The sequence below is a fragment of the Lathyrus oleraceus genome, chromosome 4 (assembly GCF_024323335.1).
Source record: "Lathyrus oleraceus cultivar Zhongwan6 chromosome 4, CAAS_Psat_ZW6_1.0, whole genome shotgun sequence".
NCBI lineage: Eukaryota > Viridiplantae > Streptophyta > Magnoliopsida > Fabales > Fabaceae > Lathyrus > Lathyrus oleraceus.
This window is the reverse complement of record NC_066582.1, coordinates 182,592,807-182,736,985: the sequence shown is the minus strand read 5'-3', so window position 1 is coordinate 182,736,985 and position 144,179 is coordinate 182,592,807. Positions and strand designations below refer to the sequence as shown.

The window sequence follows — 144,179 nt, the reverse complement described above, 5'->3', positions numbered from 1 at the left end:
GTTGCTTCATGAGCAAGGCATTGTGGTGCACAGATGAATTAGGGTTTCCTTGGGGGACAAACCTCAAACTCTTTGACTTGCTTTGATTAAAATGATGAATTGAGATGCTAGGAAGGCATATTTTATGGATGAGAGCTTTGGGAACCATTACCATGCTTTCTATCATCTTCTCCTGACCATATCATTGCACAAAGGATCTCCTTGAAGCTCTTGACCTTGTGATTGCTTAAGCTACAAACAAAAGATGTTAGTGGCATATTTTTGTGCTTTTGGTTAGTAAACAAAAATGAGAAAAGCAATGATATACAATTCAAGTATGCTTGGTGATCTTAAACCACTCTCAAGAAGTCCCACCCAAAGGTAAAGGGAACCAAGATGCTAGTGATCCTTGAGGCAATGCAAGTGCAATGTTATGATGCCATGAGGGATCTTAGGGACAAAATTAGGGTCTTACACATACCATACACAAGGGAGTAAGGGGTTGCCCCGGTCGATGTACGCACTGATGTACGATACCCATGCAAGGTGAAGGGTAGCATCTCATGCCAATCTCTGTACGTAACTACCATCTTCTGCACAATCTTCTTTATGTTCTTATTTGCTGCCTCAACAACACCGTTCATCTTAAGGGGAAGAATTATGATGTTGAATGTTAAAGTTCTGGAACAACTCCTTCATCATTTTGTTATTGAGATTAGGACCATTATCAGTAATGATTCTTTCGGGAATCCCATAACGACAAATGATTTCCTTCTTAATGAATCGGGCAACCACATGTCTGGTGACCTTCGCAAATGATGTTGCTTCGACCCACTTGGTGAAATAGTCGATGGCAACAAGGATGAAGCGATGCCCATTGGAAGCAGTCTGCTCAATCTTTCCAATCATATCAATGCCCCACATAGCAAACAGCCACGACGAAGACATCACATTCAGAGGATTTGGTGGCACATGCACCTTATTAGCATAAATCTGGCATTTATGACACTTCCGAGCATATTTGAAACAATCAGATTCCATGGTCATCCAATAATAACCCGCTCTCAACAATTTCCTAGCCATTGCATGTCCTCCTGCATGAGTATCGAAGGAGCCTTCATGAACTTCCTGCATTAACATGTCCGCTTCGTGTCTATCCACGCATCTGAGCAAAACCATGTCGAAGTTCCTTTTATACAATACATCGTCTCTGTTCAAGAAGAAATTGCCTGCCAATCTTCTCAAAGTCTTTCTATCATTGTTGGATGCCCCTATAGGGTACTCTTTATTCTTCAGAAAACACTTGATGTCGTGATACCAGGGCTTGTCGTCAACTACCAATTCAACAACAAACACATATGCGGCCCTATCAAGGCGCATGACGTCGATCTTTGGAGCATGGTTCCACCAGATCACCTTGATCATGGATGATAGAGTAGCAAGAGCATCTACCATCTGGTTCTCATCACAAGGTATATGATACAGCTTTACTGTTGTGAAGAAAGTCAACAGTCTTCTCGTGTAAGCTCTGTAGGGGACCAGAGTAGGCTGGAGAGTGTTCCAATGACCATTCACTTGATTGATCACTAGAGCTGAATCTCCGAAGATGTCCAGAGTCTTGATTCTCAAATCAATGGCTTGCTCAATACCCAAGATACATGCCTCATATTCAGCTTCATTATTAGTGCACTCGAAAGTCAGACGAGCGGTGAAAGGCATGTGGGCACCTTTCGGAGTAGTAATGACAACACCAATTCCACTCCCTTTGGCATTGACGGCCCCATCAAACATTAACGTCCACTTCTCATCTGGATCAAGTCCCTCATCAACAACTGGCTCTTCACAGTCTTTCATCTTGAGGAACATGATGTCTTCATCTGGAAAATCAAACTTCATTGGCTCATAATCATCAATCGGCTGTTGAGCAAGATAGTCTGACAGAATACTCCCTTTGATGGCTTTCTGGGATGTATACTGGAAGTCGTATTCTGTCAGTACCATTTTCCAATGAGCAACCCTTCTGGTGAGAGCTGGCTTCTCAAATATGTACTTGACTGGATCCATCTTGGAGATCAGTAAGGTTGTGTGAGTCAGCATGTATTGTCTCAATCGCTTAGCAGCCCATGCAAGTGCATAACATGTCTTTTCAAGCATTGAGTATCTCGACTCGCAATCTGTGAAATTCTTACTCAGTTAGTAGATGGCATGCTCTTTCCTACCTGTCTCATCGTGTTGACCGAGAATACAACCCATGGAATTGTCGAGTACTGTCAAGTACATAATCAGCGGTCTCCCTGGGACTGGAGGCATAAGGGTAGGAGGATTCTACAAATACTCCTTTATCTTTTCGAAAGCCCCTTGACAATCCTCATTCCACCTGATAGCCTGATCTTTTCTTAGCAACTTGAAAATTGGCTCACACGTGGCCGTTAGGTGAGAGATGAACCTTGCAATGTAGTTCAACCTCCCTAAGAAACCATGGACTTGTTTCTCTGTTCTTGGCTCAGGCATTTTTTGTATCGCTTTCACCTTGTCAGGATCCACCTTAATCCCTTTTTTGCTAACAATAAAACCCAACAGCTTTCTAGATCTCACCCCGAAAGTGCACTTGTTCGGATTAAGCCTCAGCTTGAATTTCCTCAACCGTTCAAACAGTTTCCGCAGATTCACCAAATGTTCTTCTTCCGTCTGAGATTTGGCAATCATATCATCCACATAAACCTCGATTTCATGATGAATCATATCATGGAAAAGAGTTACCATAGCTCGTTGATATGTTGCCCCAACGTTTTTCAGACCAAACGGCATCACCTTGTAGCAGAAGGTGCCCCATGGGGTTATGAGAGTTATCTTCTCCATGTCTTCTAGTGCCATCTTGATTTGATTATAGCCAGAAAAGCCATCCATGAAGGAGAATACCGAGAACTGAGTTGTGTTATCCACCAAAACGTCAATGTGAGGTAATGGGAAATCATCTTTAGGACTAACTCTGTTCAGATCCCGGTAGTCAACACACATCCGTACCTTTCCATCCTTCTTTGGTACCGGAACGATATTTGCAACCCATGGCGGATAATTGGTAACCGCTAGAAACCCTGCATCCAACTGTTTTTGCACTTCTTCCTTTATCTTGACAGCCATCTCTGGTCTTGTTCTTCTGACCTTCTGCTTGACCGGAGGACAATCCTCTTTGAGAGGCAAACGGTGTACTACGATGTCCGTGTCAAGCCCTAGCATGTTCTGATAAGACCAAGCGAAGACGTCAACATACTCTTGCAGCAATTCAATCAGCCCCTTCTTCACATCATCTTCCAAAGCAGCCCCTATCTTGATTTCTTTCTTGACGTCCTCGGTGCCAAGATTAATCACTTTAGTAGACTCTTGATGTGGTTGAATGACCCTTTCCTCCTGCTTTAACAGCCTGGCAAGTTCTTCAGGGAATTCACAGTCTTCATCACCCTCTTCTTTAGCTTGAAAGATCGGATTTTCAAAGTCGAAGCGAGCCATAGCAGAACCGTTATCAATAGGATCCGGTGACGTGCATCTGCATGAGTGATGGTATGTGCTTATGAGTGTGGAAGAAGTGAAAACTAAACAAAACATTGCCAAATATTTTTTGATTTTTGGTTTTTGAAAACTGCAAAAATAGAAAGACAGTGAACAAAGTTTTTGAATGCAAAAAGACGTCCTTTATTTATGATAAAAAATGCAGGTATTCACATAGATGAGCCCTACAATGAGTCATTACGCCCTGGGCGGAACGTAAGACTTGGACATGCATGAACAAACAAGGAAAAATTACTCTTCAAGAAGAGTGACTTGGATAATCTCTTCAGAAGACCAATTGTTGATGACTTCACCCGGGACCCTCGGACGCACCTAGTTGTCGATGTCACAATCACTATCCCCATCTTCTTCGTTGATTACAGAGATCTGGCCATACTGAATGATGCCAGCACTGGAGAAAGTAATCGGCCCCTGACGAGTCTGAGGTGTTGCAGTTGTAGAAGTCAGAGCTGGCTGATACCCAATCCCGAAGTTGTCTTCTTTCATCGGTAACTCCAACAGACGTCCCCAACCGGGAGCAACACCTGAATCTACCAAGGCCTGTGCATGCTTGAATGACGAGATAGAGGCACCCGCTTTAACCTCTTCCACCGGAGCTGCATCCTTGAACTGAACTGCCTCAAAGGCCTGACACAGAGTCTCATGAATTTCGCCTTCTACCTCTATATACTTGAATGTAGACAGGTTACTGACCAAAATGTCCTCCTCACCACAGACAGTAATAATTCTTCCATTGACTGGGAACTTTATCTTTTGATGCAAAGTTGAGGAGACTGCCCCAACGTTGTGGATCCAAGGACGACCCAGCAGGAAGCTGTAGGAAGGACTGATATCCGTCACGTAGAAGACGGTGTTAAAGGTTTGCGATCCAATCAGAATTGGCAATTCTACCTCTCCGAACACCGACCTCTTAGAACCATCGAAGGCTCTCACAACGAGATCAGAAGGCTTCAAGATCAAACTTTCTACTTCTAACCTTGACAGGGCTCTCTTGGGTAGCACATTGAGAGAGGAACCTGTATCCACCAAAACATGTGATAACACGGTGTCTTTGCATTCCATTGAAATGTGCAAAGCCTTGTTATGATTGCGTCCAGCTGGTGTCAAGTCAGAATCATTAAAACCCAATAATAACACTCAAATTTACCGTATTTTCGACTCCGATTTCACATGCATTCTAGTTGTTTTATTATCATTTTGTTGTGTTATTGCTATGTTTTTCTTTGTTTTCAGGATTTTACTTTAATCGGAGCCCCGATCGAGAAAAGGAGCGAAAAAAAGCCAAAAACCCTAAAATTCAGCATTTTGTACTTGTGGCCTACCCCATGGCTGGGGCCATAGACCCTGCCATGACGTGTCCAAGCTCAACTTCCCTCAACTTCTACATTCCTCACTACTTCCACTAAGGCGCCTCATTTTGTGCTTGTGGCGGGTGCCATGGCCTTGTGGCGGGCGCCTTAAGAGGAAAGTTTTTCCCTCCCATTTTCAAGTTGAAGGGCGTCCTTGTCATTTCCATCTTTTTACTTGCTTATAAATAGAAACTCGAATTCACTTTTACAATGATCCAAACTTAGAGCAGAGACAAACTCAGAGCAACTTTGTTTCACTTAGGCATATATTCAGTATTATAAAGTAGTAATCGCTTCGCATTGGAGTGTTACCACAATTGTGTAATCGAGTCTATGATAGAGTCTGTAATCGAGTTTGGAGCACTTTGGAAGGAAGTTAATCCTGCCGCCATTTTCATTTCCACTTTGCAATTTATTCAACCCTCCGATTGGAGCAGGTTTTTATTACTTGTCTTTATCTTATTTATTTTCCTGCACTCACTTTACTTTATTTATTTCCCGCACTCGCTTTACTTTTATTTATTTCCCGCACTCGCTTTACTTTATTTATTTCCTCGCACTCGCTTTACTTTATTTATTTCCTCGCACTCGCTTTACTTTTATTTATTTCCTCGCACTCGCTTTACTTTATTTATTTCCTCGCACTCGCTTTAAATTATTTATTTCCTCGCACTCACTTTAAATTATTTACTTTCCGCACTCGCACTACTTTTATTTATTTTCCGCACTCGCACTATTTTTATTTATTTTAATGCACTTTTACTTTACCATGTCTAGCTAAATTTATAAGGTTAGAATGTAAGGATCGTAATTGAACCATTAATCCGTACAGTTGTTCGTAGAAACACTTAAGGGCTATTTTAACTTTCAACTTAAGTTTTCCCGCACTTCAATTCCGTTGGGTAAGATCGAAAGCCGTCCAACGTCTTTTTAAACTTAATTGTTTTTAACTATTTCAAAAACAGCGAAAGTGCTTTGTTTAGTTCATTAAGAGATTTTAACATTAAGAAGAAAAGAGATTTTAAAACTATTTTCGGACGCGTTTATAAGTTTAGAGTCTGGTTCATAAGAACCTCTTTTGATTAAGAAATCCAGGTTATAATACTTTTCAACTTAGTCCAGATACTATATTTCTTAAAAATAGGTTCACTATTCTAACGCAATGCGCGCCTTTTTATAAGTGACAATAAGAGGGTTTGATTAGGGAGTACAACTCGGTTTTGAATATGCGAAAGCGACAATTCCTGTTAAATTAGTTCTTTTCAAAGTAGAAAGCATTGCCCATAAGTAGCTCTATTAGCAAGTACTTGGATTATTAATTGATTACGTGAATTACATTCGACCCTGTCTTTATTAATTATATTTTATTTCAATACTTTACTTTTCATTGCACACTCTAAAAAACACCTATTTTGATTGCCTTTGATAAACACCATAACAATAGATAACGATAGATTGACACTTGGTCTCTGTGGATTCGACAATCTTTTATATTACTCTGACGCGTTCGTATACTTGCGAAACACCGCATCACCCAACCCGTTGCTTGCATGAACATTGGCAACGATCCCTTTTAGTTGGTTCACTGAGAACTCCTGAGGCACATAAGCAGCATTAAGAACCTTCAGAAGTGCCTCCCTGTGTGTCTCCGAACACAGCAGGAGTGAGAGAATGGATATCTTGGACGGAGTTTGAATCAACTGATCGACTACCTTGTAGTCGCTTTTCTTTATAATCCTCAAAAGCTTGTCCACATCCTTCGTAAAAGTAGGCTCTGAGCCAGACTGTGGTGCAGCTTGGGTAACCGGTGGTGAGAACAGTCTACCACTTCTAGTGAATCGCCCGATTCCACCAACATTGTCCACTGCAGGATCTACTATCTCAACTTCAGATTCAGACTTCTGATCCTGCACCTCCTCTACTTTCAGTGGCTGTTCCACTCCATGATCATGCGTGTATACACTCCCCCCATAATGCCATGGAATGGTCCTTTCGCTGGTGAAAGGTAAAGGACCAGGGGTCGTGATGGTCATAGTGGATGGTCGCACTGATGGCACTGGTTGCGCTTCTGGCACACTGATCTGAGCAGTTGGGTAGAAAATGGTGATAGTGGCAACATCACAGTCATACTCAGAAATCTCATTCATTGAAACATAAACATCCGAAACATCGGAATCAAGTTCAATTACATCAGAATCAACCACATTGTTTGGGATATCAGCAACAACATTGGAAAAATTAAATACATCGATGGGAATTACACAATCAACAGGATCAACATTTGTGAATTCATAAGCAGCATCCTCAAACACCTCTTTAGCAACCCCTTCAACAGACTCTTGGACAGACAAGTCTTCAGCCTGGAGGATACCATTATCAAGCAAGGCCTAGATACCCTGATGCAGCTTCAAACAACCTCCAATCTTTATAGCACAATCCAAACAACCCTTCCCATAACTGGGGAAAACATCGGCCTTCAGCAAGTAGTCTTTAACCTCCAACAGCGGAGTCTTCAATTTCAACACATCCTTGATGGACTTGGCTTCCCCTTCCACCATATTAACATTTGCACCACCATGTCGCGGCATGGGATTGTTGACGACATTAGGAGCCGGCGCAAAGTTGATGGCCTTTGAGTCTATGAGGTCCTGAACTACGTGCTTAAAAGCTTTGCAGTTCTCAATATTGTGGCTAGGTGCCCCAGAATGGAAGTTACACCTAGCGTTGGCATCATAACCCACTGGAAGTCTACCAACGGGAGGAGCCAGAGTGTGTAACTGCACAAGTTATAATTGTTGAAGGCTAGGAAGCAACTGAGCTTACGATATTGGAAGAGTGTCGAAACTCCTGTCCATCGCCTTTTGCCTATGTTGATAGGCGGGTCTGTTACCCTGTTGCTGTTGTTGGTACTGAGTCTGTTGACGCTATGGTTGTTGTTGTTGTATTGGTGCTGCAGCCGGAATGGTCACAACCGCAACATACGGTTGTTGATGGTAGTTCTGAAAACTGTTCCTTCTGATACCCCTGCTCTGATATGAAGACAAATAATTAACATCCCCCTCTCTCCGCTTCTATCCCTGAATGAACGGCTTCTTCACCCCTAATGATGATCCAACTCCATTCTGGATCTTACAGGTCTTCAAGTAGTTCTCCACCCTCTCACCGGTAGATACTACATCAGCAAAGTTGGAAGCGTTGCAACCTACCAGACGCTCCAAGTAAGACCCGGGCAGAGTGTTCATAAACATGTTGGCCATCTCCTTCTCCAACATCGGAGGCTGAACACGGGAAGCTGTCTCTCTCCAGCGTTGAGCATATTCTCTGAAGCATTCATTGCTTTTGAGAGACAGATTCTGAAGTTGGGTTCTGTCAGGCGCCATGTCTGTGTTGTACTGATACTGCTTCACGAAGGCCTCAGCCAAATCTCTCCAGCAGCGGATGTGGGCTCTGTCTAGCCTCATATACCATTCTAAGGATGCCCCTGCTAGACTATCCTGGAAAAAGTACATAAGCAGCTTTTCGTCATCGGAGTATGCAACCATCTTGCGGAAGTAGGCTTGCACATGAGTCTTTGGGAAAGAGCTGCCATTGTATTTGTCAAATATCGGAACCTTGAATTTCGGTGGCACCCTCACACCTGGGACCAGCCCCAAATCAGCAACATCTACCCCCAGAGTATTCTGTCCATCTACAACCTTCAGCCTCTCCTCCAGTCTTCTAAACATGGGGTCCATGCCATGGCCCATGCCAAGGTCCTCCTGCATCAAGGTGAACTGATCCTCTTGATCATCATGAATGGGTTGTTGATCAGGGTTAGCACGTGGGATCGGGATAGGCCCCGGTCCACTGGGTCCGTTAACTTCTCCAGCTGGAGGATCAGTCACTGTCTCTGGTTGAATAGTGGAGGGATTCCTCTGCATCATTTGTCTGAGCTCTTGTTGTCCTTGAGCCACTCCCTGAACCACATCCATGAATTGGTTCATGCGGATCCTCATCTTGGCGAGTTCTGCTTGTAGGCCCTCCATAGCTCTCTGTTGATTTCTGCGAGTACCGTACCGGTGAATTCCTACGTCAGCTATCCTGCTAGTGGAACACCCAACAAAATGAGAACACCGCGGAGGTACTTGTTATGCAAGACATGCTATGGATATATGCAAATGCAATGACATGTTTATCAATTCCAAAAGGTATTCTAGCCCCTTGATTCCAGTCTCACATTTGATAAACAATGTAGGAAGAAAACCTCGACTAGAATCAAGAAGAAGATATGAACCTCTGGGAATGGATAAACATGTGTTAAGTGATATGAGTGCAAAATGATGTGATGCAATGCAGTGACATGGAAATCAGGACTGCTGTATCTGCTTGAACATCGTCAGGTTGCACTGTCTGAAGAGAAACCCACTGAGGAATATAATACTAGATCAAAGCTCTGCTCCAGAAAACCGGGTTGGTTGTGAAGGTGAGAAAAACAAGAAAGGGGGGGGTTTGAATTGTTTGAAAAAAATAAGCGCTTTTGCAAAATGAAATCACACAATGATTTTATACTGGTTCGCTTATAACACAAAGCTACTCCAGTCCACCCGGCCAAGGTGATTTCGCCTTCAACAAGGACTTAATCCACTAATCTTGAAAGATTACAAACAACCCCTAAGAGAGAAGAAAATCTCTTAGTCCTCTCAAGTCTACAGACTACAAAGAGTCACTTGAGGAAATCAAACAAATAAAAATTAGATACAAGATGTGTAATCTAGAGTGCTTCTAAGAAAGCAAATATTACAAACTTAAGAACAAATTTTTCACTTGATAAGCAAAAGCTTAGTGAAAATCTTTGAAGAACAAGGATGTTTTTCTTGAGCGTGATATGATTTCAGTATAGTTTTGGCTAGTGATTTCTTGCATTACTGAATGAGATTTCTTCTCTATTTATAGGAGTTGAAGTAGAGTTGAAGTAGCGTTGAATCTGTTGGATATTGAGATGTAGTTACGCCATTCCATTAATAGCTTCTGCAGTAGACTTTTTCACTTAGAAGTGACTACTTACCACAATTAGTATCTTCTCTCTTGGAAGTGGAGATTAACGTCTCTTTCTAATTGAGGAAATCCATTTGCAGAACTTTAACTTGGCTTAAACGTTACTTCATCATGATTAACAATTCTGATTAGAGTCTTCGTGTTTCTGGAGAATCTTGCTTCTGATGTTATTTCTTGAAAGTTCAGATGGCGCTGATAACTTCCAGAGTTTACAGAAGGCATTAGTTCAGAGTCAGAGCTTCTAGACTTTACTTCATGTTCAGATGCTTCTGATACTTTTGTAGTTTTGTCCAGAGTCAGAGCTTCTTGAATGAGATTCCTCTTTAGATGCTTCTGATACTTGAGATTTTGCATCTGATCTTGTTTTGCATCTGATGACATCATCAGATTTGTTTCTTCTTTCTTTAGAACCCTGCACACTTAGAAACTTTTCGTTAGGGTGCCATTTTTGGTTTCTTCCTTTGTTATCATCAAAATCATGGAATCTGTTGTAGAACAATTTTTGTTCTTACAATCTCCCCCTTTTTGATGATGACAAAACAAATAAAATTATCAGATGAAACATGAAAAATATTAGATCAGATAGACAAAAGCTCCCCCTGAGTTAGTACTAGGGAGTTCAGAAGTTCTTACCAGAGCTTTCCAAGTAAAGAGATTTCTGAAAACTTTCTGCAATTTCTTAAATTTAATGTTAGAACTATTTAATCAGAGCTATTATTTAAGCAGAGCTAATTTAACCTTAACTATTTCTACAATTGTTGCAGAATGCTTAAGGTTTTAGACATAATTTTCATCAGAGCTATTTAATAATTTCTCCCCCTTTTTGGCATAATCAAAAAGGCATAAAAAATAAAAAGAATAATAAAGAGAAAAACATTTCATTAATCAGAAGCACAAAGGCACAAAAGCATGCAAAACATCAGATCCAAGAGAATATCAGAGCTAAAGAAGACAGAAGCAAAAACACTAGGCAAGCAGACAAAATAAATCCTAAGTGCCTAAGGGTTTGGAGGTTGAGGAAGTCTCTGAAGCAACATGGCAAACATGTTCTGGATGTTTTCATTCAAAGCATCTTGTTTGTCCATTCTGGCACGAAGCTCATTCTGATCTTGCTTGATCTCTTTCTGATCTTGCTTGATCTCTTTCAGAGTGTTAAGAATCAACGGGATCGCAGAAGAGGACTCCCCCTGAGTCAGAGCCTGCTGAGCTTCAGCTTCAGCAGCAGCTTGGGCTTCTGCATCTGCCTGAGCCTTGGCTTCAGCTTCCTTAATCCTTAGAAGTTCTGCTTCCTTTGCCAGTCGTTCTTCTTCTAACCTTCTTGCTTCTTCCTCAGCTTCCTTAGCCAATCTTTCCTCCTCTAATCTTCTGGCCTCAGCTTCTCTGGCCAATCTCTCTTGGAGTCGTTCCTCAGCATCTCTGATGTAGCCATTTCTGACTTGTTCAGAGATACTCTTCAGCCTATAAGACTCAGAGGTCATCCAACTAATGACTCTGTTCCAGTGTGTCCTAACAGATTTAGGATCATCACTAACTTCAGAGTTTTTAGCCAGAGACTTGACCTTCTGGACTGAAGCTTCTGCAACCTGTATAATGGCCTCCTCAAGGGTAGGTATGGTAAGTTCAGGTTCAGGTTCAGGTGAATGAGGTGGAGAGTTTTGAGGGCTGAGATTTAGAGAGGGAGGTTCAGTTTGTTGAGGTTCAGATTCTGCTTGAAGTTCAGAATCTGGGGATGAAGCATAGAGTGGGTTTACATCTAAGGGTTCGGATTCTGGTTCTGGGACAGCGGGAAGGATTGGTGGAATGATATTAGAGGTGAAAGGAGCAGATGGTTGAATTACAGAGGGTATGGTGGTTGTTTGTTGTAGTGGTGAAGTTATTTCAGGTTCTGTGGTTTGTGTTCGTTGTGAAGCAAGTCTATGGGCATAGAGTGTTGCTATGGTTGGGGAGTTTGGGTCAGAGTGTTCTTGATCAGAGGACTCATGATCAGATAACTCTTGGTCAGAAGAAGGGGAAAGGTAAGGGGGTGATTCATATTCAGAGGATGAGGAAGAAGAAGTAGTTTAGTGAGTTTGTGCAGGTATAGAGGGAGGAATGAAGGTTCTAGCAATGTTTAGAACAGGTGTAGGTTGGGAGGTTCTGATGATTGATGGTGGTATTTCAGAGGTGGTATATATTGGTTGTGAAGAGAGAGGGTTAGAGGAAGCCATTATAGATGCAGAGGAGACAGGAGGAATAGACTTACCAGAAGAGACATTCAGAGGTGCTGAAGTTTTGCTGCCAGAAGTTTCTCCAAGTCTGGCTTTCTTTGCTCTCCTTGCCTCAGCAGCTATCTGTTTCTCAGAGACACCTCTCTTGTATCTGACAAGATCTTCTACAGAGTCCAGACAGTCTTCAAGGCGGAAATCAGAAACATCAACACCTTCTTCCAACATTCGATGAAGATAGAGGGCAACAGCGTCTCTGGGCTCATCCTTGAAGAATCTGACCAGGCCATGAGGCATCTTCCTCTGATCTTTTAGACATTCCCAGGACACATCCATAGTGGGCTTGACTCTAATGTCTTTGATGATTCCCATGCTCTTGAGGTTTCTGGCATTCAGAGGCTTTCCCACGTCAATTGCCAGATCATCCATACATCTGGTCTTCTCCAGATCATCTACCAAGCCATGCTCAATGAAGACATCAGAGAGCAATCTTCCCAGAGGAATGTAGGATCTGGGCTTCATATTATTCCTCGTTTCTCTGACTGAATCTCTCAGATATCTGAAGAGGAGAGTAGGGAGATTGATCTTGATACCCTTCTGAATGCAGTACAGAATGCATTTCTGGTCTGCATTTATGTAGTCAGAGGAGTTGGAGGCTGGACGATGATGGATTGTTCCCAGAATAATCTTCAGCCAAACTCGGAGGTTCTGATGAAGCTCCTTGTTTTTAGAGGGGTTTCCTTCAACATTAGGTTTGAAGATTGTAGGGTTGATGACTTCAGTGATGCGCTTTGACCTTGGAGGAATGTTGTAAATCCTTTTACCTCCACTACTTTCCATATTCAACAGAGAGGCAATGGATCCTTCTGTGATCACTATCTTCACTCCCAGAACAAAAGAAACAATGAACTGGTCATCAGCATCTGCACATCTCCAGAACTCCTTCACCAGAAGAGGGTAGATTGGACCATAAAGCCTGTCGAAGTAGTTTTCCCAACCTTGCTTGCGAAGATCTTCAGTAAGATCAACACCGTTTCTTCTCAAGTTCTCAAAATCTACCAGCGATTCACACAGTACATCCAAACCTTCAAAGGGAGTTGAAAGATGAATGTGTTGTTCACGGTCAAGAATGTGAGGTTCTTTGTAAACTGGGGTTGTGGTGACGCTTATAACCGTGGGTGTTTGAGTGTTTGAGGTTTGGGGATTGGAACTAGATTCCACTTGTTGAGAATGGTTGAAGAGTTCTTGTTGTTGAGCGTCCATGTTGATGAAGATGATGAAGATTGAAGAAGATGATGAAGAACTTGCAGAGAACTTTCAGAGAAGGGTTTAGGGTTTTAGAGTGAGTGAGAGTGATAAGTGTGAAAAGTGAGAGAAAGTGTTTATATACTAAGGGTAAAAACACATGCAAAACGACACACATACCAGCGTTAGCACAAAAACCAAAATAGCACGTTTGGGGGAAAAATGATTACAGCTCATTAATGAATGTCTAATCCCACAGCTTGCACACTGCTCGAGGAAAACTCAAACGTCTGCCTTTTGAATTTCTTGACAGCTGTCTAGAAGTTCTAAGGTTAGACGCATGTTCCCCACGTGTTGATGTATCTGATCTTCAGGAATACCAAAGGATTTCTGAAGATTTCTAACTCAGATATATTCTTAACTTGGTAGAAGTATCAGAGTCAGAGGCAGAAGTGTATTTGTTTTTATCAGAGTCTCATTTTACATGTTCAGAGCCAAATATTACTCAGGACAATTTTTAATGTTCAGATTTTCTAAGATGAAAAGAAATCTATCTTCAGCTAGAGGCTTAGTAAAGATATCTGCCCATTGATGTTCTGTATCAATGAACTTCAGCGTTACTATCCCTTTCTGAACATAGTCTCTAATAAAATGATGTTTTATTTCTATGTGTTTGGCTCTGGAATGTAGAATGGGATTCTTACTTAAACAAATAGCAGCAGTATTATCACAAAAGATAGGAATGTTACTCTCAATTATCTGGAGATCTTCTAGCTGATGCTTCATCCAGAGCATCTGAGTTGTGCACAGTGATGCTGAGATGTATTCTGCTTCTGCAGTTGATAGAGCAATTGTTGACTGTCTTTTGCTAGCCCAGGAGATTAAGTTGTTTCCCAGAAGCTGGCAATTTCCAGATGTGCTTTTTCGTTCTATTCTATCTCTTGCATAATCTGCATCACAATAACCAGAAAGCCTATACTCTGATGTTTTCTCATACATCAGGCCCAGGTTAGGAGTTCCTTTCAGATACTTAAGAATTCTCTTAACAGCTGTTAAATGAGATTCTCTAGGATCTGATTGGAATCTGGCACAAAGACAGACGCTAAAGAGAATATCAGGACGAGTAGCAGTCAGATAGAGAAGAGAGCCTATCATACCTCGATAGAGCTTCTGACAAACCTTGTTGCTTACCTCTTCCTTCTCCAGAATGCAAGTTGGATGCATAGGAGTTTTTGCAGATTTGCATTCAGTCATATCAAACTTCTTCAGAACGTCTTTAATGTACTTGCTTTGATGAATGTACGTGACTTCTGGAGTTTGATTGATTTGAATTCCCAGAAAGAACTTTAGTTCTTGCATTAGACTCATTTCAAATTCTGCCTGCATTAACTTAGAAAATTCTTGGCAAACAGAGATATTAGCAGAACCAAAAATAATATCATCAACATAAATTTGGCATATCATGAGATCATTATTAAGGTTTTTACAGAAGAGTGTAGAATCAACTTTCCCTCTGATAAAATTTTGTTCCAGAAGAAAATTGCTCAGACGTTCATACCAAGCTCTGGGAGCTTGTTTAAGTCCATATAAAGATTTCTTAAGTTTGAAAACATGTTCTGGAAAGTTTGAATTTTCAAAGCCTGGAGGTTGGTTGACATACACTTCTTCTGAAATATAACCATTAAGAAATGCACTCTTGACATCCATTTGGTATAATTTGATAGAATGATTAATAGCAAAAGATACAAGAAGACGAATAGATTCTAACCTCGCGACTGGAGCAAAAGTTTCATTATAATCAATACCTTCTTGTTGACTATAACCTTGAGCTACCAGTCGAGCTTTGTTTCTGACAACTTCTCCTTTCTCGTTCAGCTTGTTTCTGAAAACCCATCTGGTTCCAATGACATGAGTGCCTCTGGGTTTTGGAACGAGATCCCAGACATCATTCTTGGAGAATTGATCTAACTCTTCTTGCATAGCTGCCACCCAATCGTTATCTTGAAGAGCTTCATCACAGGACATAGGCTCAATCAGAGACACTAGTCCCAGAGGAATATCTTCAGAAGTTCTGAAGGTAGATCTGGTTCTGACGGGTTCGTTCTTGTTTCCCAGAATCAAATCTTCAGATACGTTAATACGACTTTTAACTTTCCTTGGAATTTCTGGAGATTTAATTTCTTCAGAGTCTGGAGTGACAGTTGCTTCTGGAGTTTTCTCAGATTCTACCAGAGTGATCTCTAAATCTGCAAACTTTTCAACTAGCTTTGACTTTTCAGGGTCAAGCTTATCATCAAATCTAACATGAATTGATTCCTCCACAATTTTGGTTTCTGTGTTGTATACTCTATAGCCTTTAGAGCGTTCTGAGTATCCTAACATAATACCTTTCTGTGCTTTGGAATCAAACTTGTTCAGATGTTCTTTAGTATTTAATATAAAACAAATGCATCCAAAGGGATGAAAATATGAAATGTTGGGTTTTCTTCCCTTGCACAGTTCATAGGGAGTCTTTTCCAGAATAGGTCTAATAGAGATTCTATTCTGAATGTAACACGCTGTATTTACAGCTTCTGCCCAAAAGTGCTTTGCTACATTTGTTTCATTGATCATGGTTCTGGCCATCTCTTGGAGTGTCCTATTCTTCCCCTCTACAACTCCATTTTGTTGTGGAGTTCTAGGGCAGGAGAAATCATGGGATATTCCATTAGAATCAAATAGTTCTTCAAAATCTTTATTTTCAAATTCTCCACCATGATCACTTCTGACTCTAACAATTTTAGAGTCAAATTCTTTTTGCACTTTAGAACAGAAACTGGTGAATACAGAGTGAGACTCACTCTTGTGCTTTAGGAATTTTACCCATGTCCAGCGGCTGTAATCATCAACGATTACTAGTCCATACTTCTTTCCATTGACTGATGCTGTTTTCACAGGACCAAATAAGTCAATGTGAAGAAGCTCCAGAGGCTTAGAGGTAGAAACAACATTTTTCTTTTTAAAAGATGTTTTTGAAAACTTTCCTTTTTGACAAGCTTCACACAGAGCATCTGAAGAAAACTTCAGTTTAGGTAAGCCTCTGACTAACTCAAGTTTAGTTAGCTGAGAAAGTTTTCTCATGCTAATGTGGCCTAAGCGTCTATGCCATACCCATTGCTCTTCGTGAACTGACATTAAACATTTAACATTTTGATCTTTTAAATCAGAAAGATTTATTTTATAAATGTTGTTTTTCCTCTTGCCTGTGAAAAGGACAGAGCCATCGTTCTGACTAATGGCTTTACACGTTTTTTGATTAAAGATTACATCATAACCGTTATCACTTAATTGACTTATGGATAACAAGTTATGCATTAATCCTTCTACATAAAGAACATCAGATATAGAGGGAAGAGTACCATTACCAATAGTTCCGGAGCCTCTGATCCTTCCTTTCTGATCTCCTCCGAAGCCTACAAATCCAGCGTCTTTAAGTTCCAGGCTTTGGAACATAGACTTTCTTCCCGTCATATGTCGCGAGCATCCAGAGTCCAGGTACCATGACTGGTGTTTGAACTTTGCTGCATAGGATATCTGCAACATAGATAATCTTATCTTTCGGTACCCAGAATCTCTTGGGTCCTTTTAGATTAGTTTTCCCAGAGTTTCTCACAACTTTGGGTCTTCTAGCATTTTTAAATTGGTGTTCTTGTGTATGTGTGTAGTGGTATGAAAAAGGAGATTTAATTTGATCACTTGTAGAGGGTTTATCTTTCTCAGGATCATATCCAATTCCCCTTTTGTTATTCTGACTTACTCCATAAATCATGGATGCCATAATACTCCTATCTATCCCATTCTTCAGAAATTTTTGAAAGGCTTCTTCATATTTATAAATAATTTCATTTGAAGTTTGTGGTGCTTGAGACAACGTTTCTTCCAATTCTAAGCTTTTTGTTTTAGCTCCATCTCTTTCTATCATTAGAGATCTGATAGTATCATCTCTTGCTAGAATTGTTGTCTCAAGTCTACTACATACTTCAGATTTTGCTTTAAGAAGGCCTTTAATGTCTTTAATTTTTTGTTTTAATTTCTGAAGAGAGGTAAGAGTTTCTGATAAACATGATTCTAAGTCAGATCTAGAAAGTTCAGAAAATACCTCTTCAGATTCTTCATCTGAGCTGCTGGATGTGGTAGCCATAAATGCTACGTTGGCTTGTTCATCAGAGTCAGATTCTGATGATCCTGATTCACTATCGTCCCAGGTGGCCATTAATCCTTTCTTTGTTCTGAAGGTATTCTTCTTGAAGCTTTCTTTTCTAGGGTTATCTTTCTTCAGCTTGGGGCATTCATTTCTGTAATGACCTGTTTCTTTACATTCAAAACAGGTAATATCTTTATTAGGTTTACCTTTTGAAGTTGACTCTGATCGATCCCCTCTGGGTCTTGATCTTCTGAAGTTGTTGTTGTTCCTTCTTTTCCAGAGTTGCTTAACTCTTCTGGTTAGTAAGGACAGTTCTTCTTCATCATCAGAGTCTTCAGATTCAGAGTCATCAGTGTCTGCAGTTTCTGCTTGAAGGGCTTTGGTTCTGTCTGACTTCTGTCTTTCAGGTCTGGACTTCAGCGCCACTGACTTGTTCCTTTTCTGAGGCTCATCCTCCTCTAGTTCTATCTCATGGCTTCTGAGAGAACTAACAAGTTCTTCAAGGCTGATATTGTTCAGATCCTTTGATAACTTCAGAGCAGTAACCATTGGTCTCCATTTCTTTGGCAGACTTCTGACAATCTTCTTAACATGATCTGCAGTCGTGTATCCTTTGTCTAGCACTTTAAGACCTGCAATAAGAGTTTGGAATCTGGAAAACATAGCTTCTATAGCTTCGTCATCTTCCATCTTGAAGGCTTCATATTTCTGGATCAGCGCCAGAGCCTTCGTCTCCTTGACTTGGGAGTTTCCTTCATGGGTCATCTTCAGAGAGTCAAGTATATCTTTAGCAGTCTCTCTGTTGGTGATCTTTTCATACTCGTTATAAGATATAGCATTTAGGAGTATGGTTCTGGCCTTGTGATGATTCTTGAAAGCTCGTTTCTGATCATCTGACATCTTACTTCTGGGAACTTCAGCTCCATTTAAGACTGGAGGTGTGTATCCATCTGTGACAATGTCCCAGAGGTCAGCATCATAACCCAGAAAGAAACTTTCGATTCTATCTTTCCAGTAATCAAACTTTTCTCCATCAAAAACAGGAGGCTTGGCATTGTAAGAATCTTTCTCATTTGAGTGGGCCATTGTTTTTCTCGTACTGGATCTCTCTACACGGTTAAGTGTTTGATTAGAAAATCAATAACAGAGCCGGAGCTCTGATACCAATTGAAGGTGAGAAAAACAAGAAAGGGGGGGGGTTTGAATTGTTTGAAAAAAATAAGCGCTTTTGCAAAATGAAATCACACAATGATTTTATACTGGTTCGCTTATAACACAAAGCTACTCCAGTCCACCCGGCCAAGGTGATTTCGCCTTCAACAAGGACTTAATCCACTAATCTTGAAAGATTACAAACAACCCCTAAGAGAGAAGAAAATCTCTTAGTCCTCTCAAGTCTACAGACTACAAAGAGTCACTTGAGGAAATCAAACAAATAAAATTAGATACAAGATGTGTAATCTAGAGTGCTTCTAAGAAAGCAAATATTACAAACTTAAGAACAAATTTTTCACTTGATAAGCAAAAGCTTAGTGAAAATCTTTGAAGAACAAGGATGTTTTTCTTGAGCGTGATATGATTTCAGTATAGTTTTGGCTAGTGATTTCTTGCATTACTGAATGAGATTTCTTCTCTATTTATAGGAGTTGAAGTAGAGTTGAAGTAGCGTTGAATCTGTTGGATATTGAGATGTAGTTACGCCATTCCATTAATAGCTTCTGCAGTAGACTTTTTCACTTAGAAGTGACTACTTACCACAATTAGTATCTTCTCTCTTGGAAGTGGAGATTAACGTCTCTTTCTAATTGAGGAAATCCATTTGCAGAACTTTAACTTGGCTTAAACGTTACTTCATCATGATTAACAATTCTGATTAGAGTCTTCGTGTTTCTGGAGAATCTTGCTTCTGATGTTATTTCTTGAAAGTTCAGATGGCGCTGATAACTTCCAGAGTTTACAGAAGGCATTAGTTCAGAGTCAGAGCTTCTAGACTTTACTTCATGTTCAGATGCTTCTGATACTTTTGTAGTTTTGTCCAGAGTCAGAGCTTCTTGAATGAGATTCCTCTTTAGATGCTTCTGATACTTGAGATTTTGCATCTGATCTTGTTTTGCATCTGATGACATCATCAGATTTGTTTCTTCTTTCTTTAGAACCCTGCACACTTAGAAACTTTTCGTTAGGGTGCCATTTTTGGTTTCTTCCTTTGTTATCATCAAAATCATGGAATCTGTTGTAGAACAATTTTTGTTCTTACAGGTTGAAGGTTAAGGTTTCCTGAATTTAGCCCGCCCCTCACTGGTAGGTTCTAAGAACAGAAGTTCGTCAGCTTCAGCCCTTCAGTCGAGAATAATACGTTTACCACTGAAGGTTTGGCATTATTACGGGATAAAAAACCTCCACTGACTCCCCTCAACAGGATATCCTAAAGCAAGTTCCCAGCCTCGGGGTCCTCGGGTTGAGCAGCGAGAATGCGCCCACCAGAGATAACATAAACGCGTCTCGGAGGAGAGGCCTCGGCTGAGTCCTCGGGAAATGGTCACCAGAGTCGAAGATTCCTAAAGGAACATCTGTCGTTATGGAACACCCATAGGACAAAATATATCCAAAAGAAACCTCGTCTGGATGTGGGTCTCATGAACGACTTAACTTAGCAACATGCCACACAAGCCTCATGACTATCCACTCTAAAACCTGTGTGTACACTCAAGCCTGGGTAGTGGGCTTATCTCTCATAAAACATCCCACCCCAACAAACAGCCAACCCAACAGCAGATACAACATATGTACAAAATGCAATAAGATAAAGCAGGTAAATGCTGAAAGTAAATAACTGTACAAAAGAAATAAACACCCAACAAACAAGAAACCTACAAAAGCTAGGAGGGACTCGCTTAGGGAAACCAGAGATTCTTTCATAGAATTAAGAGAGCTATGGCCGAAGATCAAAACCAAAGACCTCTTAAGGATTTCGCTCAACCATCTAATGAAGAACCTAGTTCTAGTATAGTAAACCCAACCAACCCAGCTAATAATTTTGAACTTAAACCATCCCTGTTGCAACTAGTGCAACAGAGACAATTCGCAGGTCTCGCTACTGAGAACCCAAACCAACATTTAAAAATATTTCTTCAATTAGCAGACACTTTTAAAACCAATGGAGCTTCTCCTGAGGCAATATGTTTAAGATTATTCCCTTTTTCCCTCAGAGATAAAGCCCTATCATGGTTAGATTCCCTTCCACCCAATTCCATTACGACTTGGGATAACCTTAGAAGAGTATTTCTTGCTAGATATTTTCCCCCGAGTAAAACCGCTGTTCTTCGAAACCATATAACTAGATTTACCCAAAACCAAGGAGAATCGTTGTTCGAAGCTTGGGAGAGATATAAAGAGTTGTTACGAGCATGCCCACCTCATGGATTAGAAAATTAGTTAATCATTCAAACCTTCTATAATGGACTTCATTACAACACAAAGATGACCATCGACGCTGCCGCAGGCGGTGCTCTAATGAACAAACCTTATCCTGAAGCTAGTGCCCTCATCGAAGATATGGCTCAAAACCATCAATCATGGGGAGTCGAACGAGCGACAGTTGAGAAGAAGGAAGCCCAAGGAGGAGTGCATGAACTAAGCTCTATAGACATGATGCAAGCTAAAATGGACGCATTAGCCCTCAAAGTCGAGCATATGTGCATAAACCCGAATACTGTAGCCGCAATTTCGTCGGATTGTAAGATATGTGGAACCAAAGGACACCAATCTACAAAATGCATTCTATTAAACGAAACCCACTCTAAGCAAGTGAACTACACCCAAAGGAACCCATATTCGAATACCTATAACCCTGGATGGAGGAATCACCCGAACTTCTCCTATAATATCAATAACCCTATTCAAAATAATTCACCTCCGAGACCTAGTTATCAAGCCCATAGATCAAATCAACCTATGCAACCTGTACCACCAAAATCGAGCCTTGAGAAAATTATGGAAAATTTTATCACCGCTCAAACCCAACAAAACAAGGAGTTCATGAACCAAAACATTCATGTTAACGAATTGATTACTCAGTTAGGAACCAAGGTTGACCAAATAGTTACTCATACCAAGATGCTTGAAACCCAGATCTCTCAGGTAGCTTTAAACCAAGCCCCTCAGACTACACCTGGAGGACAATTCCCTGGACAACCTCAACAAAATCCGAGAGGACAAGCCAATGCCACCAAACCCTAGATTGAGTGAACCCGAAACTTCTAAGGAATGTACCAAACCCACGGACGAAGTAAAGGAACCAGAGGAATCTGAAAACCAGGAAGGTCGAGATAAAGGAGAAGAACCTAAAGACAAAACTTACGTACCACCCCCGCCGTATAAACCACCTATACCATATCCGCAAAGACTCAAACAAACCCATATTAATAAACAATATCAAAAATTTATTAAAGTTATAGAAAAACTTCATGTAGAAATCCCTTTCACAGAAGCCATCACCCAAATACCTTCTTATGCAAAGTTTCTCAAAGACATCCTTGCCAACAAACGTAGACTTGACGATCCGAAGCCTTTGGAATGTTGTGCTATTTCCGAGGACAAATTAGCAAAGAAAGATAAAGATCCTGGAAATTTCTCCATTCCTTGCCTTTTGGGTAATCATGTCATCGAAAAAGCTTTTCTAGACTTAGGAGCTAGTGTGAGCTTAATGCCTTTAGCAGTTTGGGAGAGGTTAAACTTAGGAGAATTACAGCTCACTAAGATGTCACTTCAGTTAGCCGATAGATCTATTAAGTATCCGATAGGAATTTTAGAAGATGTTCCTGTTGGGATAGGTCAGTTATTTATCCCTCCTGATTTTGTTGTCATGAACATCAAAGAGGACAATGATATACCAATCCTTCTAGGTAGACCATTCTTATCGACTGCAGGAGCCATAATAGATGTCAAGAAAGGAAAGTTGACATTTGAGGTAGGTGACGAGAAAATAGAATTTATACTTTCGAAATTTCTTATGGCACCTGTGATGGGAGATGATAACACGAAATTATATCATATTTTAGGACTTAATTCAATTAAATTTTATTATTATTTATTTCAGTTCACTTCATTTTATTAGATATTACGCGGTATTTTCTTCCTATTTGCCTCAGGTGGCTTATTTTGAAGCACAAGTAAAAATGGAAGAAAAGGAGGTGCAAAAAGGAAAGAAAATGAACCAAATGTCAAAGCCCAGCCCAAAACACAAAACGCAGGTGCCGTGCATGTGACGGACGTCACAAAGGCTGTGACGAGCGTCACGCCTTGCACACTCCTGTGACGGATGTCACACATGGTGTGACGAACGTCACACCATTCCCCTACATTTTTGGCGCAAGGATCGCCTCAGAGACGTTGAGGAGACGTTGAGGAGTGTTGAGCCCTATATCCACGCCATGCTTTTATGCACGTTGAAGACCTTTTTGGCAGCGGAAGCGGTTACTCAAACATATATAAATAGCCACTTGCAAAACCAAAAAGGGGTTCCGAAGCTTTTCCACATTTTTTCCTTTGCCGTTTTCGCTTTTGCATATTTTCTTTTCCAGCAACTTAACATTATTGTTTCTTTATTATTTTTACGAGTTCTACATTATCTCTCTTGCAATTTTTATTTTCCTTTTTCCTTTTTAGCATTTAGTTAATTCTTTTCGTGCAATAGTTTCTACACCGAAAACTATTGTGCACCTTTTTACCGGATCTAACCTTACGTTAGAATCCAGTTTTTATTTCCTTCGTTTTGTTTTGTTGTTTAATTGAAGAATCCAAGAACAAATCCTACCGGCTTGTGGTGGAGTGTTCAAGACTATTGTTTAACTCATTCAGGTTCTTTAATTATTATTTAATGCTTTGTTTTATTATTTACTTATATTATCTGCCTGGGATGAGTCTGTTTACGCATGATAAGTATTTTAGTTTGTTTAGCATGTCTGGCTAATTCGCTTAGATATCGGTATGTAAAGTAAGCGGAATAAGGAATCAAAACTAAGTCGGTTAAATTAAGTTTAGAATTAAAATCACTCTTTTTACGGCCTCAATTTACAGGTTTAATAACAAAGGTTTTTACGAAAGTAAAAGACATAAAGAAGTTAAAATCAATAGAGCGAGAGTTTGAGGTTTTAACTGGACAGTGTAAATTAGACATTAATTCTAGATCAGGGCGAGAGCAAGTTTTAGAGTTAATTAAATTCCGATCTTTTCCAAAAAGTATTTTTAAAGATTGAATGTGAGGACGAGAGTTAAGCATTCGAATTTAATTATATAACCTAAGTCAACAGAGCGAGAGTTTGAGATAAGGGTGTTTAAACGGTCAGTGTTTTCTTGAAAAGAGTTTCTATGGACTGTATTGCTTTCAAAAAATGGTTTTTGACTTAATTATAAGTGACAGCTACATTAACATAAAATCATGGTTTATTCAACAGAGCGAGAGTTTGAGATAAAACTTTTAATCAATAAAGTCAACTGAAAAGATTTATTTTAAAACCAAGAGACCGACAAAGATTGATTCCCTAATTACGACGAACTACATACCGATATCTGCTTTATTAATATTTAATCTAGATCTTAGTTTAGTTTTTAGTTTTCCCCCAAACAATCAAACATTGTTCACCTTAGCTTTACGAAGTGACCTTAGATAACGGTATATCGATTCATAAGTCCCTGTGGGATCGATATCTTTTAAAACTACGCGATAGAACTGTGCACTTGCAGTTTGTACCCCAAATTCGACTCATAAAGTTGCGATCAAGTTTTTGGCGCCGTTGCCGGGGACTTTTATTTAATCGATATCGTAACTCTTCCGTTACGCTGTAGAGACTAAGGTTTCTTTTTCTTCTATTCTTTCTTTCGTTGATTTGTATGCCACGCACTCGCTCTCAAGGCGAACCGCTCTATTTACGAATCAACGATATCGAACTATATCTCAGAGTCCTACGACGAATTCGGGAATATCGTGCTGCAAACAATCTCCCTCCTATAGAACTTCCTGATTTCAAAAACCTTTTTCCTTCGATAACCGAGATGGCAGAACCAGCTCGTGCTCTTAGAGATTACGCCGCTCCATCGCAAGATGAGCCGCATTCAAGTATTGCTCCACCCGCAATCGAAGCAAACAACTTCGAACTTAAACCTTCGCTGTTGCAGGCTGTGCAACAGAACCAATTCTCTGGAAATCCTACCGAGGATCCAAACCTTCATTTATCCGTATTTGTCCAATACGCTGATACTGTTAAAGCTAATGGTGTAACTTCAGAGGCAATTCGACTTCGTCTTTTTCCTTTCTCATTAAGAGATAGCACTAGAAGATGGCTTCAATCTCTTCCTTCCAACTCAGTCACCACATGGAACGAGTTGAAGAAAGTTTTTCTTGCTCGATATTTTCCGCCAAGCAAAACAGCTATGTTAAGAGCCCAGATAAACGGATTTAAACAGAAAGACAACGAGTCTCTTTTCGAAGCATGGGAAAGATACAAAGACATGATGAGACTTTGCCCACACCATGGTTTAGAAGACTGGTTAGTAATTCACACATTTTATAATGGTCTCTTGTACAACACAAGGTTAACAATAGACGCCGCTGCAGGTGGTGCACTAATGAACAAACCTTATGCTGATGCCTACCAGCTTATCGAAAGCATGGCCCAAAACCACTATCAGTGGGGAACCGAACGAACAATGGTGGAAAAACCTCAAACGAAAACTGGCATGTACGAGATAAGTAACCTTGATCACGTTAATGCAAAAGTGGATGCTTTGGTCCAGAAAATTGAAAGTTTAAATGTATCACCTCCAGCCCCCGTGGTTGCTATAACTCAGAATTGCGAGGTCTGTGGAATCCAAGGTCACACTCCTACGGATTGTCAACTCTTGATAGGAATCCAAGCAGAGCAAGTAAACTATGCTCAAGGAAGCCCCTACTCGAATACCTATAACTCAAATTGGAAGAACCATCCAAACTTTTCGTATAAGAGTAATAATGCTTTGTACGCACCTGGACAGTCTCAAAATCAAGCCCCAGCTATACCTCCGGGATATCAGAAACCGAACCCATCCATGCCTAACAATAACGCCCCTAGGAAATCTAACTTGGAAATCATGATGGAAAACTTTATAGCTTCCCAACAACAAACCAATAAAGATTTCTTAAACCAGAATGTACACACTGGTGAACAACTTAAACAACTAGCAAGCAAAGTAGATGCCTTGGCTACCCATAACAAAATGCTGGAAACACAAATATCACAAGTAGCCCAACAACAAGCACCTACTGCTGCCCCAACTGGTACATTCCCTGGACAGCCCCAACCTAATCCGAGAAGCCACGCTCATGCAATTATATTAAGAAGTGGAACGGAAGTGGAAGGACCGTCTGATCCAAGGATAGAAAACCAAAACCCTAAGAAATCAACTGAGGAAAGTGAACCTAAGGAAAAGGAAGAGAGTAATAAGGAAACCCTAGAAAAGAAGGAACCTTACGTACCTCCACCACCTTACAAACCACCTATCCCTTACCCTCAAAGGCTTGTTAAAACCAAAGATGCGGGCCAATTTTGAAAATTTGTTGATCTCCTTAAACAATTAAACGTTACAATTCCGTTCACCGAAGCTATTACGCAGATGCCCTCCTATGCTAAATTCTTAAAAGAAATTCTTTCTAATAAGAGGAAACTTGAAGATAGCGAAACCGTTACACTCCCTGCCGAATGTAGCGCTATAATCCAAAACATGCCTCCTAAACTCAAGGATCCGGGTAGTTTCTCTATACCCTGTCACATAGGAAATTTTGTCATCGACAAAGCCTTATGCGATTTAGGAGCCGGAATTAGCGTTATGCCTTTATCCATATGTAAGAAACTGGAAATGGGAGAATTAAGACCAACCAAAATGTCTGTGCAACTAGCAGATCGTTCCATCAAATATCCTGTAGGAATTCTTGAAAACGTTCCCGTACGCATAGGTCAATTCTATATTCCAACTGATTTTACAATTATGGACATTAGAGAAGATGATATTACACCCATTATACTGGGAAGACCGTTTTTAGCAACTGCCGGTGCAATCATAGACGTAAAACGAGGACGACTCACCTTCGAAGTAGGTGAAGAGAAAATTGAGTTCATTCTTTCCCAATTCTTGAAAGCACCTGCAATAGAAGATACATGTTACTTCATGGATATCATCGATGAATGCATAAAAGAAGCAGAGTTAGGAGAAGACAAATCATCAGACTATCTTTTAAAAGACAAATCTAACTAATGTTTAGCAATAACACCGGACCCCACGCAATGTCTTAACAAACAAACCCTTGACCTGAAAACACTTCCCAAAAATCTGAGATATGAATTCCTAGATTTAGAACTTGAACGACCTGTGATAGTTAATGCAGACCTAGGAAGACTCGAAACAGAAAAACTCCTACATATCTTAAGAAAGTATCCAACCGCACTAGGTTACCACATCACCGATCTTAAAGGAATAAGTCCTTCTATTTGTATGCACCGCATCATGTTAGAAGAAGACTGTAAAACCTCTAGGGAACACCAGAGGAGACTAAATCCGATCCTGAGTGAGGTAGTAAAGAAGGAAATAACCAAGTTATTAGAAGCAGGTATTATATATCCTATATCTGATAGCAAATGGGTTAGTCCTGTACACGTAGTACCAAAGAAAGGAGGCATAACCGTTATTGAAAACAAAAAAGGGGAAACTATAACTAAACGAATCGAATCGGGATGGAGAATGTGCATTGACTATAGGAAACTAAACAAGGCAACCCGAAAAGATCATTTCCCTTTACCATTCATTGACCAGATGTTAGAACGATTAGCAAAACATTCGCATTTCTGTTATCTAGACGGTTATTCAGGCTTCTTTCAAATACCAATTCACCCTGATGACCAAGAAAAGACAACGTTCACGTGCCCTTTTGGTACCTTCGCTTATAGGCGAATGCCGTTTGGCCTGTGTAATGCTCCTGCAACCTTTCAAAGATGCATGATGGCAATTTTCGCCGACTTTCTCGAAAACATCATGGAAGTATTTATGGATGACTTTTCCGTATACGGACAAAGTTTTGAAGAATGCCTTGAAAACCTAGAAAGAGTTCTTGAGCGATGTGTGAAAGTAAACTTAGTACTTAACTGGGAGAAGTGCCATTTTATGGTACAAGAAGGAATTGTTTTAGGACACATCATCTCGAACAGAGGAATTGAAGTAGACAAAGCCAAAATAGAGGTAATCGAAAACCTTCAACCCCCAAGAACCGTGAGAGAAGTACGAAGCTTCTTAGGACACGCCGGTTTCTACCGACGATTCATCAAAGACTTCTCTAAGATAACTAAACCTTTAACCGGACTATTGATGAAAGATGCTGATTTCATATTCGACGATAACTGTTTAAAAGCATTTCAAGCGCTTAAGCAAGCACTGATCTCCGCACCCATAATGCAGACACCCGACTGGAATGAACCATTCGAAATAATGTGTGATGCCAGCGATTATGCTGTAGGTGCTGTTTTAGGACAACGAAAGGATAAAAAGCTTCACGTTATATATTACGCAAGTAGAACCCTAGATGAAGCGCAAATGAATTACGCCACTACCGAGAAAGAACTCCTAGCAGTTGTATTTGCGCTAGATAAATTTCGTTCTTACTTGGTCGGAGCCAAAATAATAGTTTACACTGATCACGCTGCTATCAAGTACCTTTTAACAAAAAAGGATGCTAAACCTAGACTCCTAAGATGGATCTTGTTACTACAAGAGTTCGATTTAGAAATCAAAGACAAGAAAGGAACTGAAAACGTAGTAGCAGACCACCTCTCTAGACTTGAGAACCTTGAACCGGAAAGAACCTCCATTAACGATGATTTCTCGTACGATAAACTTATAGCTACTTTGGAAGAGAACAACTCCGACAAACAAGTAGAAACCACCTTAGCTATATTTGTCACACCATGGTACGCTGATCTCGTCAATTATTTAGCTGCCGGAATAGTTCCACCTACTTTATCCTACCAGCAGAAGAAACGATTCTTCTACGATATAAAACACTATTACTGGGATGATCCCTTACTTTTCAAAAGGGGCCCCGATGGTATTTTCCGTCGATGTATACCCGAAGAAGAGGTAGAGAATATAATCCAACACTGCCACTCCGCTCCTTATGGTGGACACACAAGTACATCCAAGACCTGCTCTAAAATCCTACAAGCCGGCTTTTATTGGCCAACTATATGGAAGGACGTACATGCGGCTATTAAGGGATGTGACAGATGTCAACGCACGGGAAACATATCTAGACGTGACGAGATGCCACAAAAAGGTATTTTGGAAGTAGAGATCTTCGACGTGTGGGGAATAGACTTCATGGGACCTTTTCCATCCTCTTTCGGTAACAAATACATACTCGTGGCAGTTGACTACGTATCAAAATGGATCGAAGCTATAGCTTCTCCAACAAATGACACCCGAGTAGTAACTAGACTCTTTAAGAATATAATATTTCCGAGATTTGGCATCCCAAGAATAGTAGTCAGTGATGGTGGATCGCACTTTATATCCAAGGTACTCGAAAAATTATTGTTTAAATATGGCGTGAGACATAGGATAGCGACACCTTACCACCCTCAGACCAGTGGACAAGTGGAAGTATCTAACAGAGAAATCAAGCAAATACTAGAAAAAACAGTCGCCACTTCAAGGAAAGATTGGTCATTGAAATTACCAAAAGCTTTGTGGGCATACCGAACTGCTTATAAAACCCCCATAGGGACGACCCCATTTAAGCTCATATATGGAAAATCCTGCCACCTCCCGGTAGAATTAGAACATAAAGCCTATTGGGCTATTAGAAATCTGAATCTAAACTATAAAGCCGCCGGTGAAAAAAGAATCCTTGACATAAACGAATTAGAGGAACTCAGAAGAGACGCCTATGAAAATGCCAGAATCTACAAAGAAAGAACAAAACAATGGCATGACAAGCGTATATCAAGAAAAATCTTCAAGCAAGGCGACGCAGTCCTTTTATTTAACTCTAGACTAAAGTTATTCCCGGGAAAACTACGATCCAGATGGTCAGGTCCTTTTCATATCACTAACATCTTTCCCAGTGGAGCGATAGAAATTAAAGGCAAATCCACAGAACCGTTCACCGTAAACGGGCAATGTCTAAAACACTATCACTATGCGGAAACCAATGGAGATTCGCAAATCCTACACTTAGACGAAATGCCTCCAGGATTAATAGATTATACTTAACAGTTTCTTTGTCGAGCTTGCGACATTTAAACAAAGCGCTTAGTGGGAGACAACCCACAATTATTTTATTATTTCCTTATATTATTATTATTATCTTCCTATTTCTTCCTTAATTATTCTTTTAATTTCTGTTTAGTATTCATTCCTAATTCATTTTAATTTAATAATAACTTTTTTTCTTCTTTCGGCATTTGGCCAAATCCTGACTAAAACTCATGTTTTCTTTTCTCTAGCTAACACTAACCAGATGGGACATATTGATCGTATGGGTATCAAATTCAGAGGAATGGCTCAGAAACAAAAGTTTGAAGAACTAGCCATTAGAGAGATGCTACCTAGTTTATATGCTGATGATTGGGCTATGACTGCCCTTGGACTGAGACAAAGTGTCCTGTATTTGCTGAATCAGATAGGATGGGAGACATCCCCTATCCTAAGACATTTCACCACCTACCGGAGACTCACACTAGAATTCCTTAGCTCATTAATCTATCTACCCAGCCATGGAAAAGGAATTAGCAGAGGTTTTATCCAGTTCAGAATGTTCAACATGGAGTACCAATTTAATATTAGAGACTTTACCAACCTTTTGGGTTTTCCTACCTCCTTTGACACATTCACAGTAAGCCAGGAAGAACTTTTTGAATATAGAGAACTTGAACACTTTTGGGGTAAGTTGACTGGAAATGACGAGCCCGAGGAACATGAGTTTCTCTCTGGAAACATACACAACCCGGCCTTTCGCTATTTCCATAAGATCCTGACCCACACTTTATTTGGGAAGAAGCCAAATAGTACTTCAATTTCACGTGATGAACTCTTCATCATATTTTGTGCTTCCCAGAACCGTCCAGTAAACGGTGCCACTTTTATGTTAGCTAATTTGGACCACCTTATCCAGGATGAGCGAGCACTAATCCGAATAGGCGGTTTGATAACTATGATAGGTAATGCTATTGGATTACGTCAGCCTATGCTTGACCTAAGCCCTTTTTGTGGCATCACTACTATGAGTATACCCTTCCTCTTCAACACTATGTTTATAGCAAACCTAGGGTCTGACGAGTTTGAGCTTATTATTGATAACCAAGTTCTTTGCCTATTCACCATGCCCGATCCTAGGACTAGTGTTCATAACCGTAGTAACTGACTCTACAACCTGAACGAAACCCCCTCTCCTGCTAGATCCACTGAATCCATCTAGGACTATGAGATTTGTGATGACTATGAGACTTATGATGACCAGATCCCTCATGCTGAATCTGACCCTCAGACACCACCCGGCTATTATGATATTGACCCTCCTCCTCAGCCTGTTCAGACCGAAGAATCAACAGTATCCAACCTCCGGCATCATATGCCCGGAACTGATTATGACACCGCCATTGAAGCTTTGATGTCAGAACAAGGCGCCCTCAGAGAAGAATTTACTGACATGAGACACGAAGTTCTAGGGTACATGAGCAGTATGACAGATCAGTTTCACGAGTTGCTACATCGTGTTAACTCTTTTGCTCCTCCGGCCAGAGATCGTGCAGATGGATAGTATTTATTTGTTTTTCTTAGCTATTTAGTTTTAAGCTAGATTATTCATTAATGTTATTTGAATTCATGTTCGCATTTGTTTCCTTTTCGCATTTCTTTTGTTCTTCTTTCCAATATTACATTATGATCATTTTATTGAAGCTATTTATTTAATTTTATTATGCAATAGCTATTATGTTCTCTACTGTTGCTACCTATGACTTATTATTATACAAAGTAAAATAAGCATGCAGGAGAAATTAAATTGCAGAATAAATCAATCAGTAGAAAACAAACAAAAAAATAACAATATATAATAATTTACCTGAAGGACGCTAGCTGAACATTAGCCAAACAGACAGTGTGACGAGCGTCACACATTCTGTCACGGGCGTCACACTAAGAACCTGTTACGCCCGTCATGCACCTGTAACGAGCGTAACACCCTTCAGACTAGGTGAACGTTAAGGAGCCGTTGGAGACGAACGTTACACCCCTTCAACTTTTTACCTTCCCCATTTATTCACATTTACCCACATTCATTCACTTTTCAACCACCTCCTTTCCAACTTCCAAATTCTTTTCCTATAAATACCCACCAAACCTTCCTTCATTCACCACAAACCATTCTCTAATATCAAATACATTTCTTTTCTTTCCAAATCACTCCTTCAAAATTCATTCATCACAATGGCAGGAAATCAGAATTTCGGAAATATCATCTTCTGATCCGAAGATGAAAATTATCAAAGGGAGCAATTCGAGCGTTTCCAACAGCGAGGCGTCGTTTCCACCAGGTACCCCGATTTAACTTGTTTACAACAATTAGGATTACTCCAAGGTATCGAATGGATGCTCCGCCTAGCCGACTTAACCTTCCTTTGCACTCATAATCAACCCACCTACCCATCCCTAACCTTAGAATTCTTAAGTTCATACGACTACACCACTCCCGCCGGTGAAGACGAATTTTTAACCGGTACCGCAACCTTCCATATCTTTAACACCGAGTACTCCTTAACCCAAAACCAATTGAGTACCATGTTACAATTTCCCATAGAAGGTCAGGTACACCCCAGAATCCCTCCAAACTCAAACTGGAACACAGTTGACGTTTTCGACCTTTTCAAGAAAATCTCCGGTATAGATGCCTACAACTGGGAAGAGCTCCTTCTTTCCCATATACATAACCCAACTATCCGGTACTTTATCCGCATCTTGCAAAACACAGTTTTTGGAAGACCAAACAACAGCAAGGTCAACTCAAAGGAGCTATTCTTCCTCCAATGCGTCTTCGAACCGGATACTAAGGTAAACGCCGCCTCCTTTCTATTTCATCATATCCGCACCTTATGTGCTAGAAGCCGGCAACCTTTTATAATTGGTGGATTAATCACCACCATAGCACTTGGCCTAAACCTAGGGGATAAACTCCAAACTTTAGCATCTCTACCTCCCCTATCTATGGATATCAGCTACTGTCGATCCAGCCGCCTGATTAAGAACAGAGTAGGCGGAGGATATTATCTTATGGTGAACAACCAGGCAGTCCCAAGCGTTGTTCTACCAAATATCGCCCTAACTGATGTCACAAACCCCGACCGCCACCTCTACGATCTAAACGCTCCCGAAGCCACCGAGCCTTCACAAACAAACCCGCACACAGACGAGTTTGAAGCAATGGAGCAAGGTGATCATCCTCCTACACAACATTCAGTCCCGCTCATGGATGCTATTGATGGTATGCAGGCACAGAATGTCGAGATGATGCAAATGATGCGTCAGATGCAACAACAACAGGATGCTAGGAATGCCATAACCGACCAGCGGTTTACTGAGTTGTTCAGCAGGTTCGACAACTTAGACTTACGTCAGAGATCACCAGGTCCAAGAACCAGAGGCGGAAGGCAGCCTTAGTTGTAGTTTCTTTTTCCTTTCCATATTGTATTTCATTTCCTTAAAACATTGGGGACAATGTTTAGTTTAAGTATGGGGGGGAAACCATGTCCTTTCTATTTCCATTTCTTCAAGTATGTAACTTTCCTTTCATTACTATTTCAATTATTATTTATTATTAAAAAAAAAAAATCTATTATTTTAAGTTAAGTCCTGAGTGTGAACAAATTTCCATTATCTATTCCCTCAAACTTTCATGAGCCACAACAAAAAAAATTCAACACCCAATAAGTATAAAGGTTGCTCATCTTATCGATCTTGAGTCGAATCAAGACAAAGACTACTACCGCCAAACACTCTAAACGAACCTCAACACGTTAGATCAGGATAAGTACCTATTATACCAATTCTTTGAACTTTTAGTTTTATAGTAACCCCAAGTAGTTTATACGAGAAGTCAGCACCATCTTAATAGCAAACTACGTGGAGAGCCGATGAATATAAGTGAATGATTCCCAAAGTAACATAAAAAAAATATATATATATCAGGAAATGCACTAATTAAGTTAGGTGATCCTTACCAGATCATTTAATCTAAAGGTTGCAGATCATACAAAAACACAATATGAAAAATCCATTATGAGTTGGTTCAGTAGGTATCTGGTACTGAACTTGGTAGGGCGAACTACGGTTCGATCCCCCGCAATTTGCAATGGGCTGAATAACGAAGTTATCCGACTTATGTACCAGAACTTCTAGCTCAAAGGGGATCATAATCACTAACTGGTTACTCCACTATGTGCGCGAAAAGATAAAGGGCTTAATGTGATTTCGCTAGAATGAAAACGGGTGAAATAAGAGTAAAGGAACCAGGATAGCTATCATAGTGTACTTGAACTGATTTGCATAAGGCAGGGTTATCTAGGTTGTGACGGTGGTTGTTGATGTCAAGATTAAACTCAAGTTGCCTCTAAACAAAATCCACTTGCAACTTATTACGAATTGATGTGTGTTTTGAAATTTCATCTGGCTAAATTTTTAAAACGAGTTCTATACTGAATTTTGCTTGAGGACAAGCAAAGATCTAAGTATGGGGGAGTTTGATAACACGAAATTATATCATATTTTAGGACTTAATTCAATTAAATTTTATTATTATTTATTTCAGTTCACTTCATTTTATTAGATATTACGCGGTATTTTCTTCCTATTTGCCTCAGGTGGCTTATTTTGAAGCACAAGTAAAAATGGAAGAAAAGGAGGTGCAAAAAGGAAAGAAAATGAACCAAATGTCAAAGCCCAGTCCAAAACACAAAACGCAGGTGCCGTGCATGTGACGGACGTCACAGAGGCTGTGACGAGCGTCACGCCTTGCACACTCCTGTGACGGACGTCACACATGGTGTGACGAACGTCACACCATTCCCCTACATTTTTGGCGCAAGGATCGCCTCAGAGACGTTGAGGAGACGTTGAGGAGTGTTGAGCCCTATATCCACGCCATGCTTTTATGCACGTTGAAGACCTTTTTGGCAGCGGAAGCGGTTACTCAAACATATATAAATAGCCACTTGCAAAACCAAAAAGGGGTTCCGAAGCTTTTCCACATTTTTTCCTTTGCCGTTTTCGCTTTTGCATATTTTCTTTTCCAGCAACTTAACATTATTGTTTCTTTATTATTTTTACGAGTTCTACATTATCTCTCTTGCAATTTTTATTTTCCTTTTTCCTTTTTAGCATTTAGTTAATTCTTTTCGTGCAATAGTTTCTACACCGGAAACTATTGTGCACCTTTTTACCGGATCTAACCTTACGTTAGAATCCAGTTTTTATTTCCTTCGTTTTGTTTTGTTGTTTAATTGAAGAATCCAAGAACAAATCCTACCGGCTTGTGGTGGAGTGTTCAAGACTATTGTTTAACTCATTCAGGTTCTTTAATTATTATTTAATGCTTTGTTTTATTATTTACTTATATTATCTGCCTGGGATGAGTCTGTTTACGCATGATAAGTATTTTAGTTTGTTTAGCATGTCTGGCTAATTCGCTTAGATATCGGTATGTAAAGTAAGCGGAATAAGGAATCAAAACTAAGTCGGTTAAATTAAGTTTAGAATTAAAATCACTCTTTTTACGGCCTCAATTTACAGGTTTAATAACAAAGGTTTTTACGAAAGTAAAAGACATAAAGAAGTTAAAATCAATAGAGCGAGAGTTTGAGGTTTTAACTGGACAGTGTAAATTAGACATTAATTCTAGATCAGGGCGAGAGCAAGTTTTAGAGTTAATTAAATTCCGATCTTTTCCAAAAAGTATTTTTAAAGATTGAATGTGAGGACGAGAGTTAAGCATTCGAATTTAATTATATAACCTAAGTCAACAGAGCGAGAGTTTGAGATAAGGGTGTTTAAACGGTCAGTGTTTTCTTGAAAAGAGTTTCTATGGACTGTATTGCTTTCAAAAAATGGTTTTTGACTTAATTATAAGTGACAGCTACATTAACATAAAATCATGGTTTATTCAACAGAGCGAGAGTTTGAGATAAAACTTTTAATCAATAAAGTCAACTGAAAAGATTTATTTTAAAACCAAGAGACCGACAAAGATTGATTCCCTAATTACGACGAACTACATACCGATATCTGCTTTATTAATATTTAATCTAGATCTTAGTTTAGTTTTTAGTTTTCCCCCAAACAATCAAACATTGTTCACCTTAGCTTTACGAAGTGACCTTAGATAACGGTATATCGATTCATAAGTCCCTGTGGGATCGATATCTTTTAAAACTACGCGATAGAACTGTGCACTTGCATTTTGTACCCCAAATTCGACTCATAAAGTCGCGATCAGGAGACTCGTGTTATGCCTTAGATATCATTGATGAATGTGTTAGAGAATTAGAACAAAAAGAAATTATAAAAATAATTAAGTTACCATCAACTCTCATAAGGGAAGATGATGAATTTAAGAAACCCTACATCGATGATAACGTTTACGAATGTTTATCCCTTACCCCAGATCCTATGCCTTGCCCTAAGAAACCAACCTTAGAACTTAAGGAACTGCCTAAGAACCTGAGATATGAGTTCCTCGATGAAAAGATGAACCGTCTAGTTATAGTTAGTGCTACCTTGAGCCAAAAGGAAACGAACCAACTTTTAGACGTTTTACGAAGATATCCCTCAGCCTTAGGATATAATATCTCTGACCTAAAAGGTATAAGTCCATCTGTATGCATGCATCGAATTTCACTCGAAGAAGATTCAAAATCCTCTAGGGAACATCAGAGAAGAATAAACCCTATAATGAGTGATGTTGTTAAAAAGGAAGTTCTTAAGTTACTTGAGGCAGGTATAATCTACCAGATCTCTGATAGTAAGTGGGTGAGCCCTGTGCATGTAGTACCTAAAAAGGGAGGCATCACAGTCGTGCAAAACAATAAAGGCGAACATGTAGCAAAATGTTTAGAAGGAGGATGGCGGATGTGTATAGATTATAGAAAATTAAATAAAGCAACTAGGAAGGATCATTTCCCTTTACCATTTATAGACCAGATGTTGGAGCGTCTAGCCAGACACGCTTACTTCTGCTATCTAGATGGATACTCTGGATTCTTCCAAATACATATCCACCCCGAAGATCAAGAAAAAACTACCTTTACATGCCCTTAAGGAACTTTTGCCTACAGACGAATGCCGTTCGGCCTCTGTAATGCCCTAGCTACTTTCCAACGCTGCATGATGTCAATCTTTGCAGATTACCTAGATGGTATCATGGAAGTGTTTATGGATGATTTCTCGGTTTGCGGATTTGATTTCCACAATTGTCTTGCTAACCTTGAGAAAATCCTAGAGAGATGCGTGGAGGTGAACCTCGTGCTAAATTGGGAAAAGTGTCATTTCATGGTGACCGAAGGAATAGTTTTAGGACATATAGTTTCTGAAAAAGGTATAGAGGTAGATAGAGCTAAAATAGAAGTTATAGAAAACCTAAAACCCCTAAAAACCATCAGAGAAGTCCGAAGCTTCCTTGGACACGCTGGATTCTACCGGCGTTTCATTAAGGACTTCTCAAAAATAACTAAACCTTTAACCGGACTTTTAATGGAAGATGCTGAATTCATTTTCGATGAAAAATGTAATGACGCATTTAATCTTTTAAAGCAAGCGTTAGTATCAACACCCATTATGAAACCACCTGATTGGTCAGAACCGTTTGAGATAATGTGCGATGCTAGTGATTATGCAGTTGGAGCTGTTCTAGGACAAAGGAAAGATAAAAAATTACATGCCATTTATTATGCCAGTAGAATCCTAGATGCTGCCCAACTTAACTACGCAACAACTGAAAAAGAATTACTCGTTGTAGTTTTTGCTATAGACAAATTTAGATCTTATCTAGTAGGAGCAAACATTATAGTTTACACTGATCATGCTGCCATTCGTTACCTATTAAGTAAAAAAGATGCCAAGCCCAGATTACTCCAATGGATTCTATTACTACAAGAGTTTTATTTAGACATAAGAGATAAAAAAGGCACTGAAAATGTAGTTGTCGATCACCTTTCTAGGCTAGAACATCTAAAACCTGAACTAGTACCCATAAATGATGACTTCGCCTATGATAGATTGATCGCTAGAGTAGAAACCATCGAAGATAATAACCTAGATCCTTATGAGCACCCCCAAAATTCTTTAGCAATAAGTAACGTACCCTGGTATGCAGATTTCGTTAATTACCTAGCTGCTGATATAGTACCCCCTTATCTTGACTACCACCGCAAGAAGAAATTCTTCCACGATGTGAGAAACTTCTATTGGGACGAACCGCTCCTTTTCAAAAGGGGTAAAGATGGCATTTTTCGTCGTTGCGTTCCAGAAGAAGAGGTAAATAATATTATCGAGCATTGTCATTCAGCACCTTATGGTGGACATGCGAGCACATCTAAGACATACGCCAAGATCCTTCAAGCTGGCCTATTCTGGCCTACCATGTGGCGCGATGTCTATGCTTGCATTGTCAAGTGTGATAGATGCCAACGCACTGGAAACATTTCAAGGCGTGATGAAATGCCTCTAAGAAACATTCAGGAAGTAGAACTCTTTGACGTATGGGGTATAGATTTCATGGGACCTTTTCCACCATCCTTAGGAAATAGGTATATCTTAGTAGCTGTAGACTATGTGTCTAAGTGGATTGAAGCTATAGCTCCACCCACAAACGACACTAGGGTAGTAATCAAACTATTTAAAAACTATATATTCCCTAGATTTGGAACACCACGTTTATTCATAAGCGATGGAGGATCACACTTTATATCGAGAATATTTGACAAACTTTTAAGAAAATATGGAGTTAGGCATAGAGTAGCAACACCATACCATCCACAGACTAGTGGCCAAGTAGAAGTATCTAATAGGGAGATAAAACAAATCCTAGAGAAAACTGTTTCTATTTCTAGGAGAGACTGGTCTCAGAAGCTTCAAGAAGCATTATGGGCCTATAGAACCGCTTTCAAAACCCCTATAGGAACTACTCCTTATCAACTAGTTTATGGAAAATCCTGTCACTTACCGTTTGAATTAAAGCATAAGGCCTATTGGGCCATTAAAACTTTGAATTTAGACTACCTAGCCGCTGGAGAAAAGCGTACCCTAGACATTCATAAACTAGAAGAACTTAGGCAATCTGCCTACGAGAATGCAAAAATATATAAAGAGAGGACAAAAGCCTATCACGACAAAAGAATAGTAAAGAAAAATTTCAATATAGGCGATCCTGTTCTCCTTTTCAACTTTAGGTTACGACTCTTCCCTGGAAAGCTACGTTCAAGATGGACTGGTCCTTTCGAAGTATCCAAGATTCTGAGATCCGGAGCCGTAGAAATCAAGAACGAAACCTGTAGTCCATTCGTTGTAAATGGACAAAGACTGAAGCTCTACGAAGGAGGAGACATTCCAGCATACTACTCAAGCCACACCCTGATTGATCCACCAATTCCTACTACTACAGGTGTATAAATTCTAATCGTCAAGCTAATGACGTTAAACAAGCGCTGCGTGGGAGGAAACCCATGGTTTTTCTTTCATTTTACTTTTTCGCATTTATTTAATTTTATTTTTATTTTATCATATTTTGCATTGAGACTAAGATTTGAATGGTTTGTATTTTCAGGATCACTTTCTTAACTTTTACAGGATGCGGGATTTTGATGACATGCACGTGGCCTATAGAGATAATGCTCAGAGGGAGCGCTACATTGCTCTGTATCAGCGCCCTATCGCACCCACATGTTATCCTGATCAGCACTGTATGGAGGCACTAGGTATCGAGCCGAGTATCTGATTCCTAAGCCACCAGCTTCACTGGGACGAGTTTGCTGATGACTTGAGTAACACATATAGGAACCTGACTTTGGAGTTCCCGAGTTCATTCGACTATGACCCATATTCTGGACCAGATGGGTATGCTGCTTTCAGGCTTTTCGGGGTTGAGTACTCCTTCATCCAGAAAGAGTTCGACGACTTATTGGGTTTCCAGACCACTCCTGATGCTATCCCGGAGACACCTATGGGATATTTCCTGGGTAAGGAGGTTGAGAAGTTTTGGAGTGATATATCGGGTGGCGGAAGCCAGGATCCATCTATGCAGCTGTCTCATGTCATACATAACCCCGCCTTCAGATACTTTCAGATGATATTAGCACATTCCTTCCTGGGAAGGCCGGATGCAGAGACACTACTGAGTGAAGAGGAGATCTTCCTATTATTTTGTGCATCCCAGTCTCGCCCAGTCGCATGTGGGAACTTCTTGTTATACAGTCTCAGCGGTATCTCCAGATCTACCGAAGGAGTCATCCATGTCGGCGGAATCATCACGCAGATTGCTGTCGCTTTAGGTCTGTCTCGCAAGCTGTTACATCTTCGGACCTACTGTGGGTACACTACCATGGACATCGACTTCTGTTTGACCAGAGGATTGATGAGGAGAGCCTCTTTCCACCCATGTCAGTTCCGATTGCTAGTCGACAGTGAGGCTATCCATTACTTCACACTGCCAAATCCTATGATGACCAGTGTGCATGATCCAGCGAATTGGAGTTATGCTCTGGAAGGCCAGGGAGAGACCGTTGAGGAACCAAGACCACCACCCATTGCGGAATACACGCCTACACCACCATCTCCCAGAATCATTGTTTTCTCTAATAATCTTTCATTGCAGACACCCGACATCCGCACTCAGATTGCTGAGTGTCGTAGAGAGATCGCAGCGCTTAGACAAGAGGTGGCTGACCTTACTTTACAGATGGGAGTGTCTGATCTCACCCATGCTACTGAAGTCGACTATCTATATCAGGAGATCGCAGAGCTCAAGCAAGAAGTAGCCATGCTCCGTGGTTCCTCTCAGGAAGATGACATCCCCACTATATGATATCACCATTTAATCTTATTTTATCTCCTTTTTATATTTCTCGTATTTACATAACTCATCTTATATTATTGCATTTGGAATATTATAAAAAATTTATACATTAGTATTTCTATCTTTTTCTATATATGTTCTATGTTTATTTTATTTGCATTCTAATTTTTCAGTTATTTATTTATTTATATTTAATTTTTGTTTTTGTTTTTGTTTCAGTTTTATTTTTTGTTTTTACATTTATAAAATTATGCAAGTCAATGATGCTAGGAAAATCACAAAACAAATGCTATCCGGACCCCTCAAAGCCAAAAGACAAGAGAAGCCCAAGCCAAAGGACCAAAATCCGGCCTAGCCAGATTTTGCCTTGTGGCGCCCGCCATAGACCCTGTGGCGCCCGCCACAGCGTCTGTAAAAGGTCGGAGCAGAACCCCTTTCTTCACCATTTTTGCAACTTACAACCTTCCAAACCCATTTTTTCACCTTGGAAAAACATCCTTGAACCCACAAAAAGCTCATACTTTTCTAACCACCACACCACACAAATCATTATTCCAATTTCCATTTTCGATTTCATCCGTCGGATTTTGTAAAAATCCAACCTTTTCACAAACCAGTTCATCTTCTTCATCACTTCTCAAGAGCTTTCAAATGGAGTTTAACGGATTCATTCTTCGAGGAGGGAAACCGGGGGATAGACAAAGAAAAATTATTGAACGGTTGCAAAATCGGGAAATCCTCCCGACAAGGTATGTTGACGAAAACTGTCTCTACACTTTAGGTATCTATCATAGCATATTTCATTTATTAGATAATTTAGGTTTGCATAATTTCTTTTCCAATAAAGAACCTACCTATGAGCGGTTGACAATTGAATTTTTGAGTTCCTTAATTTATGTTGTCAACCCTAACACTGCTAGCACAGTTGGTACTGTCAAATTTAGAATGTTTGTTGTTGAATACCAATTCAGTACCGACGAACTAGCCAGCTTGTTAGGAATCCCTCATGGGGACGGTGCTATTTGTGAGGCCCCTTTGGATTCCGAATGGTCTGTTGAGGTATTTTCCTTCTGGGAGCGTTTATCAAACACTTCCATAAACTCTTTTGAAGGAGTTCTTGCCTCAACTATCCATAACCCGGCCATCAGAGTTTTTAGATATCTGTTGGCATGCACTATTTTTGGCCGGGAGAATCCAAATAAGGTTAACGCTAGAGAGCTTCTATTTTTACAAGGAAGCCTCACAAATAGACGTATTAATTCGGTCTTGTTCATGCTTTCTCATATGACTTTAACTTTGAATAAAGCGGGACCGATTTCTTTTGGTGGATTGATTACATCTATTGCTCGGGCGCTTAACCTAAACGATGAGATGGCTACCCTAGACCCCTTACCTCCTCTCACAATTAACCTAAAATTTCTGAGCGACATGAAATTGTGCCGTTAGAGGAGAGAAGGAGGCTATATGCTTATGGTTCATGGTGTAGCCATCCCGTCTGTTGTTTTACCGTGCACTAGACGTACAAATGTACGAGATGAAAGGAATTGGACCTACGCTTTAGATGCCCCACCTGTTTTGGGTCCTCTTCCTCCTAACATTCCTGATGAGGCGGGACATGACACTGATGATGAATATGATCGGAGAGAGAGATCTCCCGTACCCCATGTGTCCCCCCATCATCCTTCACCACCACACACCGCACCATCTTCTTCTTCTGTAGGTACCACTCCTGGCTTCTATATTACAGAGGAGATGTGGCGTGACCACATGGCTAGAGAGAAAAGGCGTGACGACCTACTCTCTACCATCCAACAACAAATGACGGACAACATGAACTTCATGCGAGAGTCGTAGCGGAGGACAGACAGGTCCTATGACACTGTTCTATAGTCCCTGCAAACGATCACGGATACACAAGCCCGTCAACAAAACTACCACCAGAGACACATGGCACTAATTTAAGCCACTCAAGGTTCCATTATAGGTAACCTTCCAGATGTGGGGACCGCTCAGGATTCCTTGATGGCGAGGATGGATCAGAGAGACCGTCGTCGTACCCGATCCCGTCGTCCACCTCAGGATGGCGAGGGCACTAGTGGTCAGCAATAGCTTGTCAGGTAACTCTTCCCTTATCTTATTTCGAAACATTGGGGACAATGTTCGATTTAAGTGTGGGAGGAGACTCTATCGTCTTTTCTTTATTTTTTTTCTCATTTTTCCTTTATCGCTTTTTCTTTACTGTTTTTAGATAGTTTATTTATTGTTATTTCCTTTTAGTTGTTTATTTTGCTTTTTAGTATAATGCATGATTTTGACGAGTCACCAAATATAATAGATCTTTAGTACAATCCTACCGCCCCATACCTTTAGCCCCACAGAAAAAAAAAATTGCAAAAGAAAATAGTGTTATTCAGAAATTTTTCAGGTTTTAAAGACATCTTTTGAGTAAGGATGCGGTGACTTGGGAGAACTTTGCGAAACATCAGTATCTGTTTTAGCACCATAAGCTTCGTAAATATAGGAATCATTCCCGAAACCCCATATACCATGGCCTTAATCATCATTTCCGTATAAGTCCTTAGTAGTTTATCTCATCAGTCAGCTCCGGCCTACGCATCCTCTACGTAGGGGACCGATGCAAATAAGTGAATGATCCAGAAAAACAAAAAATTAAAAGAAAGCAAAAAGGCAACTCCGGTATAGGTGACCCTCACAAAGTCATTTAAACCAAAGAATTGTAAAAAATTACTACAAAAACAAAAAGAAAAAGAAAAAGAAAAAGAAAAACTTACCCACTGTTAGTTGGTTCAAAGGTATCTGGCACTAAACTCGGTAGGGAGGATTACGATCCGATCCCCCACAACTACAGTTGGGTCCAATAAAAGGGTTTACACATAATTATGTGCCAGAAATCCCATGCTCAGATCATAATAACTAACAGGCCACTCTACTATGAAGCATGTACGGATAACGGGCTTAATGTGATTGCGCCTGAATGAAAAGGACACAAAAAGAGATGAAGAGGCAGGCCTAGGTATTGTGGGATAATATGGGTTGGTTAATATAGGAATGAAGTTTATGTCCGTATTTGCGGATTAGTGTCATCATGATACCCTTAGTTCACTCAGTTAGTACCTATCACTGCATCCCGACTTGAACTTAGAATTTTTACCTGAAGCACTCGTTTACACGAATTTTCTTTTATGAGCTTTTTAATGTTTTGCTTGAGGACAAGCAAAGGTTTAAGTGTAGGAGAGTTTGATAACACTCAAATTTACCGTATTTTCGACTCCGATTTCACATGCATTCTAGTTGTTTTATTATCATTTTGTTGTGTTATTGTTATGTTTTTCTTTGTTTTCAGGTTTTTACTTTAATCGGAGCCCCGATCGAGAAAAGGAGCGAAAAAGAGCCAAAAACCCTAAAATTCAGCATTTTGTACTTGTGGCCTACCCCATGGCTGGCGCCATAGACCCTGTCATGACGTGTCCAAGCTCAACTTCCCTCAACTTCCACGTTCCCCACTACTTCCACTAAGACGCCTCATTTTGTGCTTGTGGCGGGCGCCATGGCCTTGTGGCGGGCGCCACAAGAGGAAAGTTTTTCCCTCCCATTTTCAAGTTGAAGGGCGTCCTTGTCATTTCCATCTTTTTACTTGCTTATAAATAGAAACTCGAATTCACTTTTACAATGATCCAAACTTAGAGCAGAGGCAAACTCAGAGCAACTTTGTTTCACTTAGGCATATATTCAGTATTATAAAGTAGTAATCGCTTCACATTGGAGTGTTACCACAATTGTGTAATCGAGTCTGTGATAGAGTCTGTAATCGAGTTTGGAGCACTTTGGGAGGAAGTTAATCCTGCCGCCATTTTCATTTCTGCTTTGCAATTTATTCAACCCTCCGATTTGAGCAGGTTTTTATTACTTGTCTTTATCTTATTTATTTTCCTGCACTCGCTTTACTTTATTTATTTCCCGCACTCGCTTTACTTTTATTTATTTCCCGCACTCGCTTTACTTTATTTATTTCCTCGCACTCGCTTTACTTTATTTATTTCCTCGTACTCGCTTTACTTTTATTTATTTCCTCGCACTCGCTTTACTTTATTTATTTCCTCGCACTCGCTTTAAATTATTTATTTCCTCGCACTCGCTGTAAATTATTTACTTTCCGCACTCGCACTACTTTTATTTATTTTCCGCACTCGCACTATTTTTATTTATTTTAATGCACTTTTACTTTACCATGTCTAGCTAAATTTATAAGGTTAGAATGTAAGGATCGTAATTGAACCAGTAATCCGTACAATTGTTCGTAGAAACACTTAAGGGCTATTTTAACTTTCAACTTAAGTTTTCCCGCACTTCAATTCCGTTGGGTAAGATCGAAAGCCGTCCAACGTCTTTTTAAACTTAATTGTTTTTAACTATTTCAAAAACAGCGAAAGCGCTTTGTTTAGTTCATTAGGAGATTTTAACATTAAGAAGAAAAGAGATTTTAAAACTACTTTCGGACGCGTTTATAAGTTTAGAGTCTGGTTCGTAAGAACCTCTTTTGGTTAAGAAATCTAGGTTATAATACTCTTCAACTTAGTCAAGATACTATATTTCTTAAAAATAGGTTCACTACTCTAACGCAATGCGCGCCTTTTTATAAGTGACAATAAGAGGGTTTGATTAGGGAGTACAACTCGGTTCTGAATACGCGAAAGCGACAGTTCCTGTTAAATTAGTTCTTTTCAAAGTAGAAAACATTGCCCATAAGTAGCTCTATTAGCAAGTACTTGGATTATTAATTGATTACGTGAATTACATTCAACCCTGTCTTTATTAATTATATTTTATTTCAATACTTTACTTTTCATTGCACACTCTAAAAAACACCTATTTTGATTGCCTTTTATAAACACCATAACAATAGATAACGATAGATTTGGTCTCTGTGGATTCGACAATCTTTTATATTACTCTGACGCGTTCGTATACTTGCGAAACACCGCATCACCCAACCCGTTGCTTGCATGAACATTGGCAACGATCCCTTCTAGTTGGTTCACTGAGATCTCCTGAGGCACATAAGCAGCATTAAGAACCTTCAGAAGTGCCTCCCTGTGTGCCTCCGAACACAGCAGGAGTGAGAGAATGGATATCTTGGACAGAGTCTGAATCAACTTATCGACTACCTTGTAGTCGCTTTTCTTTATAATCCTCAAAAGCTTGTCCACATCCTTCATAAAAGTAGGCTCTAAGCCAGCCTGTGGTGCAGAGGTACCCTCATTCACAACTTATTTGCCCTTGGCCTTGGCCGCGGTGTCAGCACTATCAGCTTGGGTAACCGGTGGTGAGAATAGTCTACCACTTCTGGTGAATCACCCGATTCCACCAACATTGTCCACTGTAGGATCTACTATCTTAACTTCAGATTCAGACTTCTGATCCTGCACCTCCTCTACATTCAGTGGCTGTTCCACTCCATGATCATGCGTGTATACACTCCCCCCATAATGCCATGGAATGGCCCTTTCGCTGGTGAAAGGTAAAGGACCAGGGGTCGTGATGGTCAGAGTGGATGGTCGCACTGATGACACTGGTTGCGCTTCTGGCACACTGATCTGAGAAGTTGGGTAGAAAATGGTGATAGTGGCAACATCACAGTCATACTCAGAAATCTCATTCATTATAACATAAACATCCGAAACATCGGAATCAAGTTCAATTACATCAGAATCAACCACATTGTTTGGGATATCAGCAACAACATTGGAAAAATTAAATACATCGATGGGAATTACACAATCAACAGGATCAACATTTGTGAATTCATCAGCTGTTGGTGTAAGCCCTAGAGGCCAATACATTTTGGTACTTGTATCGAATTATTTATTAATAATAAAAGGCATTTTCTTTATTATGGTTGATTAATAAAGTCCCTGGAATAGATAGTCCGTTTAATGTATTAAGTGTGACTTAATCATGAGAACACATTAAACATAAGGACACTATTCCTAAAGTATCCGTAGTCGAGCTTTAGTGTGAAGTGGGATAACATTAAAGCATTAAGACTATTATGTTTGTAGACTGATGATCACATCTCATGGATCATGGATAAAGAGTTATCAAGTCTTAAACATAGGTATGAATATTAGGAGTAATATTTATACCGGATTGACCCGCTATGAGAATACTATATAGAAAGTTATGCAAGGTGTCATAAGTTATTCTCATGGTGATAATAGTGTATTCCACTCTTCGACCTGAAACCACTATGGATCCTAGATGTAGAGTCGAGTGCTTTATTGCTGATCCAACGTTGTCCGTAACTGGATAACCATAAAGACAGTTGATGGGTACTCCACAAAGCATGCTGAGGGACATGAGTGACCTAGATGGAATTTGCCCATCCTGCATAACAGGATAAATGTCTATGGGCCCAATATTGAACTGGACAAGGATGACACGGTCTATGCCTTGTGTTCAATATAGACATAAGGGCAAAAGGGTAATTATACACATAATTATTATCACAGAAGGTTTTGTCAGATCACTTGACATTTTCGTGTCTTGGGTAGCAGTGATGTGTTGCTAGATACCGCTCACTGTTTATTATGTTAAATGCGTGATTTAATATAATTGCCAACGTCACGAAAACCTACAGGGTCACACACAAAGGACGGATTGATGAGAGATAGAGTAACTAAGGAGTACCGTAAGGTACGGTGCCCTTAAGTGAGTTATAGAACATCGTAAGGTACGATGTACTTGAGTAGAATACGAAATATGGTAAGGTACCATGAGCTTAAGTGATTTTGGGCATATTATAAGATATGGGCCAAAATACACTTAAGTGGGCTTTTAGCTTGAAGCCCACACAAGTGGTTCTATAAATAGAACCCTTGTGCAGAAGCATTATTGGCTGTTGCATTATTTTCGTTTTCTATCACTCTCTCTCTCTCACTCAAAGCCTTCATTCGTACCAGCTAGCACTGAGATTGAAGGAACCCGTTCGTGTGGACTGAGTAGAGACGTTGTCATCGTTCAACGTTCGTGATCGCTTCGTGGATTTGCATCAAAGGTTTTGATCGTCACAAGAGATCTGCACCAAAGGTTTCAACCGTCACAAGAGGTAAATATTCTATCACTGATCATGACCATTCGTAAGGATCTCTAAAGGAGAAAATTTTAATTTCCGCTGCGCTTTGGGTCGCAATTCTCCTTCAGTGGTATCAGAGCCACTTACGAAACCATGACTCGGATAGCTGTTTATTTTCTGTATTAATATGATTAAAAGACAGAATGAATCAATTAATTAAATGAGTAATTAAATTTGGCATCATGAGTGTACGAGTTGGATGATTGATGTTGACTATGCTTCGGAATCCGACATTAGTATGGTGAAGCAGCGATACATCGATCGTCCATAGGTTACGCAATTGAGACCGATCAACTTATATATGATATAAGTAATCCTAATGCAAAATACGGTATATGTGATATACTGTTTCTGTTTCGTTCATTCGAACACTAAATGATTGTTTTCCTTTGAGCGATCAATGGTCATTTGCTTCGGAATCCGACATTAGTATGGTGAAGCAATGACCTGTTGATCAATCATACTGAATCAACAATCGAGGTGTGTTTGACGGTCTGAAATTGGCGCATTAGGGTTGGTGACGGCGCAAGGGTTGTGCCGTCAAAGAGTTGTGAATTTAGGGTTTTTTGGAACACGTGTGTTGACTGTTTCAAAGTTTGTTATTTTGGCCGCGTAAAGCTCGTGTGACGAGCGTAACAAGCGTAACAAACTGGATGCGTGACGGTCGTAACGTACCCTGTGACGGTCGTCACACTCACATGACCTGTGACGGTCGTAACGTGTTTTGTGTGACGGTCGTCACGCTCACATGACCTGTGACGGTCGTAACAATGCATGTGACGGTCGTCACACTCACGGGGTTCTGTTTTGTGACTACGCAAGGGTTGTGTTCATGCAAAACAATGTCCATTTCAAATGAATTGTTCATTAAAATTTGGACAGGGGCGCTGCCCCTCTAACCCCGCAAGGGCGCTGCCCCTTGACCCCGTCCGCTGATCGGTCAGCGGAACCACCGTCCGCTGACCGGGCAGCGGAACCCCTGGCTAACTCTGCGTAGTGTGATCGGTCGCCGAAATTTAATTTGGTTTTAATTAATTAAAGGAATTAAAATTTAATAATAACAATGTGTTTATTATTATTGCCTTGTGGTGATCAGTTATGGCCTTAGTTGTCCTTTATTTTGTTTTGGGTTTTTTTTAAATACGACCTGCGTGTCGTGCCTCTCCTTTTGATCTCTTAATGTAACTTCTTTTCTCATCTCAAACCCTCGTATGTAAAACGAGTTTCCTCTGTAATGTAATGATATGAAGAAAGAGAAGAATTCAATATCAAAGGAGAAAGAGAAGAATTCAATATCAAAGGAGAATAATGATATGAAGAAAGAGAAGAATTCAATATCAATGGAGGACAACCTTGAAGATCTTGCTTGGAGAAGCTTAGATCGTTATTAGGTTAGCTTAGGTTCTCTCATTGGCTTGGGAGAACAATTGCGCTAGGGGCCATAACTGTTTCATTTTGTTTGTATGTATGTTGATGCATGTGAATGTATGTTGATGCATGTGAGAGACGATTTATATGATAAAAAAGCCGGTGAGATCATAACAATTGCAATTCCCTCAAACTAAAATATTAAGTTTATGCTTTCCAAGTTTTAGCACTCATCAAGACTAGTATCGGATAATGTAGGTTTCGCCAAAGCGAGGTGCATGTTCTATATTAGTAAGGTGCGATGGGATAATTGTAATATCCAACTGCTAAAACAATGGGTCAAACTTAACTAAACAAATTATGATGATATTATATGTGTTTGCTTTCCAAGTTTTAGCATTCATCAAGACTAGTATCGGATAATGTAGGTTTCGCCAAAGCGAGGTGCATGTTCTATATTAGTAAGGTGCGATGGGATAATTGTAATATCCAACTGCTAAGACAATGGGTCAAACTTAATTATAATAATATCATATATGTTTTAGAAGCAAAAGTTGGGAATAATCCATATGATGGATTGGAATAAGGAGTTATTCACCCAACTGAAATTTTCGAGAGTTGTATGAGATACAACTGGAAGGAGTTCCTACCTAAATAACCTAGTTTTGTGTAATCCGCCTACGCGGACTTAGAACGAAGTGAAATATGGATCTCGACCCACTAGAAAATCTTCCAACGGGATTTTCCGAATCAAATGATGAGGGTCATTTGTTTTGAGTAAAATAGTGGGAGCATATTTGATTAAAGGCCTAATTAAATATGTCAATGATACTTATATTTTCTTAATTCTTATGTAGATTACCATGACAACAAACACCTCTAACAACATCTTGCGATCAATCCTTGACAAGGAAAAATTGTCTGGGACAAATTTCCTGGATTGGCACCGAAACCTGAGGATTGTCCTCAAACATGATAAAAAGCTGTATGTCTTGGAGACTCCTGTTCCTGAAGAGGAACCTCCTAGTTCTGCACCTAAGGCAGAAAGAGATGCTTATAAGAAGCATGTCGATGATGCCAATGAAACTACTTGTCTCATGCTAGCTACCATGAACTCAGAATTGCAAAAGCAACATGAGAACATGACAGCGTTCGATATGATCGAACACCTGAAGTTGCTCTATCAAGAGCAAGCAAGGCATGAGAGGTTTGAAGTTTCAAAAGCCCTTTTTCAAAGCAAGTTAGCTGAGGGAGCCCCTGTAAGTCCCCATGTGCTCAAGATGATTGGGTATGTGGAAAACCTTGAAAGGTTGGGTTTTCCCCTCGGAAAGGAACTTGCGACTGATTTGATCTTGCAATCGTTGCCAGATAGATTCAGTCAATTTGTCCTAAATTTCAATATGAATGATATGGATAAATCTCTTCCTGGACTGCTAGGCATGTTAAGAACAGCTGAACAGAATCTGAAGACAAAAGGGAAGTCCATTCTGATGATCAGAAATGGAAAGAGACAGAACAAAAGGCCCACCAAGCAGGGTGATAAAGGGAAAGGCAAGGAAGTTGCCAAACCCAAACCCACCGTTGATGCTTTGAAGCCTAATGGAGGCATAGCAAAAGAAGGCACATGCTTCCATTGCGGTAAGACCGGACACTGGAAGAGAAACTGCCCAAAGTACCTGGAAGATAAGAAGAATGGAGTAGAGACTTCAACTTCAGGTATTTTTGTTATTAATTCATCTACTTCTGCATCATGGGTATTAGATACTGGATGCGGTTCTCACACTTGTACAAATGTGCAGGGGCTGAAATGGAGTAGAGATTTGGCAAAAGGTGAAGTTGACCTACGAGTTGGCAATGGAGCAAAGGTTGCTACTTTAGCCGTAGGATCTTATTAACTTTACCTAGTGGTTTTATAATTCAGTTAGAGAACTGTTATTATGTATCTGCAATTAGCAGGAATATTATTTCCATTTCTTGTTTGGACAAGTTTGGTTTTTCATTTATAATAAAGAACAATTGTTGCTCAATTTATTTGAATGATATATTCTATGCTACTGCACAAATGAGCAATGGACTATATGTCCTTGATCTCAAAATGCCTATATATAACATTAATACTAAAAGGATGAAACCTAATGAGTTAAATCCAACTTACCTTTGGCATTGTCGATTAGGCCACATAAATGAGAAACGCATTTCCAAACTCCATAAAGATAGACTCTTGGACTCTTTTGATTATGAATCATATGAGACATGCAGATCTTGTTTAATTGGAAAGATGACAAAATCTCCATTCACAGGAAAAGGTGAAAGAGCTAATGATCTTTTGGCCCTCATACATACTGATGTATGTGGACCACTGAACATACCAGTCAGAGGAGGTTTTCAATACTTCATCACATTCACTGATGATTTCAGTAGATATGGTTATGTGTATTTAATGAAACACAAATCAGAGTCCTTTGAAAAGTTCAAGGAATTCAAGCATGAAGTACAAAACCAACTAGGTAAGAATATTAAAACTCTTCGATCAAATCGAGGTGGTGAGTATTTAAGCCTAGAGTTTGATGACCATCTGAAAGAGTGTGGGATCCTATCCCAACTTACTCCTCCTGGAACACCCCAATGGAATGGTGTATCTGAGAGAAGAAATCGAGCCCTGTTAGACATGGTCCGATCCATGATGAGTCACGCAGATCTTCCAAACTCCTTTTGGGGACATGCACTATTGACAGCAGCTTACACACTTAACCGTGTTCCATCCAAGAAGGTTGATAAGACACCATATGAGATATGGAGTGGTAAGAAACCACATATGTCTTACATGAAGATTTGGGGTTGCGAGGTTTATGTGAAACGACAAATTTCAACTAAGCTTGAGCCCAAATCTGACAAATGCTTATTTGTGGGGTATCCTAAAGAAACAAGAGGATATTATTTCTACAATCCTTCTGAGGGCAAAATGTTTGTCGCTCGAACCTGAGTTTTCCTAGAGAGGGATTTTATTTCCAAAGGAATCAGTGGGAGGAAAGTAGAACTTGAAGAAATTCAAGAATCACAAAGCATCGACACACCTATGGAGGAATTGGAGCAGGAAACACAAGTAGTTGTGTAAGAGCAACCTGCTCAAGTAGAACAAGACCAGTGTAGGTCAGGCAGGATACGTCACCTACCTGAGATATATGGATATCTGATCAAGGTGGTGTATTACTCATGGATCAAGATGAGCTTGTGACCTACTCATGGAATCTTCGTTTTGATGAAACAGTAAAACAATATGGATTCATCAAGAACGAAGATGAGCCTTGTGTCTACAAGAAGGTTAGTGGGAGCATGATCGTATTCCTGGTATTATATGTAGATGACATATTACTTATTGGAAACGATATCCCTTCCCTGTAACAAGTAAAGTCTTGGGTAGGGAAATGCTTTTCTACGAAGGACCTAGGTGAAGCAGCCTATATATTAGGAATCAGAATCTATAGAGATAGATCATGAAATGCTTGGCCTAAGTCAGAGTACATAGACAAGGTGCTGAAACGCTTTAATATGAATGATTCCAATGGTTATATGTTTTGCTGAAATGGTGGCGCTGTGAGCTTGAAAAGTTCAAAGCAAGATACAATTGCTGATTCTACAACCGAGGCCGAGTATATTGCTGCCTCAAATGCAGAAAAGGGAGTTGTTTGGATCAAAAAGTTCATTAGTGAACTTGGCATAGTCCCTAGCATTGTGGATCCCATTGGTCTCTATTATGATAACAATGGTGCTATCGCACAAGCTAAGGAGCCTAGATCTCACCGACGATCCAAACACATACTTAGACGTTGTGTGAGAATATGTAAAGTACCTACACTTGACAATATAGTTGACCCACTGACAAAGCCTCTTGCGCAGCAGAAGCATGATGGCCATACTAGATCAATGAGCATACGGGGTATGCCTGATTGGCTCTAGTGCTAGTGGGAGATTGTTGGTGTAAGCCCTAGAGGCCAATACATTTTGGTACTTGTATCGAATTATTTATTAATAATAAAAGGCATTTTCTTTATTATGGTTGATAAATAAAGTCCCTGGAATAGATAGTCCGTTTAATGTATTAAGTGTGACTTAATCATGAGAACACATTAAACATAAGGACACTATTCCTAAAGTATCCGTAGTCGAGCTTTAGTGTGAAGTGGGATAACATTAAAGCATTAAGACTATTATGTTTGTAGACTGATGATCACATCTCATGGATCATGGATAAAGAGTTATCAAGTCTTAAACATAGGTATGAATATTAGGAGTAATATTTATACCGGATTGATCCGCTATGAGAATACTATATAGAAAGTTATGCAAGGTGTCATAAGTTATTCTCATGGTGATAATAGTGTATTCCACTCTTCGACCTGAAACCACTATGGATCCTAGATGTAGAGTCGAGTGCTTTATTGCTGATCCAACGTTGTCCGTAACTGGATAACCATAAAGACAGTTGATGGGTACTCCACAAAGCATGCTGAGGGACATGAGTGACCTAGATGGAATTTGCCCATCCTGCATAACAGGATAAATGTCTATGGGCCCAATATTGAACTGGACAAGGATGACACGGTCTATGCCTTGTGTTCAATATAGACATAAGGGCAAAAGGGTAATTATACACATAATTATTATCACAGAAGGTTTTGTCAGATCACTTGACATTTTCGTGTCTTGGGTAGCAGTGATGTGTTGCTAGATACCGCTCACTGTTTATTATGTTAAATGCGTGATTTAATATAATTGCCAACGTCACGAAAACCTACAGGGTCACACACAAAGGACGGATTGATGAGAGATAGAGTAACTAAGGAGTACTATAAGGTACGGTGCCCTTAAGTGAGTTATAGAACATCGTAAGGTACGATGTACTTGAGTAGAATACGAAATATGGTAAGGTACCATGAGCTTAAGTGATTTTGGGCATATTATAAGATATGGGCCAAAATACACTTAAGTGGGCTTTTAGCTTGAAGCCCGCACAAGTGGTTCTATAAATAGAACCCTTGTGCAGAAGCATTATTGGCGGTTGCATTATTTTCGTTTTCTATCACTCTCTCTCTCTCACTCAAAGCCTTCATTCGTACCAGCTAGCACTGAGATTGAAGGAACCCGTTCGTGTGGACTGAGTAGAGACGTTGTCATCGTTCAACGTTCGTGATCGCTTCGTGGATTTGCATCAAAGGTTTTGATCGTCACAAGAGATCTGCACCAAAGGTTTCAACCGTCACAAGAGGTAAATATTCTATCACTGATCATGACCATTCGTAAGGATCTCTAAAGGAGAAAATTTTAATTTCCGCTGCGCTTTGGGTCGCAATTCTCCTTCATCAGCAGCATCCTCAAACACCTCTTCAGCACCCCCTTCAACGGACTCTTGGACAGACAAGTCTTCAGCCTGGAGGATACCATTGTCAAGCAAGGCCTGGATACCTTGTTGCAGCTTCAAACAACCTCCAATCTTTGTAGCACAATCCAAACAACCCTTCCCATAACCGGGGAAAACATCGACCTTCAGCAAGTAGTCTTTAACCTCCAACAGCGGAGTCTTCAATTTTAACACATCCTTGATGGACTTGGCCTCCCCTTCCACCATATTAACGTTTGCACCACCATGCCGCGGCATGGGATTGTTGACGACATTAGGAGCCGGCGCAAAGTTGATGGCCCTTGAGTCTATGAGGTCCTGAACTACGTGCTTAAAAGCTTTGCAGTTCTCAATATTGTGGCTAGGTGCCCCAGTTACACCTAGCGTTGGCATCATAACCCACTGGAAGCCTACCAACGGGAGGAGCCAGAGTGCGTAACTGCACAAGTTATAATTGTTGAAGGCTAGGAAGCAACTGAGCGTACGACATTGGAAGAGTGTCGAAACGCCTGTCCATCGCCTTTTGCCTATGTTGATAGGCGGGTCTGTTATCCTGTTGTTGTTGTTGGTACTGAGTCTGTTGACGCTATGGTTGTTGTTGTTGTATTGGTGTTGCAGCCGGAATGGTCACAACCGCAACATACGGTTGTTGATGGTAGTTCTGAAAATTGTTCCTTCTAATACCCCTGCTCTGATATGAAGACAAATAATTAAAATCCCCCTCTCTCCGCTTCTGTCCCTGAATGAACGGCTTCTTCATCCCTGATGATGATCCAACTCCATTCTGGATCTTACAGGTCTTCAAGTAGTTCTCCACCCTCTCACCGGTAGATACTACATCAGCAAAGTTGGAAGCGTTGCAACCTACCAGACGCTCCAAGTAAGACCCGGGCAGAGTGTTCATGAACATGTTGGCCATCTCCTTCTCCAACATCGGAGGCTGAACACGGGAAATTGTCTCTCTCCAGCGTTGAGCATATTCTCTGAAGCATTCATTGCTTTTGAGAGACAGATTCTGAAGTTGGGTTCTGTCAGGCGCCATGTCTGTGTTGTACTGATACTGCTTCATGAAGGCCTCAGCCAAATGTCTCCAGCAGCGGATGTGGGCTCTGTCTAGCCTCATATACCATTCTAAGAATGCCCCAGCTAGACTATCCTGGAAAAAGTACATAAGCAGCTTTTCGTCATCTGAGTATGCAACCATCTTGCGGAAGTAGGCTTACACATGAGTCTTTGGGCAAGAGCTGCCATTGTATTTGTCAAATATCGGAACCTTGAATTTCGGTGGCACCCTCACACCTGGGACTAGCCCCAAATCAGCAACATCTACCCCCAGAGTATTTTGTCCTTCTACAACCTTCAGCCTCTCCTCCAGTCTTCTAAACATGGGGTCCATGCCATGGCGCATGCCAAGGTCCTCCTGCATCAAGGTGAACTGATCCTCTTGATCATCATGAATGGGTTGTTGATCAGGGTTAGCACGTGGGATCGGGATAGGCCCCGGTCCACTGGGTCCGTTAACTTCTCCAGCTGAAGGATCAGTCAGTGTCTCTGGTTGAGTAGTGGAGGGATTCCTCTGCATCATTTGTCTGAACTCTTGCTGTCCTTGAGCCACTCCCTGAACCACATCCATGAATTGATTCATGCGGATCCTCATCTTGGCGAGTTCTGCTTTTAGGCCCTCCATAGCTCTCTGTTGATTTCTGCGAGTACCGTACCGGTGAATTCCTGTGTCAGCTATCCTGCTAGTGGAACATCCAACAAAATGAGAACACCACAGCGGTACTTGTTATGCAAGACATGCTATGGATATGCAAATGCAATGACATGTTTATCAATTCCAAAAGGTATTCTAGCCCCTTGATTCCAGTCTCACATTTGATAAACAGTGTAAGAAGAAAACCTCGACTAGAATCAAGAAGAAGATATGAACCTCTGGGAATGGATAAACATGTGTTAAGTGATATGAGTGCAAAATGATGTGATGCAATGCAGTGACATGGAAATCAGGACTGCTGTATCTGCTTGAACATCTGTCAGGTTGCACTGTCTGAAGAGAAACCCACTGAGGAATATAATACTAGATCAAAGCTCTGCTCCAGAAAACCGGGTTGGTTGAAGGTTAAGGTTTCCTGAATTTAGCCCGCCCCTCACTGGTGGGTTCTAAGAACAGAAGTTCGTCAGCTTCAGCCCTTATGTCGAGAATAATACGTTTACCACTGAAGGTTTGGCATTATTACGGGATAAAAGACCTCCACTGACTCCCCTCAATAGGATATCCTAAAGCAAGTTCCCAGCCTCGGGGTCCTCGGGTTGAGCAGCGAGAATGCGCCCACCAGAGATAACATAAACGCGTCTCGGAGGAGAGGCCTCGGCTGAGTCCTCGGGAAATGGTCGCCAGAGTCGAATATTCCTAAAGGAACATCTGTCGTTATGGAACACCCATATGACATAATATATCCAAAAGAAACCTCGTCTGGATGTGGGTCTCATGAACGACTTAACGTTGCAACATGCCACGCAAGCCTCATGACTATCCACTCTAAAACCTGTGTGTACACTCAAGCCTGGGTAGTGGGCTTATCTCTCATAAAACATCCCACCCCAACAAACAGCCAACCCAACAGCAAATACAACATATGTACAAAATGCAATAAGATAAAGCAGGTAAATGCTGAAAGTAAATAACTGTACAAAAGAAATAAACACCCAACAAACAAGAAACCTACAAAAGCTAGGAGGGACTCGCTTAGGGAAACCAGAGATTCTGGGTTCGTTCCCCAGCAGAGTCGTCAGCTGTCGCAACATGCGAAAAAACAACCGGCGAAGAAAGAAATGACAGAAGACTCGCCACCGTGCGTTATTTATCCCAAAGGAGGGAAAGGAAACGCTCGAAGTAAACCTGGAGAAAGGAAAAGGAAAAGACAAGGTCTCGCAACCAAATCTTGGGTTCGGGAGTCGACTATGCGAAGGGAATGTACTAGCACCCCTACGCATCCGTAGTACTCTACGGGATCCACTTTTGTTGTTCTTGTCTAAAGGGTGTGTGTTTATCTAATGTACTATTTACTAAAAGAAGGTCAAAATAAAATGACTCGCACGGATGTCTCATCCACTACATACGTATCTCATTTGAATATGAGAATCAAAGTCTTCGTAGCTCGACTACCTATGGGTTAAAGAGAAGTGTGCTCGCTAAGACATCGCGTCTTATGCCTATGTATCTCATCTGGAATGAGAATCAGAGCAAAACGTAGTTCAGCTAACTACGGGAACAAAGGGTCTCGATTGCAACTAGGGCAAGAGAAAGGGAATGTCTCGATCACAACGAGGGCGAGAGAAAAGATCGCAACGAGGGCGAAAACAAGCAAGGATTAGTTGTTAGTCGTCAGTCAAAAACTCGGCAAGACATCGCATCTTGTGCCTACGTATCTCATCTGAACATGAGAATCAGAGTTGCCGTAGTTCGGCTACATAGGGGTTGCCATCTGAACATGGACTTACAAAGGGGGACACCAGTTGTGTCAAAGGAAGGTGGGCAATGTGTTCACGTCCTAGCAGCAGGTGTCGCAACTCGCTGAATCGAGTCTTAGGCAGTTACCTCTTTACAATAGAATAGAGTGACATGCCACGAGATCGGACACGCACGGAAGGTCTAAAAACTTGGGAAGCTCTGCCCTAGAGTTGTCATGCAATATGGACCTATGTGTTAGGATTTACAAATGGGAACATCTACCTAATGTTAGCATGCAAAGAATAAGGGAATTCTACCTATGTTATCATACAAAGAGAGAGGGAATTCTACCTATGTTATCATACAAAGAATAAGGAAATACTACCTATGTTATCATACAAAAGGGTTCTACCTAATGGGTGCTGCCTAAACGGAACAAGAGTTGATGAATGGAGCAAGAAGAGGAGTGGGTAAGGGTAGATGGCGATGCACGAAGCAATCGACTTACAGGTAGATGGCGATGCCTGAAGCAATCGACTTACAAGAGAAATGGTGATGCATGAAGAAATCGACTTACAGAAGGATGGATGAGAACATGCTGGTTCTGTTAAGTTTTGAAAATGATTACTCGACGTTGGATCGAGGTTTTGATCTTGTTTTGAAATAGTTATCGGATGTTCATTTTATTTCTTGTATTAACAGATGAATAAAGAATGAAAGAATAAACATTATACACTTCATGGGAGAGGGGTACATTTGTTATGAATGGGGTTGTTCATGGCAATCAGACAATAGTAATATGGGCCTCACACAACATACAAGTAGGCAACAGTTTAATCAGATAGATAAGATAATTAAACAAGTATATGATCAAATCAAATAATCAAAGAATGAAATGAATGAGCATTAGGCAATGCATGAGAAGTATAAACATGTTAAACAATCAAACAATAGAAGCATGGATGAAAGAAACAAGTATAAAAAATATCAAATGAATCAGACAGATGAAACTATGCACACAAAGGATCATTGAATAATTTAATCGGGAAATGATGCAAGGATCAAATAAAATCAAGATGAGAGGCCTCTAATACATGGCCTATGAGATGAACAAGGGAGGATCAAAAGATCTCTTCAATTTCCCTAAGCAATCCCTTAAGTCAAACATCAATCATAGAAAAGTCAACTGAAAAGTCAAGTCAACATGAAAATTATGAAATAAATAGTAAATTAATCAATAAAATTATTAAAAATTAAACTAAGTTGGGTGGGGTTAGGACATCATCATCCCCCAAAAAGATTTTAAAAATAATGTGAATTAGTGTATAAATTAATTGAAATAAAACAGAAGTCAAATGAAAAGTCAACCAAGCAAACTAGGTCAAAAATAAATCCAAAATAAATTAAAAAAGGGAAATAAAATTCCAATAAAAGGTCAGGTTGACCATGAGACATTGGTCAACCCTCATCCCAAAAATCAGAAGTTAAAAATAATTCTAAGTCATAAAAATAAAATAAATGAGAAAATGTGTGTTAAAATGGACTATTTGAAACAAATAATTAAAATAAAATATTAAAATAAAATAAAATATGAAAATAAAAATTAAATAAAACATTAAGGAATGTGAAAAATAATTTTTTGGTATTTTTATGGATAAATAAAATATTTTTATGAATTAAAAACAAAACAGCAAAATAAAATAAGAATAAAAAATGAAGAATGGAAATGAAATGAAATAATGGATCATGGGCCATGAGGGGGGTGTCAACAGCGCATGAAGCCAAGGCCCGGTCCAAGTGAACAGTTACGCGTGACATTAATTTAAATGAACAAAATAACATTAAAAGCGTGTAACAACCATCGATCGGTCAAGTGGAGTCATAAGTCATAAGAAGACAAAACAGCGCTGGACGGTTGTGATTAGAAATAGCGCACGGGATCGAACGGTCTACAGGCTGCCGCGTGTCATTTGCTTCATGAAAATGAAAAACCTAGAGCCATGCATGCAAGGGGCTCGTGAATACGCAGTAAATTTCCCCAATCTTCCACACAAAATATCTCATGCTATGGTGCTCCAAATGAGATGAAGTAAAAAGCAAACTTCTAGTATGGAACGAGTAGAACACAATGGTGCTTTATTTTGAAGGAAATGGTAACTTAAATATGGTGAAAAGTGAACAACAAGGGAGCTACACGCACACGGATATGACAGAAATTTCCCGAAACAAACTTAAGCTTAGTAGCAATGCCTCATGGTGAGGGCTTCAACAACAAACATAGCATGGTATTTACATAGAACACAACATGATGATGGACATGGAAATGGCATAAAAAAAACAGTGAGAAGCAATAGCATAATGGTGAGCATAAAGAGTTATTCATGTCCATGGAAGAAGGAGTGAAAGCTTACCTAGTGGAAAACAGTCCACTGCCTCTTGATAGTGGAGGAGTGGAAGGAGAGATGTGCTGTTCTTGATGCTTGTGCTTGAGAAATGGAAAATGAGAAATGGATCTTGAATGAACTCCCTTGCTTGTTGCTCGAAAATACAGCCATTCTCTACCTCAGATTAGGGTTTAGAAGCTCTTATATATGTTGGATTTAAGTGTTCTAAATGGGCTTGAAATATTTGTTTGGTTTATGTGCAACATGTGCCAAAAGTGAGGTGGTATTAGGAAATCTAACTGTGGAAAAACTTAAGTTAGTGGACATAAAGAAAATGGCCAAATGAGGAAAAGCAAGGGTTGGTCGATTTTGTGGTCTGGCTGGTTTGGCTTGTGCAGCACAAAAAACAATCCAACAGGGTGACTTTGAGGCCTTGTATCTTGATGAGTATGTGACCAAATAGCAAGGCAATGCAAACAGTAGAAAGAGGGCATGGAGCTTAACATCTTTCATGTTGAACACAAGTTGAAATGATGAGTGGAAAGAGGTGAAAAATGGCCATAAAGTTCAGGTTCCATAACTGCAAAATGGTTGGGCCAGTTTGGCCTAAATGCTGCCTAAAAATTTAGTCCATGATGCCAACTTTAGATGAGTGCATCTCTCAAACCAATGATCCAAATGGGATGATTCCAAAAAGGTGTGAAAGAGGACATGGAAAGGTACAATTGTCATGAAGGAAGTGTTTTCAAAAGATGCCTTGAAGTGCAAGAAAACTGGCCCATAAGTCTTGACAAATCTTGATGGAAAATGGGCTTAAAGTGGGTGCAACAACCATAAAAACTTGCCCTAAATGGAAAGTCAACTATTTCCAAATTTAGTAACTTTTCAAACTCCTGATTAAATGATGAATCCATGATCCAACCTTGATCAAATTTCACATGTAGGCTCCCTTAGGCATGAATTTTGAGATTCCACTTTCAAAATGTCAGGAGTTGACTTTTTTGGCCCCACAGTTGACTTTTCCCAAACTGTCTGATTCTCAATTCCATTGATCAATTGAAGCACCTCTGGCTCAAATAAAGAGTTGATTTTTTGTATGTAGACCCTTGTGGACATATGGAGGGCCATGGAAAAGAGTTTCACTCAAGGAATCAGAAATAAACCGATTTTATACCAAACCCTAGTTTAGGGCAAAATTGATCAGGCACTGATTGCGCTGCTTGCCAATGGATCTTTCTGAGATAATTGTGGATCTTCTTAGGCCAAGGTGCCTCTATAATCATGACATGAATGAGCCCCCTTTACTTCCAACCAAACATTTCCTGTTGCAGATAGCCATGAAACCCTAATTTCTGATTAAGTGCAGATGCACACTCTGAGAGCTCTGAATCTTCTACTGATGAAACTGAGCACCATAATAAGACACTTGGACCCCCTTGAGACCCTCGAGACTTGCATTTTTGGAGAATGGAGTCCAATTCTCAATCTTGCTTTGTGTGGGCTCCTTCTGTTAAGGAGTGATCAATCAAACCTTGATATCCCAAGTCACTGATGCAATATGCAATGAGTATGACCTAGTATGATGCTAATGAACTGTAAGACACAATCCCATGCTTCCAAGAAAATGAAGGGTAAATTTTGGGGTATTACACATAGGAGTAACACACTCACTAGGGAGGCAGAGACTCCAGGGGAAATAAGGTAAAAATGCGTGAGCAGGTCACGACTTGAAAACTTGCTTGGAGACACGAAGGGATTCCATGAAAATAAATCGATGGAAAGACTCAAGCTGACGCAAAGATGCATGTATTGGGGAATATGCCAATACAACAAAACTATCCACAACGGATACATCGGATAAAAATCCGGACTCAGACGAGGATGTCCATAAAGGATTCAGCTGAGAAAGAGACAACGAGATATTATCGGTTACTGGGTAATAAACTCAAAGGGAGACATGTTATCAAAACACCGGTTACTGGGTGAGAGAACAACACGCTCAGGGAGAAAAAATATCTAAGACCGGTATAAGGGTGAGAGATATCAATCACCCGAAACATCTGAGGAGGACCCAAAAGGCACATCTCAACTCAGGAAAATCTGCCTCCACAAGGGACAAAAAGTCATAATAGGGAGCAAAAGGAAGGTGACCAACCAGGCGTAAATTGGGAACATATCCAAGACACTCATCATCCGAAAGGAGGGCTGAAAAAGCAAACTCGACTTATAGGATGGACATTCGTTTCCACAAGGGAATACGAATCTTACTCGATTATGGAAGAAAAGACTTCGACTGAAGAGTGCATGAAATATATTATCTACTACCGTTATATGGGTAAAAACGTAGATAACATATTCGCATGGAAGATTATCCACAACCGGTTACTGGGTTAATAAAGGATAAATCAACCGAAAAGAAAGGACATCGGGGTACCGGTTACTGGGTATAAAATGATGATCAATCAGAAAGAAAATCAATCATCACCAAACAAGGGTAAATGAAAGATGACTCGCTAGGGATAATCTGCCTGACAAAATCAATTATCCAAGAGGTATATCACCGGTTACTGGATGGTATACTCAAAACGAAGGAATATCAATACCGGTTACTGGGTAAAGATAACCAACAAAGAGGGGATTACATATACCGGTTACTGGGTAGAAAACCACAGAAATAGGACTTACAACTACCGGTTACAGGGTAGAAGGCCACAAAGTCCGCTGGGGAAAAGGATGAACAATTACTGGTTACTGAGCAATTGAACAACTGAACCACATGCAACTGCAAGGGATAACAAGAAAGGAATCAATCTAGGAACAAACTAGAAAGACACAATCAAATAAGACTTAACCTGATGAGGATATAACTCAGGGGAGTAATTCCATCCCAATACACAACTGGGGAGGAAACTAAAACAATAATCATCCACGAGTACACATCTCAGTGGGGAAGAAAGAAGGAAAGATAGACACTTTCTGCTTATGGGGCTGACTCTATATGGAGAGATCAAACATAAACATCTGCTTGGGGAAGAATATTTCACCAATAGAAGAAGATAACAAGCAAAGATATATGGCAAAGAATGCAAATCATGAATATCTTAATGCTATTATTATGCATGTATACGCATGATTTGCGTATGATTAATGCTGACAAACAGACATATCTAACACAAACAAGTCCATGAATCCCGAACAGACACTCGGCAAACGCCTCGACAAGAAGGGCGAAACCTAAGCTTGGGAACAACTCGAGAAGGATGAAAATAAATCATCAGGGATATCAAACCCTATCCCAAAGCTACACTCGCTGAGGATACAAAGAAGATGTATTCAGGAGCAGCGAAAGAAGAGAATCAGACAGAAAACCCAACTCTGATGGGGATAAACTCTGGAATAAGAATGAATAAGGGAAGACTTTAGCTACAGCTGGGAATAGGCAAAGTCGAAGCTTCCAACTGCAAGAGGTAACACTTTGCACCGAAGAAGTCTTCCAGGAGCAAACAATCCTGACATAAGGAAGATGTAGAAAATCTGTCGGGGACTTTCTATCAACTCTCTCGGGGACAAGTGGTTAAAACACAATAAGATCCGCCGGAGAAGAAACTCTATTGGGGAAGCTTATTAAGAAATGATGTGGAACTCCATGGGGAATAACCACCAATCAGATGTACATCAATCAAAACACTCCCTTCTAACTGCTGGAGAGGAAACTCTGCAAAGGGGAAAAATAGCATTTTGCTCCATTGGGGAAGGAAATAAACATCTTCATCACCAGCTCTCAATGCTAGAAGAAATCTTCAGACTCGGAGGGGATACAAACATCAAGCTCTGATCTGGCAACCCTACTGGGGACAAGCTGCAAACGCTCTCGAGGGAACTACCCTGGCTGGGGAAACTGGAAATGGATCCATCGTCAATAAGCGACATACCGGGAATACCTCCTTTTCAAAATAAATGAAAAGGGAAACAAGCCCTTCATCAAATGCACTAGGCAAATTCCTATTGAGGAGACAAATATCTGGAAAGATAGCTCTGCAGGGAATACATGCATACTCTGCTGAAGATTCTTACTTAGGCTAGGGAAAGACGATCTTCCTTGTGAGTAGATAGTCAGGATAATGAGACAATGAAGATTCTCCATTCAAAGCATATCAACTTTTATCAATCTATAAGGGATTTTAGGCCAGTCCATACAATGGATGACAACCATATAATTGATAAAACACAAATGCTAGCGCCAGACTCTCTGGGAAGCTAATGATGTATCATTCTTTCTGCGCTTGCTGGGGAGACAACTTGAAAGCTGATGAAGAGGATATAAGAATTCCAGAATATGAATAAATGTCTTACCCTTTGATGATCATACTATCCTTGGGAAAGCGCTGACAACATTCCACTTATCTTTTCAGTCATTGTGAATGTTCACTTTGTTTAAAAACAGTTTATTTATGAAACTTTATTTGTTTAAAACAATGATATTCATCAATTAAAACATGTAAACGTTTATTAAACAGAAACAAATGAGAGTGCAAAGAATTGGATAAAGGCTCAAATTTATTTAAGAGAATGGTAGTCCGCAAATGGCGAGACTCCATGGATCTTTACAAGTTTGAAATTGGTGATATACATGGAAAAAGGGATACATTGAACATAATGACCGTTTCTCCACCAAATATGAATCCACTGTATTCAAAACTTCAGTTGATGATGACTGAGCGAGAATCTTTGATAGACGACAGTTGTAGAACAAAGTCTTGTCAGGATGCAGTTACTTGCCAAATCCCTAATTTTTGCCTAGATTTCCCCAGGGTGAGGTACTCAATCTTGCGGGATATATATATTCATCATTTTTTTCATGTCTCTAACTTTTGCCTGGGTCGTCCTTTCGGGTTTTCAATCCACCAAGACGCTCATTTTTTCCTAAGCCGCCCTTTCAGGTTTTCAACATAGCGAGCTATTCTTTTTTTTATTTTAGGCGAAGTATTTCTTAACTGCATCTGAATTCACAGGACGAGTGAAATCCTCCCCATCCATAGTTGTGAGCAACAACGCATCGCCTGAAAAGGCTCTCTTAACAACGTATGGACCTTCATAGTTTGGAGTCCACTTGCCCCTGGAATCGGGCGCGAAAGACAAGACTTTCTTGAGTACGAGGTCACCTTCTCGGAACACACGAGGCTTGACCTTCTTATCAAAGGCTTTCTTCATCCTTTGTTGATATAACTGACCATGGCACATGGCAGTTAATCTCTTCTCTTCAATCAAATTCAATTGGTCATAACGACTCTGAACCCATTCAGCCTCACTCAACTTGGCTTCCATCAAGACTCTCATTGATGGGATCTCGACCTCCACGGGGAGCACAACCTCCATGCCATATACAAGAGAGAAAGGGGTTGCCCCTGTTGAAGTGCGGACGGACGTACGATAGCCATACAAAGGAAACGGCAGCATCTCATGCCAGTCTTTGTATGTAACAACCATCTTCTGAATAATCTACTTAATATTCTTGTTAGTAGCTTCAACAACCCCATTCATCTTGGGTCTATAGGGAGAAGAATTATGATGCGCAATCTTGAACTCTCTACACAACTCTTTCATCATCTTATTGTTCAAGTTAGATCCATTATTAGTAATGATCTTGTCTGGCACACCATATCGGCCTATGAGTTGATTCTTGATAAACCTCACAACCACCTGCCTGGTCACATTTGCATACGATGCCGCTTCAACCCACTTGGTGAAGTAATCAATGGCTACGAGAATAAAACGGTGATCGTTTGACGCCTTCGGTTCAATCATGCCAATCACATTCAAGAGTGTCGGGGGAACATGAATCTTATCCGCATAAATCTGACACTTGTGGCATTTCTTCACATACTTGCAGCAGTCAGACTCTATGGTCAGCCAATAGTAGCATGCTCTCAACATCTTTTTCGCCATGGCATGCCCATTGGAATGAGTACCAAATGAACCCTCATGGACTTCAGTCATTAACAAGTCTGCTTCGTGTCTATCCACGCATCTGAGCAGAACCATGTCAAAATTTCTCTTGTAAAGCACATTACCATTAAGGTAGAAACTGCCAGATAATCTCCTCAAAGTGTTCTTATCTTTAACAGATGCCCCGGGAGGGTAAGTCTGACTTTGGAGAAAACACTTGATATCATAATACCACGACTTATCATCTTTCACCTCCTCAACTGCAAACACGTGAGTTGGTCTCTCCAAGCGCACCACGGTAATATTTGGGACTTCATTCCAATAATTGACAACAATCATTGAAGCAAGCGTAGCGAGAGCATCCGCCATCTGATTCTCATCTCGAGGAATATGATGAAAGTCAACTTTAGTAAAGAAAGCTGAAATCCTCCTCGCATAATCTCTATATGGGATGAGGCCAGGCTGATTCGTCTCCCATTCACCCTTAATTTGATTAACAACAAGGGCCGAATCGCCATAAACATCAAGATGTTTGATCCTAAGATCAATACATTCTTCCAAACCCATAATACAAGCCTCATACTCCGCCATATTATTCGTGCATTTGAAATTTAGCCTTGCCGTAAAAGGAAAATGTGTGCCTTTAGGAGTAATAATCACTGCCCCAATACCATTTCCATACTGATTGACAGCACCATCGAACATCATACCCCATCGGGAACCAGGCTTTGGCCCTTCATCAAGCGTAGGCTCATCATAATCTTTCATCTTCAAATACAGAATCTCTTCATCAGGGAAGTCGTATTGCACAGACTGATAATCTTCAATCGGTTGATGCGCCAAATGGTCAGCCAAGATACTACCTTTAATAGCTTTTTGAGCTCGATATTCAATATCATACTCATAGAACAGCATCTGCCAACGGGCAATTCTCCCAGTTAAAGCAGGCTTCTCAAAGATATAATTGATCGGATCCATTTTGGATATCAAACAAGTTGTATGATTCAACATATACTGGCATAAACGCTTAGCAGCTCAAGCTAAAGCACAACATGTCTTCTCAAGCATTGAGTACTGAGACTCACAGTCGGTGAACTTCTTACTCAAGTAGTATATTGCATATTCTTTCTTTCCTGATTCATCTTGCTGACCAAGGACACAACCCATGGAATCATCAAGCACGGTCAAGTACATAATCAATGGTCTCCCTTCAATAGGAGGAAACAGAATCAGGGGCTCGGACAGATACTCTTTGATACTGTCAAAGGCCTTTTGGAAATCCTCGGTCCAATCATGACGCTGATCTTTCCGGAGGAGCTTGAATATAGGCGCACATGTGGCAGTCATGTGGGATATAAATTTTGAAATGTAATTCAAGCGGCCAAGAAAACCTCGGACTTGCTTCTCAGTTTTGGGCGCATGCATTTCTTGTATTTCTTTGACCTTGGCAGAGATCAACTTCAATACCTCTCTCGCTGACAATAAAACCCAATAACTTGCCGGAACGGACTTCAAATGTACACTTGTTTGGATTCAAGCGGAGTTTGTACTTTCTCAAACGCTGGAAAAGCTTCAACAAATGTTCTATATGTTCAACTTCCATTTTCGACTTTGCAATCATATCATCGGCATACACCTCGATCTCCTTGTGCATCATGTCATGAAACAAGGTAGTCATAGCATGTTGATACGTGGCTCCGGCGTTCTTCAAACCGAAGGGCATCACTCTATGATAGAATGTTGCCCATGGTATGATGAATGTTGTCTTCTCCATATCCTCGGGTGCCATTTTAATCTGATTATAACTGGAAAATCCGTCCATAAAGGAAAAGACATTAAATTTAGCCGTATTGTCCACCAGCATATCAATGTGTGGTAGAGGAAAATCATCTTTTGGACTAGCTTTATTCAAGTCACGGTAATCCACACACATTCGAACTTTTCCATCTTTCTTAGGTACAGGCACAATATTGCCCACCCATTGAGGATATGTAGAAGTCACCAGAAACCCTGCATCAATTTTCTTTTGAACTTCTTCTTTAATCTTCACTGCCATATCAGGATGAGTTCTTCTGAGCTTTTGCTTCACAGGCACACACTCAGGCTTCAACAGCAAGAAATGTTGCACGATACCAGTATCTAGACCAGGCATGTCTTCATACGACCAGGCAAAGACGTCGACATATTCTCGTAGCAACTCAATCAACCCCTTCTTAACAGGCTCTTCAAGGAGTTCCCCAATCTTCACTTCACGAATGCAGTCTTCAGACCCCAAGTTGACTGTTTCCAGATTCTCAAGATGTGGCTGAATGATCTTCTCCTCGTACTCAAGAAGACGGGTAATCTCATCAGGAATCTCTTCAACATCATCTTCTTCTACCTCAAATACAAGGAATTCAAAGTTGGGAGATGGTGTTGGATCATTATGTTCAATGGGTTTGATCAACATGCATAATGATTTTGAGTATAAAAGAGATTTCAGAATTCAAACAAGGCAAATCATTATGCAGATGAAAAATAATTTTATTCTCTTTTTTTAGGGTTTTATGGTGATCACCAATTTCCTAAAAAAAAGCAAAAAATAAAAGATAATTTGAGAAAACACACATTTAACATGCGATTATTGAATGAATATCATTGTATTAATCAATCATGCCAACAATGTCTTCACTTCTCCTTTTGGCATGGGAGAAGGGTTTTTTTAAAACAAAATGAACATATTACATTGACTTATGGATAACTGTTGGAACATCAACGGCGACCCAATTATTGCAGATCCCTTCAGGTATGACAAAGTTACCAAGGTCTTCCTCTTCATCTTCTTCAACGATGCCAACAGCTTCTTGATGTTCATTGGTGTGAATGAAACCTCCACTCTGGAACAGCCCAAGATCATTAAAAACACTGGAAGAATACCCTATACCAGCCCGGGACTTATTATCTTCCAACTTTATCATTTTCTCAAACCATTTGTTGCGCCATGCTTGATGGCCAACTTCGCGTCATTATAGGAGACAAATGAAGAAAGTCCTTTCCTAGAAGGCTCAGCAATAGATAAGGCTTGGAATGGAGTTCCAACGTCATCCTCAGCATCAATGTAGGAAAAGGAAGATAAATGGCTGAACAAAAGAGCCTTCTCTCCCTCTATCACCACCAACTTCTTGTTCTAGACGAACTTCAACTTTTGGTGTAGGGTGGATGTCACGGCACCTGCCTCGTAAATCCACGGTCTACCAAGTAAACAGCTGTATGACGGATGTATGTCCATAACTTGGAAAGTGATCTGGAAATCACTAGGTCCAATCTTGATTGGGAGGTCTAATTCTCCGATCACAGTCTTACGCGATCCATCAAAAGCTTTTACTACCACTCCATTCTTCCTCATGGGAGGCCCCTGATATGAAAGTTTGGCGAGAGTGGATTTTGGCAATACATTAAGATATGACCCTGTGTCCACCAACACATTGGACAGGGCATCGTCTTTACAGTTCATGGAGATATGTAAAGCCAAATTATGGTCTTTTCCCTCCTCCGAGAGATCATTATCACAAAAGCTCAAATTGTTGCAGGCAGTTATATTTGCAACAATGCTATCAAACTTCTCAATCGTGACATCGTGATCCACATATGCCACGTCCAACATGAAGGAGAATGGCGATCCAAAACGCAGCGGAATTTAAAATTTCTCCTTTAATGATCCTTACGAATGGGCATGATCAGTGATAGAATCGTTACCTCTTGTGGCGATCACGAACGTTGAACGATGACAACGCCTCTACTCAGTCCACACGAACGGATTCCTTCAATCTCAATGCTAGCTGCTACGAATGAAGGCTTTGAGTGAGAGAGAGAGAGCAACGAAATTTCAAGTGTGACAATGCTTCTACACAAGGGTTCTATTTATAGAACCACTTGTATGGGCTGCAAGCTAAAAAGCCCACTCAAGTGTATATGGCCCATATCTTATAATATGCCAAAACCACTTAAGTGCGTGGTACCTTACCATATTTCGTATTCTACTTAAGTACACCGTACCTTACGATGTTCTATAATTCACTTAAGGGCACCATACATTACAGTATTCCTTAATTACTCTATCTCTCATCAATCCGTCCTTTGTGTTTGACCCTATAGGTTTTCGCGGCATTGGCAATTATATTAAATCATGTATTTAACATAATAAACAGTGAGCGGTATCTAGCAACACATCACTGCTACCCAAGACACGAAAATGTCATATGATCTGACAAATCCTTCTGTGATAATAATTATGTGTATAATTACCCTTTTGCCCTTATGTCTATATTGAACACAAGGCATAGACTGTGTCATCCTTGTCCAGTTCAATATTGGGCCCATAGACATTTATCCTGTTACGCAGGATGGGTAAATTCCATCTAGGTCACTCATGTCCCTTAGCATGCTTCGTGGAGTACCCATCAACTGTCTTTATGGTCATCCAATTACGAACAAAGGTTGATCAGCAATAAGGCACTCGACTCTACATCTAGGGTCCATAGTGGTTTCAGGTCGAAGGGTGGTATACACCATTATCACCATGAGAATAACTTATGACAATTTGCATAACATTCTATATAGTATTCTCATAGCGGGTCAATCCAGTATAAATATTACTCTTAATATTCATACCTATGTTTAAGACTTGATAACTCTTTATCCATGATCCATGATGAAATTTTGGTATCAGATATAAGATGTCGAAGGTAATGTACGACACTAATATTTGTTAACACAAATAGGATAAAGATACAGAATGGTAAAGCAAATGACACAAGCAATTGTTAACCCAGTTCGGTGCAACTCACCTACGTCTGGGGGCTACCAAGCCAGGAAGGAAATTGACTAAAATAGAATTAGTTCAAAGACTCTCCGTACACTTCAACAAGTTACAGCCTTTCTCACCTAATCTCTACCTGTGCAATTTTTACCTAAGCACTCTTAGATATGAGAACCCACTCACTTCCCTACAATCACACCTGTGATCTTAAACAACAATCCCTTGAGAAAAGAAAATACTTTTCAATTACACACTCTTGATTTTACTTCACAATTTCAATCAAGAAGACACACTCTTGATCTTGCTTCACCGTTTTGATCAAGAAGACACACACTCTTGCTTAACAGCTTTAGAGTGACAAATTACAACCACAAATCAGTCCAATTCAATCATCAATGAATGACTTGAATGGTTTACAAGTCTCACGACTAAACAGACACAAACCCTAGCTCTCTCTATATATTTCGCTCAGTATTGGTTGTGTATTCAAACAGGTTTTCTAAGTCCCTTTTTATATAAGCATCCAGTTGGGCTTGGACATCTTGAAAGCCCTAAATCTATTTTCCAATCAAATCTTTTTATAACAGCTGGTTAGATCTCCTTGGAAAATAAGTAATTTTGGTTGTAATCCATGATTGAATGCGCCAGCTGATTAGATCTTCAATCATACAAATATTGCCATTAATTGTGCAATCACAAAACACCAGACATTCACACTGAATTTTCTGTGTACAGGATGTCGTGACATCGGGTCTGACATCCTGGAAAAAACCTGCATAATCCAATAATTCCTTTTATAACTTCCAGCAGGTACAACCATATCAGATGCCATGACCTTGTGTATGTCATCTGAAACAATCCTGCATGAACATGTCTTTCATTTAAGCTCCAGCAGATACATCCAATATCAGAAGCCATGGCATTGTATGTGGCATTCTGAAACAATCCTGCATGAACATGTTCTTGAACTCCAGCAGGTACATAGGATATCTCGTGTTAAGACATCACACATAACATCTTGTGAACATTCTTTGTTTTACCAAAATTGTTGCCAACACTTAGAATCAACAAATTACCCCTTTGGCAAATTTTGGCTAAAACATATATATGTCCTTTTTGTTCACAAGGTAAACTATCAGCAGTTAAACAACTTAACAGTAGTTTAAATAGCAGCAGAAGCAAAACAATTACTAGCTATAGCTACTAGTAATACACACATGCACAAGGGTACTTCTCCTCCCCCTAAATTTGTGTAACACAAACAGAATTACTAGTTATGGATGCAACTAGTAAGACACATAAATGCACAAGGGTACTCCTTCTCCCCCTAAATCTGTGCACACAACAAACAGTCTCCATGAACATAACAACTACTGTAACTCCAGCACCTGTACCATCCAGAATGTCATTCTGACATCTGCTTCAACACCACCACCTATGCACCATATCAAACATCCTCTTTGACATCTGTAAACAGAACAACATTCTGTTTTAACACCCGTGCACTTCCTTTAATAATAGTTATCCTCCAGCTATATACATCTCACAACTTCCACAACAACTTCCATATCAACACTTCTCCCCCTTTTTAGTCAAAATTGACCAAAGGTGACCAATTAGACAAAATAAATGTCTATTAGCCTAGCAGAGAAAGTTAGATCAGATGTTATAACATTAAGCATGTTAAAACATAATATTCAGGAAGTACAAACCATCATCATACACAGTTGTGATAGCTGAGATAATGACCAGATCCAAGGAACTCTTTAAGAGCCCTAAATATTATAAAACAGGCATCAATGAGGACTGCCACACATTACACAATTTCCAAAAAAAACAAAAAAAAACTCCATATAGCAACAGCAGAACATCACCCAAAACATCAGACACAACAGCTTCACAGTCTTCACAGCGTACCTCATACAGTCTCCAGTCTTCCAGACACAGGAGGGGGAACCATCAATCAGAGGAAGAAGTATCACCTTCACCTTCACCTTCACCTTCAGAGCCTTCAGAGCTGTCAGAGCTGTCACTGGGTTGTGCTTTTGCATCTAAATTCTTACCAGCCTTCTCTATTTCCTCTTTTTCCAGGCTACAAAGAAGAACTTCCAAAGCTTCTTTTCTTGCCTTGGCCACTGTCATACGGTGAACTGACTTTATGTGTTTTTGATTGCAATGTCGCGGTTAGCAAGAGTCGCCACCGACTTTTCTTTTATCCCATAAGGAAAGGTGGAAAAGAACAGGAAAGACCTTAATTTAGATTCTTAGGTTCGGGAGGTACATTATACAAAGGGAAGGTGTTAGCACCCTTTGTATCCATGGTTATCCATGGGCTCTTAATTGCTCAATCATTTATGTTTTCTAGTTTGAAAGAGTGTTTAAGAAATGTGTAGGAAATGTTTTGAAAAAAAGGAGAATTTAACTTTGTAATGATTCTTGTATAAATATATACAAAGTGACTATCTCGCTTAGTTTTGAAAGTCGTTTAGAAAAATATAACTCGGCAATGATTCTAGTGCGAATGTATGCCAAGTGGTGATTTTCTAATGGAGGTTTCGAAAGGTGTAAGGTGTAAAAAGTAGTTTTAAATTGTGAATAAGCAATTAAGAGTTATACCCATCCGAGGTCTTTCCGGGCATTTCCTATCCTTATGGGGGTAAAACTGTCCTTACTATTGAGAAGTAAGCAGTTTTATCCTTCGGATGTAAAAGGGTCATCGTAGGGTCATCGATTGGTCATTGAAGGCAACAGTTGTGAGGATACCTTAGCGTTCGAAGGGGCGATCATCATTTAACCGTAGGCTTCACCGAAGGGTCATCGAGGGACAAAGGCAACATGCGAGGGACTATGATGATTTAAACGAAGGGTCTTTGCTAAGTGTATCCCCCACATTCGCGGGACATGACCGTAGTACCGTAATATCGTAGGGTAACAAAGAGAGGTCCGAGATCACTTATTTAAAGGCAAAGTTTTACAATTAATTAGGTAGCCATAATCAAGTAGGTAATTAGGTCCATATTAAAATCAATACATTAAGAACAATTAAGCCATTAGGGTGGATCTTCGCCATAAAATTAGTACATTAAAATCAATTGAGTAATTCAGGGTGAATCTCCATAAGGGTACCCCACAAATAAAGGGGGATACCTAACAAGCAATCCTCTCCTGAGGCACGTGAACCTTTACAAAACTCAACAAAACATGTCAGAACACCAAATCAGGGTGTAATCGAGGATTACACCACAAGGGAAAAAAAAAGATCACAACAGTAAATAAGGTCGGGTAAATGATGCATGACAGAACATGAATAAAAAAATCAGAACAGAAAAGTCGGCTACTGTCACGTTCGCCCCTGCCTCGCCTAGCGAAGGCTTAGCGAATGCTCGCTGCATGCTCGCTTAGCGATGTGCTAGCGAGCGGCTGCGGATTCTGGTTTTGATATCAGTATATTTTCAACCAATTTTATGCCTTATGGCTTTCATTACCGCAATTATATGGTTAATCATTTAAGGTATTCAGATACATATTAAAGTTCACATGCCAAACTTAAGCTATTTTCATAAATCTAATCATGAAGCCATATGTAGATTAAGAACATAAGGCAGTAATAGCAAGGTAAACCTGTTGGCAGCTGAATTGCGACTTCGAATCGGCAAATTGGATTGAATTGGGCAGAGGTAGACCTTGGTGCCGCCGAGTTCCTTCAGGGTTCGTCTCCAGTGAGTATCAGGGTTTGCTTGCTAGGGCTCTCCTTTCTCCGTTTTCGTCCCCCTTTCCGTGACTGAAGCTTGGCTATTTATAGTGATTGTGATGACCTAATGGGCTCAGAATGAAGCCCAGAAACTCTGATATTCGCAAGCTTCGCTAGGCGAAGGAGTTGCTCGCCTAGCGAGCAAGCTAGTTTGGGCTTTTACTGGGTCTGGTGCTTCGCTGGGGCGAGTGTCATAACGAGGGGTTCGCTAGGCGAAGGAATTGCTCGCCTAGCGAGCGAGCTAGTTTGGGCCATTTTGGATTGAGTCCGTTGTGAGTTGGGCTTTTGTTCCTTTAAGATCAGCGCCTTGCAGAATAAGTCGGAGTGCCTTGAAAGATGCCTTGTAATATCAACGGGCAAATTTTGGGGTATGACAGCCACCTTTATACCATTCTCTAATTCCTTGCAGGTATCTTTCAGTTGATCAATTAAGCTTCCTTGAGATACAGGCTCTCTTCTGGCAGATGTCATGACAACATCATTTACATGACTTCCTTCAAACAGCTTATAATGAATGGATAGAGGGGGTTTTCTTCTGCTTGGCATGTCCTTTGTATTAAGAATGTCTGGGTGTTGACTCAAGATAATCCCACAAATAGTGGATGGGAAGGAAATGGGTAACTTCACAGCATTTGTAGAGGCATGTCTGATGGTTTGATCAAATATAAACTTGCCAAAATCATAGTTAACCCTTGTTCCAATTGCATGAATGATTCTTCCAAGACTAATGGATATGGTAGAGATATGATTAGTAGGCACCCAATTAGTTGAACCAATCTTGTGTAAGATGGCATATTTAACAGTGAGCTTCCCAACTGATAAGTGATTCCTACTAGGCCATTCCTTAACTTGGCCAGCTGTAATAACCCTATAGACCTTATTGTCTGTGGTCTTTAGGTCCACTCCTCCATCAGTTCCTCTTCCTAGGAACTTGTTGATAATACTTGGTGAGAATTTCACATATTTTCCCCTTACAAACACCTTGCAGAACTCCCTGCTGCTCTTTTCATAAATATCCTCAGGGATATTAACAACAAACTCTTTTACCAACCCCTCATAACATTGGGGTAGAGCTGCCACAGTCTTCATTAGTCCAGCATTTTTGATCAAATCAATTACTTCCTTTACCTCTACAGCCTCTTTACCAAGCTCTCTTTCAACGGCTACTCTCCTCTGAATGACAAATTTCCATTTTGTAGCACCATCTTCTAAATGAAAGGAGATATTGTCAAGGTGCATAGCAACAGCTTTGCCAGGAGACTTCTGAACAACCTGCCTTTTTGCAGGGGAGATGTCTAGGACATCGTCTTCGACATCCTCCTCGGAGTCAGAGCTGACTTTTTCTTTCCTTTTCCCAACCTCAACTTTGCTCCAGGATTTTGAGGGTCTTACACCAGCAGCCTTTTTCACTCTTGTTGTTCTCATTTTAGCCACACTTTTCCCTTTCCTAGTTCTCAGTTTCTCAGCTACACTAGGTTTTACAAGATGAACCAAAGGATCGTCCTCTTCTTCAGACCTTTCTTCCTCTAGGTCAATAACCTTTTCCTGAGACACATTTGGTTTCTTGCTAGGTAGGGTTTTACCTAGAGAGCATAGCCCTTCAGCAGCAACTTCCTTTTCTGATCTAGATGAGTCATCATCTTTATCAGCATGAGGTTCCTCCTCAGAAGAGGGGTCCCTTCTGGACAGAGGGCTAGAAACCCCTTTGACTTCATGCCCTTCACTTAGAATCCTAGTGACTAGGTTCCTTATGGCACGATCAGCATAATGCATGTCTTTTGGAAGAGAGGAGTTATCAGAGGTATTACCTTGCTTATCTCCAGCCTTGGAGGAGGGACCTGGGGTGTCGCCTGGTATCATGCAAAGTGGAGTAACGTCCATCACGTCTTCATCTACAAACTCCATGGAGGGAGTCTTTGCATGGTGAGAGGATTTTGAACCAGATGATGATGGATGTTGAGACATGTTGTAGGACTTTTGAGAAAAGTTTCTTTGCCCTAGCTGAGCTTCTATGAGAAGTTGAATGGAAATGGAGATTGTTGTGTTTAGGTAGCGTGTGCTAAAGGAATAGATACTATTTTCAATGCTAGGGAATGATTTTTCATTAATGTGGCTCTTTCTTTTAAAAGGGCAGACACTATTTTTATTTCTTTTATTTTTGGCACTTTAATTGCCATAATTTCACAAGAGTCCAAATCCCTAATTTTCCTCCCTCATATTCAATTTGAATTTCACCCAAATTCCTTGCAACCCTGTCTGCTAGTTCCAGTCCATGCTTTAGACCTCTGAATTTGTCTTCCACGAATTTTCTAATCAAGTGATAATAGCAAAAATAGTACTTTCTCCATCTGTGCTGAGTCTGATTTTTGGACCTAGTTTCAGCATTCAGGTTGTCATAATACAATGTCATGACATCGTGTGTGACATTGTATGCAATCATCAATAGTTTCATCCAACCCAGTTGAGCCCAACTGCTTCCATCTTCTATACCTTTCACATGTGTAGAAGCAGGTGTCATTCCAATCTTCTCCACATTGTTCTTGTCCTTTTTGCTTCGAGATAAACATAAAGTCCTCTGTGGCCTAGTCCTAATAGTTCCATTCTGCCTATGACTGGTCATATGTCCACCTATTTGATCTAACCTCTCAGTTGTTTGAGCCATCATAACCTTTTCTCCTCTGAGCTTCTGGTGTGACATCTTTGTCTGACATTTCCCACAGACTTGTTTTTCATCATTCTTGAGAGCATCTATACTCATCCAATACTTTAACGGATAATCCATTTGAGAGCTCCACATGTAGCAGTTGTCTTTGGTCCTGATTCCTTTCATAATCACTTCACTATTTTTGTCAAAGATTAGACATTCAGTTTTGGTGAAGTTAACATTCAGACCTTGATCACATAGTTGACCGATGCTTATTAGATTTGCAGTCAAGCCCTTAACTAGTAGAACCTTGTCAAGTTTAGGAACTCCAAGACAATCAAGCTTACCTGTTCCATTGATTTCACCTTTTGCTCCATCTCCAAAGGTTACATGGCTTATGGTATGATGATGCAGATCAGTTAGCAGGTCTTGGTTTCCAGTCATGTGTCTGGAACATCCACTATCAAAGTACCATTCTTCTTTGGCTGAGATTCTGAGGGGAATGTGAGCTATCAGACCAGTAACATTAGTCTTAGGAATCCATTGTTTCTTAATTATAGGCCTGTGCTGTTTGGGTCTGGATTGATAGTGATTCTGATGATGAGTATGCCTAGGATAACCATATAGTTTATAGCAGAACGGCTTCAGATGACCAAATTTCCCACAGTGATGGCATCTCCATCTTTGGTGTTTCCCTTTCTGCTGTTTTCTCCTCTGATGTTGGAACATATGATGTGACATCACAGGTTTACTTTTATTATGGATGCACTTAGGTTTGGCTTGAGATTTGGCACTAGTGTAACTGCTCTCAGGCTTTGAGTCATTATACCCAATGCCAGATTTGTCTCCTGTTACTTGTCTAGTTTGGAGAATCTTGTCTAAGGAGTCAGATCCATTCCTTAACATCCTTACATACTTGGTCATCTCTTATAGTTTAGAATTTAGAAACATGACTTCAGTTTTAAACTTAGAGATGGTTTTCACATGGTCTGCCTTCTATCTTTCCAGTTGTGCTATCTTCTGACTTTCAGCTTGTGGATTTTCAACAAGCTTGGCATTCAGAACTACTGCTTCTGTTTGTAAATTGGAGATAGTTTCCAAGTATTCTACCTTCTCATTCTCAAGTTGAGTTATTTCTTTCTTCTGGTTTTCAACCTGTTTGCTCAACTCAACACTTTTGTGACACAACTTTCTATAGGTAGAGGCCAATTCTTCAAAGGTTACTTCACCATCACTTGAGTCTTCATCAGATCCCCGAATCAAATGGTGAGGGTCATTTGTTTTGAGTAAAATAGTGGGAGCATATTTAATTAAAGGCCTAATTAAATATGTTATTGATACTTATATTTTCATTATTTTCATGTAGATTACCATGACAACAAACACCTCTAACAACATTTTGCGATCAATCCTTGACAAGAAAAAATTGTCTGGGACAAATTTTCTGGATTGACACAGAAATCTGAGGATTATCCTCAAACATGATAAAAAGCTGTATGTCTTGGAGAAACCTGTTCCTGAAGAGGAACCTCCTAGTTTTGCACCTAAGGAAGATAGAGATGCTTATAAGAAGCATGTCGATGATGCCAATGAAACTGCTTGTCTCATGCTAGCTACCATGAACTCAGAGTTGCAAAAGCAACATGAGAACATGGCAGCGTTCGATATGATCGAACACCTGAAGATGCTCTATCAAGAGCAAGCAAGGCATGCAAGGTTTGAAGTTTCAAAAGCCCTTTTTCAAGGCAAGTTAGCCGAGGGAGCCCCTGTAGGTCCCCATGTGCTCAAGATGATTGGGTATGTGGAAAACCTTGAGAGGTTGGGTTTTCCCCTCGGAAAGGAACTTGCGACTGATTTGATCTTGCAATCGTTGCCAGATAGATTCAGTCAATTTGTCCTAAATTTCAATATGAATGATATGGACAAATCTCTTCCTGAACTGCTAGCCATGTTAAGAACTGCTGAGTAGAATCTGAAGTCAAAAGGGAAGTCCATTCTGATGATCGGAAATGGAAAGAGACAGAACAAAAGGCCCACCAAGCAGGGTGATAAAGGGAAAGGCAAGGAAGTTGCCAAACCCAAACCCACTATTGCTGCTTTGAAGCCTAGTGGAGGCATAGCAAAAGAAGGCACCTGCTTCCATTGCGGTAAGACCGGACACTGGAAAAGAAACTGCCCAAAGTACTTGGAAGATAAGAAGAATGAAGTAGAGACTTCAACTTCAGGTATTTTTGTTATTGAAATTAATTTATCTACTTCTGCATCATGGGTATTAGATACTGGATGCGGTTCTCACATTTGTACCAATGTGCAGAGACTAAAAAGGAGTAGAGATTTGGCAAAAGGTGAAGTCAACCTACGAGTTGGCAATGGAGAAAAGGTTGCTGCTTTAGCCGTAGGAACTTATGTATTGACTTTAACTAGTGGTTTAATAATTCAGTTAGAGAACTGTTATTATGTACCTGCAATTTGCAGGAATATTATTTTCGTTTCTTGTTTGGACAAGTTTGGTTTTTCACTTATAATAAAGAACAATTGTTGCTCAATTTATTTGAATGATATATTCTATGCTACTGCACAAATGAACAAGGGACTATATGTCCTTGATCTTGAAATGCATATTTATAACATTAATACTAAAAGGATGAAACCTAATGAGTTAAATCCAACTTACCTTTGGCATTGTCGATTAAGCCACATAAATGAGAAATGCATTTCCAAACTCCATAAAGATGGACTCTTGGACTCTTTTGATTATGAATCATATGAGACATGCAGATCTTGTTTAATTGGAAAGATGACAAAGTCTCAATTCACAGGAAAAGGTGAAAGAGCTAATGATCTTTTGGCCCTCATACATAGTAATGTATGTGGACCACTGAACATACCAGCTAAAGGAGGTTTCCAGTACTTCATCACATTTACTGATGATTTCAGTAGATATGGTTATGTGTATTTAATGAAACACAAATCAAAGTCCTTTGAAAAGTTCAAGGAATTCAAGAATGAAGTATAAAACCAACTAGGTAAGAATATTAAAACTCTTCGATCAGATCGAGGTGGTGAGTATTTAAGCCTAGAGTTTGATGACCATCTGAAAGAGTGTGGGATCCTATCCCAACTTACTACTCTTGGAACACCCCAATGGAATGGTGTGTCTGAGAGAAGAAATCGAACCCTATTAGACATGGTCCGATCCATGATGAGTCACGCCGATCTTCCAAACTCCTTTTGGGGACATGCACTATTGACAGCAGCTTACACACTTAACCATGTTCCATCCAAAAAGGTTGAGAAGACACCATATGAGATATGGATTGTAAGAAACCACATATGTCTTACATGAAGATTTGGGGTTGCGAAGTTTATGTGAAACGACAAATTTCAACTAAGCTTGAGCCCAAATCTGACAAATGCTTATTTGTGGGGTATCCTAAAGAAACAAGAGGGTATTACTTCTACAATCCTTCTGAGGGCAAAGTGTTTGTTGCTCGAACTGGAGTTTTCCTAGAAAAGGATTTTATTTCTAAAGGAATCAGTGGGAGGAAAGTAGAGCTTGAAGAAATTCAAGAATCACAAAGCATCGATACACCTATGGAGGAATTAGAGCAAGAAACACAAGTAGTTGTGGAAGAGCAACCTGCTCAATTAGAACAAGACCAGCGTAGGTCAAGCAGGATACGTCACATACCTGTGAGATATGGATATCTCATAACTGATCAAGGTGATGTATTACTCATGGATCAAGATGAGCCTGTGACCTATCAAGAGGCCATAAATGTTCTCGAGTCTGAGAAGTGGCTAGAAGCCATGAAATCTGAAATGGATTCCATGTACACAGACCAAGTTTGGACCTTGGTAGAGCCTCCTGTAGGAGTTAACCCTATAGGATGAAAGTGGGTCTTCAAAAAGAAGACTGACATGGATGGTAAGGTACATACCTATAAGGCAAGAATGGTTGCAAAAGGATATAAACAAATTCATGGGGTTGACTATGATGAAACCTTTTCACCAGTTGCAATGCTTAAATCTGTTCGGATTTTACTTGCTATCGCTGCATATCATGATTATGAAATATGGCAGATGGATGTCAAAACTGCTTTCCTTAATGGGAGTCTTCTTGAGGATGTGTACATGACACAGCCTGAAGGATTTGACATACCAGAAGAAGCCCAAAAGATATGTAAGTTACAAAGATCAATCTATGGATTGAAGCAAGCTTCCAGAAGCTGGAATCTTCGTTTTGATGAAACGGTAACACAATATGGATTCATCAAGAACGAAGACGAGCCTTGTGTCTACAAGAAGGTTAGTGGGAGCATGATCATTTTCCTGGTATTATATGTAGATGACATATTACTCATTGGAAACGATGTCCCTACCCTGCAACAAGTAAAGTCTTGGTTGGGGAAATGCTTTTCTATGAAGGACTTAGGTGAAGCAGCCTATATATTAGGAATCAGAATCTATAGAGATAGATCACAAAAACTGCTTGGCCTAAGTCAGAGTACGTACATAGACAAAGTGCTGAGACGCTCTAATATGCATGATTACAAGAAAAGATTCATACCTATGCAACATGGCCTGTGTCTATCAAAAACACAATCCCCTTCAACTAAGGAAGAAAGGGATCGCATGAATAAGAATCCCTATGCATCTGCAATAGGATCTATCATGTATGCCATGTTATGTACTCGACCAGATGTCTCGTATGCTTTAAGTGCAACGAGTAGGTACCAATCTGATCTTGGTGATGCCCATTGGGTAGCTGTCAAGAATATTCTTAAGTATTTGAGAAGAACTAAGGACTCATTCTTGATATATGGAGGTCAGGAAGAGTTTGTTGTAATTGGATACACCGATGCTAGCTTCTAGACATATAAGGATGACTTTAGATCGTAATCTGGTTATGTGTTTTGCTTAAACGGTGGCGCTGTGAGCTGGAAAAGTTCAAAGCAAGATACAGTTGCTGATTCTACAACCGAGGCCGAGTATATTGCTTCCTCAAGTGCAACAAAGGAAGCTTTTTGGATCAAAAAGTTCATTAGTGAACTTAGCATAATTCCTAGCATTGTGGATCTCATTGGTCTCTATTGTGATAACAATGGTGCTATCGCACAAGCTAAGGAGCCTAGATCTCACCAACGATCCAAACACATACTTAGGCGTTATCACCTCATTCGAGAGGTAATAGATAGAGGAGATGTGAAAATATGCAGAGTACCTACACTTGACAATATTGCTGACCCACTGACAAAGCCTCTTGCGCAGCAGAAGCATGATGGCCATACTATATCTATGGGCATTAGGGGTATGCCTGATTGGCTCTAGTGCTAGTGGGAGATTGTTAGTGTAAGCCCTAGAGGCCAATACTTTTGGTACTTGTATCGAATTATTTATTAATAATAAAAGGCTTTTTCTTTATTATGTTTGTTTAATAAAGTCCCTAGAATAGCTAGTCCGTTTAATGTATCAAGTATGACTTAATCATGAGATCACATTAAACATAAGGACATTATTCTTAAAGTATCCATAGTCAAGCTTTATTGTGAAGTGGGATAACATTAAAGCATGAAGACTATTATGTTTATAGACTGATGATCACATCTCATGTGTTGATTCTAAGTGTTGGCAGCAATTTTGGTAAAACAAAGAATGTTCACAAGATGTTATGTGTGATGTCTTAACATGGGACATCCTATGTACCTGTTGGAGTTCAAGAACATGTTCATGCAGGATTGTTTCAGAATGCCACATACAATGCCATGGCTTCTGATATTGGATGTACCTGTTGGAGCTTAAATGAAAGACATGTTCATGCAGGATTGTTTCAGATGACATACACAAGGTCATGGCATCTGATATGGTTGTACCTGCTGGAAATTATAAAAGGAATTATTGGATTATGCAGGATTTTTCTAGGATGTCAGACCCGATGTCACGACATCCTGTACACAGAACATTCAGTGTGAATGTCTGGTGTTTTATGATTGTACAATTAATGGAAATCTTTGTATGATTGAAGATCTGATTAGCTGGCGCATTCAATCATGGATTACAACCAGATTTACTTATTTTTTAAGGAGATCTAACTGTCGCAGCCTGAAAAATTCAGTGTGCGAAAAAACAACCGGCGAGAAAGAAAATGACAGAAGAGTCGCCACCGTGCGTTATTTATCCCAAAGGAGGGAAAGGAAACGCTCGAAGTAAACCTGAAGAGAAGGAAAGGAAAAGACAAGGTCTCGCAACCAAATCTTGGGTTCGGGAGTCGATTATGCGAAGGGAAGGTGTTAGCACCCCTACGCATCCGTAGTACTCTACGGGATCCACTCTTGTTGTTTCTTGTCTAAAGGGTGTGTGTTTATCTAATGTACTATTTACTAAAAGGGTCAAGAGAAAAATGACTCGCACGGATGTCGCATCCACTGCATACGTATCTCATCTGGAATGAGAATCAAAGTCTTCGTAGCTCGGATACCTATGGGTGAAGGATAAGTGTGCTCGCTAAGACATCGCGTCTTATGCCTACGTATCTCATCAGGAATGAGAATCAGAGCAAAACGTAGTTCAGCCTAACTAACGGGAACAAAGGTCTCGATTGCGACTAGGGCAAGAGAAAGGGAAAGGTCTCGATCGCAACGAGGGCGAAAGCAAACAAAGATTAGTTGTTAGTTGTTAGTCAAACTCGGCAAGACATCGCATCTTGTGCCTACGTATCTCATCTGAACATGAGAATCAGAGTTGCCGTAGTTCGACTACATAGGGGTTGCCATCTGAACATGGACTTACAAAGGAGGACACCAGTTGTGTCAAAGGAGAGTGGGCAATGTGTTCACGTCCTAGCAGTAGGTGTCGCAGCTCGCTGAATCGAGTCTTAGGCAGTTACCTCTTTGCAATAGAACGGACTACATGCCACAAGGTCGGAGACGCTCGGAAAGGTCTAAAAGAAAGGGGGAAGTTCTGCCCTAGAGTTGTCATGCAATATGTACTTAGGTGTTTGGATTTACAAATCTACACTCGGAAAAGCATCAACTATCTCTACTCAACAATCGTGGCCGAAACAATGTGTTGTATCTCTTATGACAATACATCTTTCATCTTAAAAGGTTTTTGATTGGTCGCACGGCGGCGAGAAAAAAAAGAGTTTGATTGGTTGGATGTGCTTTGAGTGATGGCGAGAACTAGGATTGGCGAGATATACATCTCGAATCCTAGCCTCAGGAGTGCATGGTATACACCATGTTCCATTTCCATCTTTATTTGCAAAAGTGTTTAATAGAGAATTAAGTGTTTTGAATTTGATTGAGAAAGGGTTTGGAGAAACCGCATTGACAATTTTAGGCGATGGCGAGAGTTAAGATTGGCGAGGCATACGTCTCGAATCTTAACCTCAGGAGTGCATGGTATACACCATGTTCCATTTCCACCTTTATTGAAAAAGTGTTAAATAAGAATTAGGTATTTTGAGTTTTTGTTGTGAAAATGACTTGACCTAGATCAAGTATTGATGGACGTTTGAGAAAGATTCGAATGAGTGTTTGAGAAAACAAAGTGGGTAAATTGGATGATGGCGAGAGCTAGGATTGGCGAGATATACATCTCGAATCCTAGTCTCAGGAGTGCGTGGTATACACCACGTTCCACTTCCATCTTTATTTGCAAAAGTCTTGACTTATGAATTAATATATTTTTTTTTGAGTTTTTATTAGAGAAAATGGCTTGACGTTGAATCAAGCATTTGATGAAAGTTTGGAAGAACTGGAATGGAATAGGAGGGCGAAATGAATTGATTTGTTTGTTGAGAAAATACTCGACGTTGGATCGAGTCATATTTTTGTACTTTTTGAAATTGTTGATTTTATTCTTGTGTTAGTATCTAACTAAACAGTTAAACAAATAAAAAAATTAACAGTACAAGATTATTACACATCGGGGGAGTGGGGTACATTTTGTCAAATGGGGATTAAAAAAATCATGAAATAATTAAATCGGACCCAAACAACAAATAATGCAAAATATGAGTATAAGTGCAAGAGAACCGGCTCATTGTAAGAAAGCCCAAGAGTAAGCTATGTGAGGTCGATGGCGATGCTTAAAGAGCAATCGACTTACAAGGGTGTGGAAAATGGGCTCGACATTGAATCGAGAAAAATATGATTTTTATAAGTTTAAAAATGGTTTTGAATGAATGATGAAATTAAAAGAAAACAAATTTGCATTATTAACAAATGAAACTATGAGTATAATAAAGGCATAAACATAAAAAGAGATGAAAATGCTAAAAGAAAATAAAATAGCTAAAAGAAATAAAATGCCAAACAAAAAAAGTGCTACACATGAGTATTGAACCCACCCCAATCAAGACTATGATACTACCCTTCTCCACCAGACCACTAATGGTTATTTATTACTTTGATGTTACTTTAAATATATAAACTAAGATAAATAAAAAAAAAGAATTGAAATAAAGAAACTAATAAAAAAGAACCTGTTGGACTATCCTAACAAATCCCAGCCGCTTGGCTGTTGGGTTTACAATGGAGGATAAGTTAAAAACATAAAACAATTATTAACTAATAACCTAGGAAAATTAAACGAATTTTTTTTAATGTTTTTTTTTTAATGTTTGCTTTACTGACAGAAAAAAAAAGAATTAAATAAAAGGAACAAAAAAGAAAAAAAAAAGAAAAAATACTGTAATGAAAAGGAGAGTCGTCGTCCTCCTCTCTCTAGCTTACTCGCCCTCAATGAAAACTCCCTCTGCTCTCGCGTCCCCAACCTTCACCGTCAACCTTCGCTCACCCCTCACAACCTCTCACAACCTCTCATTCGCTCACCTCTCACAATCTCTCTTAAAATCGCCTATCGTCGCTCACATCTCACTCAATCTCTCTGAAACGATGCAAGAAACCAATGGCTAAAACAAAAAGGGCTCACCTTCGGCGGTGGCGACGGTGATGATGAAGCCTAGACTTCACTATTTCGCCTCTCTATTCCAGGTATGTATCGATTTTTGGGATTAGGGTTCTTTTGAAGTTTTTCGCCGCCCTCCTCTTTTTTTTTCTCTCTGACTTTTCTCCTCCCTTCTTTTATGCTCCAGCTTAGGGTTGATAATTTGGTATCTTGGATTCAAAAGAGGCGTTCCTGCAAAGCACTTTCTTTGTGCTCAGTATCGGATTGGTCCATTTGATGTACGGATTCGTAACAGGTAATCTGAGCCACGCTTTCTTCTTCATTGTTTTGTCTGGATGCCAAATTGGGATATTTTCCTGAGATTTTACTGTTGCCAATGCCATGTGTTTTTTTTTTTACTGCAGTGAAAACGGTGAGCTTCCATCTCCAAAACCTCATGCAGTTCATATGTGTTATCAGTAATTTGGCAGAAATCCACTGCTTTTGGTGGAGTGATTTCTTCATACTTCGATGCAATGAGCATAGCGGAAACACCGAGCAGCTGAAGCTTGGATCTATTGAGAGAATGGATAGATAGGAATTTGTCAATGTAGGAAACAGCTAGATGAAGAGTTTCTGGGAGAAGTTTGTATTCATCCGCAACCTCAACTAACCAATCCACCAATGTTCTCCTCATATTTGTAGTAATGCATCTCTGAACTTTATCCATGTAATCACCCGCTGGTCTTTGTTTGTCCTGCATCTCCATTGTGCGAAGGTAATCTGAGATATCGGATAGGTAAGGCTGGATAATCTGCTGAGTGTCACGTTTTGCATTGCTTTTGTTACAAACAGACTTATCCAAATTGGAATTAGGAAGTAAGGAAATTGTTGAAGTTAATGCTGATTTGCTGAGGTTCTTGAATTGGCTGGAAATGCTGCAAGGGATAACAAGAAGACTAGAATTGTGCCAAGGCATGTTCAATTGGCTGTTAGAAACGATGAAGAACTGAGCAAGCTACTTGGTGATGTTACCATTGCCAATGGCGGCGTGATGCCCAATATTCACAACCTGTTGCTTCCAAAGAAAACTGATTCCTCCAAGGGTGCTGGTGACGATGAACGATTCTTTGATAAAAGCTGATTTCGTTAATGGGTTTACAAGGCTAGGTCCCAGCAATTCTAGTGCTAATGTGAGTATCGTCCTCCTCATCAAGCTTGGCCAAACCAAAATCAGATATCTTTGGGTCAAGATTGGTATCAAGCAATACATTAGTGGCCTTGATGTCCTTGTGAACAAACTTCAGTCTTGACTCTTCATGGAGGTATGCCAAACCTCTAGCAATACCAACACAAATCTTCTGCCTTGTTGACCAATCTAATTTAATTTGGTGTTCCTCTGGACCAAATAAAGCACGCGCTAAACTATTGTTTTCCAAGTATCCATATATCAGCAACAATTGATCTCCCTCCACACAGAAACCATTGAGTTTAACAAGATAAGGGTTTTGCAAAGCAGAAATCATGCCTATCTCATATAAAAACTCACGATTCCCTTGCTTTGATTTAGAAGAAAGTTGCTTCACTGCTATTAATGTTCCATTGGGTAAACACCCCTTGTACACGGGACCAAACCCTCCTTCTCCAATCTTATTGGAAACATCAAAGTTATTTGTGGCTGCTTCGATTTGTCTTATGGTAAATAAACCTATTTGTAGGCCTAAACTCTCCAGCTCTGTTAATTAAAGTAAAAGAAAGATCAAAGATCTCTTGAACTAAAAAAATTAAACATGGACACTCTGCATTGACAATCCATTTTCCTCATACTTGCTCCCATTTTCTGCAGCAGTGAACTCAGTTCCTCTAACTGTCCATGGTTTGTTTCAACTGGTTTTGCAGGCTGTTGCTGGTCTTGTTGGTAATGAGAAAATGAAGGCTAGCACCAATGTTAGGCATATTATCCTTCCTTGTAATAGTACTGCCAGGGCTCAAGTTATCCCTGATATTATTCGCTGTTATAGCAGTGGTGGCCGGACAATTATATTTGCAGAGAAAAAGGAGTCTGCTTCCGAGTTTGCTGGATTGTTGCCTGGAGCAAGAGCTCTCCATGGTGACATTCAGCAGTCACAGCGTGAGATTACATTGAAAGGTTTTAGGTCTGGTAAATTCTTGACATTGGTGGCCACCAATGTGGCAGCCAAGGGTCTTGACATCAATGATGTTCAGTTGATTATCCAGTGTGAGTCTCCCCGGGATGTAGAAGCATATATTCATCGGTCTAGACGTACAGGAAGAGCTGGCAACACTGGAGTTGCTGTGATGCATTATGATCCAAGAAGGTCAAATATATCTAAAATCGAAAGAGAAGCAGGTATTAAATTTGAACACGTATCTGCTCCTCAGCCTGATGAAATTGCCAAAGTTAATGGCGGGGAAGCGGCTGAATTGATTTCTGATGTGTCTGATAGTGTGATTCCTTCATTCAAAGCTGCTGCTGAGGAACTATTGAACAACTCTGGTTTAACAGCTGTTGAGTTACTTGCAAAAGCTCTTGCCAAGGCTGAGGATAAGGTTGACGGGGTGCAAGGTCTTGCTCTAACTGCAGATGGACAGGGTGCTATTTTTTTGATGTACCAGTCAAGGACTTGGATGCATTTCTTGTCGGTCAGAAGAATGCTGTCAATGTAAGCCTAAAGGTTGCAACATAATTGCCTAGTTTACAACAAAAAACAAGGGTTCAACAACTTTGGCGGCCAATGGTCCTTTAGCTATGGTAGCATTATTTGTTAATATACGCAACAGTTCTGCAAAAGCTGCACACAAAAAATCAGGTGCTTCATGTAAGATGTCCAGTATACTTTCAATGACTCCAGCTTTTACCATTTCCATTTTACAAGCAGGTTTGTCTTCTCCTAACTTGACCAGAGCTCTGGAAATGGCCTCATGAAGTACAAAGTTTCTACCAGACAGTAGACTAACCAGAGGGACAATTGCACTGTGTGTGGCAATTAGTTCAGCCACTTGCTCATCATCAACGAGCCTATCCAGTGCCCGAACAACTGAATGATGAGCCGGACTAAACTCGGTTGCAAGGAGTGCGACCAGTGGTTCAACACATCGCGTAGCAGCCGTTGTGGACCGAATCCTTGTATTTCCAAAAAGAGCACAACATAACTCAGCAGCATCCCCTATCAGGTCAATTGAACAATTCGACGAAAGGATCCTATAAAGAACATCCACTGCATCCATTTCAACATCTGCAACAGCAAGTGCTTTAGATGGGTTTTCACTCAATAACCCAACCAATGCAGCAATTGCAACATGTTGCTCCCTTTCTGAACCAGTGTTAAGAATTTCTACCAAGGGTTGAATAGCTTGTCGAGCAATCTCAGCATTTCTAATGTGGTCAGCAGAAAATAAACTTTCCAATGATTTTGCATCACTAAGCCTTGCAGCTCTTCCTCCTAAACGTAGGACAGCTATAAGTTGGTTAACAACACCAAATGCAGAGTCACGTTTTCGTATATCAGCACTACTAAGGAGAATTCCTAGTAGATCTGTAGCAGCTTCTTCGGTTGCATCTTGTGGACCAAAGGAAAGATACTTTGTAAGGGTCTCTAAAGTCCCAGATTCTACCATTACAGTCTTGTTTGACGGACAATCTCTGCCAAGCTGAGTCAAAATTCCGAGAGCTAAAAATGGTGCCCCTGGGCGACCCGGAATTGGTTTGAGAAGATCAACTAGGGCAGGAATTGCCTTTCGAGAAGTGGCACCGACTCTTATATCATCAACTCTAAACAACCTCTCTAGAGCCACTTAATCAGGATAACGCACCAAAGCAAATTCCTCTGACAATTCCAGAAGATCTTGCATATCAGTATCAGCACGGCCAAGCAAAGAGATAAGTCCGCATGGTTAAATCACAGAGCATATGGAAATGGATAATGGAACGAGAGTTATGGCCAGCCATTTAGTGATTAGGGATGACCAATGGCATAGGGTTGACTTTGGTCAAAGTTGACCAAAAAAGTCAACTGTTAACCCAAGTCAACAATTGGTTAAAATTCAATTTTATTTGCATTTTTCTTGTAAATGGGCAAATGATTGATGATTGTGGTGAAAATTAGGGCTTTTGGAGTTTGGGTTGACTTTGGTCAAAGTTGACCAAAAAGTCAACAGTTGACCAAAGTTAACAATTGGTCAAAAATGTCAAATTTTGTATTTTCTTGTGTAGAATCAAATGTAATGGTTTAAAATGACATGAAATGGATTGAAATGGTTTGAAAAATGATTTAAAATTTGGTTTTACCATTGGTTTATTTATGACTTGAATGCTTGACCCTTTTAAAAAAAAAAAAAGGAACATAACTTGACAGGCAATATATGTTAACAGGGCCATGAAATGATGGTATAAGATTAGGGTTTTGACATAGTATCTGTGAACCAATAACATGACTAGCAAGTGGCTTGAAACACAAGAAGCTTGGTTGTTCAGATGACCCAGACCATAGATGTATCCACAATCACATGAACAACACCATGACTTTGGACCAAAAACAATCCTCATATAAAACCAAAGTAAGGTTAGGCCAGGCATGCTAAACGAAAATAAAAACATAAAAAATTCAGGACCAAAATCGGGGTATGACAGTTGCCCCTATTTAAGCGTCTTCAACTAGAGAATATGAAGCAGGACGTTCTTCATATGATCATTGTGGGAGATGGTTAAATACTAAGAAGACCCGGATTTTGACCATGAATCCCCATGAAATAATTAACAATGCCTGTCAGAATCGGCAAAGAAGCAATCTCAAAAGAAGAATCCGTCTGGTACGGTGAAAATCGGCCTGAGTACCGAAACAGAAAGTTGACCTGGATACCAAAATAGATGGTAACACAGGAAGACCCATGGCCTGAACGCCGCACATTAGTCTGAACACTAAGCATCGGAATATGAGAGTATCAATGTTGGTCTGATCACTGGAAATCTGGTCTGAACACCACTTCGATTTGGAAATCGGAAAACTGGCCTGAATGCCACAAGTACTTCGACTTGATCGTTGGAAACTTCTTCGATCTGAAAATCGGAAACTGGCCTGAACGCCACTTCGGTCTGGATACCGGAAACTGGCCTGAATGCCACTTCGGTCTGGATACCGGAAACTGGCCTGAATGCCACAAGTTGCATCGACCTGAATGTCGGAAACTTCTTCGATCTGAATATCGGAAACTGGCCTGAATGCCACTTCGGTCTGGATACCGGAAACTGGCCTGAATGCCACAAGTTGCATCGACCTGAATGTCGGAAACTTCTTCGATCTGAAAATCGAAAACTGGCTGGAATGCCACTTCGGTCTGAATACCGGAGAAATGGCCAGAATGCCACTTCGGTCTGAATACCGGAGAATTGGCCTGAATGCCACTTCAGTCTAAATACCGGAAAATTGGCCTGAATGCCACTTCGGTCTGAATACCGGAAAATTGGCCTGAATGCCACTTCGGTCTGAATACCGGAAACTGGCCTGAATGCCACTTCGGTCTGGATACCGGAAACTGGCCTGAATGCCACTTCGGTCTGGATACCGGAAACTGGCCTGAATGCCATTTCGGTCTAAATACCGGAAAAACTGGCCTGAATGCCACTTCGGTCTGGATACCGGAAACTTTCATGCCTGTCAGCATCGGCAGAAATAGGGAAAATGATAATTGAGGCGGCACATGGGCCGACAACCCATGCTGGGGATAATAAGTCATGAACAACCTTTAGTTTGAGCACTGGAAACAAACTTCTGGCTTGTCACTTGGGATGCCGAGAATGTTTTATGCTTACATGCGTATGTTTGAATTTTTCAATGGCGTAATGCTCCATGAGAATGGAAATGCTACGCGATTTGGGAGGATGCAATGCAATATGATTCTACATGCAGGGATGCGAAATGCTGGGGAAAATGCCAAGCTGAAGCAAGGAATCCCGTTGGGGAAATGATTATAATCTTCCAGACCCTGGCACTACTGTTGGAGATGCACATCATAATGAACTATGTGGGGAAATGACCGGCCGCGCGGTGTTCTGGCAATGGCGAGATACCGAGACTCTGACTGGGGAGAGAACGGCGCTGGAAACCTGTTATTAGGGGAAGTGATAGTGGTTCTGGAAACCATAATCTACGAGAGATGACTCAGCAGGGGGGGCAAACACCGATACGGTACCGAGGTTATGCTTCCAGGAAAGAGATCATCGATCTGGGATTGAAATCCTCGATCTAGCATCGAACTCCGAGGAGCAGCTGCTTCTGCTGGGAAGATACAGTCTGGTACTGTCAACTCCACTGGGAATATACAGTCTGACATTGTCAACTCTACTGGGGAGTGTATAGTCTGAAGCACATGTTAACTCCGCTGGGGATATACAGTCTGGCACTGTTAACTCTACTGGGGAGTGTATAGTCTGAAGCACATGTTAACTCCGCTGGGGATATACAGTCTGGCACTGTTAACTCTACTGGGGAGTGTATGTCCTGAAACAACCGCTTGGGGAAGTACGGTGGTGAGAAACTGCTGGGGATTGAAGAATCCAACACTCTGATCAGCTCTGCAGGGATAAGACACCGGATTCGTCTGTTGGCGACTTCACTGGGGAAGATATTCACGGTCATCTACAGGGGATTTTAAGGAAATGCCCCGAGTGTACCTGTTCTGAATAGATGATTCAAAGTACTTAAAATTTACAGCAATTTTAAATGTTCATCGAGCGTGTACCTGTAAAGCTCTTATGTTTCATGATGCAATGTTTATCAAAAATTCGGACGTCATTTTTGCAAACAAAACAGTAAAATGAAAATGAATACAGAGATGTACTGAATCACATGATTTTATTGATTGAATGGCCTCTGAATAGGCATTTACATCAGGAAGCAATCCCTGGAAAGAGGTAATCGCAAAACAAGAATTAATCTAATGGCAATATGAAATGGATTTCTATTGGGTTCCAATTCTTCTATGACTCGCTCGTCTTCAAGATCCTCCAGATGATCAGCCTTCTGAAAAGGTGATTAGATTGTTTTCTTCCTTTTGAAAGTTTCCAGTCATCGACATGAGATGAGATTCAGAACTAAATCAGAACGCAGTCATTCGCTTGATCCCTAACTTTTGCCCGAACCTTTTCATTTTCTTGGTTCGTCAGGATGCCCATTTTTGCCTGGACTGTTCATTTTACCGTCCAGCGGGTCTATTTTATGCGAAGTATTTTTTAACCGCGTCTGAGTTCACAGGGGAAGTGAAGTCTTCGCCATCCATCGTTGCAAGCATTAAGGCCCCACCATCGAAAACCTTGGTGACGATATACGGTCCCTCATAGTTAGGAGTCCACTTGCCCCTGTGATCTGTCTGAGGAGGAAGGATCCTTTTCAACACTAAATCTCCAACTTGGAAACAACGAGGACGCACTTTCTGGTCAAAGGCTCTCTTCATCCGACTCTGATACAACTGCCCATGACAAATGGCTGCCATTCGCTTCTCTTCGATAAGACTCAACTCGTTGAACCTTGTCCGAATCCATTCAGCTTCATCTAGCTTGACATCCAACAGGACTCTTAGAGAAGGAATCTCCACTTCAACAGGTAGGACTGCTTCCATACCATACACCAGGGAGTAAGGGGTCGCCCCGGTCGACGTACGTATTGAAGTGCGGTACCCATGCAAGGCGAAGGGTAGCACCTCATGCCAATCTCTGTACGTAACGACCATCTTCTGCACAATCTTCTTTATGTTCTTATTTGCTGCCTCAACAGCACCGTTCATCTTAGGACGATAGGGGGAAGAATTGTGATGTTGAATGTTGAAGTTCTGGCACAACTCCTTCATCATTTTGTTATTGAGATTAGAACCATTATCAGTAATGATTCTCTCGGGAATCCCATAGCGACAAATGATTTCCTTCTTAATGAAACGGGCAACCACATGTCTGGTGACATTCGCGAATGATGCTGCTTCGACCCACTTGGTGAAATAGTCGATGGCAACAAGGATGAAGCGATGCCCATTGGAAGCAGTCGGCTCAATCTTTCCAATCATGTCAATGCCCCACATTGCAAACGGCCACGGCGAAGACATCACATTCAGAGGATTCGGCGGTACATGCACCTTATCAGCATAAATTTGGCATTTATGGCATTTCCGAGCATACTTGAAACAATCTGATTCCATGGTCATCCAATAATAACCCGCCCTCAACAATTTCTTAGCCATTGCATGTCCGCCGGCATGAGTACCGAAGGAACCTTCATGAACTTCTTGCATCAACATGTCTGCTTCGTGTCTGTCCACGCATCTGAGCAAAACCATGTCGAAGTTCCTCTTATACAGCACATCGTCCTTGTTCAAGAAGAAACTGCCTGTCAATCTTCTCAAAGTTTTTCTGTCATTGTTGGATGCCCCTGCAGGGTACTCTTGATTCTTCAGAAAGCACTTGATATCGTGATACCAGGGCTTGTCATCAACCATTAGTTCAGCGGCAAACACATACGCGGCCCTATCAAGGCGCATAACATCGATCCTAGGAGCATGATTCCACCGAACCACCTTGATCATGGAGGATAGAGTAGCAAGAGCATCTGCCATCTGGTTCTCATCACGACGTATATGATACAGCTTTACTGTTGTGAAGAAAGTCAACAGTCTTCTCGTGTAATCTCTGTAGGGGACCAGAGTAGGCTGGAGAGTGTTCCAATCACCATTTACTTGATTGATCACTAGAGCTGAATCTCCGAAGATGTCCAGAGTCTTGATTCTCAAATCAATGGCTTGCTCAATACCTAAGATACAGGCCTCGTACTCAGCTTCATTATTGGTGCACTCGAAAGTCAGACGAGCGGTGAAAGGCATGTGGGCACCTTTCGGAGTGTTAATGGCAGCACCAATTCCACTTCCTCTGGCATTGACAGCCCCATCAAACGTTAAAATCCATTTTTCATCTGGATCAGGTCCCTCCCCAACAACTGGCTCTTCACAGTCTTTCATCTTGAGGAACATGATGTCTTCATCTGGGAAATCAAACTTCATCGGCTCGTAATCATCAATCGGCTGCTGAGCAAGATAGTCTGACAGAATACTCCCTTTGATGGCTTTCTGGGATGTATACTGGATGTCGTACTCTGTCAGTACCATTTGCCAACGAGCAACCCTTCCGGTGAGAGCTGGCTTCTCAAATATGTACTTGACTGGATCCATTTTGGAGATCAGTAAGGTTGTGTGAGTCAGCATGTATTGTCTCAATCGCTTAGTAGCCCATGCAAGTGCACAACATGTCTTTTCAAGCATTGAGTATCTCGACTCGCAGTCTGTGAATTTTTTACTCAGGTAGTAGATGGCATGCTCTTTTCTACCTGTCTCGTCGTGTTGACCGAGAACACAACCCATGGAATTGTCGAGTACCGTCAAGTACATAATCAGTGGTCTCCCTGGGACCGGAGGCATGAGGATAGGAGGATTCTGCAAATACTCTTTTATCTTTTCAAAAGCCCTTTGACAATCGTCATTCCACCTGATAGCCTGATCTTTCCACAACAATTTGAAAATTGGCTCACACGTGGCTGTTAGGTGAGAGATGAACCTTGCAATGTAGTTCAACCTCCCTAAGAAACCACGGACTTGCTTCCCTGTTCTTGGCTCAGGCATTTCCTGTATTGCTTTCACTTTGTCAGGATCCACCTCAATCCCTTTTCCGCTAACAATAAAACCCAGCAATTTTCCAGATCTCACCCCGAAAGTGCACTTGTTCGGATTAAGCCTCAGCTTGAATTTCCTTAACCGCTCAAACAGTTTCTGCAAATTCACCAGATGTTCTTCTTCTGTCTGAGATTTGGCAATCATATCGTCCACATAAACCTCGATTTCATGATGAATCATATCATGGAACAGAGTCACCATAGCTCGTTGATATGTTGCCCCAGCGTTTTTCAGACCAAACGGCATCACCTTGTAGCAGAAGGTGCCCCATGGGGTTATGAAAGTTGTCTTCTCCATGTCTTCTGGTGCCATCTTGATTTGGTTATAGCCAGAAAAGCCATCCATGAAGGAGAATACCGAGAACTGAGCTGTGTTATCCACCAAAACGTCGATGTGAGGTAATGGGAAATCATCTTTAGGGCTAGCTCTGTTCAGATCCCGGTAGTCAACACACATCCGTACCTTTCCATCCTTCTTAGGTACTGGAACGATATTTGCAACCCATGGCGGATAATTGGTAACTGCTAGAAACCCTGCATCCAACTGTTTTTGCACTTCTTCTTTTATCTTGACAACCATCTCTGGTCTTGTTCTTCTGAGCTTCTGCTTGACCGGAGGACAACCCTCTTTAAGAGGTAAGCGGTGTACCACGATGTCTGTGTCAAGCCCTGGCATATCCTGATAAGACCAAGCGAAGACGTCAACATACTCTTGCAACAGTTCAATCAACCCCTTCTTCACATCATCTTCCAAAGCAGCCCCTATCTTTATTTCTTTCTTGACATCCTCGGTGCCAAGATTAATCACTTCAGTAGACTCTTGATGCGGTTGAATGACCCTTTCCTCCTGTTTTAACAGCCTGGCAAGTTCTTCAGGGAGTTCACAGTCTTCATCACCCTCTTCTTCAGCTTGGAAGATTGGATTTTCGAAGTCGAAGTGAGCCATAGCAGAACTGTTATCAATAGGACCCGGTGATGTGCATCTGCATGAGTGATGGTATGTGCTTATGAGTGTGAACAGTGAGTGAAAACTAAACAAAACATTGCCAAATATTTTTATTCTTTTGAAATTTTGAAAACTGCAAAAATAGAAAGACAATGAACAAAATGTTTGAATGCAAAAGACGTCCTTCATTTATGATAAACAATGCAGGTATTCACATAGATGAGCCCTACAATGAGTCATTACGCCCTGGGCGGAACGTAAGACTTGGACATGCATGAATAAACAAAGAAAAATTACTCCTCTAGAAGAGTGACTTGGACAATTTCCTCGGCAGACCAATTGTTGATGACCTCACCAGGAATCCTCGGACGCACCCAGTTGTCGATGTCGCAATCACTATCTCCATTTTCATCGTTGATCGCAGAGATCTGGCCATATTGGATGACGCCAGCACTAGAGAAAGTAATCGGCCCCTGACGAGTCTGAAGTGCTGAAGTTGCAGAAGTCAGCGCTGGTTGATACCCAATCCCGAACTTGTCGTCCTTCATTGGTAACTCCAACAGACGCCCCCAACCAGGAGCAACACCTGAATCCACCAAGGCTTGCGCCTGCTTGAAAGATGAGATAGGGGCTCCTGCTTTAGCCCCTTCCACCGGAGCTGCATCCTTGATTTGAACTGACTCAAAGGCCTGACTGAGAGTCTCATGAATTTCACCTTCTACCTCTACGTACTTGAAGGTAGACAGGTTACTTACCAGTATGTCCTCCTCACCACAGACGGTGACAATTCTTCCATTGACTGGGAACTTGATCTTCTGATGCAATGTTGAGGAGACTGCCCCAGCATTGTGGATCCAAGGACGACCCAGAAGGCAACTGTACGAGGGACTGATATCCATCACATAGAATACGGTGTTGAAGGTTTGTGATCCAATCTGAATTGGCAATTCCACCTCTCCAAACACCGACCTCTTAGAACCATCGAAGGCTCTCACCATGAGATCTGAAGGTTTCAAGATCAAACCTTTTACTTCTAACCTTGACAGGGCTCTCTTGGGTAGCACATTGAGAGAGGAACCTGTATCCACCAGAACATGAGATAACACGGTGTCTTTGCATTCCATTGAGATATGCAAAGCTTTGTTATGGTTGCGTCCAACTGGTGTTAGGTCAGAATCAGTAAAACCCAACCCGTTGCTTGCATGAACATTTGCAATGATCCCTTCTAGTTGGTTTACTGAGATCTCCTGAGGCACATATGCAGCATTAAGGACTTTTAGAAGTGCCTCCCTGTGTGCCTCTGAACACAACAGGAGTGAGAGAATGGATATCTTAGACGGCGTCTGAATCAACTGATCGACTACCTTGTAATCGCTTTTCTTTATGATTCTCAGAAGCTCGTCCATATCCTTCGCAAAAGCGGGCTCAGAGCCAGCTTGGGGTGCAGACGTACCCTCACTCACAACTTGCTTGCCTTTGGCTTTCGCCGCAGCATCAACATTATCAGCTTGGGTAACCGGTGGTGAGAACAGTCTATCACTTCTGGTGAATCGCCCGATTCCACCAACATTGTCCACTACGGGACCTTTAACTTCGAGTTCAGACTTCTGACCCTCTTCTACCTTCAAAGGTCGTTCCACCCCATGATCGTGTGTGTATACACTCCCCCCATAATGCCACGGAATGGCCCTTTCACTTGTGAAAGGTAAAGGACCAGGGGTTGTGATTGTCATAGCGGCCGGTCGCACTGGTGGCACTGGTTGCGCTTCTGGCACACTGATCTGATTAGTCGGGTAAAAGATGGTGATAGTAGCGACATCATGGTCATACTCGGGAATTTCATTCATTGAAACAAAAACATCCGGAACACCGGAATCAAGTTCAGTTACATCAAGATCAGACACATTGTTTGGTATATCAGCAACAACATTTGAAAAATTAAATACATCAATGGGAAATACACAATCAGCAGGAACAATATCTGTGAATTCTTCAACAGCGTCTTCAAACACCTCTTCAACTACCCCTTCAGCAAACTCTTTGGCAGACAAGTCTTCAACTTGGAGGGTACCACTGTCAAGCAAGACCTGGATACCCTGCTGCAGCTTCAAACAATCCTTACCCTGTGTAGCGCATTCCGAACAACCTTTCCCGCAATCGGGGAAGACATCGGCCTTCAACAAGCATTCCTTAATTTCCCACAACGGGGTCTTCAACTTCAACACATCCTTAACAGACTTGGCTTCTCCCTCCAGCATATTAACGTTTGCACCACCATATTGTGGCATGGGATTGTTGACGACATTAGGAGCTGGTGCAAGGCTGATAGCCTTTGAATCAATGAGGTCCTGAACTACGTGCTTAAAAGCTTTGCAGTTCTCGATATTGTGGCCAGGTGCCCCAGAGTGGAAACTACACCTAGCATTGGCATCGTAACCCGCCGGAAGTCTACCAACCGGAGGAGCCAGAGTGCGTAGCTGCACAAGTTGTAGCTGTTGAAGACTAGCAAGTAGTTGAGCGCACGACATTGGAAGAGTGTCGAAACGCCGGTCCATCATCCTCTGCCTCTGCTGATAGGCGGGTCTGTTACCTGGCTGTTGTTGTTGTTGATACTGAGCTGGCTGACGTTGTGGTTGTTGCTGATACTGAGTTTGCTGGCGTTGTGGTTGTTGTTGTTATAGTGGTGCTGCAGCTGGAATGGTCACAGCCGCAACATACGGTTGTTGATGATAGTTTTGAAAATTATTCCTCCTGTTTTGATATGAAGACACGGAATTCACACCCCCTCCCTCTGCTTCTGTCCTCCCATAAATGGCTTTTTACTCCTGATGAAGATCCACCTCCATTGTGGCTCTTGTAGGTCTTCAGGTAATTTTCTACCCTCTCTCCGGTAGAGACCACATCAGCAAAGTTGGAGGCATTGCACCCCACCAGACGCTCCAGGTAAGGTCCAGGCAACGTATTCATGAACATGTTGGCCATCTCCTTTTCCAACATGGGAGGTTGAACACGGGAAGCTGTCTCCCTCCAGCGTTGAGCGTATTCTCTGAAGCACTCATTGCTTTTAAGAGACAGGTTCTGGAGTTGAGTTCTATCTGGGGCCATGTTTGCATTATACTGGTATTGCTTCACAAAAGCCTCCGCCAAATCCCTCCAGCAACGGATATGGGCTCTATCCAACCTCATGTACCATTCCAGGGATGCCCCAGTTAGGCTGTCCTGGAAGAAGTACATAAGTAGCTTCTCGTCATCAGAGTATGCAACCATCTTTCGGAAGTAGGCTTGCACATGGGTCTTCGGGCAAGAGCTACCATTGTACTTGTCAAAGATTGGGACTTTGAACTTCGGTGGGACCCTCACGCCTGGGACCAATCCCAAATCAGAAACATCTACCCCCAGAGGGTTTTGTCCTTCCACCGCCTTCAGCCTCTCCTCTAATCTCCTGAACATGGGATCCATGCCATGGCCCAAACCAAAGTCTTCTGGCAGCAAGAACTGATCATCTTGATCATCGTGAATGGGTTGTTGATCAAGGTTGTTATGTGGAATCGGGACAGGCCCCGGTCCATTAACCTCTGCATTTGGAGGATCAGTCACGACCTCTGGTTGAGTAGTTGCGGGATTCCTTTGTATCATTTGTCTAATCTCCTGTTGTCCCTGCGCTACTCCCTGAACCACGTCCATGAACTGGTTCATGCGGACCCTCATCTCAGCAAGTTCTGCTTGTAGACCCTCCATTGCTTTCTGCTGGTTTCTGCGGGTACCGTACCGGTGAATTCCTGAGTCAGCTATCCTGCTAATGGAACACCCCACAAAATGAGAACACCGCGACGGTACCTGTTATGCAAGACATGTTGTGGATATGCAAATGTAATGACATGTTTATCAATTCCAAAAGGTATTCTAACCCTTTGATTCCAATCTCTCGTCAGATAAAAAGTGTAAGAAAAACCCCGACCAGAATCAAGAAGAAGATATCAGCCCCTGGGAATAGATAAACATGTGTTGAATGATTTGAATGCAAAATGATGTGATGCAATGCAGTGACATGGAAATCGGGACTGCTGTATCCGCTTGAACATCTGTCGGGTTGCACTGTCGGAAGAGAAAACCACTGAGGAATATAACACAAAACCAAAACTCTGCTCCAGAAAACCGGGTTGGTTGGAGGTTAAGGTTTCCTGAATTTAGCCCGCCCCTCACTGGTAGGTTCTAAGAACAGAAGTTTGTCAGCTTTAACCCTTCAGTCGAGAATAATACGTTTACCACTGAAGGTTTGGCATTATTACGGGATAAAAGACCTCCACTGACTCCCCTCAACAGGACATCCTAAAGCAAGTTCCCAGTCTCGGGGTCCTCGGATTGAGCAGCGAGAATGCGCCCACCAGAGCTAACATAAATGCGTCTCGGAGGAGAGGCCTCGACTGAGTTCTCGGGAAATGGTCACCAGAGTCGACGATTTCTAAAGGAATATCTGTCGTTATGGAACACCCATAGGACAGAATATATCCAACAGAAACCTCGTCCGGAATGTGGGTCTCATGAACGACTTAACGTAGCAACATACCACGCAGGCCTCATGACTATCCACTCTAACACCTATGTGTACACTCAAGCCTGGGTAGTGGGCTTATCTCTCATAAAATATCCCCACCCTAATGTAGCGGTGTATTCGTCGCTATATGATTTATCGATTAAACCATAAGCAAAGCATACAATGAAAATTTCGAGTCGCCACCGCACTTTTATTTATCCAAAGGACTGGCTAAAAAGCGAACAAAAGCCTAAGAAGTTTTACACGTAGAAAACTAATAAAAAGATCAGAGAGTCTGGGTAAGGGGTAAATTACGCAATGGGAAGGTGTTAGGCACCCACTACGTCCTAGGTACTCCTAGGGAGCCCTTTTCACACTTGTTGTAAAAGATTGTTATTTGTTATGACATAAATATTGTGCAAACATGATTGGGATGATGAGACAAGAATATACAATTTTTATTGGGTTTGAACGGATGAACCCGCTGCCTACGTACCTTCCATCAAAGGTAAGGATCAAAACGCCGTAGTTCGGCTAAAAGATTTCCAAAAGTTGGTGGATTCAATTTTAAACACAAGCACTGAGGCTTTTCATTATCAATGGGAGAACACTCGACCAAAACCAACATCCACCATGCGAGGATAGCTTCGACGTACTAGAGGGGTTAGCCCTGTTTTCAGTACGGAAGTCTTACTGTCGACTCACTAAGGATAGGCAAGATTTACATCAACCACAATGATAATTGAAACCTATGGCTAATGCATGAAAAGATTAACAATGGACAAAGCCAAAACAAGTGAATGAGTGAAGTTAATTGATTGTGATTATGAAAGTGAGAGTCAAAGTATGATTAAGATTGATTCAAAAGAAGTATTATGAAATGGGATTTGAAAAAAAGTCAAGGACTTGGGTCCAGGTTTTTAGTTAGAAAACATGAAGAAGTTTGCACAATAACTATGTCATGTTTGGAATCAAAGTGTGAAAAGGTTTAGGACATAATGAGGATGAATGGATGGAGATGGATTGTAAAACTTCTTAGAAGGTTCACTTCTTGAAATCATATAGAGGATGATTCAAGTGTGTCCTTTGGAATAAGCAATGGATAATAACAAACAAACAAGAAAGTCAACAAAAGCGGATATCGGATGCCAATCACTGGGCTTATACCAATCTCCTAAAACAGAACGGGATATCAGAGGCCACTCAATGGTCTTACACTAATCTCCTCAAAAGAAAACAAAGATGAAATATGGAAGTCAACTACCAATCTATCTGGACTTAGGTTAACTCCACATATGCTCATAGGAAAACCAATGCCACATTACAGGGACTTACAATGGATCCTCACATACAAGAACAGAAGCAACACATGATCATAGGAAAGCAAATGCCAACTTACAGGGACTTACAATTGCAACCTCACATATAAACAAACAAACCAACTTATGATCACAGGAAAGCAAATGCCAACTTACAGGGACTTACAATTGCAACCTCACATAAACAAACAGAAGCAGAACATGAATGTCAGATGCCAATTTATCTGGGCTTACTCTAACCTCCACAGTATGGTCCTAGGAATACAAATGCCAACTTACAGGGACTTATAATTGTATCCTCACATACAAGAACAGAAGCAACACATGATCATAGGAAAGCAAATGCCAACTTACAGGGACTTACAATTGCTTCCTCACACACAAACAAATGCATCAGGCAAAGATAAAATGAGTGGCCAAGGTGATGGTCTTATACTCACTTCCATATCATAGGAGCAATGGCCAATGAATGGTCTTACAATTGTCCTCAATGGGTAAACAGCAATGATAATGTCACAAAGACAAATGAGATGATTATGCATTGATGAGCAATAAATGATGATAAATGCATACAGCATACAAGCAAGCATGTGCATATGAAACAATCAAGCAATCAATCAATATCAAACAGCACACTCTATAACCATACAAGGAGGCTCATACAAGAGGGTTAGGCATTGAAGCCAACTGGAATAGGGTCAAAAGTTGCTCTTAACCTTGCCATTGAGGGGCTAAGGTGAAGCAGATGAAAGGATATGAGGGGTGTGCCTCATTGCTCTTATCCCTGATCAGGGAGAGCATTTCAGAAAGTGTGGGAGCTCAGAAAGATGGAGCTCTTTCCACATTATTGACTCTATAGATCTTGGGTTTTGATCTCAATGCTACAACCATGTAATGGGAGCAAGGAGAAGACTCACTGAATAGTAGGGGATAGGTTGCTTATCCCTTTGATCTACCAATTGCCTTATTTGAAGGACTTTTCCTGCTTGGGACAAATATAAACACACACAAGCATTGCCTCTTAAGGAGGACTTCAGACAGTTTGCCCGGCCAAATAACAGGCCGGGTCTCCAGACTACATGAAGAAAAAGAAATTATACCTCAAAGCAAATTGCTAAATAGAAAAGCAAAGCAAGTTCAAAGAACTAAGCAACTAATGGTACCTGAAACAGTCAAACAAGTCAGTACACAGTTCAATAGTTAAAGCCAAATGGAAACAGTCAAAACAGATAAGCAAATGTGCAAAGCACAAGGCACAAGGCTTATGAGCCAAGCAACCTACAAAACAAAGATTAGCTCATGATAAACAATCAAGCTTAATCACATTAGATTGTTCTCTTTGAAGCATTTGTGCTTAACCTGAAACAATGAGCTCAAACATAAGCAACAGGACCACTAGGACAAGCCTAGGGTCAAAATGAGATGAGAAAGTCAAAACAGCAAGGGATAGTCAACCAAAATCAAGTTAAAACATTTAAGAAGCAAACTCAATTGGTCCCACATTCATATCATGCATCATCATCATTTCATAAGCAAAGGAAGTCAAAGCATGGCAAATGAAAGCTCATAGAAGTCAACAGCAAGACTTAGCTCAAAAGCAATCATAATCAATTCCAAAAATTATCAAATAATTCAGGGTCAATCACAATCCATAACATGGCATACATATAAAATTTCAGCTCAATTGGATCATGGGAGGATGGTCAATTAAAATCAGGAAGTCAAAACAATTTCAATCATGCCCAAAGAAGTCAAATATACATGTATCAACTTCAAAAAATCATAAACAAATGAAAACAGATGAGAATTGAATGGGACCAACACCAATGCAAAGCTTGAGATGTCTAGTATGCACATGTAAAATTTCATGATCATCCAATAAGGTATGAGAATTTCCCAAATGAAATGGCAAGATGTATCACACAAAGTCAACAATTGACTAGGCAGGGAAGAAAAATCTCAAACAATTAAGAAATGGCACAATTAATTCTAGGAAAATTCACAAGTCAACTAGACATATAAGAGAAGGATCATGCAAAATTTCACATTAATTGGAGGTCAGGAAGCATGTCAACAAAAATCATGAAATTGCATAACAATGGTGTGACACAAATTGTCACACCCTACTTCAAAAATTCATATCTTAACAACCAAACATGATAAATTCAAGAACTCTACATCAAAACAAACATGAATGAGTGTAGATTAACCACAAAATATTTCAGGGGCATTGGATTCATCATCACAATTTCACAAAAGAAATGGCAAAAGGTACAAAATGTGCATACATGTCAAGAAACCTAATACCATTAAAAATCCAGCCAACCAAAAAATCAATAAAAATCATGATAAAATAGTAGACATTCTCATGAACATGATGGAAAAAATTTCATGAATTTTGGAGTTGAAACGAGTGAAATATGATTTTTAGAAGTTGAGTAACAATTTGGACTAACATGAGCAAAAGAACATGAATGGTAGGTCAAACTATGTTGACCGAGTGGCACGGTGGTAATTATGCATATCATTTAACCAAACGCAGCGCTTAAGGGCGAGAAACCAAATATTTTGATTGGTCAGTATGGAATTGCACAGTAAACAAGCATCATGCGCACGTGAACAGTCCAGCTTTCTGGGAAAATATTAGGGTTTTAATGCTACAGTGATCTTCATCATCTTCACAAAACGCGATTCCATAAAATTTCCAGAAATGCAAATTGAACATACAATCATGATCAGCAAACAATGCATATCAACATGCTACCATTAAAATTCATGAACTCGAGCTAAACATCAAGGAATCGTGCAAAACAAAAACAACCAACAAACTTTAAACTCAGATTTCTCCTAGCACAGTTAACCATTTCAAGTGACACAAAGCTCAATGGAATCAGCATCAAAAGATCTATCCTAAGCACCTCATGATTTTGGAAATAAAAGAGATCGAAAACTTACTTATATTTGAAGGAAAGAGTGAAACAGTTGCTATTTTGCTGATGTATGCTCAAACAGTCGAAGGCCCAAGCTCCAAATGATGGATGATGAAGTTATTTAAGCTCAAACTTGCTCGATTCAACTCTAGCTCCAAACTGCCATGGAAGAATGCTTTGGAAAACAGAACACGAAGATGGCTGTGCAGTTGATGAATGGTGTTTGAAAAAGCTCCCAAATGATGGCCAGATGATGAAGAAACCAGTGGATGCTCGGGCTCTTTTGAGTTTTTGCTCAGAAAATTCAAATCGTGAAAATGCAAATTGAGAGAGAATGAGAGTTTTTCTGTGTGATTGAGGCTGCAGCTAGGTTTGGAATGAGCAGAAAATGTGCTCTTATACTTCTGTTTAAGGTTGGCTAAGCATGTGCTAATCAACATTTGGTTAAATGAGCAATTTTGCTAATTGTCCCATTTTGGCTTATGTGTATGGTGTATGAGCAACAGCTGCGAAATGGGCTTGCAAACATGACCAAAACAACATTTCTGAATGTTTCCAATTGGCCAAAAGTGTTAGAAATGATTATTTTGAAAAGTCAAATTTCACCTTCACTTGAAATTAAATAATGCAAGTCCAAAAAGGCCATTTTGAATGGTGAAGTTTTGGTGAATGAAATTTATATTTTTGGAAAGAGGAGATGAAATGTGGTTTGTAGGAAAAAACCCCACCAAAATTGGCCAAATGGTTCATGAGATATGGCCCTTTGAAGTTCACAAATTTTGGAAAATGAATTGATCATATCTTGACAACCATACATGGGAATTGAGAGTTCTTGGACTTTTTGGAAATGGTAGAACAAGATCTTCAACTTTCATGTTGGGAAAAAATTCATTTAAAGCTTTTATCATGATGTAAGTTGAGGATCAAGAAGTTTCCATTTTTGGCAAATTTGAATTACAGGTCAACTTTCTATTTTTGGAAACTTTCTGTTTGACTTCAAATTCTTCCATGATGAGGTTTGGCATGATACATGAGGCTTGTATGGACATGAATGAACTCCTTCAAATCAATTCCATCCATCAAATCACTGATTAAATCCACAGTTGACCAAGTTTGACTTTCTGTTGACTTTTCTAGGGTTTTGCATGATTGAACCACTTCTGATGAATTCCAAACCCTGATTCTTTGAGACCTTGATTCCCAATGATGTCTCAAGTCATGTGAACTCTTGATTATTGATCATGGTGCCCAAATTCTACAAGAATGGCCACCATCCATTGCTCAATGAATGATTTGACTGTGGCTGATTTTGACCTAATTGCTGATGATTGCTTCAACTGCAAGCAACAAGGTTAAACTGACAATATTTTTGTACTTTTTGATTAGTAAACATATGAAAAGCAAAGATATACAAATGCAAAGCATGCTTGGTGATCAAAAACCACACTCACAAGGCAACCCACCCACTAGGAGGGAAGCTAGGGCATGCAATGATCCTTGAGGCCATGATATGATATGATATGGGCCATGAGGGATCTTAGGGCCCAAAATTGGGGTCTTACACCTAACAAGCAAACAACCCAACAGAACCCACAGATACAACAAACATATGTACATGAATGCAATAAGATAAAGCAGGTAAATGCGGAAAGTAAACGACTGTACAAAAGAATAAACACCCAACAAACAAGAAACCTACAAAAGCTAGGAGGGACTCGCTTAGGGAAACCAGAGATTCTGGGTAAAATCCCCAGCAGAGTCGCCAGCTGTCGCAGCCTGAAAAATTCAGTGTGCGAAAAAACAACCGGCGAGAAAGAAAATGACAGAAGAGTCGCCACCGTGCGTTATTTATCCCAAAGGAGGGAAAGGAAACGCTCGAAGTAAACCTGAAGAGAAGGAAAGGAAAAGACAAGGTCTCGTAACCAAATCTTGGGTTCGGGAGTCGATTATGCGAAGGGAAGGTGTTAGCACCCCTACGCATCCGTAGTACTCTACGGGATCCACTCTTGTTGTTTCTTGTCTAAAGGGTGTGTGTTTATCTAATGTACTATTTACTAAAAGGGTCAAGAGAAAAATGACTCGCACGGATGTCGCATCCACTGCATACGTATCTCATCTGGAATGAGAATCAGAGTCTTCGTAGCTCGGATACCTATGGGTGAAGGATAAGTGTGCTCGCTAAGACATCGCGTCTTATGCCTACGTATCTCATCAGGAATGAGAATCAGAGCAAAACGTAGTTCAGCCTAACTAACGGGAACAAAGGTCTCGATTGCGACTAGGGCAAGAGAAAGGGAAAGGTCTCGATCGCAATGAGGGCGAGAGAAAGGATCGCAACGAGGGCGAAAGCAAACAAAGATTAGTTGTTAGTTGTTAGTCAAACTCGGCAAGACATCGCATCTTGTGCCTACGTATCTCATCTGAACATGAGAATCAGAGTTATCGTAGTTCGGCTACATAGGGGTTGCCATCTGAACATGGACTTACAAAGGAGGACACCAATTGTGTCAAAGGAGAGTGGGCAATGTGTTCACGTCCTAGCAGTAGGTGTCGCAGCTCGCTGAATCGAGTCTTAGGCAGTTACCTCTTTGCAATAGAACGGACTACATGCCACAAGGTCGGAGACGCTCAGAAAGGTCTAAAAGAAAGGGGGAAGTTCTGCCCTAGAGTTGTCATGCAATATGTACTTAGGTGTTTGGATTTACAAATCTACACTCGGAAAAGCATCAACTATCTCTACTCAACAATCGTGGCCGAAACAATGTGTTGTATCTCTTATGACAATACATCTTTCATCCTAAAAGGTTTTTGATTGGTCGCACGGCGGCGAGAAAAAAAAGAGTTTGATTGGTTGGATGTGCTTTGAGTGATGGCGAGAACTAGGATTGGCGAGATATACATCTCGAATCCTAGCCTCAGGAGTGCATGGTATACACCATGTTCCATTTCCATCTTTATTTGCAAAAGTGTTTAATAGAGAATTAAGTGTTTTGAATTTGATTGAGAAAAGGGTTTGGAGAAACCGCATTGACAATTTTAGGCGATGGCGAGAGTTAAGATTGGCGAGGCATACGTCTCGAATCTTAACCTCAGGAATGCATGGTATACACCATGTTCCATTTCCACCTTTATTGAAAAAGTGTTAAATAAGAATTAGGTATTTTGAGTTTTTGTTGTGAAAATGACTTGACCTAGATCAAGTATTGATGGACGTTTGAGAAAGATTCGAATGAGTGTTTGAGAAAACAAAGTGGATAAATTGGATGATGGCGAGAGCTAGGATTGGCGAGATATACATCTCGAATCCTAGTCTCAGGAGTGCGTGGTATACACCACGTTCCACTTCCATCTTTATTTGCAAAAGTCTTGACTTATGAATTAATATATATTTTTTTTAAGTTTTTACTAGAGAAAATGGCTTGACGTTGAATCAAGCATTTGATGAAAGTTTGGAAGAACTGGAATGGAATAGGAGGGCGAAATGAATTGATTTGTTTATTGAGAAAATACTCGACGTTGGATCGAGTCATATTTTTGTACTTTTTGAAATTGTTGATTTTATTCTTGTGTTAGTATCTAACTAAACAGTTAAACAAATAAATAAATAAACAGTACAAGATTATTACACATCGGGGGAGTGGGGTACATTTTGTCAAATGGGGATTAAAAAAATCATGAAATAATTAAATCGGACCCAAACAACAAATAATGCAAAATATGAGTGTAAGTGCAAGAGAATCGGCTCATTGTAAGAAAGCCCAAGAGTAAGCTATGTGAGGTCGATGGCGATGCTTAAAAAGCAATCGACTTACAAGGGTGTGGAAAATGGGCTCGACATTGAATCGAGAAAAATATGATTTTTATAAGTTTAAAAATGGTTTTGAATGAATGATGAAATTAAAAGAAAACAAATTTGCATTATTAACAAATGAAACTATGAGTATAATAAAGGCATAAACATAAAAAGAGATGAAAATGCTAAAAGAAAATAAAATAGCTAAAAGAAATAAAATGCCAAACAAAAAAAGTGCTACACATGAGTATTGAACCCACCCCATTCAAGACTATGATACTACCCTTCTCCACCAGACCACTAATGGTAATTTATTACTTTGATGTTACTTTAAATATATAAACTAAGATAAATAAAAAAAAGAATTGAAATAAAGAAACTAATAAAAAAGAACCTGTTGGACTATCCTAACAAATCCCAGCCGCTTGGCTGTTGGGTTTATAATGGAGGATAAGTTAAAACATAAAACAATTATTAACTAATAACCTAGGAAAATTAAACGAATTTTTTTGAATGTTTTTTTTTTGAATGTTTGCTTTACTGACAGAAAAAAAAAGAATTAAATAAAAGGAACAAAAAAGAAAAAAAAAAGAAAAAATACTGTAATGAAAAGGAGAGTCGTCGTCCTCCTCTCTCTATCTTACTCGCCCTCAATGAAAACTCCCTCTGCTCTCGCGTCCCCAACCTTCACCGTCAACCTTCGCTCACCCCTCACAACCTCTCGCAACCTCTCATTCGCTCACCTCTCACAATCTCTCTTAAAATCGCCTATCGTCGCTCACATCTCACTCAATCTCTCTGAAACGATGCAAGAAACCAATGGCTAAAACAAAAAGGGCTCACCTTCGGCGGTGGCGACGGTGATGATGAAGCCTAGACTTCACTATTTCGCCTCTTTATTCCAGGTATGTATCGATTTTTGGGATTAGGGTTCTTTTGAAGTTTTTCGCCGCCCTCCTCTTTTTTTTTCTCTCTGACTTTTCTCCTCCCTTCTTTTATGCTCCAGCTTAGGGTTGATAATTTGGTATCTTGGATTCAAAAGAGGTGTTCCTGCAAAGCACTTTCTTTGTGCTCAGTATCGGATTGGTCCATTTGATGTACGGATTCGTAACAGGTAATCTGAGCCACGCTTTCTTCTTCATTGTTTTGTCTGGATGCCAAATTGGGATATTTTCCTGAGATTTTACTGTTGCCAATGCCATGTGTTTTTTTTTTACTGCAGTGAAAACGGTGAGCTTCCATCTCCAAAACCTCATGCAGTTCATATGTGTTATCAGTAATTTGGCAGAAATCCACTGCTTTTGGTGGAGTGATTTCTTCATACTTCGATGCAATGAGCATAGCGGAAACACCGAGCAGCTGAAGCTTGGATCTATTGAGAGAATGGATAGATAGGAATCTGTCAATGTAGGAAACAACTAGATGAAGAGTTTCTGGGAGAAGTTTGTATTCATCCGCAACCTCAACTAACCAATCCACCAATGTTCTCCTCATATTTGTAGTAATGCATCTCTGAACTTTATCCATGTAATCACCCGTTGGTCTTCGTTTTTCCTGCATCTCCATTGTGCGAAGGTAATCTGAGATATCGGATAGGTAAGGCTGGATAATCTGCTGAGTGTCACGTTTTGCATTGCTTTTGTTACAAACAGACTTATCCAAATTGGAATTAGGAAGTAAGGAAATTGTTGAAGTTAATGCTGATTTGCTGAGGTTCTTGAATTGGCTGGAAATGCTGCAAGGGATAACAAGAAGACTAGAATTGTGCCAAGGCATGTTCAATTGGTTGTTAGAAACGATGAAGAACTGAGAAAGCTTCTTGGTGATGTTACCATTGCCAATGGCGGCGTGATGCCCAATATTCACAACCTGTTGCTTCCAAAGAAAACTGATTCCTCCAAGGGTGCTGGTGACGATGAACGATTCTTTGATAAAAGCTGATTTCGTTAATGGGTTTACAGTGCTAGGTCCCAGCAATTCTAGTGCTAATGTGAGTATCGTCCTCCTCATCAAGCTTGGCCAAACCAAAATCAGATATCTTTGGGTCAAGATTGGTATCAAGCAATACATTAGTGGCCTTGATGTCCCTATGAACAAACTTCAGTCTTGACTCTTCATGGAGGTATGCCAAACCTCTAGCAATACCAACACAAATCTTCTGCCTTGTTGACCAATCTAATTTAATTTGGTGTTCCTTTGGACCAAATAAAGCACGCGCTAAACTATTGTTTTCCAAGTATCCATATATCAGCAACAATTGATCTCCCTCCACACAAAAACCATAGAGTTTAACAAGATAAGGGTTTTGCAAAGCAGAAATCATGCCTATCTCATATAAAAACTCACGATTCCCTTGCTTTGATTTAGAAGAAAGTTGCTTCACTGCTATTAATGTTCCATTGGGTAAACACCCCTTGTACACGGGACCAAACCCTCCTTCTCCAATCTTATTGGAAACATCAAAGTTATTTGTGGCTGCTTCGATTTGTCTTAAGGTAAATAAACCTGTTTGTAGGCCTAAACTCTCCAGCTCTGTTAATTAAAGTAAAAGAAAGATCAAAGATCTCTTGACCTAAAAAAATTAAACATGGACACTCTGCATTGACAATCCATTTTCCTCATACTTGCTCCCATTTTCTGCAGCAGTGAACTCAGTTCCTCTAACTGTCCATGGTTTGTTTCAACTGGTTTTGCAGGCTGTTGCTGGTCTTGTTGGTAATGAGAAAATGAAGGCTAGCACCAATGTTAGGCATATTATCCTTCCTTGTAATAGTACTTCCAGGGCTCAAGTTATCCCTGATATTATTCGCTGTTATAGCAGTGGTGGCCGGACAATTATATTTGCAGAGAAAAAGGAGTCTGCTTCCGAGTTTGCTGGATTGTTGCCTGGAGCAAGAGCTCTCCATGGTGACATTCAGCAGTCACAGCGTGAGATTACATTGAAAGGTTTTAGGTCTGGTAAATTCTTGACATTGGTGGCCACCAATGTGGCAGCCAGGGGTCTTGACATCAATGATGTTCAGTTGATTATCCAGTGTGAGTCTCCCCGGGATGTAGAAGCATATATTCATCGGTCTGGACGTACAGGAAGAGCTGGCAACACTGGAGTTGCTGTGATGCTTTATGATCCAAGAAGGTCAAATATATCTAAAATCGAAAGAGAAGCAGGTATTAAATTTGAACACGTATCTGCTCCTCAGCCTGATGAAATTGCCAAAGCTATTGGCGGGGAAGCGACTGAATTGATTTCTGATGTGTCTGATAGTGTGATTCCTTCATTCAAAGCTGCTGCTGAGGAACTATTGAACAACTCTGGTTTAACAGCTGTTGAGTTACTTGCAAAAGCTCTTGCCAAGGCTGAGGATAAGGTTGACGGGGTGCAAGGTCTTGCTCTAACTGCAGATGGACAGGGTGCTGTTTTTTTGATGTACCAGTCAAGGACTTGGATGCATTTCTTGTCGGTCAGAAGAATGCTGTCAATGTAAGCCTAAAGGTTGCAACAGAATTGCCTAGTTTACAACAAAAAACAAGGGTTCAACAACTTTGGCGGCCAATGGTCCTTTAGCTATGGTAGCATTATTTGTTAATATACGCAACAGTTCTGCAAAAGCTGCACACAAAAAATCAGGTGCTTCATGTAAGATGTCCAATATACTTTCAATGACTCCAGCTTTTACCATTTCCATTTTACAAGCAGGTCTGTCTTCTCCTAACTTGACCAGAGCTCTGGAAATGGCCTCATGAAGTACAAAGTTTCTACCAGACAGTAGACTAACCAGAGGGACAACTGCATTGTGTGTGGCAATTAGTTCAGCCACTTGCTCATCATCAACGAGCTTATCCAGTGCCCGAACAACTGAATGATGAGCCGGACTAAACTCGGTTGCAAGGAGTGCGACCAATGGTTCAACACATCGCGTAGCAGCCGTTGTGGACCGAATCCTTGTATTTCCAAAAAGAGCACAACATAACTCAGCAGCATCCCCTATCAGGTCAATTGAACAATTCGACGAAAGGATCCTATAAAGAACATCCACTGCATCCATTTCAACATCTGCAACAGCAAGTGCTTTAGATGGGTTTTCACTCAATAACCCAACCAATGCAGCAATTGCAGCATGCTGCTCCCTTTCTGAACCAGTGTTAAGAATTTCTACCAAGGGTTGAATAGCTTGTCGAGCAATCTCAGCATTTCTAATGTGGTCAGCAGAAAATAAACTTTCCAATGATTTTGCATCACTAAGCCTTGCAGCTCTTCCTCCTAAACGTAGGACAGCTATAAGTTGGTTAACAACACCAAATGCAGAGTCACGTTTTCGTATATCAGCACTACTAAGGAGAATTCCTAGTAGATCTGTAGCAGCTTCTTCGGTTGCATCTTGTGGACCAAAGGAAAGATACTTTGTAAGGGTCTCTAAAGTCCCAGATTCTACCATTACAGTCTTGTTTGACGGACAATCTCTGCCAAGCTGAGTCAAAATTCCGAGAGCTAAAAATGGTGCCCCTGGGCGACCCGGAATTGGTTTGAGAAGATCAACTAGGGCAGGAATTGCCTTTCGAGAAGTGGAACCGACTCTTATATCATCAACTCTAAACAACCTCTCTAGAGCCACTTGATCATGATAACGCACCAAAGCAAATTCCTCTGACAATTCCAGAAGATCTTGCATATCAGTATCAGCACGGCCAAGCAAAGAGATAAGTCTGCATGGTTAAATCACAGAGCATATGGAAATGGATAATGGAACGAGAGTTATGGCCAGCCATTTAGTGATTAGGGATGACCAATGGCATAGGGTCGACTTTGGTCAAAGTTGACCAAAAAAGTCAACTGTTGACCCAAGTCAACAATTGGTTAAAATTCAATTTTATTTGCATTTTTCTTGTAAATGGGCAAATGATTGATGATTGTGGTGAAAATTAGGGCTTTTGGAGTTTGGGTTGACTTTGGTCAAAGTTGACCAAAAAGTCAACAGTTGACCAAAGTTAACAATTGGTCAAAAATGTCAAATTTTGTATTTTCTTGTGTAGAATCAAATGTAATGGTTTAAAATGACATGAAATGGATTGAAATGGTTTGAAAAATGATTTGAAATTTGGTTTTACCATTGGTTTATTTATGACTTGAATGCTTGACCCTTTTTTAAAAATAAAAAAAAGGAACATAACTTGACAGGCAATATATGTTAACAGGGCCATGAAATGATGGTATAAGATTAGGGTTTTGACATAGTATCCATGAACCAATAACATGACTAGCAAGTGGCTTGAAACACAAGAAGCTTGGTTGTTCAGATGACCCAGACCATAGATGTATCCACAATCACATGAACAACACCATGACTTTGGACCAAAAACAATCCTCATATAAAACCAAAGTAAGGTTAGGCCAGGCATGCTAAACGAAAATAAAAACATAAAAAATTCAGGACCAAAATCGGGGTATGACACTAACCAGCTGTTATAAAAAGATTTGATTGGAAAATAGATTTAGGGTTTTCAAGATGTCCAAGCCCAGCTGGATGCTTCTATAAAAAGGGACTTAGAAAACTTGTTTGAATACACAACCAATACTAAGCGAAATATAGAGAGAGAGCTAGGGTTTGTGTCTGTTTATTCGTGAGACTTGTAAGTCATTCAAGTCATCCATTGATGATTGAATTGGACTGATTTGTGGTTGTAATTTGTCACTCTAAAGCTGTTAAGCAAGAGTGTGTGTCTTCTTGATCAAAGCTGTGAAGCAAGATCAAGAGTGTGTCTTCTTGATTGAAATTGTGAAGTAAAATCAAGAGTGTGTAATTGAAAAGTATTTTCTTTTCTCAAGGGATTGTTGTTTAAGATCACAGGTGTGATTGTAGGGAAGTGAGTGGGTTCTCATATCTAAGAGTGCTTAGGTAGAAATTGCACGGGTAGAGATTAGGTGAGAAAGACTGTAACTTGTTGAAGTGTACGGAGAGTGTTTGAACAAATTCTATTTTAGTGAATTTCCTTCCTGGCTTGGTAGCCCCCAGACGTAGGTGAGTTGCACTGAACTGGGTTAACAATTGCTTGTGTCATTTGCTTTACCATTCTGTATCTTTATCCTACTTGTGTTAACAGACATTAGTGTTGTGACATTACCTTCGACATCTTATATCTGATACCAGAATTTCAATTGGTATCAGAGCAGGCATCCTGTTATGGTTCTAGGTGAGATCTAGGGACAATACTTCTGGTACAATGGAGAGAGATGGAGGATCTGTTCACAGGCCCCCAATTTTGGATGGTTCTAACTATGACTATTGGAAACCTCGAATGGTAGCTTTTTTAAAATCTCTTGATAACAAGGCTTGGAAAGTTGTGTTAACAGGTAGGGTGCATCTTGTCATTACTAAAGAAGGAGAAGCCACCACTGAGAAGAAGCCTGAAGAGCAATGGTCCAAGGAGGAGGATGATCTAGCCCTTGGAAATTCTAAAGCTTTGAATGCCTTATTTAACGGAGTAGACAAAAATATTTTCAGGTTGGTAAACAACTGTGAAGCGGCCAAAGATGCTTGGGACATTCTCAAGACCACTCATGAAGGCACCTCTAGGGTTAAGATGTCTAGGCTTCAGCTGCTCACCTCCAAGTTTGAAAACTTAAGGATGAAAGAAGATGAAAACATTCATGAATTTCACATGAGTATCCTTGAAATTGCTAATGCCTCAGGAGCCTTGGGAGAGAAGATGACAGATGAAAAACTGGTAAGGAAAATACTCAGGTCACTCCCTAAGAGATTTGCAATGAAGGTGACTGCCATAGAAGAGTCTCAAGACATTTCCAACATGAGGGTAGATGAGCTAATTGGTTCCCTCCAAACCTTTGAGATGGGATTGAATGATGGTTTTGAAAAGAAAACAAAGAGCATGGCCTTTATGTCAAACACAGAAGAGGAAAAGAGTCAGGAGGTTGATGAAGATTTAGTCAATGAAGTAGCAATGCTGGGAAGACAGTTTAATAAACTGTTGAAAAAAATGGATGTAAGATCTAAGACAAATGTCAAGAACATCTCATCTGACATCAGTAAATCCAACAATGCTGGAAGAAGAGAAAAACCAGATGAGAAGCTCAAAGAGGTACAGTGCTATGAATGTGATGGGCATGGACACATCAGGACTGAATGTGGAACCTACCTCAAGAAACAGAAGATGAGTCTTGCTGCCACTTGGTCTGATGAGAGTGAAACAGAGGAGGCTGCAAATCTTGTGACTGCTTTGACAGGAAGATGGAGAGGTAATGTCCTCTTATTTATTTATTTTGCTTATTTGTTGGAAAGAGAGATTAAACGAGAGAGAGTCCGTTGGTCAGTAATGAGTGACCTCCTCATTTCCCTCAATGCTAGCTGTCACTATATATCCGTTGGAGTGGAGAATACCAGCTGGCAATCACAAAGAATCCAATGTGAAACCTTATTATATTTTTTGAAATTAATCCTTATTAAATAAAATGTGGTCTTCATAAATTTCTAAACAATATTTTAAGTTAATAAATTCTAATTACTTTAGTTGAATGATTAAAACAAGAAAAATAGTGACCGATTATAAATAGAAGTCGGATGTGAATTTGCTCGAAAAATTAAATCAGACACACTAAAATGATCAGCACAAAATATACTTATTGAAAGAATACAGCGTTTCTTCAAATTCTGAAATAAGTTTGCACCGGTTAAAAGGCTCAAGCGGGTCAAAACGCAATTGAAACATCTTCTGAAAATTACAACGAGCACACCAGGTTAAACTACATGAACGGTAGATTAATAATACTGGTGTCTGTAATTTTAATTCTGAAACTTTTTACCCGCTGATTTTACATGTTCTTGAGAAATGATTTAACCAGCTTGTCTGTATTTTCAATAAATTTATTCTGACTGATATTTTAGGTTTATTCATGATGGAATGCGTGTCATTCTGTGCATATGATGCAAATTAAAAAATGAAATCGATTTTACAAAAATTTAAATATGCCCGGACAAAATTGGGGTATGACAACCATACATTGATATATTGGTAGATAATACAGCTATATTCAATTTCTTTTCATTTATAGACAGATTTTCCAGATATAATCAGATTAAAATGGCACCCGGTGATATGGAGAAGACAACATTCATCACACCTTGGGGAACATTCTCTTATCGAGTGATGCCCTTTGGTTTGAAGAAGTGAAAGACGATAAACCCTGGTATTATGATATCAAGTGTTTTCTCCAAAGTCAGACTTACCCGCCTGGGGCATCTGTTAAAGATAAGAAGACTTTGAGGAGATTAGCTGGCAATTTCTACCTTAATGGTGATGTGCTTTACAAGAGGAATTTTGACATGGTTCTGCTTAGATGCGTGGATAGACAAGAAGCAGACCTATTGATGACTGAAGTCCGTGAGGGTTCATTAGGTACTCATTCCAATGGACATGCTATGATGAAGAAGATGTTGAGAGCAGGCTACTATTGGTTGATAATAGAGTCTGACTGCTGCAAGTATGTGAAGAGATGCCACAAGTGTCAGATTTATGCGGAAGATTCATGTTCCCCCGACACTTCTGAATGTTATTTCCTCACTGTGGCCTTTCTCCATGTGGGGAATTGACATGATTGGCATGATTGAACCAAAGGCGTCAAACGGTCACCATTTTATTCTCGTAGCCATTGGTTACTTCACCAAGTGGGTTGAAGCGGCATCATATGCAAATGTGACCAGGCAGGTGGTTGTAAAGTTTATCAAGAATCAACTCATATGCCGATATGGTGTGCCAGACAGGATCATTACTGATAATAGATCTAACTTGAACAATAAGATGATGAAAGAGTTGTGTAGCGAGTTCAAGATTGCACATCATAATTCTTCTCCCTATAGACCCAAGATGAATGGGGTTGTTGAAGCTGCTAACAAGAACATCAAGAAGATTATTCAGAAGATGGTTGTTACATACAAAGATTGGCATGAGATGCTTCCATTTGCTTTGCATGGCTATCGTACATCTGTCCGCACTTCAACTGGGGCAACCCCTTTCTCTCTTGTATATGGCGTGGAGGCTGTGCTCCCTGTGGAGGTTGAGATCCCATCAATGAGAGTCTTGATGGAAGCTATGTTGACTCAGGCTGAATGGGTTCAGAGTCGTTATGACCAGTTGAATTTGATTGAAGAGAAGAGATTGGCTGCCGTGTGTCATGGTCAGTTGTATCAGCAAAGAATGAAGAAAGCATTTGATAAGAAGGTCAAACCTCGGGTGTTCCGAGAAGGTGACCTCGTGCTCAAGAAAGTCTTGTCTTTCGCGCCCGATTCCAGGGGCAAGTGGACTCCAAACTATGAGGGTTCATACGTTGTTAAGAGAGCCTTTTCAGGCGGTGCTTTGTTTCTTACAACTATGGATGGAGAGGATTTCACTCGTCCTGTGAATTCAGATGCAGTCAAGAAATACTTTGCCTAAAATAAAAACAGAATAACTCGCTAAGTTGAAACCCCGAAAGGGCGGCTTAGGCAAAAATGAGCGTCTCGGTGGATTGAAAACCTGAAAGGGCGATCCAGGCAAAAGTTAGAGACATAAAAAAAAGTGAGTATATATCCCGCTAGATTGAGTACCTCACCCTAGGGCAATCTAGGCAAAAATTAGGGATTTGGTAAGTAAGTGCATCCTGACAAGACTTTGTTCTACAACAGTCATCTGTCAAAGATTCTCTTTCAGTCATCATCAACTAAAGCTTCAAATTCAATGGATTCAGAGTTGGTGGAGAAACGGTTATTATGTTCAATGTAGTCCTTTTTCCATGTATATCACCAATTTCAAATTTGTAAAAATCCATGGAGTCTCGCCATTTACGGACAACCATTCCATTAAATAAATTTGGGCCTTTATCCAATTGCTTGCACTCTTATTTATTTTTGTTTAACAAATGTTTGCATGATTTAATTGATGAATATCATTGTTTAAAACAAATAAAGTTTTTTATAAGTTGTTTTAAACAAAATGAACATTCACAATGATTGAAAGGATAAACGGAATGTCCTCAGTGCTTTCCCAAGGATAGTATGATCACCAAAGGGTAAGACATTTGTTCATATTTTGGCATGTTGTCTCCTCATCAAGCACTGAAAAGGTCATTAATTCCCTAGAGACTCTGATATGAGAAGTCTTCTCTAATGGCAGTAGATTGTTTTATCTTGTTGGATTGCTTTCTCCTAGCAAAATCTGTGGATGTTCATCCAAACAGTTCCCCAATAATTTGTTTATGCATATATGCTTGTGTCCCCTGCGGAGTCTTTGCGATCCATGGTTAGTGGATCTGTGGATGATCCCTTTTGTACCAGTTTTTGCCTTGATCTTTTAGACGTGTATCTCTCTATATCAGGCACTAGCATTTGTGTTTTATCAATTATATGGTTGTCACTCCTTGTGTAGACTGACTTAAAATCCCTTATAGATTGATAAAAGTTGATATGATATTCTACTCACGAAGACTTTGCCTTTCCCCAGCATGAGTAGAAGCTCTCAGCGGAGTAAACATGTGTTCCCTGCAGAGCTATCTTTCCAGATAATTGTCTCCTCGGCAGGAAGTTGCCTAGAGCGATTGATGACGGGTTTGTTTCCCTTTTCATCCCCAACATGTCACGTGTTGACGAAGGATTCATTTCCGATTCCCTCAGCAAAGGAAGTTCCTTGGAGAATGCTTGCAGTTTATGCCAGTGGAGAAAATTGTTCTTTCTTCCCTTAGCAGAGTTTCCTCTCCAACAGTTAGAAGGGAATATTTCAATTGATGTATATCTAGTTGGTGTTTGTTCCCCACAGAGTTTTATATCGTTCCTTGATAAGCTTCCCCAGTAAAGTTTCTTCTCCGGCGGACCTTATCGTTATTAACTACCTATTCCCATCAGAGTTGAGTTCTCTAGTAGGCTTTGCCCTTCTTGTTGAGACGTTGTGTCGGGTGTCCATTCGTGACTCTTGGACTTGTTTGTGTTAGATATGTCTGTTTGTCAGCATTAATCATACACAAATCATGCATATACACGCATAATCATAGCATTCAGATATTCATGATTGCATTTCTTTGCCATATATCCTTGTTTGTTATCTCCTACTATTGGCGAAATATTTTTCCCCAAGCAGGTGTTTGTGTCCGATCTCTCCATATAGAGTCAGCCCTATAGGCAGAAAGTGTCTATCTTTCCTTCTTCATTCCCCACCGAGTTATGTCCTCGTGGATGGTCATTGATTCAACTTCCTCCCTAAGTGTGTATTAGGATGGGAATTACTCCCCTGAGTTATATCCTCATCGGGTTGAGTCTTGTTTGATTGTGTCTTTCTAGTTTGTTCCTAGACTGGCTCTTTTCTTGTTATCCCCTGCAGTTCCCTGTGGGTTAGTTGGTTCAATTGCTCAGTAACCAGTAATTGTTCATCTTTTTCCCTAGCGGATTTTGCGGCCTTCTATCCAGTAACCGGTATTCATATTCCTTCATTTTTGAGTATACCACCCAGGAACTGGTGATATATCTCTTGGATAATTACTTTTGTCAGACAATGCATCCATTGCGAGTCATCTTTCATTTACCCCTGTTTGGTAATGATTGTTTCTCCTTCTGATTGGTCGTCATTTTATACCAAGTAACCAGTATTCCGACGTCCTTTCTTTGCGGTCGATTTATCCTTCATTAACCCAGTAACTGGTTGTGGATAATCTTCCATGCGAGTATGTTATCTACTTTATGACGGTAATAGATAATATATCTCATTGCGCTCTTCAGTCGAAGTCTATTTCTTCCCCGGTCGAGTAAGATTCGCATTTCCTTGTGAAATCGAATGTCCATCCTGTAAGTTGAGTTTGCTTTTTCAGCCCTTCTTTTGGATGATGAGTGTCTTGGATATGTTCCCAATTCACGTCTGGTTGGTCACCTATTATATGCCCAGTAACCGGTATCACTGGTGTTCCTTCCTTCTGCTCCCTATTATGACTTTTTGTCCCTTGTGGAGTCAGATTTTCTTGAGTTGAGATGTGCGTTTTGGGTCCTCCTCAGATGTTTCGGATGATTGATATCTTTCACCCTTATACCGGTCTTAGATATTCTTTCTCCTTGAGCATGTGGTTCTCTCACCCAATAACCGGTGTTTTAATAACATGTCCCCCTTTGAGTTTATTACCCAGCAACCGACAATATCTCATTTTTCTTTCTCAGCTGAGTCCTTTGTGGATTTCCCCATCTGAGTCCGGATTTTTATCCGAAGTACCCTTTATGGATAGTTTTGTTGTATTGGTATGTTCCCCAATATATGCATCTTTGCATCAGCTCGAGTCTTTCCATCGATTTATTTTCGTGGAATTCTTTCGTGTCTCCCAACAAGTTTTCAAGTCATTACCTGCTCATGCATTTTTACCATATTTCCCCCAGAATCCCTGTCTCCCTAGTGAGTGTGTTACTCCTATGGATTTTTCAGTTTCTCCCATTTTCTTTTCCTTTGTGGCAGTTATTCACCACGAAGATTTTATTTTGCATGCATACATCTGCATCATGAGGTCTCTTAGGGACCAAAATTCGTCTCTTTGCTATTATTTAAGCCCATTTTATCTCGTCGAGACGAATATTTTAACCTGCATATCTCCGGTTATAATGACCTTAAATAGGGGCATCTGTAAGACCCTAGTTTTGGCCCTAAGATCCCTCATGGCATCATATCATTGCTCAGCGCATTGCCTCAAGGGTCATAGCATGTCTGGCTCCTTAAACCTAGGGTTGGGACTTGTGTGAGTGGTTTTAGACCACCAAGCATGCTTGTATTATATATTATTGCTTTTCTTATTTTGATTACTAACCAAAAGCACAAAAATATGTCACTAACTCTTTTTGTTTTGAAGCTCAAGTGATCATGTGTTCCCATGCTCCTAGGAGGCTCCTAAGCCCAATGAAATGGCCAAATGAAGATAAGGAAAAGAATAAAAATGGTCCACAAAGCTCCTAATCATCATATATGTCTCCCAAGTATCTCAATTTGCCAATTTGATCAAGATAACCCAAAGGGCTTAAGGATTGTTTCCCAAGGAAACCCTAATTCAATTGTGCCTTGCTTATGAAGCAACCTCAACCTATGATCAAATTTAATAAAGGGAAGTTCTTTCATTCATTATTTTATGCATATATGAGCCTATTTGAGGATCCTCAATCATTCATTCATCAAGATTGGAAGTTTGGCCTTGAGAAGTTGACCAGTCAAGTCATTTGAAGCTTGCATCATGCAAACAGAGGGGCTTGAAGAGGCTTGCTTTTGGTGAAAATTTTCAAAGGGTGACTTAGACATGTTTTGTGCCCAAACTTTCACAGCCAATTTTCATTAATTTCCAAATGCCAAATTAATTTTTTCCCAACATGACTTTTGTTCCTTATTTCAAGGGCTTTCCAACCATTACTCACATTACTTTTTTGGACTTTCCATGTGTGAGTTTCGAAGAGCTCTTTCTTTATGTTCATTTTTGCATTTCATGGTGAAATTTAATGTGCAAGCCATTTCCGTCTAAATTACACATCCAATTCCATTTCAATTGATCTCAGCATGGTTTAGCACCCATCATTGGGCCTCACATGTGCCTGTACAGGCCCATGCACCAAAGTTCAAATTGCCATGCACACGAGGGAATCATGAGCTCAGCCATATTTCAGCTATAAATAAGAGCTCCCTCTCATACATTCATCAACCTTGTGGAGACTTGAAATGCTGCAACACTGAAATCCCAACCCATTACCAAAGGAATTTTCATATTTTTCTCTCTTTTTCAAGCTTGAAATTCAACATCATTAGTTGATTTTCAAAGCTCAATTCCTTAGCCTATCATCTCCATTACATCTCCAGAGCAAAAAGGGATCAAGATCTTAAAGAATTCGTGGCCTTAAGAGCTCCATTTCAGAGGTAGAACTTCAAACTTTTTGGATCTAGATCTTGCAATTCAATGTAGTTTTCTTTGGTTTGTGTGGTTTTCTGAAGTCCTCACACTTGAGGCAGGCCAATGGTGGTCTCAATTTTCCATTTCGTGTACTTTCAGTTTGAACACCATGATCTTCCACTTCACATTTCTCTCAAAATAGGAAGAGTAAGGAAGATCCATGGATACAGTGGTGATGTACATCACTTGAGCTTCAATTTGATGTCCTTGTCTTTCATTTTCGTTACAAAATGTTTCTCTGCAAGTGGTGGCCGGAATATGGTATCTCACCGGAGAAGATGGTGGTTTCCACCACCATCACCACATGTGCACTTTCCTGACCATTGGATTGCCATACCACGTTATAATCCTGACCATTCCTTATGTTTACTTATTTTAATTCAACATGTCGCGCGTTTGACTCAAGTGTACCATGCGCTCTTGCATCTGATCCATTCATCCACGCCACGTCATTTAATGAAGTTGATCTTGTGGCGCTGGATTTTTCTATTATTTTAATTTTCATTTTAATTTCAGTTAATTCCTTTTATTTTCAAAAATTCATAAAAAATTTATTTGAAGTCACAAAAATATGAGACCAATTCCAAAAAATTTCTTAAAAAATCTAGTTTCATATTTTGATTTTTAAATATTTTTATGACTTCATTTAATATTTTTTGTGAATTATTTGGTTTTTAATAGTTTTAATTCATTTTAAAATACTTTCTGATATTTGAAAAATCCAAAAATATTTTCTTAACACCTATGGATCATGATAAGTCAATGAAAAATAGTCTCATCAATTTCTTATTTGATTTGAGATTTATTTGAGATTTTAATTCATATTGTGTTATTTTTTATTGTTTTTAATTGTTTTAAAATAGTTTCTGATTTCCAAAATTGTTGAGAAAATTTGTCAAAAGTTTGTTTCATCATGTTAGACCTATGAGATTTTAATTGGACTTGTTGAAGATGATTTGAATTGAATTTGAGGTTTGACCTTATTTGATTATTTTATTTTTGCAGTTTATTTTAATTCAAAAAATACCAAAAAATTATGGTTGATTCGTTGACTTGTAATCTTCATTTATTTTATGTTTGGCATTTATTGATGATGAATTTGTTCACATTTGATCAATTGAATTTGGTACCTGTCTTCATTTTCCCTCCCTTTCATCTTCATCCCATTTTTTTTATCATTTGGCCAATGAGTTAATGTCTTATGGTTGGTCTTGACAAATGAGAGGTTTAACCTTCTTTGATCCAAATCAAACTCAACTTGATCCATGATCAAATGAGTTGTTTTATGTCCAAGATAGGTTGCTTCTTGGTCAAGGAAATAACCTAAAGTCCATACAAGGCCTTTCCCCTTTTATTTTGGCATGGCAAGTTTGTGGAGCTTGGCTTACTAGTCATGATCTCTAACTTGTGTTTATTTGCCTATATTTTTATTGACCGGCCTCAGATAGGTGTGACTACTACATTAGTCCACTTACGATTGTTTAACATAGCGCTACATTATCTTATGACAAACTAACATAACCATACTAATCACTAACTTTAATTTGAGCATTTAATTTCTTGCCCTTTACTTTTAATGCAATTTATTTCTTGCTCATTATTCATATTGCTTTTCCCTTTGCTCACTTGAGCTCATTATTTATGTTTATGTCATTTTTCTTTTGCTCCTTTGAGCTCATTATTGTATATAAATATATCTCTATCTCGTGTTTGCTTTGTGTTTGTTTTGTGTAAACCTAATGCAAAAGGAGAAAGGACTTAGAATTAGGACTTACCTATGCTTAAAGGAGTTCAAGAGCAACTAGGCCTTTAGAATGCTAAATTTGTTGAAGAGCAACTAGGCCTCATGCCTTTAGAATGCTAAAATTCAAAGTTGATCTCAAAGGACTTCTCATCCAAACTTATTCTTTGTCCATTCCCCTTATTTGTGTTGTGAACTTTTTGATGTTTGCTTTTGTGTGATAGGGATCCCACCTTGAGATTGTGAAAAGAGGATCATTGTCATGAATAGCCAAGTTAAGAGACAAGCCAAATGGAGATCCTAGGAGCTTGAGTTCAAATTGTGTGATTGCTTGTTTGTGTGCTAAGTCCAAAGGAAAGGAGCATCTTGAGTCATCTCTATGACTTCAAGAAAAGGAACTCCAAGGGTTTATCTTCTCCCTCTTATCTTTTTATGCTTTAGGACTAGCCCTTCTCTTCTTCTCCTCACTCTAACCCAAGCCAAAAATCTTTTCTTCAAACTTTGACTTTGTTTCAAACTAGAAACCTAGGCCTTAGGCCTTTGACTTTTCAAAACCATTTTCATTAATACTCATTGTGAATAAACTTTAATTCAATTTTGACTTCATTTTGTAAATAAATCTAACTTGTAAATATAACTCACTTCAAGTTATTTTTGTGGTTCCAATGGCCCCCTTGTTAAAACCTTTTTTCAAAAAACATTAGTCAGAGGTTTGAGTTATCATAGTGGTTGTAGCACCTCAAATTTGCACCTCCCATTTTGTACATACATTTTCATGATTAGGTCATTAACATAACATAGTCCATTGCATTGCCTTTTGCCCAAGTGCAAGTCATTCAGACAGATTAGGTCAACAGATCAGGAGAATTAGTCAATCAAGCAAGCAAGTGTAATTTCCATTGATACAAAGCCCTAGGGTTGATTTATCAAGTTCATATGGTCTAAGGATCATTTTGAAGTGATTTGGCCAAAGATTGGATGCTCAGAAGTCATCAGTCAGGCTGAATTTCATCTGAAACCCTAGAAGGTCAACTGTGATCAACTGTGCCTGATTTTATGGATTTGAAGGTGGGAGATGGTTTGAAAGGCTTCATTCATGTCCATACAAGTCTCATTTGACATATCAAAGATCAAGGTTGAAGAAAATAATGTCAGATCAAAAGTTTCCTAAAATGGCAGGTGACCTGTAATTGGAAACTGCCAAAAATGGAAAGTTCTTCTCCTCAAATTTACTTTATCATAAAAGCTTCAAATGGAATTTTGTCCAACATGAAAGTTGAAGATCTTGTCCTCACCTTTCCAAAAAGTCCAAGAACATGAAATTCTCATGTGTGGTTGGCAAGATATGATCAAATCATTTTCAGAAAATGCTGAACTTCAAAAGGCCATAACTCATGAACCATTTGGCCGAATTGGGTGATTCTTTTTTGAGCAAGTCACATTTGACATGTACTATCACATTGCATCATTACATTTCATCAAAAATAAACACATCAAAATGGCATTTTTCAAGTGAACCATTTAAAAATTGGTGGAAAAAAATGTGATTTTAAAAAATACATGGCATTTGCACTTCAAACCAATTCCAACACATTCCAAATGACAAATATGACTTGTTCCAACTGGTTTTCTACTGTTGCATTGGCTGCATCTTGAAAAGGGCATTTTGGCCAAAACTCATGAAAGTGCATTTCACTAATTCACTCACATTTGCCTAATCTTGATTAACACATGGTATAAGTGCATAATCATAACAGAAATTGATAATCACATTTCATTCTTTTAGATCCAAACTCAAAAATCACCAAAATTCTCTCAATTTTCTTCAAACTTTTTCACACTTTTTTCACTTTTCCATTGAATTTCTTCACTCTCTTTGCTGGTACTTGTGTTGATCTTCCTCTACAGGTATTGTGGAAGAACTGTTGCACCAAACATTGGCCAAATCCTTGAAGATTCGTGACTGTTGCATTCAAGTTCTCCCATGGCAGTTTGATGATTCTCGAAGCTGGAGCTGTGTTGAGCTAAAGATCTTACTCCATTCATTTTCCACATCATCAATCAACATCTGTTTCACCAATTGGAGGCTCGAGGCGCACGAATTCAACACTTACATCTTCAAGAGGTTGGATCTCGAACTCTCTAATTCTCCAAATTGCGATATGGCTTGTGTAGATCTTAGATCGTAGAGTATCATGCAACTTGTAGTTTTGAATTTCGTTGTGTATTAAAGAAGAAATCTGGATTTGAAGTTTGATGCTCCAACTTTCTTTTGATCGATTCGTGCTGGATACTTAGAATTAGGTTGAATCATGTGAATATTGTTGATGTGCTTGGTTAGACGATTCCATTGATATATAGTTTGCCAATTTTCGTGATGATTTGTTCTTGACGAATTTCTGGAATGATGAACACTATGAATACTCAAGAACACGTTTCCAGCATGCCTTAGATCCGTTTCGCTTAGCTTCATTTTCAAATATCTGTTTACCGCGTCTTCTGGCCAACCACGCGCTGCCATGCAATTTAGTGAAACGCTGAGTTTCACTTAGTGGACTTAGTATTTACGCTTTTGCCATTACAACATTTAAATCATTTCATTTCATTTTTCCTTTTCAATTTTTATTTCATTTTGATTACCAATCTTCAAAAAATCATAACTCCTTCAATTTTGATCAAAATTTGATGCAATTTTTTGTGTCATTCTCCTTGTGATGTGCTGGATTTTTTGGTTATTTTTAATCATATTGTGCACGTGTGGAATAAATATTTGGCTAGGGTTTGATTGAATGTGTCTTTTTGTGCACCATGCTTACTCTTTCATTCATGAAATGATGATACTTCATTAGAAATTCTTGAAATTATTTGTGCATATTCTAGACATGTTCCTGGTCATTTTGATATGTGGTTCGTAATTTTTGAGTTCCTGGATTGAGAGATATGACATGATCTTTAGAGGTGTTACATTTCATGCCATGCCATGCTTGGTGCATCTTCTTGATTTTATGTTCTATGCTTGTTGAACTTTAATTGAGCTGAATTTTTGCATGAGAATACTTGTGAATGTTGAGAATACATGTGAATATTTCTGGAATTTTTGAATGCATTTCCTATTTGATTGGGATTTTATTTGCTGTTTAGTCATTTGTTGACTTTTTGTGATACATGATCTCATTTGATTTGGGAAATTCTTTTGGTTTATTGGATGGATTTGAAATTTGGCATGTGTATTGTAGACGTATTGAAGTGCATCTTGGCTTTGGTCCCATTCATTTATCATGTTTGAGTGCTGTTTTATGATTGGTTGAAGTGAATGCTTGTTTTGATGCCATGAATGAGCTTGCTTGAAATTGTGTTGACTTCTTGATTTTCATTGACCTACTTCCTCTCGTCCAAATGGCATGAAATTTGATGTGATGCTCATTGAGTGTGTTCTGTTTAGACTTGAATTTTTGTGGAATTTATTGAGGTGTTTTGGTATTGGTTTGATTGTGATCATTCTGGTTGCTCTAATGTGTTTCAATCTTGCCTAGTTTGACATGTTTTGTATATGAAATGGATTTGGTGCATAGTTTTGATGTGAGGCCAATTGGATTCTATTCTTACTTGATTTATCTTGGTTTTGATCATTTTTCACTTGCTCTTTTAATTTTTTTACCTCCTTTTGACCCTAGGTTTGCCCCAGTGGTCTTGTTTCTCATGTTTGAATGTGATTTTCAGGTTGAAGAAGCATTTGCTTTAAGGAGATTAATTCAAGTTGATTGAGTTTGGTTTATGTACTTGTTATGGACTAACTTGGTTTATTTTGTAGGATGCCTTGGCTCACTTGAGTTGATTGTGCTTTGCACATTGCATTTGTTTGATTGTACATTGTTGATTCTTATCTTGTTGGTTTTGACTTTGTGATTGGGACGCTGATTATATTTGATTGATTTCAGGTACCCTTAGTTGCTTAGTTCTTTTAAGAACTTGCATTGCTTTGCTTGCTAAGCATTTGCATTGAGGTAGAATCTCTTGTCTCCATGTAGTCTGGAAGACTTGGCCTGTTACTTGGCCAGGCACCTGTCTGAAGTCCTCCTTAAGAGGCAATTTTTGTGCTTGTTTATTTTTGTCCCTAAGCAGGTAAAGACCTCTATGAGGCAATTGGCGGATAAAAGAGATACGCAATCTATCTCCCGCTATTCTGTTGAGTCGTCCCTCTGCTCACACCACTGTGTTAATGCATTGAGGACAGTAACCCAAGATCTTGTACAGTTGTAAGGGTTCCCATTTTCTGGACCCACACTTCATTGTCTAAAGCTCTCCCTGACCAGGGATAAGAGCTGTGAAGTCTCATCTTCACTCACCTTTCATCAGCTTCACCTTGACTCTCAATGTCAAGGTTAAGAGCTAACCTCACCTTGATACAGAGGCTTGTTTGTCGAGGTTGACATGACCCCTCGACTAAAGCCTAGCCTTGATGTTTGAGCCCCTTGTTGGTGTGTTTATTTCATGCTGTATGTGTTTGTGTGATGTGTTTGTATCCCCTAGGTTTGCTAGACTCCACGTAGTCTCGTTTGCATGTCAATTAAGGTAGCATGGTTCCTTCGTATAGGACTTCCTTTCTTGCTTGAGCTTTCCTAAAACACAAACAAACATTATCCCCTCTTAAGGATACGTCAACTCCTTCTACTACAGGTGAGTAAGTCTCCAAAGGTCGAGCATCCGGTAGATTGCGTAGTGATGTTGTCCACTTAAAAAACACAAACCAACGGGAATAGTTTAGCCGAACTACGGCAACTCTGATTCTCATGTCCAGATGAGATACGTAGGCACGAGATGCGATGTCTTGTCGAGTTTGACTAACGACTAACACTAAGTCTTCTCTCTCGCCCTCGTTGCGATTGAGACCTTCCCTTTCTCTTGCCCTAGTTGCAATCGAGACCCTTCTTCTTCCTGCGTTGGTGTCAGGAGATGGATGTAAGCCTAGCGATTGGCATTCCACATCCTCTTGTTGTGTGCTTGGAGTCCGGTATAAGTCCATCAAGTGGCATCTGGTTTCCAGTGTGGGTGTGTTGTGGTTCGGAAGCTGATGTAAGTCCAGCGATTGGCATTCGGGTTCCATGTTTGCCCATGTTTGTGTGGAGTTTAACGTAAGTCCAGCGATTGGCAGTCGATTTCCTGTGTCTGTTTTGTTGTGTGTGCGTGTTAGCCGAGCTACGAATGCTCTGATTCTTCTTCGTCCAAGAAGATACGTATGCATAGGATGCGACATCCTAGCGAGCATGTGTTGTTTCCCCGGCCCGAACTACTTTGACTCTGATGTCTATGCCTGATAGACTAAGTAGGCCCAGGATGCGATATCCTGCCGAGTCAGTCTTGTTTGTTTTCCTGTGTCTCTTTCAGCCGGCGTTTGATTGATGTTTGAGCAGTGTTTTAGCAACCAATTTCCTTCCTATTGTGCGTGGATCCCGTCGAGTACGACGGATGCGTAGGGGTGCTAATACCTTCCCTTCGCATAACCGACTCCCGATCCCATTCTCTTTGGTCGCGAGACCATGCTTTTTCCAGGTTTACTCTGAGCGTTTCCTTTCCCTCTTTTGGGATAAATAACGCACGGTGGCGGCTCTGTTGTTCTTTGTTTCCCGCCGGTTTTTCGCGTAATGCGACAGTGGTTGATGTAAATCTCACCTCATCCTTAGTGATTGGATTATAAGTCTTCCATATTCTTTATAGGGTTAACCCCTCACTAGTATGTTGAAGCCTTCCTCACATGGTGGATTATTGGTTTAGGTTGAGTTTTCTTCCTTTGATAACAAAAGACCTTAGGGCTTTTGATCAAATCAATTCACCAATCTTTGAGACTTTTACCCAGAACTACGAGGTTTTGATCCTCCTTTTGTGATGGTACATAGGCAATGGATTCATCCATTCAAACAACAAAATTTGTAAATATAATCTACTCTCTTCTCATTCCCTCAATCTTTTGTACAAATCTTTTCACAAATACCAACCTATAACACATATTTTGCAAAAAGGGTTCCCTTAGGGTACTAAGGATGTTTTGGGTGCGTAAACCCTTCCCATTTCATAACCAACCCCTTTACCCATATCTCTGACATTTTTATTAGTTTTTGATTTGAAAAACTTCTTACCTTGGCTTTTGTTCGCTTCTTAGCCCTTCCTTTGGACAAATAAAAGTGCGGTGGCGACTCGAATTGTATGTTTACTTTTGGTTTAGTCAATAAACCTAAAGGTAACGAAAACCCCGCTACACCAAGCAAACAGCTATAAGACGGATGAATATCCATGACCTGGAAAGTGATCTGGAAATCACTAGGTCCAATCTTGATCGGGAGTTCTAATTCGCCAATCACAGTTTTACACGATCCATCGAAAGCTTTTACTACCACTCCATTTTGCCTCATGGGAGGCCCCTGGTATGTAAGTTTGGCAAGAGTGGACTTTGGCAATACATTGAGTGATGACCCTGTATTCACCAACACATTGGACAGGGCATCGTCTTTACAGTTCATAGATATATGTAAAGCCAAATTGTGGTCTTTTCCCTCCTCGGGAAGATCATCATCACAGAAGCTCAAATTGTTGCAGGCGATTGTATTTGCAACAATGCTATCAAACTACTCAATTGTGGCATCGTGATCCACATATGCCACGTCCAACACCTTTTGCAACGCCTCACGGCGTTGCTCTGAATTCATTAACAAAGATAGGACAGATATCTTTGATGGAGTTTGAAGCAATTAATCCACAACATTATACTCACTCCTCTTGATGAGCCTCAGCATCTCATCACCATCCTCTTTTAACATGCCAGATTGGCCAACCAGGATAGGAGTATTATTGGTTTTAACAACAACAGGGTCAACACCCTTCACAATAGGAACAGACTGATTTGAAGAAGAAGTCCCCATAGGACTAGCAGGATTGACACCATCTTTCTTCGCAACATCTTCGTGGGATTTCGGTTGAGCCGAGAAAACACGACCACTACGGGTCACTCGACTGATATCAGAAATGCTCACAACATAGGTTGAGGGCAACAACACCTCCTTCCCATCTTCTAGCATGACTGCATTATATCGGTAGGGAACCGCTTTATCTGATACATACGGGACAAGACCTGCTGGCTTAATCACAAGAGTTGGCGATACTTTCTTCTTGCTGCCATCATACTTGATAACAACAGGATCGGGAATTTTAAACACAGGAGTGATAACATCGACTTCGTCCTCATTACGATTCTGAAGTATCTCGATCATCCCTTGATCTATCATCTCTTGGATGTCCTTTCTCACTTGATGGCATCCTCTCTCACTGATAGTGCACACCTGACACCTATCATGATCATGCTCATAATGATTGTGTTCACACAACAACTTATGCATATCTACTAAGGACTACCTTATGTCATTCACATAAAGGACTTTGTACTTTCCAGGGCACCCCTGGACCATATTAACAACTGCCTTCCCATGCTCGGGCAATGTGTTGTTCTTCACATTAGGTCCTACGTCCTCAAAGAACAGTATCCCACTCCTTACAAGGTCTTGCACCTTGGTCTTCAAGGGAAATCAATTCTCCACGTCATTTCCAGGAGCACCGAAATGATACACACAGTGAAGTTCAGGCTTGTACCACCACTAGGGATTGGCTAGCACAGTAGGAGGATCACGAGGAGTTATCAGCTTCCTATCGATTAAGGAAGGATATAATTCAGCATACGTCATCGGAATCGGGTTAAAATTCACCCTCTTCCTCTCATAGTTGTTGGTTCTAGTTGTAAGACATCAATTTTGACCCTAAGATCCCTCATGGCATCATAGCATTGCATATTTGCATCTTGCCTCAAGGATCATAAGCATCTTGGCTCTTATCTTTGGGTGGGATCTCTTGAGAGTTGGTTTGAGATCACCAAGCATGCTTGAATTGTATATTATTGTTTTTCTCATTTTTATTCACTAACCAAAAGCACAAAAATATGTCACTAACCTCTTTTGTTTGTAGCTTGAGTAGTCACAAGATCCAAAGCTTCTAGGAGATCCTATGTGCATTGATAGGGCCAAGAAGAGATGAAAGCAAGCATGGAAATGATCCCCCAAAGCTCTCATCCATCAAATATGCCTCCCAAGTATCTCAATTCATCCTTTTGATCAAAGCAAACCAAAGGGTTTGAGGTTTGTTTCCCAAGGAAACCCTAATTCATTTGTGTACCAATTGTGCCTTGCTCATGAAGCAACCTCAACCTATGATCAAATGCAATCAAGGTAAGTTCTTTAATTCATCATTTCATGCATATTTGAACTTATTTGATTGTCCTCAATCATCAATTCATCAAGATATGAGGTGTAGACTTGAGAAGTTGATCAGTCAATTCATCTGACTATTTTGAAGTACACTGAGACCTAACGTTTTATGTGTTTGTCAAATGGATATGACCCCAATATCAAAAATGTTATTAATAACCATATGAACAACTTTCATGTTCATTAAACTTTGATTTGAAGCTTGGAAGGTCATCATCTATTTCAAAACATTATAGGTCATTTTGACTGAAACCCTAATTTTAGGTCAAATTCCCAAGGACATAACTCATTCATGTTTCATGATTTTAAGGTGGGATCAAATTAATTGGAAAGCTTAATATGTATAACTCAAATGTTATGTTAGGAAAAATTTCAAAATCCTAAAATAAATACATGTGATAATGCAAAACATCATAGGTCACTTTGGACCAAATGCATTGAAATGTGAAAAAGTCCAACTTCAAGTGCCCATAACTTCTTTATCCAAAATCCAAATGATGAAAAATTAAAGTCCAAATTGATTGCCTTGAAAAGATATACAACTTTGATGTTGAAGATTTTGTCATTTGGAGCATGCATCATTGAAACAGAGGTGCTTAAAGTTTGGCTTTTTTTGAAAATCTCACATGTACATATTTTGCACCCTACACTTCATGATCACTTTTCATCAATTTCCAATTGTCAAATGAAGTTTTTATCAACATGACAAATGATCCTCATGCAAAAAGATTTCCAACCATTACTCATAAGGTTGTGTTTCAATTATGGACATGGCATTTTCGAAAGCATGAACAAGTTGGTACAATTTTGAAAACCATTTAAATTTGCATTGCATGAGCCAATACTACACCATCTGCACGTCCAGTTTGCATATGCTGATGATTAGTGATCGCGACTTTATGAGTCGAATTTGGGGTACAAACTGCAAGTGCACAGTTCTATCATGTAGTTTTAAAAGATATCGATCCCACAGGGACTTATGAATCGATATACCGTTATCTAAGGTTACTTCGTAAAGCTAAGGAAGGTAATACTTTGATTGTTTGGGGAAAAGCTAAAACTAAAAATAAAATAAAAAATATAAATTAAATATCAAATAAACGGATATCGGTATGTAGTTCGTCGTAATTAGGGAATCAATTCTTTGTTGGTTTCTTGGTTTTAAAATAAATCTTTTCAGTTGACGCTATTGATTAAAAGTCTTATCTCAAACTCTCGCTCTGTTGAATAAACTATGATTTTATATTAACGTAGCTGTCACTTATAGTTAAGTCAAAAACCACTTTTTGAAAACAATAGGATCCGTAGAAACTCTTTTTAAGAAAACGCTAATCGTTTAAACACCCTTGTCTCAAACTCTCGCTCTGTTGACTTAGGTTATATAATTAAATTCAAATGCTATACTCTCGTCCTCACATTCAATCTTTAAAAATACTTTTTGGAAAAGATTAGAATTTAATTAACTCTAAAAATTGCTCTCGCCCTGATTTAGAATTAATGCTCAATTTACTATGTCCAGTTAAAAACTCAAACTCTCGTTCTATTGAATTTAACTTCTTTATGTCTTTTACTCTCGTACAAAAACTTTGTTATTAAACCTGTAAATTGGGACCCTAAAAAGAGTGACTTTATTTTTAAACGTAATTTAACCAACTTAGTTTTGATTCCTTTATTCCGCTTACTTTACATACCGATATCTAAATTAATTAGCCGGACATGTTAAACAGGCTTAAACAATTATTACGCTTAATTAAAGTCATATCAGGCAAACAATATAGATAAACAACAGTGCAGAGCATATATAAATTAAAACAATAAATTAAAGAACCTGTAAAATTAATAGAAATCTTGATTGTTCTCTAACTTCGATGCTTGAACACTCCACCACAGACCGGTTGGATTTGTTCTTCACAATCTTCGATCAGACAGTAAAATAAAGGCGAAGGAATAAAATACTATGATCTAACGTAAGGTTAGATCTAGTTAAAGTTACACAATAGTTTCCGGTGTAGAAACTATTGTGAGAAAATTAATTGAATGCCTAAAAAATTAAACTAACAAAGGAAATAAATTGCTGAAGAAAAATATGGAATGCTGAAAAAAATATAATGCTGTAAAAATAATGGCAACAAAAACAAGGTTGCTGAAAAAGAAAAAAATGCTAAAAGCTAGAAAGCTGAAAACTAAATTGCAGAGCGTAAAAAATGTAAAAGTAGGCCGTCCCAATTTCTCCCATTTGGGTCCTTTACATAGTGTCCATTTGGTCTTGGTGGTTGAGAAAATCAAGGAAGACTTGGTTTTGAATGAGGGATCTATGGAGAAAAGTTTGTTGGAGCAAAATTTGGCACGTTTGGCTAACTGCTTCAAAGCGTACTTCGTGGATGCGTCAAAGCCAAAAATATAGGAGCGGGGTGTGACGTCCGTCACACCATGTGTTACGCTCGTAACACAAAGTAGCAAGGCGTGACGGTCGTCACACCTTGTGTGGCGCTCGTCACACTTCAGCGCCCCTGGCTTGTGATTTGGGCTGGGCTTTTGTGGACTTTGCTTTTCGTTATCTTTTTGCACCCCTTTTCTTCCTTTTTCACTTATGCTTCAAATAAATTACCTGAAACAAATAAAGGAAAAATACCAAGTAATATCGAATAATATAAAATAAATCGAAACAAATAATAATTTAATTTAATTAAATCGAGTCCAAAAATGTGATATAATTTCATGTCATCAAACTCCCCCATACTTAGACCTTTGCTTGTCCTCAAGCAAGATACAATATAGAAATCGTTTTTAAAAATTTGGCCAGATGAAATTTCAAAACACACATCAATTCGTACTAGGTTGCATGTAAACCTTGTTTAGAAGTAACTTGAGTTTAATCTTGACATCAACAACCACCGTCACAAACTCAGATAACCCCACCTTATGCAAACCAGTTCGAGTAATGTCATTATAACTATCCTAGTTCCTTTACTCTTATTTCACCCGTTTTCATTCTAGCGAAATCACATTAAGCCCTTTATCTTTTCGCGCACATAGTGGAGTAACCGGTTAGTGATTCTGATCCCCTTTTAGCTAGAAGTTCTGGTACATAAGTCGGATAACTTCGTTATTCAGTCCATTGCAAATTGCGGGGGATCGGACCGTAGTCCGCCCTACCAAGTTCAGCACCAGATACCTGCTGATCCAACTCATAATGGATCTTTCATATTATGCTTTTGTATGATCTGCAACCTTTGGATTAAATGATCTGGTAAGGATCACCTAACTTAATTAGTGCATTTCCTGATATATATATATTTTTTTTTTATGTTACTTTGGGAATCATTCACTTATATTCATCGGCTCTCCACGTAGTTTGCTATTAAGATGGTGCTGACTTCTCGTATAAACTACTCGGGGTTACTATAAAACTAAAAGTTCAAGGGATTGGTATAATAGGTACTTATCCTGATCTAACATGTTGAGGTTCTTAGAGCGTTGTTATGGTAATAATTTTTGTCTTGATTTCACTCAAGTTTTATAAAATAAGCGACCTTTATACTTATTGGGTGTGTTAAATTTTTGTTATGGCTCAAGAAAATTGAGGGGAATAGATAATAAGAATTTTTCACACTAGGGACTTGACTTAAAATAAATATATATTATAATAATTTTTTATTTTTTTTTCATAATAAGAAAGGGAAATAACAATGAAAGGGAAAATGACATACTTGAAAAGGGAAGGTTGAAAGAACAAGGTTTCCCCCCCCCCCCCCCCCCCCCACACACACACACACTTAAATGAAACATTGTCCCCAATGTTTCAAAGAAAACAAAAGAAAATGAATAGAAAAATGAAAGAAAAAGTCAATGTTGCCTTCCGCCTCGTGTTTTGAGACCTGGTGATCGTTGACGTACTCCTAAGTCGTCAAACCTGCTAAGCAACTCAGTGAACCGCTGGTCGGTTATTGCATTCCTTGCTTCCTGTTGTTGTTGCATCTGGCGCATCAGTTGCATCACTTCGACATTCTGCGCCTGCATGGTATCAATGGCGTCCATGATATCCTCATTAGTTGTTGGCCTCCTTCTGCGACGACGTCCGGAGGATGGAGGTGGATCAATAGGGTGTTCATCTAAGTCATAAAGTCAGCTATTGTGGTTGTGAACACTCGTTCTCTCATGGTTAGGCAAGGTAAATAGTCGGGCCACTAAGGTGTTATTCTCTTCCTTACCAAATAAGGTGTGGGCTAGTATTTTATGAAAATATCGGATAGCAGGGTTATGGATCTTTTGTGAGTGCATCTCATTCGGGTTTGGGTTGGGTTCTCCGGATATGCAACCCCAGAAGTCATCGAGATCAATGTCATCAATAAGGTCCTCCTGGCGGGTATTAAAGACGAAAGGGCCGCTAGGGAATCCTAAGAGGTCAGCAAGGTCTCGACGGGTGTAGGTGAAGTCCATGCTAAATAACCTAAAGGATATTAACCCTTTGTTAAGTCCGTAACCATGTTCAGGGATGTATACAAGGGAAATCAGGAATTCTAAGGTTAGCTCACGGTACGTGACAAATCGTCTCTTAATGGATGTGTTCTCCTACCCAAGCTGGTTAAACATAAACAGGAATGATATCTCAGATGCCTAATTTATCCATGGTCGGTCCATAATATATGGTCAGTGCCATATCCTTCTAGGCTAGATAATCATACCGCCTTCTCTGAACACTGCCTCTGAAAATGGTATCTACTGGTTGCATGATGAAAGTCAGTAGCTCGATGAATTCAAGTAGATACTGGCATTAAGTCAGTAATGGTTATTAAAGAAAAAAAATACGGATTGACTTTATGAAAGGGAAGAAAGAAAAAAAAATGGATAGAGAGAAAAATTGACATTAATAGAATTGGAAATATTCGCTATGTTTTACGTCGATAGCGCGGTGACTTAGGAGTGTAAGTACTCATGGTGGTTCTTTCGAGGATGAATCCTCGGTCAAACTTTTAATTATCCTTGATTTCCATGGCCACTTATCAATCCATCTCTCATAACCGTCACTTTTTCTTCTTTTTCTTCTGCGAGGTAGTTTATCCTTCTGAACTTGTGGTGGTGGTTCTGGCTCTATTCTGAGAGCTAGCTTTTCAGGTTTAGGCTCAATTTTTGAAAACACCACCTCAAAGTCTGGTTTGCCCCTTTTTATACTAATTAGTTCCCTAATTTCATGGGCTTCAAATTCTCTCTTCTTGTTCAGGGTGGCAAATAAAGGTGCATTGGTGTGGATATTTTCTGATAGCTCCTCATTTCTTTCGGATTTGGGGTCTACCTTAACTTCCACAAACCTTCGCGGGAAAGGAATTGGTGATTTATAGGGAGGAGGGACAACACATAGCTCTTCCTTATCTACCTTTTTGACAACCTCCCTTTCGGGTGGTGTTTGTGGAACTTTCTCAATCTCTACTTTTTTCTCACCTGAACCCTCCTCATTATCACTATCCTTAGGATTTTCGGTAAATCTTTCACTGGTAGTTGTTACCATATCTGTATGTTTCTCAGGGAAAGGTCCTAGAGGTGTCTGCGCAAGTAGGGAGATTTGAGTCTCCAATGCCTCGTTGTGAGTGACGAGGGACTCAACCATAATGTTCAGTTGCGTAAGGGTTTCATTGGTATATAGACTTTGTTTTCTAAATTCTTCATTCTGAAGAGTTTGTGTAGCCACAAAGCGTTCCATCATAGATTCTATCCTTGAGTGAGTTTGTGTCTCAATGAAATCCTCCATTAATATTTCCAGGTTGGGTTTATAGGAATCTTGCGATTCCTCAAAATACTGGGAGTGATAATCATAGAGAAAGCTTGGGTGATACATAGTAATAGAGAGAAAGAAAAAAAAAATAGCCTTAGTCTCTACAGCGTAACAGAAGAGTTACGATATCGACTAAATAAAGTCCCCGGCAACGGCGCCAAAAACTTGATCGCGACTTTATGAGTCGAATTTGGGGTACAAACTGCAAGTGCACAGTTTTATCGCGTAGTTTTAAAAGATATCGATCCCACAGGGACTTATGAATCGATATACCGTTATCTAAGGTTACTTCGTAAAGCTAAGGCAGGTAATACTTTGATTGTTTGGGGAAAAGCTAAAACTAAAAAAAAAAAAATCTAAATTAAATATCAAATAAACGGATATCGGTATGTAGTTCGTCGTAATTAGGGAATCAATTCTTTGTTGGTTTCTTGGTTTTAAAATAAATCTTTTCAGTTGACGCTATTGATTAAAAGTCTTATCTCAAACTCTCGCTCTGTTGAATAAACTATGATTTTATATTAACGTACCTGTCACTTATAGTTAAGTCAAAAACCACTTTTTGAAAACAATAGGATCCGTAGAAACTCTTTTTAAGAAAACGCTAATCGTTTAAACACCCTTGTCTCAAACTCTCGCTCTGTTGACTTAGGTTATATAATTAAATTCAAATTCTTAACTCTCGTCCTCACATTCAATCTTTAAAAATACTTTTTGGAAAAGATTAGAATTTAATTAACTCTAAAAATTGCTCTCACCCTGATTTAGAATTAATGCTCAATTTACTATGTCCAGTTAAAAACTCAAACTCTCGTTCTATTGAATTTAACTTCTTTATGTCTTTTACTCTCGTACAAAAACTTTGTTATTAAACCTGTAAATTGGGACCATAAAAAGAGTGACTTTATTTTTAAACGTAATTTAACCAACTTAGTTTTGATTCCTTTATTCCGCTTACTTTACATACCGATATCTAAATTAATTAGCCGGACATGTTAAACAGGCTTAAACAATTATTACGCTTAATTAAAGTCATATCAGGCAAACAATATAGATAAACAACAGTGCAGAGCATATATAAATTAAAACAATAAATTAAAGAACCTGTAAAATTAATAGAAATCTTGATTGTTCTCTAACTTCGATGCTTGAACACTCCACCATAGACCGGTTGGATTTGTTCTTCACAATCTTCGATCAGACAGTAAAATAAAGGCGAAGGAATAAAATACTATGATCTAACGTAAGGTTAGATCTAGTTAAAGTTACACAATAGTTTCCGGTGTAGAAACTATTTTGAGAAAATTAATTGAATGCCTAAAAAATTAAACTAACAAAGGAAATAAATTGCTGAAGAAAAATATGGAATGCTGAAAAAAATATAATGCTGTAAAAATAATGGCAACAAAAACAAGGTTGCTGAAAAAGAAAAAAAATGCTAAAAGCTAGAAAGCTGAAAACTAAATTGCAGAGCGTAAAAAATGTAAAAGTAGGCCGTCCCAATTTCTCCCATTTGGGTCCTTTACATAGTGTCCATTTGGTCTTGGTGGTTGAGAAAATCAAGGAAGACTTGGTTTTGAATGAGGGATCTATGGAGAAAAGTTTGTTGGAGCAAAATTTGGCACGTTTGGCTAACTGCTTCAAAGCGTACTACGTGGATGCGTCAAAGCCAAAAATATAGGAGCGGGGTGTGACGTCCGTCACACCATGTGTTACGCTCGTAACACAAAGTAGCAAGGCGTGACGGTCGTCACACCTTGTGTGGCGCTCGTCACACTTCAGCGCCCCTGGCTTGTGATTTGGGCTGGGCTTTTGTGGACTTTGCTTTTCGTTATCTTTTTGCACCCCTTTTCTTCCTTTTTCACTTATGCTTCAAATAAATTACCTGAAACAAATAAAGGAAAAATACCACGTAATATCGAATAATATATAATAAATCGAAACAAATAATAATATAATTTAATTAAATCGAGTCCAAAAATGTGATATAATTTCATGTCATCAAACTCCCCCATACTTAGACCTTTGCTTGTCCTCAAGCAAGATACAGTATAGAAATCGTTTTTAAAAATTTGGCCAGATGAAATTTCAAAACACACATCAATTCGTACTAGGTTGCATGTAAACCTTGTTTAGAAGTAACTTGAGTTTAATCTTGACATCAACAACCACCGTCACAACCTCAGATAACCCCACCTTATGCAAACCAGTTCGAGTAATGTCATTATAGCTATCCTAGTTCCTTTACTCTTATTTCACCCGTTTTCATTCTAGCGAAATCACATTAAGCCCTTTATCTTTTCGCGCACATAGTGGAGTAACCGGTTAGTGATTCTGATCCCCTTTTAGCTAGAAGTTCTGGTACATAAGTCGGATAACTTCGTTATTCAGTCCATTGCAAATTGCGGGGGATCGGACCGTAGTCCGCCCTACCAAGTTCAGCACCAGATACCTGCTGATCCAACTCATAATGGATCTTTCATATTATGCTTTTGTATGATCTGCAACCTTTGGATTAAATGATCTGGTAAGGATCACCTAACTTAATTAGTGCATTTCCTGATATATATATATATATTTTTTTTATGTTACTTTGGGAATCATTCACTTATATTCATCGGCTCTCCACGTAGTTTGCTATTAAGATGGTGCTGACTTCTCGTATAAACTACTCGGGGTTACTATAAAACTAAAAGTTCAAGGGATTGGTATAATAGGTACTTATCCTGATCTAACATGTTGAGGTTCTTAGAGCGTTGTTATGGTAATAATTTTTGTCTTGATTTCACTCAAGTTTTATAAAATAAGCGACCTTTATACTTATTGGGTGTGTTAAATTTTTGTTATGGCTCAAGAAAATTGAGGGGAATAGATAATAAGAATTTTTCACACTAGGGACTTGACTTAAAATAAATATATATTATCATAATTTTTTATTTTTTTTTCATAATAAGAAAGGGAAATAACAATGAAAGGGAAAATAACATACTTGAAAAGGGAAGGTTGAAAGAACAAGGTTTCCCCCCCCCCCCCCCCCACACACTTAAATGAAACATTGTCCCCAATGTTTCAAAGAAAACAAAAGAAAATGAATAGAAAAATGAAAGAAAAAGTCAATGTTGCCTTCCGCCTCGTGTTTTGAGACCTGGTGATCGTTGACGTACTCCTAAGTCGTCAAACCTGCTAAGCAACTCAGTGAACCGCTGGTCGGTTATTGCATTCCTTGCTTCCTGTTGTTGTTGCATCTGGCGCATCAGTTGCATCACTTCGACATTCTGCGCCTGCATGGTATCAATGGCGTCCATGATATCCTCATTAGTTGTTGGCCTCCTTCTGCGACGACGTCCGGAGGATGGAGGTGGATTAATAGGGTGTTCATCTAAGTCATAAAGTCAGCTATTGTGGTTGTGAACACTCGTTCTCTCATGGTTAGGCAAGGTAAATAGTCGGGCCACTAAGGTGTTATTCTCTTCCTTACCAAATAAGGTGTGGGCTAGTATTTTATGAAAATATCGGATAGCAGGGTTATGGATCTTTTGTGAGTGCATCTCATTCGGGTTTGGGTTGGGTTCTCCGGATATGCAACCCCAGAAGTCATCGAGATCAATGTCATCAATAAGGTCCTCCTGGCGGGTATTAAAGACGAAAGGGCCGCTAGGGAATCCTAAGAGGTCAGCAAGGTCTCGACGGGTGTAGGTGAAGTCCATGCTAAATAACATAAAGGATATTAACCCTTTGTTAAGTCCGTAACCATGTTCAGGGATGTATACAAGGGAAATCAGGAATTCTAAGGTTAGCTCACGGTACGTGACAAATCGTCTCTTAATGGATGTGTTCTCCTACCCAAGCTGGTTAAACATAAACAGGAATGATATCTCAGATGCCTAATTTATCCATGGTCGGTCCATAATATATGGTCAGTGCCATATCCTTCTAGGCTAGATAATCATACCGCCTTCTCTGAACACTGCCTCTGAAAATGGTATCTACTGGTTGCATGATGAAAGTCAGTAGCTCGATGAATTCAAGTAGATACTGGCATTAAGTCAGTAATGGTTATTAAAGAAAAAAAATACGGATTGACTTTATGAAAGGGAAGAAAGAAAAAAAAATGGATAGAGAGAAAAATTGACATTAATAGAATTGGAAATATTCGCTATGTTTTACGTCGATAGCGCGGTGACTTAGGAGTGTAAGTACTCATGGTGGTTCTTTCGAGGATGAATCCTCGGTCAAACTTTTAATTATCCTTGATTTCCATGGCCACTTATCAATCCATCTCTCATAACCGTCACTTTTTCTTCTTTTTCTTCTGCGAGGTAGTTTATCCTTCTGAACTTGTGGTGGTGGTTCTGGCTCTATTCTGAGAGCTAGCTTTTCAGGTTTAGGCTCAATTTTTGAAAACACCACCTCAAAGTCTGGTTTGCCCCTTTTTATACTAATTAGTTCCCTAATTTCATGGGCTTCAAATTCTCTCTTCTTGTTCAGGGTGGCAAATAAAGGTGCATTGGTGTGGATATTTTCTGATAGCTCCTCATTTCTTTCGGATTTGGGGTCTACCTTAACTTCCACAAACCTTCGCGGGAAAGGAATTGGTGATTTATAGGGAGGAGGGACAACACATAGCTCTTCCTTATCTACCTTTTTGACAACCTCCCTTTCGGGTGGTGTTTGTGGAACTTTCTCAATC

General features: G+C 39.9%; 3 protein-coding genes, 1 non-coding gene and 2 pseudogenes across 4 annotated transcripts; 2 read left to right on the top strand and 4 right to left on the bottom strand.

The window, feature by feature from the left end:
• Positions 1-20,879: 20,879 nt before the first annotated feature.
• Positions 20,880-20,986, bottom strand: LOC127077934 (small nucleolar RNA R71). Its single transcript, XR_007787693.1, has one exon. It is a non-coding gene; the product is annotated as a small nucleolar RNA R71 (small nucleolar RNA).
• Positions 20,987-24,999: 4,013 nt separating this feature from the next.
• On the bottom strand, positions 25,000-25,099 carry LOC127077204 (uncharacterized; annotated as a pseudogene).
• A 61,200-nt stretch (positions 25,100-86,299) lies between these two features.
• LOC127074425 (DEAD-box ATP-dependent RNA helicase 7) lies at positions 86,300-89,174 on the top strand. Its single transcript, XM_051015741.1, has 4 exons — positions 86,300-86,593; positions 86,695-86,802; positions 86,912-88,184; positions 88,386-89,174. Exons 3-4 carry the CDS (start codon positions 88,011-88,013, stop codon positions 89,172-89,174), a joined length of 963 nt encoding a protein of 320 aa, XP_050871698.1. The 5' UTR covers positions 86,300-86,593; positions 86,695-86,802; positions 86,912-88,010.
• Positions 86,872-87,465, bottom strand: LOC127136601 (cyclin-A3-1-like). The gene has a single exon (XM_051063139.1). The coding sequence runs from the start codon at positions 87,463-87,465 to the stop codon at positions 86,872-86,874; it is 594 nt and encodes a 197-aa protein (XP_050919096.1).
• A 21,594-nt stretch (positions 89,175-110,768) lies between the features above and the next one.
• LOC127136600 (cyclin-A3-4) lies at positions 110,769-112,207 on the bottom strand. Its single transcript, XM_051063138.1, has one exon. It carries the CDS (start codon positions 111,801-111,803, stop codon positions 110,769-110,771), a length of 1,035 nt encoding a protein of 344 aa, XP_050919095.1. The 5' UTR covers positions 111,804-112,207.
• Positions 112,208-112,366: 159 nt separating this feature from the next.
• LOC127136599 (DEAD-box ATP-dependent RNA helicase 7-like) lies at positions 112,367-113,298 on the top strand (annotated as a pseudogene).
• Positions 113,299-144,179: the final 30,881 nt, after the last annotated feature.

What these genes read in the sequence shown, in the direction of transcription:
- LOC127136601 (XM_051063139.1), bottom strand. Translation starts at nt 87,465, where the DNA reads ATGCCTTGGCACAATTCTAGTCTTCTTGTTATCCCTTGCAGCATTTCC.
- LOC127074425 (XM_051015741.1), top strand. Translation starts at nt 88,011, where the DNA reads ATGCCTATCTCATATAAAAACTCACGATTCCCTTGCTTTGATTTAGAA. An exon ending in CTGCTTCGATTTGTCTTATG is followed by an intron (nt 88,185 to 88,385) that starts GTAAATAAACCT and finishes CTGGTTTTGCAG; the next exon opens with GCTGTTGCTGGTCTTGTTGG.
- LOC127136600 (XM_051063138.1), bottom strand. Translation starts at nt 111,803, where the DNA reads ATGTATTGCTTGATACCAATCTTGACCCAAAGATATCTGATTTTGGTT.